The 144,179-nt window shown below is 46.8% G+C and overlaps 2 protein-coding genes across 5 annotated transcripts; one reads left to right on the forward strand and one right to left on the reverse strand.

Moving 5' to 3' along the window:
• Positions 1–2,733: 2,733 nt before the first annotated feature.
• On the reverse strand, positions 2,734–99,507 carry LOC144178592 (uncharacterized). 4 transcript variants are annotated; one of them, XM_077706552.1, is made up of 43 exons: positions 99,294–99,507; positions 96,004–96,096; positions 95,106–95,133; positions 94,889–95,021; positions 94,706–94,793; positions 93,069–93,211; positions 91,647–91,717; positions 81,991–82,064; positions 81,782–81,882; positions 80,163–80,280; positions 78,557–78,707; positions 74,401–74,437; positions 72,011–72,050; positions 71,836–71,913; positions 71,004–71,120; positions 67,913–67,990; positions 67,739–67,848; positions 67,316–67,445; positions 59,716–59,928; positions 59,254–59,346; positions 57,435–57,487; positions 49,930–50,228; positions 46,883–46,923; positions 45,488–45,579; positions 44,685–44,786; positions 43,499–43,639; positions 41,861–42,116; positions 40,714–41,268; positions 39,449–39,634; positions 38,292–38,404; positions 27,043–27,099; positions 26,885–26,969; positions 26,632–26,735; positions 26,195–26,291; positions 26,016–26,111; positions 24,300–24,424; positions 21,738–21,904; positions 21,443–21,519; positions 19,536–19,630; positions 10,911–11,076; positions 8,346–8,399; positions 4,623–4,850; positions 2,734–2,944 (listed from the first exon to the last, which is right to left on the reverse strand). In XM_077706552.1, exons 2-43 carry the CDS (start codon positions 96,085–96,087, stop codon positions 2,855–2,857), a joined length of 5,166 nt encoding a protein of 1,721 aa, XP_077562678.1. In that variant the 5' UTR covers positions 96,088–96,096; positions 99,294–99,507; the 3' UTR covers positions 2,734–2,854. The 4 variants fall into 4 exon arrangements, with proteins under 4 accessions (XP_077562678.1, XP_077562676.1, XP_077562680.1 ...); XM_077706550.1 differs by having other exon boundaries at positions 96,004–96,101; XM_077706554.1 differs by lacking the exon at positions 8,346–8,399 and having other exon boundaries at positions 4,623–4,847; positions 96,004–96,101.
• On the forward strand, positions 63,553–66,104 carry LOC144178635 (uncharacterized). The gene has a single exon (XM_077706631.1). It carries the CDS (start codon positions 64,077–64,079, stop codon positions 66,102–66,104), a length of 2,028 nt encoding a protein of 675 aa, XP_077562757.1. The 5' UTR covers positions 63,553–64,076.
• Positions 99,508–144,179: the final 44,672 nt, after the last annotated feature.

Here is a 144,179-nt window from a genome sequence, read left to right on the forward strand (position 1 = left end):
CTTTATATATTTAGGAACGAAGACTTGATTCCCATGAACTGTAACCTGCAACGAGCACTGAAAACACCAAGAGCTCTTGGAAGTTAGATTTGGCTACATCTAGTGGCTTTGCTTGAACTTCTTGGAAGTGAACTAAAATGTCATTAATAAATTCTCAAGTAATAAACTAATAAATAATAAATTCTCAAAAAAAAAAAAGCTGCTATGTTTAGTCCAGCCCGCTTTGAGAAATTGAAATCAGTTCATTATACCCAATTTTTGCTATATCTGAACGAAGGTATACAAATGGAAACAGAAAACGTTCTTTACGCCAGGATTTCATTAAAACCGGGTTTGCTATACCGTATTTACTCGCATCATGATCGCACTCGCGTAATGATCGCACCAATGAAGTTTGTCGTAAAAATTCGATTTCGTTTTAATTTTTCGCGCAATGTACACACCCTGACTTGCCGCAGCAGTATGTAGTATTGTGTGCCAAGTCCAGATGATGATGGTCGTACTTACCTCTGTTTCCTTCTCTTTCAAAGAGGACATGGATACGTTATTGCCGCAAACTAGCCGATTTCAGTCAGTAAACTTTATTGATGGGAGAGGGGAGGAGGGAAGGGTAAGGTGGGGCTAGAGAAGTGAGTGGAGCCCTCTTTCCAGGGCCCCAGTTTCAGCTGCCCCGATCTTCGCTCTCCGGATCAGCTCTCGCTGAGTCCCGAGGGCGGAGTTGGCCAGGGCTGGCTCCCATGTCTCTAGTGTGTTGGGTTCGTGGGCGTTCTCCGGGGGCCATATAACGGGGCATCCCCATAGCGATATCAGCAAGCATGCGTTCAATATTGATGAGGAAGAAAACTCTCACTAAATGAACATAATGTAGACAGAAGACGAAGAAAAAATGCGCTCAGCTTGCTGAGTCGGCCCCCATGTCTGTTTTGATGTTCCGCACTGTAACAGCGGCAGCCACATCTTGGTTGCCCTGTTGTCACCTCACAGCAAACTCGTTCCGGCGCATTCCGTAATTCATGAAAACACTGCATTTTGCGTCACTATGCAAAGCGGCTCGCGGCAGTGTGCAGAGTTTTTATTGTGTTTTTATCATTTTTATTATGTTCATGAGACCTATATCCTAAAAATTCTGACCCGCAACTTGCTTGCATTTTTTGTGCTCAAAAGTTTTTCGCGAAAAATTTACCTCGCGTAATGAACGCACCCCTAAATTTGCATCAAATGTTTTGAAAAAAAAAAGTGCGATCATTACGCGAGTAAATACGGTAAGTGGGCTATATTTGAGCAGCACCAAACAACATTTACGTGAAAACTACACGCTTTAGTATCAATTTGAAGTCTGGCCTCAACTTTACCACGGCTAGCATTGTTAACTGGCCACTTTAGTGTCAAATAGAGGTGAGCACAACCTAAATAGGCCAATTGATCAGTTTCTACCTTACACGTGTACATTGCATGTTATGTGTATTCAACACGCCTATGCAAGCGAGTCAACACTGACCACAAAGCGAAGCATTTGGAATAGATTCACTGCATGCAAGAAAATGTTCACTGAAGCAAACTCTGGCAAGTACTCATTATCTTACATGTGAGCATTAATACATTTGCCAGCAGAAAACTAGCGGGCCTTTGTAAAGAATGTGCCAAACACATGCGCACCTTTATTACATTTCCACGCAAATACTTCGTAGCATGGAAAAAAGAACTTGCCGTCGTGTAACAGGACGTGCTTGCCCCTGGGACGAAACCCGGCATCTTCAATTACCGTATTTGCACGTAAATAAGGCGACATCGAATGTAGCACGAGGGGCACTTCTGGCCCTTCCGAATGCAAAATATATCTATATCAAGATTATGATGCGAAGTTGTCACAAGGCCCACCGGCCTCACGTGCAAGCTCTCTGGCTTTGAGTTGAACAAACTCGGCATTTACGGATGAAAACTGGCTGCAATGTTCGGAACGCTTTACGAGTCGGTGCGGCTTAAAGATGTGATCACGACACTTCCTCCAACCTCAAATGGTTGCCTCGCTTTGTCCGAGATGTCGCGCTGCACTTTCCCTGCTCTTCAGACAGCAGGATCATCCATTTCTTAAACACTGTGGTGTACCGATTTTGCCTGTTAATTGCAGCGGCTCAGAACGCAGGAACGCATACAAACAAAACAGAGCACAACGAGAATCGAACGCTGCGACGCGCGTGCGTTAGCTCTCGCCTCTGGAGCCGACCGCCTTGTCATGTGACCACTACCAACGTAGCCAATGGCGTTCTCTGGAGAAGCCAGTGCCAAAGTTGACGCCGAGAGCAGCGAGCTCTCGGCAATAAAAATCAGAGGGTAGAGCAGCAGGTTTGCGGCTCACGTTTCAGGCATAATAGTACACGGTGTGTGCCAAGGATGAATGTATTTGACGAAAAAAAGGAGAGAAAAACAGCTCTCGCTGTTTCAGCTCACATATAACCCAAGGGGCGTTTTGGTGGTACAAATAGCGGGGGAAAAAATTCGCGTTATATTCGTGCAAATACGGACTAGCTTTTTGCACAAAACATTCGTTCTGCCCGAAATACTTTGCAGTCATGTATGCACCGAAGCATGTTGCTGGCTGTTGTAGGAGAGGATGCTGCTACCTTGTTACAGGAGAAAATGAAACTCCCCAGAACAGTGCACACATTTACGAGTATCGCATTGTCAAAGTATTGTCACAATGTCGCATATTAAAGGTGCTTGAAAATGCGCGTGTACAATAAAAGAGCCATTTATTTCAACTTGCATGGCACGAGAACAAACATGGCGTGGGAGCTAACATACAAAATGACCACTGGAGCTGTGATAAAAAAATAACTTCTTTGGCAGTCAATTATTATCCGAGTGTTGGAAAGTCCTTGTCCGAAATGCTGTGGGCTCGGCAGATGGGACAGGTGCGATCCTTCGTGAACCACTGTTGGAGGCACTGGAGGCAAGGACAAGGGACAAACAGTAAGTGCCGCTTCGCACACCCAGTGTTTACACACACATACTCATTAAATGGCATAGCTTGTATTCACTGGGGAGGCACGCATGCAGGCAACCAAGTGAGTGCGGTGTCACTGGTTACGTCGGGCTCCGCGTGATGGCGGTACTCGTTCGTGCAAAGCACATAATTTGTGTTGGACGTCCCAAACTCTACCCCATGGCACGCAAAGTAATGCCTCGAGTCCAATGTGAGTATGATTAATAGCATCTCTGTTGACACCACTGTTGAGAATCAGGTTCAAACGAAGCAGACGACACAAACCGGTGTTCTCTTGTGCCTGCGACACAGCCTTGTGCCCTCTGAGGCGATCATTAATGCAGCGGCCTGTTTGACCAATATAGGCTTTGCCACACGGGGATAAGGGGATATGATAAATCACACGTGTAGTGCAAGGCCCAAATTTCGAAACATGATTAGTGCCACACGTAGCCCTTTCTCGCGTATGCCAGTTGATGCGACTGCACAGACACCTCCCAACTTTCGCGGGGCCAAGAACACCAAGCATATGCCGTGTTTGTTCGCCACCCTCTTGACTTGTAATACTCCTGCTACACGGGAGTTTTGAAATCACTACAAGTCATTCACATTATTATTCACAACAATCATTATTTACAAATGAGCGAACTGGTTTTCAAAGAGCATAATCTCACCAATTTTTTTTCACTTGTTTTTGTTTTCTATTGCCCAATCTGCAATTACAAGGAAACTTTGTACCCTTAAAACCCTAACCCTTTGACATTTGATATTTTAAAGACCAGTTGACTGAAAAATCCTTTTAAGTGCCCGTGTAGGAGGAATATTAACACCACCAAGTGGCCTCAGCACCCCTGTAAAGTCTGAGCAGTTTCTATTTGAGCAGGCCTTTTGTATTTTTATTTTAACAGAAGTTAGCGTACCTGCAAGCGTGTAAATAAAGAGATCCCACAAATAATGCTACGTTCTTCGTGCTAGACCTTCCCTGGCTTTCTTTATTACTGACAGAGTCCGATAAATGTGCTGCCAAAGTGAATGAAGCTTTCACCAGGGAAGCAGTACTTCCTGCATGATCTGGGAATTTGGCAGAAATTATTGGGCACAACATGCACCCTAATTGAACTGTGAAAGAACACTGGTATTTCACAGTTACGTGAATGTCAAACAACACCCTAATGGCTTGACTAAGTTTAGGAGAAGACCCTAAGGTGGAGTACGAGAAAATATTTAGCTATCATTTGCAGCCGTAAGGCTGCATTTCAAATGGATGTAAAATTTCCGCTTTGGCTATACAGGCATAGTTACAGTTCACTTCTTAATGTTCAAACTTTATGAGAGCTGACAGTACTGACCCATCTAACTGGTGCTACATATGCAGAAAAATGCAGCACACAGAGAAAAGATATTCAGTATTTGCTTCCGTATTTAAAGCCTCTCCCCTCCCCGTATTTTCTCAAACATTTTATGAGGAGATTTCACCCGTCAAACATGCAACATGTACCCTGCAGTGCAACGCAACAAAAAGTAGCAGTACTGTTCAACTTGCTGCATTGGTTGTGACAAGCAAGTGCAACCAGGATGCCTAGCGCAGCAGGCCGTGTACCGACGGCAAGGAGAGGGTCCGCCGAGTGCGGCAGCGCACCTTTTCGTGGAAGCTGTGTCCACAGGAGGTCTTCATCTCCTTCTGGCTCCCCGTGAGTTCCTCCAGGCAGATGCTGCAGTTGTGCAAGACCCCGTTGAAGGACACCGGCGCCTCGCGGCTGGCCCAGGTCTTCTGGGCCTGCGGGCGGAGGCCGGGCGGCTTCTCCAGCTCGGACACGGCACTCTGGCTCGGCCGTAGGGCCTTCAGGATCGGCCGCGTCCTGGGCTGCTGCAAGGCCAGCAGTGCGCGCTTCATTAGCTCCCGTTTTATCCAACATCATCCCCTATGCGTGTTGTATAAGCAACACCGAGACACAAAGAGAACTGCCAGTAAAAAAAAAAAATCAGCTACCCACAGAAATGTACAGGCAAAATGAAATGGTATCACGGAAGTACAGTTGATCCCTGCTAGTACAACGAACTCCGCTTCAATGAAATTTCGCTCCAACGAAATATTTCAAATTCCCGTCAGCTATGCAACAAATCTATGCATGTCTATGCAACAAATTCCGTCTCCACAACCAACCATTTGTTTGGCTTGGTTTCGCTTCAACGAAGTTTTTGCTCAGTGGGGCTAAGTTTGAACGATAAAATAAGCACAACGCCAGCCGTCTGTAGCTTTGTATATATTCAGGGCACTTGGTGTCACAAAAAACATTTGCCGTGTGACCACCACCTACAAACAAAACGAAACTCTTAGATGAACGCCATTGTTTTCTGCTGATAACGATGTGGATGGCCGCCTTTACATGAGGCGCAAGCCCGGTTCACCAAGCTGGAGCTACAGCCAAAATGTATCCAATTGCGTGATTGTGCCCTGCTGGCACTGCACCATCATGTATGCTTAAAGGGAAGCTGAAGCGCTTTCCAAAAAATTTGAGTTAGATTAACAGTTATATAGTTTCTTGCGCGCTGATTACGATTGCTTTACACGACAGAGAACCCCAAAGCAGTGACTGTGATGTCGACTAGTGGGTTCCATCAAAATATTTTTGAATTAGGCAACCAGCATAGGGGGATTTTATACCTTATGTTAATATTAGGTACTGCCTTAACTGTTTCTTATAATACACAAAACCATTTATGCCGAAGATTAATGGGCGTTTTATAAACAATCTACCAGCGAAAAGCACGTACGTGCGCACTGCGCGAAAAAATAGCGTTCATGCACTGTAAACGTATATGTGAGACACATCTTGCCGGTACACGCATAAACCAACAAGCAGACTCTGCTTCCGCATTTCCTTTGTTCGTTGTCGCCCGCACCAGCCCCGTTACTCATCCCCGTACACAGACCCACACGCGCGCGCCATTTCGGCAGCGGCGCTACGGCGCCTCCGCGATTGCTAGCTGCACTTCGATGAGTGGCATCTTACTGCTTCACATGCATTTATTCTGAAAACACTGCAGCATACTAGTGCCTGCTCAGCATTATTGGCTGTCGTAGGGCTTGATTTTCGCTTGTGCGTTGCGCATTCTGCTACAATATTACGGCCACCTCGTTATAATTAACAGACCAGTCGGACAAGGCAGTTAGTTAAGTTGTAGTTACGTTACTTTAGGTAACAATCACCAAAAATTTGTGATAATGAATCGTTGGCCTGTTTCAGCATTTCGAGATTTAAGCATTTGCCGCGCTAGTCGGACAGAGGCCGTATATTTACTCTTCGCTCCTAATTTTTTTAGTATCATCATTATATATATCACCGACTATCACTGGAGCACACTTGAGGTTCAGTGACAATAAGTGCTTGCCAGGTTATAATATGCAGCCACACGGAATCTTGGGCAAAAAATTAGGCCCCCGCAGTCAACACAAATTATGGCACGGTGGTGGTTCGGAGTGGTGTTTTTTTTTTTTTTTTAATTCCAGACAAACATCACCTTATCGTGACATGTATACTTGCAAAATAAGTAATCTGGTTGTCTTGGTTCTTTTACTTTGTAGGAATACTGTTTACCTCTTAGCCGGGAGAGAACTTCTATCAGGCCCCTTGTTTTAGTTTCGCCAAAAAATTGTTTTTTTTTTTAACATTGTCCCGAGCACATGAGCCCATAGGGAAAAAAAAACTGACGCGTTTAACGAAACAAGTATTTCCTGAACAAATGTGACTTGGTTTCTGGAATGAAACGAAACATCCCCGGCCAAAATACAGCAGTATTCCCCATCCTTCCTAAATCTAGAATCTAATGTGAACATTCACGTCCGCCGCATCACAAAAAAAAAAAAAAAAAAAAAAAAAAAAAAAAAAAAAAAAAAAAAAAAAAACACCGCATTGGAGCGGTTTACAAAGTATTTAACGTAGTGTAGTATATTCTCTGTCATCAAGCACAGCCACCTCGGATGTCGCTTCCGTATGTTATAAAGCATCCCGGCGTGGCATTATTCTGCTTAGGAATATGGCATGATAACGTATGCCTCGTTTGGCGTTCGTGCATACTTTTTGAACACGAAAATTGTACAAATGAGTGCTATCAACCACAACAACAACAAGTATCATTCACAAGGAAACACGGCTAAAAGAGCATGGCCGAGGCGGCCGATCCGGTCGGAAATCCAGGTATGACGTTTTTCAGCCGGTTTTCGCCCGCTCTTCGGTCTTCCGGCATCGCGCGGCGAGATGGGGGCGGGGCATCGGGCCACTTTTGTTTGCTCATTGCGCCGCTTCTATTGCATGTATTGCGAAAATATTTCGTACACATGAACTATTCAATGTGTACTTGCTGCTAGTCAACTTTTCTTTTAATTCTAAAACCGCTTCACCTTCCCTTTAAAAAATAGAGCGACACTTCAACAACAACCCCAGGAAGAATGGGAGCGCTTGCCCCGTCGTTCTTCCTAGTGTCGTTGTCAAAGTCTCGTTCTATTTTTCAATCATAATGCACCAACCTCCATTTTTTGGAGCATTTCGCAGTTTAGACTAACTAAAGAGAGAAAAAAAAAAAACACAAAAGAGAGCGACAGAGAACGAAGAAAGTAAGATGAGAAACGTCTTTTACTTTTTAATACTTAGCGCAGAAACATTCTTGACTGCCAGGAATTCAAGCTGAACACTGAATCCTTTCTGATACTCTTCAACTTGATTCATTGCCAAAATACAGTAGCTACTACGTGCAGCACAAACCCTTACAGCAAGATGAAACATGAAGCCGACCAAACCAAAGCACTGTCACATGCACAGTAACATCAACCGAGCTGGGATACATCCATTCCTGTAGTAGACGTTGCAGATCACTATACATTTACACGAGCCATTTAATATGCATTGGATGGCTACAAGAGGTCAAGGACTTCTTGTCACACTAGTTTTTTTCCCTTAAATCAATGCAAGGACAACTGACATTTTACTAAGTGTACAAGGTTTTACGATAACTGTCTGTTTATGGTGCAAAGCCAACAAAGCGCACACAGCACCAGAAATTTAACTAAAAATCAGACTGTTAAAGTAAACGTGAAATGCATTATCGGCCAATTAAGATGGCTGGTGTAGGCCAGGTTGCAATCATGGAAGATAAAATGAGTTGTAAAAACTAATTTTCCGATAAATACCTGATGCGCCTAATTAAGAAAGAAGACAGAATAGTCTGCTATAAAATATAATGGCTGTAGGGAAACATCTGTAAAATTCTGGGCAGTGTTTGTGTCATGTGCCTTACAAGGAAGGCGCTACGGTACGCGAGTCACGCTTGGCAACTGGAGTTTGAGAAATGCTAGAATACTTGCTTGTGCAGCAACAGGCTGTTGCATTCTGGCTTCACTAGGATGGAAGTCAGCAGGCTGCAAGTTCAGTACAAACACCCCGGTGAGTGCGGGCCGAAAGGTGCTCCAGGCATTGCACAAGTTACCCAGGCACAGAGAACACGCACACGCAGGATACAAAAGCAGAGGAGCTCTGGACATTGCAGGAAAACATGCATACATACACCATTAAAGCACCTCAACTCCACGGAAATTTAGAAGCCATGCAAAACTTACAGAAAGCGAAGGTGTGAGGAGAAAAAAGGGGGCACCAGCCACATATAACGAAGTGCAAGTGAGAACAGAAAAGAGGTATGCTTTGCTTGAAGTGTGCATTGGCATGCTCATGAGTAAAGACCAGTGTTCCAAGCAGTTTAAAACAGCAGAGCCTTCCGTTTCTCCATCACCAACAGGCCTCCTCATACCGAATGCAAAATGCAAACGGTAGAAGAGGACTGAGCCCTTGCACAGCACTGCTGTGCTCGTAAGTACTGTAGTTCTTGGGAAGTGTGTATCAGCAGTTGGTGCATCACTTAGCTGGCGACGTCGCAGCTCTGAGCTGCGCACAGCATGCTAGGGGAAGAGAAGCATGTATTAAAGGGGCACTGACACAAAAATTTTGCATCTTGTTTTTTTTTGTTGCGATAAGCAGCTAGTGACCTACTTATAACCTGTAGAAACCTCATTTGCTTCAGCGTGCGACGGTTGTTTAATTAGAGGCATTTTCAATGCGGCCAGTCGCAGTTTCGGTTTCAGCGAGTGCCGCGAAACGATGGATTTTGTGGATTTTGTGTGAACAAAGCTGACCACGTGACCGTCGGAGGGATATCACAGAGCAGAGCCGCCGTAGCACTGTCGAATCCGCATCGATGGCAGTTTCTGCGAATGCCCCCCCGTACTGATCTCGTGAGGCGCCTAATTAAAAAGCGAGTGGATGTGACGCAGGCGCTGCGAGTGCAAATGCTACCGCGGCTAACGAACGACGCGCGACGCTCGAGACGGTGGGTGGCAAGACGCGCGCTGGGAGCAGCCGGCCGGTCTGCCTACAGGTCCGCCTACAGATGTGTTCGGCTTAGCACTGCGGCGGATATTCGAGTGCCGCTCTCGTAAGCGGTGCAGATGACAATTTTTAATGCAACCCGCCATCGCATCATTAACTCCTTTCTCATGTAAGCCACCATGGTCGGGACTTGGGGACAATTTCGTGCAGCAGTAACAAGCTATCACTCGAGCTACCTGCGCCGGCGTGGGCCACTTCGCGGCCGTGGCCGCTGCCTGCACAGCGACCGTGCGGCTTGCTCAGTGGGCTTTTCGTGCCTCCGGCGCGTTTCCGCATCCAATGGTAATAAACAGTAATAGAAACAGAGTGCCTGAAATCGCTGTAGAACTTTGGTCGCGGCCAGCTGCCCGATGAGCTGACGAAATCACGGAGCCTCCGCCGCCAACGATCGGGTCGTTCGTTCTCGAGAGCAGAAGCTCCGCCCTCCGGCCCTCCGATTGGAGCGGCGAGCCGGCAGTGCGGAAGCGGCAAACACAAACTCGTGACGTGTTTGGATGTTGTTTATTTACACTTGCGCGTGGTCCTCTGCTGGCCGCTCGGTTGCGTTTCGCACACTTCAAAATTGATTTTAAATATGTTCTAGGCTGTATTCACCGCTGATATTTTGCAGATGATGTATATGTGTTCCCACCAATCTATCTCCGAAGTTATCTCGCCATCAAAATTTTGTGTCAGTGCCCCTTGAAGGTTTGCCAGCACAAGACAGGTAGCAGAGCGAGAAAGTAAAGCAAGTGGCAGCTGGCATGTGGACCTCAAGTGTGGATTCTCAATTACGTGGCCCTCTATTGACTGCAGGGACACAAACGAAATGAAACAGGGTACTCGAGCCGCAATTTTAGTTTAGATTGCACGAAGCTGTCACAAGAAAGTCAAGTAATTGGGGTTCCACTCCCACGGCCTGGTCCAAGGTCCAGGCAAAATTTGCACAGGCTTCAGTAGGGGGCAGCATTCAACTGTCAGCGGCTTTGTTTTTGGCTTGTTTCAGCCACCTGTGCCCTGCCAACCAGCTGTTCCTACACACATCATGTGGGAATTGTAGGAGTAGAGTGATTCTCCAGTCACTACCTTGCATTCGTCTTGCCTATGAGTATTAGTCATGAATTTTTACCAACTTGTACCTTCCTTCCATTGCTGGTGTGTTGAATGCAAGCATTAGCTCGTGGAAGTTTCTCCTCTATCTCGTTGGGGCAACCAGAGCTACCCCACACTTTCCACAGGTTTTCTGCCAGTTTTCTCTCGCTTGTGGACCCCAGCTGCAGTGCTGGCAATAAAACAGATCCCTAGATGCACTTTTGGAGAGCAGTCGTTGCTAGTTGATGTATTACCAGCCAGTTCAGTCGCAACTTTTGTCAGGGCCTCGTTTCAAAAGTGCAAGAACGGACGCGAATCTAAATTACCACACGTAACGCACTGCTCTTTCCCCTCCACCATGGACTGAAACATTCAAAATTCACTGGACTGGGATTCGTCTACGCAAGACACGGTCGCACCTTGGAGCCAGGGGCTGCTGCTGCGCCCCCTTCTCCTCCTCCTCCTGCTCCCTGGGGGAAGGTCTCGTCCAACACGTCCGAGGTGGCCTTGATGATTTCCGCAACGGTCAGGCCCTTCAGCCCGATCTCCTTGTGAACCTTCTGGAGGGCAGCCTTGATGTCATCACTGAAAGGCAAATTCAACCACACGGTGGGGTTATGCGAACCACAAAGCTGGTGAGCTGCAGTTTAGCTTCCAATGCAGCAATGGCGTTTCCAAAGGCCACAGCTGAGGGGGCCAGCATGAAAGCTTGCAAACATACGAGCCACCGTTTCGCTTTTTCATGTACTAAATGCTGCAGATATCGTTCATCGTGCAGCAGAAATGAAATTGAGATTTTCATCTAGGCCCTGCTTCCGACCCCGTGCAGCATGTGCGCATGTCGGGTGAGAAAGTGCTTGGCATTTCTGAAACAAGCATGCCTGTGTGCCGACTGTGACAATTGGCCTTTTAAAGGGGTATTGACATTTTTTTGAAGGTCAATGCTACACATTTCGCTGCTTTCTTTACTCAACAGATTATCCTGACTGAAACACGAGTGGCCTGCGACATAGGGAACATAATAAAGTTTCACACGCGGTACCAGAATTGTAATAGAAGTCGCCATCAGGACTTTTACTGAAAGCCGTCATCAAATATCCACCACGGATGTAGGCCTAAACACCTTCACGCAGCTCAGCCGCTCGAAACCTCCACCAGCCTCCGCAGTGTTTTGGCGTCCACACAAAACGGTGAGGTCAAACCACGACTCTATCATACGCGTCCTCCAGTCTGGAAGCGCGGGATAATGAAACGGATGATTTTCAGGCCGTTCTAACTAATTATCATGTGCTCAAGTATTTGAAGTGCTCGTTCCAGGTTCGCCAGGCCACCAGGCATCAATAAAAGCAATAAAATCGGAGCAAAAACATTGCACGTGGAGGCAACCAACAACAGCCTTTTTCAAAGGGAAGACCAATCTGTAGCATGCACTCCCCACCCCCCAGCGGCAAGCCATGAACAGATGCCACACCCCGCTACATTCGTTAAGCACTTTTCTCATCAGGCTGCTGTAATGCATCCACGGAGAGCAGGGTACTTACTAGGCATCCTGCTATCAAATGAGACTTTCTTAAATGCTCACACAGACCACCAACTGATTTTTCTCGAGCAAACGCTTGGCAGAGCAAGTGAAAGTCATCATTTTAAGGGGGGACGCGGCTTTCAACTTCGGAAAAATGACCAAAACATCGTTTTTTTGAAACCCACATATTCGGCTTCTATGTTTCCTATTCTGTGCGTCTGCAAAGTTTTTACGCTGAAAAGCGTCGCAAAGTGGCATAAAAAAATACTTTTGTCAGGCGCGGTGACAAACTATCAGCGCAAAAGGGCGAAAAAAACGGCAATTTTCGGAGCGCTCTATCTCCGCAACGGTGCCACCGGGCGCGGCCATTTTGATATGGTTAGATCGGCCGAGCGATCGTCTTTCCCGTTCCGCTCGTCTCTTTTATCTTCGTTCATTCTTAAACGCACAAACGGCAGAAAAGAAACGACGCACAAACGAAGCTAGAAATAGATGCTGAAGCGCTATTGGTCCTCCGGTCGGGGCACAGAACAGCGACCCTCCTGATTGGATGTCGCGGGCGCAACGCAAGATGGCGGCCGCCTGAGCTGCGTAGCGAGCGGATTGAGTTCATTTTCGTCGCTTCGCTCGGCCGAGTTTCTGTTCAATCTGTGGTATTCAACACGGACGTTATCGCGATGGGAATGCCAGAGATAACGAGCCAGATTACGGGAAGTTGTGGGGCTCGAAAGGCGGAGGTCATCGAACGTTTCGTGGTGCGCGTGACTCTACCGTCGCCAGACCCCGGAGGGTGACGCGGTGTGCGCGCTTGCGATAGCGGTTCGTGAAGTGAACTTTTAGTCGGATTTGCGATGTTTACACGCTTAGTTATTGCTGTGTTTTGACTGTGGGCTCGCTAGCCTTGAGAAAGAAACGGTCGACGCGTCAAACGCTGCGGAGCGCACGGCATAGCCGACGCGCATTGGAGCATCACATGACTGGGCAACCGGTTACGATTGAACGCCAGTAGTTGTAATTAATGCCTGCGACGTTAGTTTTAATCTTAAAAGCGACCTGACCAGCCATATCAGGTATAATCAAAGCTCGATATGTCACGGTAAGCGTGCGCTGCGATGCGCGCGAGCCATATCGCCTTTCTTGCGCAACGTTTCCCGTGCACTTGTAATTTTCATGCAAACAGGTTTTGAGTTAGCAATATAGGAATAAAAATATGCTCTCTGCGTTAAAAATGTACGTTACTGTGGCAGCATTTAACAGTGATTTTTTTAGGGAAATTATTGATACCATTGCTCAGGGCATACTAGCTGTGCTGCGAGAAATATTGGATGCCTTGAATTATGTCAAAAGTAGTAAAAAAAATATGCTCTTGCATTGAAGTTGGGAGTTATGCAGAATACTCTACCAAGCTTCAAAGTAGCTCATTTTCAACCTTGTGGTATGCAAACTTTTGGCAATGAACACCTGCACTATGAGTACTAATTAAGTTGCTGTGCCAGGCAAGAAAAACATGAAAAAAAAAAAGCCAAAAATGTTCAAATTTAAGTTTAAAAAATGCTTAACTTGTTGCCATGGTGACAACACTGCAAAAGGAGGTTGTCCAGTCCGATACAGCCAACCAACTAACCTACTTTGCATTGAAAGCCCATTGAAACCCATCTCCCCTCCGTTTGGTTTGCAAAGGGGGGTATGTACTCTTCACGGAGGAGCTGAAAATGATGTTTTCTGGAAAGAGAAAGGCTGAAACGGCACTCCAATTTCAAGGCAAGGCCTTCCAGAAGCCCCATGTTCAAAAAGACATGAAAGGCTACAACCGTGACGACTTTTGATATGTGAAACCTATGTTGCAACTTCGGAAGCCGTTTTCTCAAAACAGTTTTTTTTGCCACCTGTGTCGCTTGTCCCAGGGATTTCTTCGTGACCGCTGGGTCTATTTTGATTCCGTTTCTTGCATTACATTCCCTGATGAACTGTTCAGGTCGTGACACTTTTAGTTTTCCAGATTTGTTTTTTGTGATTTTTTTATTCAAATAATCGTTCACAGTTGACATGCCTGTTGCACATCAACCTCTAAAAAAATGAAAACTAAAAAACATTGTGTTGTAAAAAAAAAAATTCTAAAACTGTCACGACCTCGTCCATTCATTTGGGAATGCAAAGCACTTCGAACAAGTTTTCTATCGTGTTTTATAAGCCGCTCAAGCTCGGTACAAGCGGAACAGAAAGAAAATTTCATGCATAAAAAAGTTATCAAAATATTAACTTCAAATTTTTATGGTGTTATCACAGAAGCATTTCCAGTTGCTGTGCCAATTTTCATCAAAATCCACAAAGAAATAAAAAAGCTGATTTTGAAAGCCACGTCCCTCCTTAAGTAGCCAAAAACACACAAAGAATTTCCAATTAAACAAAATGAAATAATCTGAAAGTATCTCTTAACCCTTCACGGTCCGTTGTTAGGCCATGTGCGACACGGCCGTGCACGGCAACACGGCCGTAGCGGTCCACTGTTAGGGTTTGGTGTTCAAAGTTAAATTTCACAATTTTTCTCACAAGTGGGTAACAGGTCCGGACTGGTAAGGGTTAAGGGGAGATGCGCGTCGAAAAATCGCGTTTTTCGCGGAATTTTTCAGTTTTGAGGTTTTACCTGTAAAATTATCTTTGTACATTCAGCTACAACTACGCAAAAGATCAAGGCAAAATTCGAACGAGAAGTTAGTAAAAAATCAATTTTATTCAGCCACGGTGGTTCGAGAAAGTGCTAGTTTCGTCGCAAATCAGCAACTTTCGATCGTCTGCATCTCGAGAATGCGGCGTCTCCCGCCATTGCTGTTTGCTTGGAGAGGTTGAGAAAGCCTTCCTCTAGCCCACAGCACCTCCGACAGTTTCGCATTTCGGCCCAAAATAATAAAAAAAGGCACGTTTTGGCGCCTGTTTCGAGCACTTCTACTGGACATTTAAATCACGTGGTGCTCTACCGAGGCCGCCATTGGCCTACACGGAGACGTTGCTGCGGCGAAGCACCGAAGCCTGCATCCGTCCTCGACTGTGTACGGCGACATACGAAGTCTGTGTCCCTTTTTCTGCGTTTTTTTAGTTATCTCTTTATGAACGAACCGAAAAAGCGCGATTTCCGAGCGCGGAAGGCTTGGACGAAGACCCCGTACCGAGGACGGCGTCGCAAACCTCTACGGAAAGTGACAGCGGGAGGCAGCCGCCCGACGCCTCCGGTTAGCCCTAACCAGCACAACGGCCACTCGGACGAAATCGACGCCGCGCTGAACTTTGTGAGCGCTTCGGAGGTGAAGATTTGACTCTTCGAGAAAGATAGAGCAGCAAGCGATTGGAACTCTGCGAGTGCTGTGATATGCGATGTCAGTGCGCTTACGGTGCTGATAAGCGGAGCTGCTTGCCCAGCGTGCCACACCTGTACCCTCGCGGTACGCGAACCGGTCGAAAAACGGAAGGGCCTCTCGGCGTTTCTTGAGTTGCATTGTGCGAATAGCGAGTGCCCTGAATCGGTACTTTCTTCTGTGCACACCTCGAGCCGTGTTGTGCCATGGTGACCTTGCGAACAGTGCTAGCGGAAGCCGGGAATATCGGAGTGGGAGCTCCCGCGACAGCTTCGCCGTGAACGTCAAGCCGGTGGTGGCTGCGCGAGCTATTGGCATCGGGCACGAACAGCTTTCACGTTTTTGTGCCTATCTTGGCTTGCCGACGCCGTTACATCATAAGAACTTTATTGCGATCGGCAAGAAAGTTCATACTGCGGCCATGAAAGCCGTGGGGGAAGAACCCAAACCGCTGAAGCTCGAGCCCATCGCCGAAACCAGGTGAAGAGAGCACGTCTCACGGACTCCATTCAGGAGGGTGCTGAGGGGCAAACATATGAACCAGGGGAGTTCTGAACAGCTGTGCTGTGTTTGAGACACATTGCTCTATTTTTGCAAGAAATTTCATGTGCTTTCATCATGTTTTTTAAAAATACAGATGTTTGAAACTTTCAAAAGCATTTTTCTCCATTTGTACTTTTCAGCATTTTTTACGTGTTGTGCAACACATTTCAGGTACTTCAAATGGTCAGATATGGATGAAATTTTGCACACAGCCTCTTCAAAGTGTGTAGAATGTCAATATCTATATGCATTGTCAATATCTCTTATACATTTTTTGCAAAAAATCAAAATGTTGACTCACAGCGCACAAAATATATACTTTTGGTGTTCCTGATTTTTTTTACAAATATAGGAATTATTTGAATACATTTTAAGTAGTTTTTGACATACTACTTTACCTAAGCAGCAAAACGAGCTATTGCAGGCTGCTCTAAACAAACATTTATTATGAAAAAAGATATGCACAAAAAACCCTATATTTTGCTCTTGAGGGCTGTCTCACACAAAAACTAATGAAGCTACATAAGAACTAAGCACATATTTGGAATCAGCATTAAAAACTCAATCTATGACCAAAGTTTCATAACTTTAGGTATAATATTAAAGAAAAAGTGTTTTCGAGGAGCATCTCCCCTTAAGAGAGAGAAAAATTGATAGTAAACAGGAAAGTGTAGCCATTTATGCATCCCCCCCCAAAATATATACTTGCAGAAAGCAGCACACTCAACTGCTGCTAAATTGAAGTATTTATTTACAGTACCACAAATCATACCGCATTTCCCGCTACGAAAACTCCAGACAATTTATCAGAGTTTCATTTAAGGGGGGACGTGGCTTTCAAAATCAACTTTTTTATTTCTGAGTGGATTTTGATGAAAATTGGCACAGCAACTGGAAATGCTTCTGTGATAACACCATCAAAATTTCAAGATAATATTTTGATCACTTTTTTATTTATTAAATTTTCTTTCTGTTACGCTTGTACCGAGCTTGAGCGACTTATAAAACACGATAGAAAACTTGTTCGAAGTGCTTTGCATTCCCAAATGAATGGGCGAGGTCGTGACAGTTTTAGAATTTTTTTTTTACAAAACAATATTTTTTAGTTTTCATTTTTTTAGGGGTTAATGTGCAACAGGCATGTTGATTGTGAACGACTATTTGAATAAAAAAGTCACAAAAAACAAATCTGGAAAACCAAAAGTGTCACGACCTGAACTGTTCATCAAGGAATGTAATGCAAGAAACGGAATCAAAATAGACCCAGTGGTCACGAAGAAATCCCTGGTACAAGCGACATAGGTGGCAAAAAAAACTGTTTTGAGAAAACGGCTTCCGAAGTTGCAACATAGGTTTCACTTATCAAAAGTCGCCACGGTTGCAGCCTTTCATGTCCTTTTGAACATGGGGCTTCTGGAAGTCCTTGCATTGAAATTGGAGTGCCTTTTACAGCCTTTCTCTTTCCAGAAAACATCATTTTCAGCTCCTCCGTGAAGAGTACATACCCCCTTTGCAAACCAAACGGAGGGGAAGATGGGTTTCAATGGGCTTTCAATGCAAAGTAGGTTAGCTGGTTGGCTGTATCGCACTGGACAACCTCCTTTTGCAGTGTTGTCACCATGGCAACAAGTTAAGCATTTTTTTTACTTAAATTTGAACATTTTTGGCTTTTTTTATGTTTTATCTTGCCTGGCACAGCAACTTCGTACTCATACGTGCAGTTGTTCATTGCCAAAAGTTTGCATACCACAAGGATGAAGATGAGCTACTTTGAAGCTTGGTAGAGTATTCTGCATAACTCCCACCTTCAATGCAAGAGCATATTTTTTTAATACTTTTGACATTCAAGGCATCCAATATTTCTCGCAGCACAGCCAGTATGCCCTAAGCAATGGTATCAATAATTTCCCTAAAAAAAAATCACTGTTAAATGCTGCCACAGTAACGTACATTTTTAACGCAGAAAGCATATTTTTATTCCTATATTATTAACTCAAACCTGTTTGCATGAAAATTACAAGTGCACGGGAAACGTAGCGCAAGAAAGGCGATATGGCTCGCGCGCATCGCAGCGCACGCTTACTGCGACATATCGAACTTTGATTATACCTGATATGGCTGGTCAGGTCGCTTTTAAGATTAAATCTAACGTCGCAGGCATTAATTACAACTACTGGCGTTCAATCGTAACCGGTTGCCCAGTCATGTGATGCTCCAATGCGCGTCGGCTATGCCGTGCGCGCCGCAGCGTTTGACGCGTCGACCGTTTCTTTATCAAGGCTAGCGAGCCCACAGCCAAAACACAGCAATAACTAAGCGTGTAAACATCGCAAATCCGGCTAAAAGTTCACTTCACGAACCGCTTTCGCAAGCGCGCACATCGCGTCACCCTCCAAGGTCTGGCGACGATAGAGTCACGCGCACCACGAAGCGTTCGATGACCTCCGCCTTTCGAGCCACACAACTTTCCGTAATCTGGCTCGTTATCTCTGGCATTCCCATCGCGATAACGTGCGTGTTGAATACCACAGATTGAACAGAAACTCGGCCGAGCGAAGCGGCGAAAATGAACTCAATCCGCTCGCTACGCAGCTCAGGCGGCCGCCATCTTGCGTTGCGCCCGCGACATCCAATCAGGAGGGTCGCTGTTCTGCGCCCCGACCGGAGGACCAATAGCGCTTCAGCATCTATTTCTAGCTTCGTTTGTGCGTCGTTTCTTTTCTGCCGTTTGTGCGTTTGTGAATGAACGAAGATACAAGAGACCAGCGGAACCGGAAAGACGATCGCTCGGCCGATCTAACCATATCAAAATGGCCGCGCCCGGTGGCACCGTTGCGGAGATAGAGCGCTCCGAAAATTGCCGTTTTTTCGCCCTTTTGCGCTGATAGTTTGTCACCGCGCCTGACAAAAGTATTTTTTTATGCCACTTTGCGACGCTTTTCAGCGTAAAAACTTTGCAGACGCACAGAATAGGAAACATAGAAGCCGAATATGTGGATTTCAAAAAAACGATGTTTTGGTCATTTTTCCGAAGTTGAAAGCCGCGTCCCCCCTTAACTCACTAACGAAGAAAATTGCTAACTGCAGCTCCCAATCAAAGAATACGACCCGCAATCAAATTCCGGGAGGACCCATTGTCAGGAGAACTTGCCATGTTTTGCACAGAGCCACGCGCTTGCATGAACCCCTTGATGAGCAACTGTTTGGTATGACATTTGCACAGGTATTGCTGAATGGATCAGTTTGTTTTTTTTAGGAGGGGGAGGGGTACCACTTGTTGCCGCTATTGGCTAGACCCATGTGATTATGCTGGCTCCACAATGAAGAACAGCTTTACACCTCACTCGCACAGCCAGCGACTCTTTTCCAACAAGCCACAACCCTTGCTACTTCTCATCAGTGATGGCAACGATGAAGCCACCTCTGGCAACGACACCACTTCCAAGACCACAAGGCTGTTGCAAAGCCCACACGAATTTCTAGAGGAACCAGAAAGGAAGCCTAAGAGGGGTTCATAAAGGCTGCTTTGCACGAAAACCTGTTCCAGCCTCAGTTTCCTTAAGCCCGTAAAAGATTCCTCCCTAGAAAATTCCCCGGATGAGTAATGGCCGAAGAATGTCCGGACTCACCGTGTGCAGCCTGGGTACTTTTCCAAGAGCTTGAGCATCAGCTTCTCGCTTTTGTCGCTTTTTTGAGTGGGAGCCTCGGTCGCCTCGGGACGAGCCTGAACAGAGACAAGCGCACCTTGTACAGCAGCAGCAGGGGCTGCCCCAGCACAAGAGTCACGCTCAGCTCAAAGCAGAGAACACCGGTAGTGAGAGCGTTCCCGTTCTGCTCCCGACTAGTTAGTTGGCCAGCTGCTCTTAAGCAAGCTTGGCGGTGCCCGGTGGTGGCCGCCTGACCACACACAGAGAGAGGACCACAACATTGGCATAACACTAACACAATCAACAAAGCATGACAATTTCGATGCCTGCAGCGTTGCGACTGTGCACCGGTTTGGCTACATGTTGACTTTGATTCAACCAAGTTTTCTATGTCAGCACGTTACTTCATGGCACTAAAATTTCTGAAAAAATTCACAACTAGAGCAAACAGACAGTACCAGAATACTTTTTAGTTGTAAGCTTTCAATCATGACAGCGTTGGAAGTAATCCATTATTATATTTTGCACATGGTTAGCAGCAAATTTGGTGTCATGCCGAGTTTGTAACAAAGGTGCTAGCACAACTTTTTATTCCTCACCAAACTCGTGTACCAATGCACGCAAACCATTGACGTGCATTGAAAGGCAGCTGCAGCACGGTACTAACTTAGCAGAACCCCCAATATGGTCAATTCCTGCGCATTACCAGTTCGCTCATTATTGGTAAGGGTTCATTTGTGCAAAGGTCGCAAGCCTGCATAAACCCATGAGTGAAATCTTTGTGCAGGTCAGTGCTATAAAATCAGGCAGTTAACACATGCTCACTTTGTTCCTGCCGCAGAAGAACAGCAGCTAAGCTAACCTAATACCCTGCGGTGTGCATCTTTTCTGCTGGTTAAATGACCGCCATTCTGTGGCAGTGCTAAGTTTCTTCCCCCTTTACGTACCAAGGCTAAACATACATAGAACTCAATGGGTACAAAGTTAAGTAAACCCTGTTCGTTACATCAAAGTTTTTGTTGTACTCAAGTTCACTATGCCAGCAGTTTAACTGTATTGGGGTCATTCTTGTATAACACCAACAACAGCCTTAGACGTTGCCCAACATTTTTTTTTTGCCTCTGGCACACAGTAGTTGCACTATGGACATAAGGAACGGACACACAATGCTGAAACTACAAGAACATTTAAAGGAGCACCACCGATGAAGTTGAAGCTTGATTTCTAAGAAACTGGTATAGTTCACTTCATGAAGATGACAAATGTTTCTTGACACCAATTTATAGCCACAGCGTGGAGCAGCCAGGGTGTGGGCTGGTGGCTACGTAGAAAAAGGTGTGCAACTAAGAAGTGTCCAACTCAGAAGTGCCCAAGTTGGGTTTTGGGAAAGAAAGAGAAGCAAAAATAACAATTTAATTCTGGTGGGCTTATGATATTTTTTGTTACCTTTCACTCCTCTACATAACATGCTTCCACCTCTTGGCAGTTTCAGACCACCTGAGCAAGGCATGACTAAATTGAATCAGGTGGATTGCAGGCTACAGGTGGTTGTAGCAGTTTGTGCTTTTTGAAGCCAATGACAACAACAGACTGCCATCTTAATTGGACAGAAAAAGTGACGTACAACAGGCAAGTATAGGGCCCCCACGCCTGCTCCTGGCACAGGCCGAAACCGAAGCTCACGACACATTCATTATCGGCAGCATGTCAGCCTTCTCAATTTCTCAATTCGTGCATTACAATTTATGCATTAGCAGGGACCCATGGGAGCAACAGAACAACACAAATTTTGTGTCAATTCTCTGAGAAATCTAGCATGGAAAGAGTGAAGAATGCAATAAATGCGTGAGGCTTGCAAATGAGAAAAGAAGAATTAGCACGCATAATACCTTTTCATGCCGGCCAACTGCATGGGGCGCAGCAGGAGAATCTCCTTGGCCGAAAGGACCAAAGGACGCCGCACCACCTGTGGGGCAGAATTCCAAGCTGTGATGAAAAACCTTACAAAAACTGTGGAGAGCTGCTTGGGATGAGGCAATGCAAGCAGACTGACACAGACTTATCTATAAATGTTTATGAGGGCAGAATAGCCTTCCGTTGATTCCTCTAAGCGGACACACACGTCAAGCCACAATCACGCCACCAGGTGGCACGAAGTGTTTGGTCCAAGCAGCCGCAGCGTACCGAGCTGTCCCAGACCCGGGGGTGGGCCTGCTGTGATGCCGGGGGGCTTGGCCAAGGCTGGGGCCTCCGCCATGCTTGGCACACCGTTGGACAGCCCGGGTGGCAGGAATACGCCGGGAGGGCAGGCCAGCAGGGGAGGCGTCAGGGATCCAAACGGCCGGGGCTTGCTGCAAACCATCATCCCCGCCACACCTTGAAAAGGCTCATTGTAGGCAATTACTCATCAGGCAAGCTAGGCTGCGCCTTGGTAAGCAGTCTCACTCTCAGCGGCCAAGTATTTGCTCACCATACTCAAGCTCCTCAGGCACAAATCCACCAGCTCATTCCTTTCCGTACAACTGCTCGAAAACATGCATTAAAGTGTGTGCATGTGCGTGTGTGTGTGTGTGAATTAGGAGGGGGGGGGGGGGATGCTAGTCTTAGGGCCATTTTCTTATCAGAACCAACTAATAAAACAAAGCTCTCAGAGTTAGTTTTTTGCACCAATTCCAAAGCCACACTTTATTTCACAGCAAGTCAGTTAGGTCTGGAGGTAATTATTGCTAATTATCTACTTTTAGGAGGGCCAGTAGAACAGGTAGAGTGCACTGCAACTGAGGATTCAGCCATGGCTCAGAGAATTTAGCCAGCACTGCTGCCAGTGCTTGGAATGTGCGTCCACATTTTGCCAACGCTGAGAACTCACCACCATCCAACTTATCACACTCTTTCGCATCTGTTTGTGCTTTCTTTTGCACACGAAAAGGCCCAACTCTAGTGAAAGTGACTTGCACTTCTTCCCACAGGTCACCGTCAATTATTGTTAAATGAGCAGGAAATTCGGGTCTCCTCTATGCAGATGCAATACACAATACACAGGATTCACCCCACGAAGAGCAGCCAATGGCAGCCCTGCATTTGAGTCACATGATGTAAAGGAGCTCTTAAAGGGTGCGAGAAAAATTTCTATGAATCTTTTTTTTTTTTTTTTTTTTTCAGCAGACATATTAACTGATGGAAAAGAGAGAGCAAGGCTTGAGCTACCTCCCACAAGTGGCCGCAGTGGCAGTCAGTGCCAATATCACGCAACGAAGCCGCTCAAAAATGGCAGGCATTCAGCCAAGTACGTGGTTTTGCAAGTCCCAAAAGTAATTCACGCACAGCGTTTTACAGGCTTCCCATTCCACAAGTAACTCACACAGGCTGTTTTACAGGCTTCTCATGCATATTTTGTTTCCATTTATTTTTCTGCATAAAATCAGGATATCCAAGCACGATAAACAAAAGTGAAAATAGGGAGTTTTAGAATAGCGGCCCCCAATGCTCTGGGGTCCCCAAGCGGCTTGGGGCACCGTACTGCGCATGCGCAGAACCCAAGCCGTCCTTGGAGTTTTGGGTTTGCGTTTAGCGCGCACGCTATTTTGCCGAAATAGCTGGCACCCCAAAACTGGAGCTCGCGTTCTTGCGTCGCTCTCGCAGCCAGCAAGACTGTGTGTGACCACGGCTGAAGCGAAACCTGCGGCTCGTTTCTCGTTCCACCCGATCAACTACGACGATCGCTGAACTGAACTTGTAGATTCCGTGAGTCGTTCGCAAGAAATGGATAAAGCAGGCAATTGTGAAGCGTTTTCTGCCTTCGGAAACAGTCCGCACACTTGCTGGCCCCGCCTGCCCGCTCGGCCCACTAAGCGGCTCAAACCGGCGCAGACCACGGTAGCAACAGCTTGCCGCCACTCTTCCGAATCAATCTGATCGCTAAAAAGAAGTTCCACATGTGAGAAAGTAGGTGTTAGTGTGGTGAAAAATTTTGCTAGGGACTGTTACCAGAGCTTATTTTAAAAGCGGCGGTCAGATATCGGCCACGATGCTAAGCCTACGCTGACCGGCTGTGGAGGTTCGGCGGTCTGACGAGCACCACGAGGCACGGTGGGCCGAGCGGCCGAAAGATGGCGCTACCTGTGCAAAAGCATCAAAACGGCTACGGCAGATGTCTTGGTCACCGATCGCTCAAATGGCAATTATAGCTGAAATTTAGTTCCACATGCAAGAAAGGGGATGATAGTGTGGTGAAAAGTTGTGTTACCGATTGTCATTCGCAGTTGCACAGATAGCGGCAATCAAATATCCGCCACGATGCTAAGCCTAAAGTTCCCATCACCCGAGCCGACCTGCGCAACGCAAGACGGTTGCAGGCTCTTGAGGGCGCCCTTCTTCTAAAACTCGTCGCGCGCGAGCGCCCTGCGGTTGGGTTGCCCTAACATTTTGGGGGCCCCCCCAACGCTGGCTTCCCCTATTCTAAAACTGCCTAATAAAAATACAAATTACAGAAAAGATTCACTTTTAGCTACCGGCATAACAACGTGGTGACACCGCTTACCCATATAGCCCTAGTGCATGCAATTTTTTAAGATGTCATTGTGACTCCCCCTGAAGGATGCAGCAAAACTTGGGAATAAAGTAACAGAAAAATCTGGCACCACACAAAATACAAAGCTGGGTTAAGTATGGGTGCGAGTGGGTAGCCGCACAAGAAGGGGGTGTTTGATTTCGTGGCAGTGTTAGATACACACTGCGCACGCTTACCTGCCAAGTGAACTGGGTGGTGTTGGCAAGCGTGGTGCAGGTGGCGCATAAAACGGTGCCCGTGCACCCAGCACTCCAGGCTCAGGGGGCAGTGGAAGGAGAGGCGGCCTCGGCACAGGTGCCGGCTGCATTTTGGAAGGCGACATCATTCCTCACAACACTAATGACAGGCAGACGTGGGGGACAGGGGCAAAAGCATCACAATACCGATCCCTTGAGACAAGCTTTTCACTGTGCTGCAATGTTGGAAGCATTACAAAGTCTTTCGGAAGGAATCGGTTGTCTCTTCACGAAAGGATTTACCGAAATGTGTACACAGCTACCACTGCCTTGATGCCTTTCAGTCAGTGTATTATAAGCCTTATTTAGTGTGCAGAAGGAAAACAGCGACATTCTCGCCTATTTAGTTCACGCAAAATTTTGGAGCGCAGCTGAGCTGAAGCCTACGGATTGACTCGCATAGCAAACATAAGCAGCACAGAGACAGCTGCATGTATCAAATGGAACCTTAACTAGCGGGTCACAGATCTGCTACAGAGCACTTACACGCAAGGCAATGTTGCCACGACTAATAAACAAGAGCCAAAAATATTTCAAGGGCTGAAATATACATATGAAGACAGATTATCCAGCAAAGTTGTGTGGTTTCAGTGAGTTGCATACATTTACAGGACAAAGCTCGCAAACACCTCTTATGCGCCGTGAATGTGAAAGCATGTGGTCCAGGTGAGTGCCCGAGACGCCGTGCTCCCACCTCCCATTGTCATAAGGCTTCGTGATCTTTTCACTTGAAACACTTTGCTTTGCAATTCGCCCTAACAATTCAGAATGGCCTCCTGTTGCCATGGGATGTGAGAGTTGGCGATGGTGGTAAATTTTGCCGCTCGCCTGTTCGCTCGTTTACACTTGGGAACACATGGAGGGCATGCACACCTGGTCTACAAATAAACGGCTTCACTCTAAAAAATTGGAACAAGTGACTCAATTGGCAAAGACCAACTATCAGGACGCACAAGGAGGTCGTTTGACCAGGTCGCAATGTGCTTAGGTCACTTGGAGGAAAATAACATTCCTGTAAATCCCTCAAGCATGTCATTAAGAAACTTGCCATTAACTTTGTGCTCGGTTAATAGCACACGGCATGAATGCAGGAACAAACCCAAAAGCTGAATTCTTCAGTGCGGGCGAGAGTACAAAGTTAAACAAGTTGGTAGCAATGCACAAGGAGAGGTGGGGGCATGCACTGATTTGAGCTTGCAGGCAGTCCTCAACTTGAAGGCATGGAGCCTCTTCTTTCAACATAAAGGCTTGTTGAATCTCGTTCAGCTAGGTTTGTCGATCAAATGTCAAATTAATTTGTTGACAGCTGGACTGACGAAAATTTGTGACCGGCCCAATGAAGCAAACCACAAATTTCTTAGTTACCATGGCCCTCAGCTCAAAAGACGCTACACACTTGCTTAACAAAAGATGATGCGTCATTAGGTTCCACTTGGGCTGGTGGCAGCAGTGCCAGCAGCATAACTTAGCATTAATCAGAGCCTCTGCGAAAGTTTCCCCCGTACACATTATCACAAAAGATCTTTGCACAAAGCAACATTCTTTGGCAATACAGCAGTGGGAGCTCCTGAGACTCCTGAGGACTGTGAGATAAGTTTGCTCCCCAGGAGAGGGTACCGCACGACATGACAGCTAGTGAGGTAGCATGTGAATTACCAGCTCGAGGTCGGGCTTCGTAGGAAGGTCAAGTACAGGCAGGTCGATCAGAGCCTGCCCGCTTTCCACTTTCGTGATGTGCTGCTGCACCTGCGACTGGAGGGACACAAATACACAGGTCTCAGCAAGAAATCAACTAGGAAAGCGAAAACACTCAAAAATAGTGGGAGAGTACAAACCACAAACTCCTCGTAGCTCTTGGCCCACTCCTTGATGTATTGTTCAGCGATGTTCTTCCTTCGCTCCAGATCCAATGCGTAGGCAGTACCCATGCAACTGGGGGGAAAGCAGGACGGGGAAGAAGGGCACAATTGTTGCAGACACTGCACTAAGGGCGGCATAATTGTGTGGCTCACTGAAGAATTTACAACATGGGCAACCACACTGCTGCCAGAAACTTCAAGCCAGTTGCCCTGGAAATTCAGTTCATTTACCTATCCACTCTTAAACTTTAAGGTACAAAAAGAAAAACAAGAACACATAGAAATAAAGCGAACACAATCAGAAAGACCACCATTAAAAACGGAGACAGATAAAGATAGACACCGAGAAGAGAGAGCCTCTTTTCGGTTTTAAACCATGCCATGGTGGTGAACAGAACAGTCACTGGACTCACGTCCTCCGTTCGCTGTCGATTTCCTGAAGGATCTTCTGAACTTGCTTGCGGCTCCTTTCAAACCTCTCCAAGCCCCACTCCTTGGCAGTTTCCAAGATACGCACCTAACAAAACGAAACACACCGGCAACAGGTCTTCAGATGCATTCGCTGCACCATGCTGTTCTTGGCACCAAATTGCCGCCAGCTAAGAGTGAAGGTGGAGGGAGCACAGCCAGCCCCATCTCCGAGCAACGGAAACAGCCGAAACTTACCTCGGCCAGCTTAGCCCGTTCCAACGCAATGTCTGCTGCTTCCTGAAGCGTTCGGCACGTCTCTTCCAGTTCTTCATTTTCAGATCTACGACAAAATGAACAAACGAAGACGCTTCCAGCATCGGCCAGGCGCACGGTTAGGCACTGCAGCCACTTACTTCACCCTCGTGAACTCCGTAATGGTCCGGTCCAAAGTGTCCTTCACGTTTTCATTCCTGGAAGAAAGACAACAACAGGGTCACCAGGGACAACAAATGCTTGCTGCACAAGGATAAGGCTGCCTTAGATATTTTGTTTAGGGAAGTGCAGATAGCCATGTTCAACTTTTTGACTTTATAATTTTATTCCAGCAAATACAATACAGTGGAATCTCGGTCATACGAATTTCAAGGGGCGGAAAAAATATTCGTATCACCCGAAAATTCGTATCATCAGAAAACGAGAAAAAATGGAAATGTGCCGCGCATGCGGCGGCAACATGGCGTCGACTCTTGCGTGAAGAGGTGCAGGTAGCTTCAGCGACCGCTTCTAACCTTTTGTTAAAACGCAGCTCAAGATGTAAACTAAATTGTTCATGCGGTGACAAGGAGCTGACAGTGTTGGAGAAAACTGCACTATAAAATATCCGCGCCAAATATCCGCCGCGGAGGTGGCACAGCCAGCTGCTGCGCGCGCTTTCAAACTGCCGCCCTGAAGAGCGCGCCTCCCCATTGGCGAAAGTCGGCAGGCTCCTCCCACTGCCGCGCATCATTTTCCGAGCGAGGTAGCATCAGTAGCATCTGACGCAGGGGCGAAATCGTCGACACGGGCGTCAAAAGAACGCGCGCTCATCGCCGACGCGACGCACGCTCACGAACACAAGCGTGAACGGCATGCAATTCGTGCGCGTCGGCGTTGCGCGTGCGTTTCACGCCTGCATCGACGATTTCGCCCCTGCGTCAGATGCTACCTCGCTCGGAAAATGATGCGCTACGCGCACGGCAGTGGGGGTAGCCTGCCGACTTGCTCCATTGGGGAGGCGCGCTTTTCACGGCGGCAGTTTGAAAGCGCTCCGGACAGCCCGCCGGCCCCGCCGGAGATGTTTAGGCTTACCACGGTAGCGGATGCGGATATTTGATCGGCGCTTTCCCTAAGCGCGCGGACGATGCTTTGTAGTGTCGTTTTCGCCCACATTATCAGCTGCTTTACTGTACAAGCGACTTCATTTGTTTCTTAACTGGCATCTTAAAGAGCAATCAGAAGCGGTCGGTCGAGCTACCCGCACCACTTCGCGGCCGGTGACGCGAGAAAAGAGATTGCAGCGAGAGAAGGTACAGAGAGAAGAGATTGCAGCGGGAGATAAAATAAGGGAGGGAGAAAGAACAGGCATCGAGAGGGCGAAACTTTCGGTTCGTTCGGAACAGCACCTCCCCACGAGAAGGATTACCGTCAACGGGGGAGGACTAATGCTTTTGTGCCCGCGCACAACCAAGGCCGCACGGCCGCACTAACACTCCCGCCTCCCGTCCACGCCGCAGTCGTCTGCTCGCGCGTTCGTATCACCCGCACCGGAGTGATAAATGCGTACGGATCATCCGAATTTTTTTACATTGCACACAATGCATTTTGGCCGGGGAATTTCGAAAATTCGTATCACAACGAAATTCGTATCAACCGAATTCGTATCACCGAGATTCCACTGTAATTTCAAAATACAATGGGCCAGATGGCTAGAAAAATGTTTCTTGCAGCTGTCATACAATTCATTGAGAACTGGCCAGTAACTTTTTATGGAACAGTCAAAGTTCAACACACACAATGCAATTCTCGAGGCTCCAGTTGGAGTCGAGAGAGCAATGCACTGAACAGCAAAACCAATCAGGGCCTTCTAGCAGAAGCTCAAAATTAGGCTTCAATGCCAAACATTATCACAACTGCCCTCAAGAGCTGCCACCAATGGAAGGGACGTGCACACAGAGGTAGCCCAAGCATGAGCGCAGAAAAGAAACTGTCCATTCAGAGGAGAACTTCTTGCTGGGCTAGTTGGTGAATAGATGCCATGATTTGAAGCGCAACAAAAACACACTGACGAAGATAGCGCCTGTCTCGTCTACTGTGTTCTTCGTCCGTGTGTTTTTGTTGCACTTCAAATCATGATGTATGTTCAGAGATGTGTCAAGGCGCCCACAGCAATGCAGTTAAAAAATAGAGACAATCTATCATGTATGCGCTTACAGTGCAAGACTGCGCGCAATGCGAGTGTCTTGTCACCGGTTCATCTTTTGTAGAACATAATTTTTAAGCACAGCGCTTAAAATGTCGTCACCCAAAGCACTCTACTGGTAATACAGTTGAACCCCTTTATAAGAGACACGTACCGAGGAGCAATTTCTGTCTCTTATACGAGATGTCTCTTATAAGCAGGGTACCATGTTTTCACTTGCTAATCAGACCCTAGTTCAATGTGGGCGCCGTATGACTAAAATAAGCTCAAAAGAACGCTACAGCATGTTTCAAAAGATTCATTCTAATTATTGTTTGGTCCCAGAATTTATGAAACTTCGTTTGCTTCATGACTGTATTTACACTGTTTTTTACAACCGATTCTACAAGCTTTTTTTCCTTTCCTTGTTTTGTGGAAGATGAATCGTAGATGTTGGGTTCACAAGCCTGATGAATAACCAGAGCGCACAGCTTCTTCCGCTGTGTGGTCAGGCTATTCATTACGCTTGCAGGACTCAACGTCTGCAGTGCTTCTTGATTGGGAGCTACGCGAGTAGGAGAGCCCGCATGTGTGATCGCGCTCCATCCAATGAATGGCAGTAAGCTTCAACCACTTCTGTCAGTTGCACTTCCATTGGCAGGGCTTCTCATTGTCATTTCATAGCTGACTGAACCACTTTGTGTTTGCTGAAGTTATAATAAATAGCGACTGCACCTGTCTGTCGTCTACCTGTGTTTCCACAATGGAAGCAACTGCAATTAGTGACTGGTGACACTGCATCTGAAGTTAAAATGTCTGTTACAAGCGAGATTATTGATTAAACTTCAAGGATGACTTGTCCCTTATAACCAATCTTCTACATCCGACGTCTGTTATAAAAGAGGTCGATTTAATGGGAAAGATAGGGCAGCCAACCATGTGGGTGAATAGTGCCTCTTATACCCATTTGTCTCTTACATCAGTGTCTCTTATAACGAGGTTCAGCTGTAGTGTGTTTTTTTTTAAAAGCCCACTGATAGACTAAAGCAGCTGGAGTGTTTTTAGAATCAAAAAAAGAAAAAAATCACCTATTCAACACAGCAGGTGCCCCCTCTCCTATATAACAGGGGGAAAAAAAATAGGTGCCCTTCTCTCCTTCGGTAATCCCGAATACTTTTTCCCTTGAGATGGCAAGCCGTCGCTCTGAGTTTTCTCTACAATAGCGTTGTTTCTGATGTCTCTACAATACCAGAAGTTAAAACCATGTCCCGGATTTGAAATTATTGTACAGTAGCAGCTGATAGGGGGAAAAATAAGCATGGCGCAAATGTTAGAGGTGCGAGCTTAAGTTATGGTAAATAAGAATGCTTGGCAAGGAGGTTTTGTATGTGCCCTTTGCTTGTGCACGTTGTCATCATGTTGCGGTACCGCTTACATTAATGCACATTTTTACGGGTTCGCGACATACGTGTATTCGCCCCGAGCGCGAACACAGTCGGCCCCTGGCGGCGGCGGGACGAACCGCTCCTAGTGTGGATGGCGCTCTCGCGTCGTCTGCTTTTTCACGTTGCGTGCGGCGCAAGACGCGTGCTGCACACGACAAAACAACCAATATGTGTGCTCGTTTGGCAGTAAGCAATGACATAGTTACCTCTATTGCGTTTCTAGAGGAAATGCGCAAGCAATCAGCGGCCGTTGCGGGTTAATGCGCTGGTTTAATTCCACGAAACATCTTCGCCGTGGTCACCCCTTGAGTGGGAAACGTGTTATAAACATTGCTTCCACACATTGCACTTTTCTTATTGTTGAGTGCAGTCATCTGCCGTTTCGGGTACGTCGAAGGGTGCTTTTTGAAGGTGGCGTGGTGATTATTTAAAGGATAAAAGTTTAGTTCGCGAAACGGGTAAGAAGCGACAAGACCTGTGCATACGCGGGAAAATTCCACACCCTTGTAAAATTGCGCTGTGTCCTTATAGAAAGAAGAAACAAACAAAAACATTTACACTGCACACGATCCGTGCGCTATCGCCCATACATTACCGGACACGTATTTTACACTCGCAAGCGCCTGTGTGATCGTGTCCTTCCCGTGCCTTTTCTAAAATAAATACCATTTTTGGACAGTCGTTTATGCTAAGGAGGAGGAATAAACATTTATTCAACTGTATCGAGTTGCTAATTTTACGTATTATTTAAAATACGTTTCTATGGATGCGCAAGAGTATTTAGGGGGGATTTTTCGGTAAAATTAAGCAGTTGTGAGTTTGCGTCTGTCATGTGGCATTCCGTGTGTCATTTTCATATACCGACATGAATAACCTTGTCCAGAAACGTGTCTCACTCAGCATAACCAAATGCCTAATATGGTCACGTCTTAACCTTTTAAGGTGGACCTAAGTTTAAAGAAAGAGGAGAAAACATGTAATATAATGCACGTTGTTGCCCACATGTGTGAGGGGTGTGTGCCATGACTCGCTGTTTTTTTTTTTTTAATTTTTTCCCACAATGCTTGCTTTCAATACAATTTCGAAAAAGGCGAGCCACAATTCCTGGACAATCTCGGACCAAAGGGGGGTTAATCAGTTTTGAAAATACGTGTTAAAATACTGCTTTTTCATCGCTACAGAACACGGCGCCTAGTGTAGTTTCGATTGTAAGTAATAGTGATAACCATAGTTTGGCTTTTCGCGTTACATGCATTCTCTTCTCGCTGCTCTTGCAACGTTGCAAGAGCAACGTTGCAAGAGCCTTTCCCGAAAAAAAAAAAAAAAACGAAATGCACAGAATTTTATTTTTTAACCAATCGTTTTACTACATCTGCAACAGCGCAACTTCATTTATTGCCATCTTTAGGGTTCGTAAGCGACCTTATACGCAAGGATGCAAACACATCTCGCTGTTGCAGGCACCTGTTAGATTTTAAAAAGAACGCAAAGGGTCAACAATCAGCCGTAACAGAAAATTTGTGCTCACTGTGCGGTCCCAGAAGCTTGGTTTGCACAATGTAAACCTGCTTGTCACTTTGCGAAAACCTAGCTAAACATGAGATGTTGATTGCACTGCGTGCGTTGACAGTTCAATTCGCAAGTTCACTTGCGATGAAAGCCGTAAATAAGTCATCCGAAACCGTTATTCATCAAACCTTCCTTCAGTGTCGCTAAAATTTCATTTAAAAGACCCGTTAGAGCGGTTACATTTATATATCTGCACTGATCAAAATTCAGTAATCTTATGTTGCCTTTTGAACGCACAAAAAATATCGTAAGCTCTCAGAAAGAATTTCGGGGCAGTTAAGTATATGTTACCATTTCAGGGCATCGCAAGAATGCGTCATGCTACCAGTGAAAGCGATTGAGATTGCCGTTGTAAACTGAATTCCAGAGATCGAGGCTTCCTGATTTGTTTCTATTTATGCTTTTATTGAAGGCTCAAAGCCATAATCTGGAAAGATCGAGCTTGCTACGAGCCACAGCGTACAAGTTCATTGTCACAATTACGGCCATTCTGAGATTTCGATGAGTCGTCGCTTTTTTTGGCGTAGTAATGAAAACTGACTGCCGCTTCCATGCTATACATCGAATGTTGAGGAACCGAGCTACAGCATACCCCTCTTGTTTACACCTTTCGTGCGCACATACGGCGAGAAAAAGGCACGAAGCGCGCCCACACTGTGCATTCTTACGGGCCGCTCAGCGGAGCATCCACACTAGCAGCGCGACGCTGTCGCCACCTACATGTCGAGCTCGCGGCGAATAGTGTACTTTCTTTTGTGAGGCTCATAAGGGTGTCACAAAACCTTTGCCATGTCTCACTCCCCCCCCCCCAAACGGTAGAATTCAGACTTACTTTATCAAGCATGTCACACTAGATTTTTTTACATCTGTGATTCTCTAGCAAATACCAAACATTCAAAACCAACGAACCTCAGAGTTAGGCATTGTAGCATTAGCTCGAATTACAGCCCTATGTGAACTCTCATTACCAGGAATTTTCAAATCGATCACCAGTGATCGATGCTTTATATTGACGATTTACACATTGTAGTCATTCCTCATGCGTCTAATATGCCTCAGTGGTTAGGCTAGATGCTGCACTTTTAGAATCAGTTTTAATTTTCTCACTCCGGTGACATCGAGATTCTTGACGGCGTTTTTTTGGCCAGCTGCGGTGCATGCGTTTATGCGAAAGGGTGCGTAGCTGCTGCGCTTGACAAAAAAGCATGCCGCTCGTGGTTATGCTGCATTACCACCGCATTTTCTTGATCGAAAGGCTCCCAGCTTGTCAGCTTTGTAACCCAACAGCATTGAAAGGCCTCAAAATGACACCAGCTGTTCGCTAGTGATCTTTGGTTTGGAGAAAGGGTGCCTTTATTCTGCCAAAGCTATTTCTGAAGGTATCCGGCATGTCTAACAAGTGGAACTGGCATTTTCAGCCAGTTTACGGCAGTTTCACTTTCATTGTTGCGTTCTGAAATTAATATTTTGAGCTACTATATTTGCCATGGCGCCTCCTTGAAAAAAAGCCACCACTAGTGATTTCACTTCACCCCTGCCTTACTTCTGGATAACAGCTCCAGCTAAAAGTTGAAAGATCAGAAAGCTGAAAAACCAAATCATCGGATATCAGTTCAGACATGGAGAGTGCTTCCAAACAGCCTTGAACACCGCCAGCTGTCCGCTGACCAGTTTCGTTTCCATACGGGAGTAGTTCTGGAAATCTAACTTTGCTTCTTCGTGGAACTGTCTACTCTGACAAAGTCTCTGACAGGCTTGATATTGTTTCATTTTGAAAAGGTTAGGTGGCGCTACAATATAGGGGGCTCATAGTGCCGAACTTTGTTTTTGCCACACTGCAACTGCTCAGTGAAAGCTTTCTCAACATGATTTTAGCACATCGCACCTTATTTCAGCAAGCAGGGCCATCACAGCGAGTTGGAAGTGAAAGTCCCAACAGATAAGTGATGATCATAATGTCAATGAGCATCCGCAACTCCAAGCGGATTTCTTCGCATCGATTGTTTGCCCTCAATATTGCGCTCACTGTAGTCACTGACAAGGTGTTTTTGCATCATGGGTGGCCTCTAATTGATGCCTCTAATGCAGGGGTGAGACAGCTGAACCAGATTTGGGAGCAGTTTTTGGAGCAGCGAAATCTCGATTTTGGAGCAGAAAAACCTTGATTTGGAGCAGAAGAACGTCATTTATTACGTAACCTCAGGAGCCTAAAAAATCAAATTTTTGGCGATTCCGGGGAGAAAAGTGCACTTTTTAATCTGTTTTGAACGTACATAACACTGATACAGCATTTCAATAAAGTTTTTTTCTATTCCACTACCCTTTCGTAAACCATTTTTAAATTCTGTGGCTCTATGCATAGATAGTGTACGTGGAGCGCCATTGGAAATATGGAATTGAAAAACTAAGCAATTTCAAAGCATTTTTACTATCATGTGAATGCAGAAATTATTATTTTTCTAATCCCAGACTGGGCTTTACGCACAAGTGTAGAGCCACGGCAAAAGTTGCGCTAAACGAGGCGACAGTCCTCGCACCCCCCCAGCCCTCCCATTTCAATTCCCAATGTGCACGTTCATTACGATCGTAATTTGTCATTCGAGTAATGTTGGTATATTTAGCCATCTCCCTTTTGGCATTAAATTTCACTTCATAGATGAACTATTATTACTAGCCTGCAATATTAGCCCGTCCCGCTATCGGACACTGCTTGAACATTTTGCGGCGATGTAGCCTGCGCCGCCACTTCTGCAGTGTCGATCGTCCCATTACCGCCGCTCGCAAGCTCGCTGTCAAAGGCAGCAATAACTCAGCGTTTTATAACACCGCAATGAGTTCGAAATTTCACTTCAAGCACGCACCATGCCTCACACTCAAGGTTGAAACTCGGCGAATTCGCGGGCACGTACGTTTCTGATGAACTCCCGTCTTTCGAGTCGCGCAACTTCTCGAACAGACCAAACGACTAAATGTAAACCCAGCCAGCCTCATAACGAAAACCATGGTAGAAATTGGCGAAGAACACTCTGCCTGAACCACGTGCAACTGCTTCGCTCGGCGGCCATGTTTCCCAATCTTCTCCACTCTCCACACCAAGATGGCGGCGCCCCGTGATGTCGTTCCGGTGAAGTTCACTTTAGTTCCGGAGATACGGCGCTCCGAAAATTGCCGTTTTTTCATCAACTTGCACAAGTAGTTTGTCGCCTCAGTACACATGAGTATTTTTTCTACAGGACTTTGCAATGGTTTTGGATTGGAATACTTTAAAATCTCACAGAATATAACATGTGCAACCTGACATTGTGACTTTCAAAAAGGCTATCTCGGGGAAAATTTAGGCGGGTTTAAACCTTTTAAATCGATTAAACCTTTAAAAACAGCATCACATTTGTGGTGCTGGAAAATTATGCCGTCAGTAAGCATTTTTATCCCCCGAAACTGACGAGTGCGTTACAATCCTTGGCTCTCGGACTGTTTTGGAGCAGTTTGGCGCAATTTTTGCAAATTTCAAGCTTTTGGAGCAGCCCGGCGCAGGAAAACACATTTGTATCAGAACTGCGCAATATGTGCAGCTGTCTCACCCCTGCTAATGTCAAACCACCAGATTTCCTCCAGAGAACCATCCAAAATTGATCATTTCGAAATGGAGGTTGGGCTTCACCACAACGTGTGGGCTCCACAAGTGCTAACATTTTAACAAGAAAGTGTTTTATTCCGGGATCCACCAAGATCTCACTGACGTCGCCAGAAAAAGTTCCATTGACACGGCTGTGCCAGGATTCAAGCCAGGAACTCCGTCGCCGCAACGGGAGGTGCCTGGCACTTTACCAAATGTGCCTTGAGCTGAAGCACTGACAGCTGTATAAACGCGCCATATATCCTTCCTATAACCTCCTCCATTTAAATGTGCTGCCGTCTTAAGGGAGGTGAAGCAAAGTAGTGCATCACTATGCTAATGAGCGCCGGCAGTTGGCGCCAGCTGAGCTCGTCGCAGTGCAACTGTCTGCCGTACACTCCACAGAGCAAAAACGCAGTGGTGACAGTGGTCGCACATTTGCCAAAGCATCGTGCCAGTCGTCGCTCGCCAAGCACACCCACAAGAAAGCCCCGCAAATCATGCTCTTTCGCGAGTTCACCAAACGATTCGCTGGCAACCAGTTCGGTTTCATTCACATGGTTTACGAGCACATGCGGTTTCATTCGGGTTAACGCACTGCTCCGGCGCGTGCAATCCAATGTCACATGTTGATGCATCTGATGGTGTCATATTGACGAAGTATAAATAGCGATGTACAAGTTCATATCAATGCAGAATAAGCATTCAACTGATCCTGTGAAGGCACAGTTCACTTTTGTGTTTTACCGGTTCCTGTACAAGAGGGATCAACCACATTTTTTTCTATAACTGACAAATTGCTCTGCACAACTCAATTGTTTTTCTGAACGGGTTTTTGAAATGTTCACCTACAAAATGTATATTCTAATTTTTCTGCCCCTAGTGGTTTATTTTACACAGCTTATTTTTCATTTTCTTCGACGTCTGTCCAAAATTTTGATTTTGATCATTTTTTTGCAATCATTATTTATATAAACATTAATTGATTTGATTGTGGAGTTTAACGCGCCGACGCAACGCAGGCGATGAGGTGTGCCGTTGTGGAGGGCTCCGGATTAATTTTGACCCCCTGGGGATCTTTATCGTGCGCCGAAATCTCGTACACACGGGCGTTTTTGCTTTTCGCCTCCATCAGAAAAGCGGCCGCCGCGGCCGGGAATCGAACCCGCGACCTCGTGCTCAGCAGCGCAACGCCTTAGCCACTGAGCCACCGCGGCGGGTTATATAAACATTAAAACTGGCGTTGTTAAATAAGGCGTTGAATCATCTGCATTTTATATCACTGCACTATGTGCCTAACCAATATGTTTAGCATAAAACATGTTTTTGGACTCCTAAAATCGTTACATTTTCCGTGGTAACAAATGAGTTAATCAAGGTTTCCTATTTTTTTCACGTTATCCTTTTTGACCAGAAAAAATGCAGCTGAAAAGCGTTCCTGCATCTGTTCAAAGACACATCCAAAGGTTCCAGCATAGACGTTAAGCCACCTGGGATGACAGCCCGCACAGTGCACAGCTCCTTTATCTTTCCCGTCTTCTTGGTCGCCTTCAGTTTCTTGTGGTGCAGTCTCCCGTAGCGCATGCTGAACTCGGTGACGCCGAAGCGCCTGCTTGCAGAGCGGTTGTGCTCTATACCGCATTTGGTACCGCCCAATGGCGAAGCAGCATGAACCAAGCACAGAACAAAGCGATAAGAAAACTCGAAATGGCGGAAAGCGAGCTCCCGACAACTGATTGGACTAACTGCTGCTCCTCCAACGAAGGGACAACCACAGGCCATGTGAACGCCACCTAGGAGCGCGCACGCAAAACTGGCGGAGCGACAGTAGCATTCGAGAGATGGCACTAGGCTGCCATGCGCCTGGTGCACTGGGATCCACAGCACTCTCCACCGAACGGGAACGGAGTGGTGGCGAGTGCGTGCATCATGCGAGTTTCGCAAGCAGATGACTTTCACCGTTGCTATTTCAGGGGTGCGAGGATTATGCAAGGAAACATGGTACGTGTAGCGACCAAGCCCCAGCAGATGAAATAACAAAAAGCAATTGGCAAAGCAAAGCAAAAAACAAAGGGGGAGGGGGGGGGGGGAGGAGGAGGAGGCTCAGATTTACCTAACGCGAAGGACACACCCAATTTTTTTACGCAGGAAAAACGTCGATCAACCGTTCCCATCTGTTAAATGTTGAAGAGCCTCAAATGTTCGAACATTAAAATTTTGATGGAAGCGAATCTTGAGTTGTGTTATTTGACAGCATATTCGAAGAAAACGGGTATAATATTAGGAGCACCAACAAGTGGGCAAGTTGGTATAAAGACAGACGAGTATATGCACATCCCTAGTGTGCTCACAAATGCAACAGAGGTCTTTTCAATAGTTCCATGCATGCATGCATGCACCAAAGAGCATGTGCATGGCCTGCCTGAAATTTTCAAGCACTTTTTCAACTTCGCATGGAATAGGGTCCACTCAGGCACACACTTTTATCTAGCAACGTTTCTGTTCATAAGTTTGTTTTTTCCTTCAATTACACACGCAGAGTTTTTGAAGGAATGCCTGCGTTTTCCTGCATTGACTGACCAAATCAATACTGACCTGTTGGATTTAAGGGTTTTGATCTCTTCTTTCAGCTTCAGACGTTCCCCTTGCAACTTCTTCAACTCGCTCTCCATTTCAATCTTTGTTTTCTTGAAGTTCTCCCTCTCATTCTGAAGGGAAGAGAGAGAGACGAACATAACGGAAGTTAACACCAGAGCACAAGAAAGGCCGCAGTACGGTTACCCAATTATTTGTTCCACTAAGGGGATAGTACCGAGAAAGGTTACAACCTAAGCAGACTAACAACGTGCACTTAAAAAAGTTCACCTTTTGTGCAGCAGACACCTACCATCCCTGATCCCCTTGATCAAACAGGTACAAACCAACTAAGGCATTCAGCCGCTGCACTCAGTAGTAAAGATGATAGCTCCAGAGCTGCCCCTGTAGAAAACACACTATTTCACAAAATCTTGGTAACTGAAACTGGCTGAGAACGGCTGCTGCTTTGTTCCCCCCACCCACCTCTTTCAATAAAAAAGGATTAGCTGCAACTTGGCTTTTCAAGTCACAAAAGCAGCTAACCTGGCTAAGGACTCGGGCAAAGCAACACAGCTCACAAAGATACTGGGTAATTGCTGCCGGTGCCCCACAACATAGACCATTCGAAATTCACAAAATTTTAGCGCAAAATAAAACAGCAGAGACAAGGACGGAAAGTGTCAACCACATTCATGTCTCTCTTTTGCTCTGTTCCATTCTGTTTGCAAATACTACAACTTATACTTAAACCATTTGAATACTGGGTTCCAATAATGTGAAACATCCGGTATGTACGTACTTTGCCACAACTATCTTACTTCCCAGAAATACGAATCCCAGTACATCCCAAGACCATGCATCACAGCCATGACACAACTGGCATGTAGCAGCAAAGGATAAAGTCGTGACAGTGTCTTTCCATGTGCATAGACTGTACACAAGTTGTCAAATTTATGCCAATTTCTTAGCAATTCTTTGAGAAGTGCTTGCACAGCTACTGCATTCGGTAATTTCTGAGGGGGCGGGCAAGACAGGACGCACCCTGGAAGTTTGCAGCAGTTGAAAAATTTCTGCAATCTTTAGGAGACTCCACACCTTACCAATGATAGTGGAAGAATGGCGAGAAACAAAACAAGGGAGACGGGGGACAGAAGAGAGCTTATTAAGGAGAGTACCTGCAGTTCCGTCTGCACCTCCTCTAGCCGGTCCTTGTTGTGCCGGTTCTCCACGGAGTGCTTACTCTGCAGCTGGGCCGCGTTGTCCAGCGCACTCTCCAGCTTCTCCTTGAGACGGGCATTCTCACAGGACAGCTCCTCACACTGAACCGCCAGGGAGTCCCGCTCTTCCGCCGCGCCGTTGGCCTGCCAACAACAACGCTCGCTTGCTTGCATGGACATAACATCGGGACATTTTGCATCTGCGCAGGTACTTGCACAACGTTGAGGCCCCGTTGAGGCTACTCTCTGTAGCTGCAGGATGTGCACATTAAGTTTTGTGCGCACACCAGGCGGTCCTTCATCGTAACACTGAAAGCTTGAGAAGCTTGGAGAAATTTCTATCTCGGTTCTAAAATCCACAAATTGCAGAGGGCCCGTGATTAACAAACAATGCACAATACAGCTATTAGTGCATTGTCCAAGGATCACAAGAAAGCCTGCCAATACCGAAACGCACATGCGGACCCCACGTTGCAGATCACACCACGTGCACACCGTTCATCCACATCGTTTGAAGGTATAGAAAAACACACCGAAAGAGCGGGACATGCACACCCTTAGGGAAACACTCGCCCTCCAAGTTAATCAAATCCCAGCAGCAAAAGGTTGGCTCCCCATAGTGGGTTTTTGTTTTCCTTACTTAGCATTTTCCAAGAACGCCTGTAATACTAATCGAGTTACAGCACCAAAATCCACTACATTACTGCAAGTTTACACCAACTGTTGCTAAGAATACATTTGGCCGAACTGCTTGCATTTGAAAGTTTACGGATTGGCTTGTACATAGTCACCAAGACTTCCCACTTGCATATAAACAAAGGTAAATTGTATATTTTACGAATACGCATACCGTAGATGGTTACCAGTGAAAGAACAGAACAGCTCTAACATGATGCCCACTCTCGTTTTTCTAGCAGCACACAGGAGTTGATCTACTGTAACTCCGATGCAATTACTAGAAAATGAGGTCGAAATGCACTCGCAAGCTTGCTTTGTCTGCAAATGTGGCTTCCCTAGCTCTCTCAACAGATGCCAGGCACCTCAAGCTTAGCAACTGCTTCAAAAGCAAATTCAAGGAGCATCTTTCTGCCCTCATTTTGCCCGCAACCATGAAAGGCAAAACTGCGCAGTCCCTTCTCTGCCTGGGCTAAGCAGTGCACGCACAAATTCCCCTTACACTCTTCATCCCCTTGCCACTGACTGGACCACCAGCACACACGCACCTCTTCAACCTGGATGCCGACCTCCTGCAGCCAGACCCTGTTCCGGAGTTTGCAGTGCTTGAGGCCCCTGTTGACCCTGGCCAGCATCTCGGGCTCCAGTGGCCCGTCAAAGGCATTCACCCCTACCACGAGCGAGTCGGCGAGCTGCGCAGGCGGCAGCACCACCAGCAGCCGTTGGGCCACCACATCGCGCCCGCCAGCCGCCGAGCGTGGCACCACCGGCTTGGGCGGCGGCCCCTCCGTGGCCGAAGAACTTGCCGCTGGTGGCTCTGCTGCAACAGGCGGTAGCGACGGCGCGGCTGCCTGTGTTTCGAGGGCCAGCTCAAAGGCCTTGGCATTCGGGTTCAAGTTTGTTGTGACCGGAGGTCTCGCAGCCGGAAGTGCCGGTGTTGTTGCATCTTTGTGATTGTGCGCCAATTCCCCTGCTTGGTTGGCTGCTTCTGCTGCACTTGGGTGGCAGAGTGTCTCGACGAATTGTGACGGACCCGTTTCCTGTGCCTCCGCTTGGAAGCCCTCCTCGTTCTCCTCATCCTCATACTCCTCCTCATCATCCTCCTGCAGAAACAACAGTGACCCAATGACACCCTCAACTTTTACATCAAACCTATTGCCGAACTATAACGGCTTATGCCAACATACTAATTACGAGAGACTGCCTTCCCGAAATATTGCCCACCCCACCCTTTTGAAGCGAGGTATTTATTTTTAACAGCAACCGCAAACACCTCCTATCCCTTAAGAATTGCGTTTCAATGCCTTTGGGAGCCCAGCAAGCTCACTTTGCAAAAACATCTAACGTGTTCTTCGGAAGAATCCTTGACAACCCATCATAGTAACGCCTTCAGTAACCGACCCAGGGGAAAAAAAAAAAGAAGGTGCAGGTGCATTTTGTCTGGAAAGATAAGGGCAAAGTGGAGAAGCACCAGGTCAAACACACCAGAAGCTCACTCATCTTGTACTTTTTCCCCGCAACTGAGTAGTTTGGGTACGCCTTCTCTCGGAACTCAACAATGAACTGCAGCATTTACAGCGGCAAATGCACGAATCGCAACTCCGTCAACGATGAAGAGGTGGTAAATAAGCGAGGTTTTCACCCTCCTCACCAGCTTGATGCCAACATGCCTGCTAGCGCCCTCTGCGCACCAACCTGGTAGTCGGAGTCCTCGTCGGGGATGGAGAAGTCGTCCGGCGTGTAGAGGCTGGGCCCCCGGGGCCGCATGCTGGCCATGTAGATGATGTCGTTGTCAAAGGTGAAGCGCAGCGAGCGCATGAGGAAGCTGTGCAGGCCGCCTGCTTGGAGGATGGCCTCGCGGGATTCCTTGGGAAAGGCGGCCACCTCCGCCTTCACCAGCTCATCATTGATGTGCAGGGGGCCCTTGCTCTGGATCAGCTGCTCAAACAGCCTGCACAGCAGTCGCCAGGGCCTCACTCTCCAGCAAAAGAGGCCCCACTCTCAGCAGCCCCAACGCTGCTCCACTTACAATGGCAGTGTGTAAGACTGTGGTACATCAGCAGCAGGATTCGAGCAATCTTGACCGTCATTCATGGCAAATGATGAACTTTCGATCGATGCACAGCCAATGTTCTACCCATGTTGCTACTGGTACTGACTTGCCTTTACTTGTATGTGTGTATGTATGTGTGTGCATTTATGGCACAAGGGCAGCCAAGGCCAAAAAGTTCCAAAACTGTGTTCAGTGGTCCTTCAGTGCCACGTTAGTAGCTAAAACATGTATGGTACGAGTATCGTGTCACACAAGAGCCTAATATACGGGTATAAAGTGCCCTGTCACTGCCCAAGAACACTTCAAAAGGCTGCACACGGGAGCTTCAACAACCATGCCCAATAAGTAGCAGCTATTGGGAATCCTTGCACTTCACTACTCTTACAAGTTTGTATGCTGGTTTGTCACGTGGTTGCATATCTCACAGCCCTAATACTTATCCCCAACCTAGGAGTTTGTAAAAGTTCACACGACAGAGAAATCCGCCGTGTGGCTCCTAGGAGTGCACGCCACGTGACCCCTACGTCACGGTTTCTCTCCAGCGCACCGCTCCAATCGGAGCTTCTGCTCGCGAGCTACAAACGATCCGAAGCTTGGCGGCGGATCGTTTGTAGCTATTTGGTATTTAAAGGGTATTAAAAACAAAGAAAAGAAAAAGTCTTCAAAGGTGGTGACATACCTAAGCGTTACACCTATCGTCTTCCGTTCCATTGTTCTCTGAGTCGTCCTCATTTTAAGTTGAACCCTCCTAGTGAGCCTCCAAATTTCTCCCCCGTAGGTGAGTACCGGTAGGATGCAGCTGTCATGCACTTTCTTCTTCAGGGACAATGGTAGGCTGCCATTCATTACCTGAGAATGCCTGCCGAATGCACTCCACCCCATTCTTATCCTTCTCATCTCTGCCTCATGGCTGGGATCCGGCCGGGGTCACTAGTTGGCCTAAGTAGATATATTCGTGCTTACCACTTTCACTGCCTTGCCAAGTATCTAAAACTGCTGTGCTCTTTCTAGGCTATTGAGCCTTACTTTAGTTTCCTGCATATTAATTTTCAGGCCCACGATTCTCCTCTGCTTGCAAGCAAGCAAGCAAGCAAATAATTACACCTCGCCAAAGTGAATGAGTCCCAGAGGCCAATTTGTTGTCAGAGACATGCACTGTCACAGATAAGCTACTCGGCCATTTCAGTTCCAGATGCCTGGTTTGAGTTGGAAGCTCATAGGTGGGTGGGTGACATGGATAGACACGGAGAGAGAGAGACCCAAAGGAGGAGGTTACTCACTGGTATATGGTCTCAGCGACATCTGCACTTGCCGCGTCATTGTTGCCCATGCGGTGCTGCAAGACAGCCTCCAGGGCAGCCTCGTTATTCCTCAGATTCTCAGGGATGTAGAACGGTATGTTGGGGTCAAGTTCAGGATGCCTGGGATGGCAAGGAAGAAGGGAGAGTACAGACCAGCGTGTCAGGCTCGCAAATCAAGCAGGTATTGCAGACCCTCCTCTCAGAGGGACAGTGATGCACGGCCTACTGTCAAAGAAACCTCTCTGGAACCTCGACTATGCTGCCAACCACTGGTTTCCTCACGCCAAGCATCGCTGTTGGAACACACACTGTAGGCATCATCATTATCATCAGCCTGTCTACGTCCACTGCAAGGCAAAGGCCTCTCCCATAGATCTACAATTATCCTGGTCCTGTGCTAACTGTGCCCAATTTATCCCCGCAAACTTTGTGATCTCATCTGCCCACCTAACTTTCTTTCGCCCCGTACCACGCTTGCCTCCTCTAGGATCCACAGTTGTAGGCAACTCTGTTTCAAAAGCACTACTGCCATTCGCCCGCTGTGCCCACCCGACAGAGTGGGTGAACGACGGCTGTTTAAAAACACGGAAGTGAAAGAATGCATCTGCTAAGCTGCACAATGCAGGTACAAATTAAAAGTGACCAATTCACTTCAGGAACTCAGAGTCTGATAACTGCGTACACGACGCTGCAAGACAAAACCAAAACAGCTGCCAACAACTTGAACACGATCCTCACAGTATTAAAGAACTCACGGAGCCTTTAACATTACGCTCAAGGGCAATAAACCTCTTGAAGTCAGAAACAAGCTTCACTAAATGACTACAGTTAATACTCCCAAGTTTTCGCCAATCTGACTTATTGTCAATGAAATAGCACTAACTGAATATCGTCTTACTTTACCCTTGGTGTGCCAATTACAGAAGAACCTCGTTGTTACGAAAAAAAAAAAAAAAAAAAGAAGAAAAGAAAAAAGCTGAGGGAGAAAACGCACTATCCGGAAAGAAAGATACTAAGGGGCACTTTGTGTTCAAAATTGAAACTGCAGTAACTGGGAAAGTGTCAATGGGGTGCTACTGTGCAGCAATTAATGACAAGCGGTACCAGCGCACTAAGGCATAAAAACAATAATACAATGCACAAGTGAAAATTAGCAGGGACTTACTTCGACTTCTGTCTTTGACAGAAAGACCTCCAGTCACCGTGCTCCTCCTCCACTGCAATTTTGATTTGAGCCAGCTTCTCAATCCTCTCCTGGTACTCCTTGCTACAAGGGGGGAGGGGGGGGAGAAGCAACAAAGCATGAGAAAAATGACCAGCACCTACCTACAGGCTTGCCCAGAGGTTTTTCTAGCATGCTTAGCTTGTAAATCCTATGCATGAACAAACAAAGTTTGTATTAGCCGTGGAAGATTAATTTTGGCCTCCTGGAGATTAACGTGCGCCAAAATCTCGACACACAGGCGCTTTCGTTTTCCGCCTCCATCAGAAAAACTGCCGCCAACAGCCGGAAAATGAACCCGCGACCTAGGGCTCATCAGCACGACGCCTTAGCCACTGAGCCACCACGGCGAGTAAGCGCAACAAGCATCTATATAGTTCATTCCACAAGCTAGTTGCAGCACTATGGAGGCCACATTGTTGTCAACAGCCCGCCTCTTCAGGGCACCTAACTCACCGCGAAGGAAGCGACAAGAGGTGCCGGGGCCTTGAGGTTCCACTTGCCGGGAGGGGAGAAGGGAATGCCCTGCCAGGACCCCCTTCATGGCGAGTTAGGCGCCCTCAGTGGGCGCACTGTTGACAACAATGTAGCCTCCACAGTGCTGCACCTAGTTTGTGGTATGAACTATAGGCGTCGCCATAAGTGGCCTTTTCAACACTGCCGGGTTCCAATGCCCATCTGGTTGCCACCTATTGACTGGCCCAGTTCAGGCCACTACAACGTACAAGCACAAGAGCTGTACTCACTAGAGGAAGTCGCCAGAATCCAGCTCCACCACTCTCACTGGCCTGTTCCTCTTCTTTTTCCACTTCTTGGACCGGCCATCTGCCACAAGTTCCTAAAAATGCCAGAAAGAGTTTAAAAATGCAGGCAGCCTTTAGCTCTTCAAACCTAAAGCAGCTACTTGCAGGAAACACTGTAGGAGTGAGCTGCTTGGATTTCCCCACAGCGCCCTGTCTGCCTACTATCGCAGAACCAGTGCTATTGACTGTCATGGTCAACTCCGACCCCCCTTTCCCAGAATACACGCAACAAAAAGGAGGAAGAGACGCTAATACGGCAGCGGTAAATGAAAGTAGTGAAGGACAAAAGTCATGCAAAACCTCAATGAACAAGACAGTTGTGGAAACAGGGTGATAGCTGAATTAGATGTATAAGCAGTTCAATTAGTTTTGTTGGTATCACTGGGTGGTGCGGATCTGTATTGTTAGTTCTTTGTCCGTGGATTTACCGTGTTTACCCGATTCTAACGCGCCCCCGATTCTAGCGCACACCCGATTTTTCTGGCAAACAAACCGAAAAAACTTGCACCTCCGATTGTAACACGCACGGAACTTTGTGAGCAAGAAAAACAAATGCTAAAGAAACGGGCGATTTATTTCCCGAAGTAATCTCACTCATCTCACTCCTCATCGCTCTCCGCTGAACACAACATCTCGCCCTCGGTGCTGTCAAGCGCGTTCGCGATGCCACACTTCTGAACGAACGTTCAACCATGGTCGATGGGATCGTGGCCCACCCCACGCACGCTTCAGCTGACCGCTCGTTTTGAACGCGTGAGAGCCGCTGCTGCCATTCCTGTTATCAAGCGCGCAAGTGGAACGATTTGACGATTTGTGTGAACGCCGATAAAAAAGCCTAGGCGCCTATGTCCCTATGCTTCCTGCGTCCGAAAAATCGTTGCTAAAAAGCTTTGGCGCTATCTTGAGATGGCGATAGCAATGGGTGGGGATGAAATTTCCGCTGTTTCAGCAGTTTCCGTTTCACATTCTAACGCGCATGCGATTTTTCGACCTATTTTTCCGGAAAAAAGTGCGCGTTATAATCGGGTAATTACGGTAACCTTGGTAGGGATACGTTGGTATACATGTGCTGTGTCAAGTGCCACCCAGTGTGAGGCGACACGCTTCGCAGTGTGTAACACTGAATCTGCCCGCTTTCTGTTCTGCATTCCATGCAAAACTTTGGGGTGCTTTTTATATTTCTTGCAATGAATAGAGAACACTGCATTAAATCTGAAGATTTGGGCATGCAAGAATATGCAGTCTCAACACTGCTTACTCATTCCTTATTTGCAAACAGCCCGCAGCAGAACGCAGCAAAAAGAGAATACAACATGCATACAAAAAAAAGCTACGTACGTCTTCGGCATTTTCGTCTTTCTTTAAGACGTATGGAGCATCTGCAAGAAAAAAAAACAGTTACTGTAGCCAAGAGGAAAGCAGCAAGTGACCACGTAACCCAAATCTAAAATGCAAACTGTCCGAACCATTTGTGGTAGTACGGTTACTTTCAAAAACTGCACAGGCTGGCAACATAATCAAAAGTGCGACATACAAAAGTACGAAAATCTACAACTGCGAATTTACACTCACTTTACACACACACTGTTTAATGTCAGTATAGCATCAACTTTCCGTATCATTTTTAAAAAATAGCCGCATATCCGCTCCTTTCGTTGCAAATGTCGACGAAAGACGACAGTCGACTGGTGCCCATGCGAAGTAAATGCCCCCCTTCTCTTTCCCGCTCACGTCTTATGGTGTTCCTACCCCGTCTCGTTCCTCCAAACATAACACGCTAGAGGTTTGCTAAAGTCAATTTTAATTTAAATAGGCACCCACTGCTTCAAGTCGGGTGCCTTGACGCCAGTGCTGCCATACGGCCAAGATGCGCGCGTGAATCGAGGCACCCTACGACAGCGTTTATAGAACCGCATTGCCCTATTCCACAAGCACTTTAAGGGGGGACACTGGTCTTGGGGACATTTTTGTTATTTTTTAACCTATGTGCTTGAGATTTACACATTGAGTGTATTTCAACACCCTGAGCACAAATATGCAGTCAGTTTTCGTCTATGGGGTGTAAGTTTAGAGTTGTGCAACATGTTATGCCACTCCGTTTCGGGCAATTTTTTTCATTATGTAGCTATGAAATACTGAAATAGCTTTTATCCCTTTGTGCTCTAGAAGGACCAGGGAGTGCAACTATACCCCTGCAGTAATTTTAGCATGGTTTCTGCGAACGCTGTAAAATTAGTAAATGTCAGGTCATCAATTTACAATGTTTTGTAAAACTAACTGCATAAAATCTTGTGCCAGCAAAAAGAAATTCTGTACTTTTGTGGTTTTATTGCACTGTTCAGTTCATAAGCTTTCGAATGCAGCAAAAATGATACAAATCGAACCAGTACATCCCAAGATATTGTACCCGACAGCTGACCTCGTGGGCAAAAAATCGGTTCTGAGAAAACAGGGCACAAAGTTTGGAAACATAGACAAAAATGGTCATTCAGGAGACTTCAAAGGGTGACAGCTTTGTGAATACTTATGATACAGCTATGATATTTTGCAGGTACATTCTTTGGGACCTGTAGAGTGCAAATAAAATTTATGCAGAAAATGGATTTTTTGGCAAATTTTCGGTCCTCAAGACCAGTGTCCCCCCTTAAGCAGAACGTAGAACCTATCTAGTGGAGCCTTTCGTTGCTGCTGCCGTTTGATGTTTTATATGCCGCCAGGAGCTACGGTTTTCTGGCGACAGCTTTCAGTTGATGTAGTATTTCATTTGTTATCGCGAAAACCAAGCATCCATTAAATTTTTAACAAAGGAACACTGCAAATATTACTCATGTATTGATTTCCTGCGTTATATTTGTGTAATGTCTTGTTCTTGTTCAACAAGGTTGACAAGTATGAACATTAAAACCGGACTTTGACGTTCAGATTTGGCTGTGGGTATACCGTATTTACTCGTGTAATGAACCCCCCCCCCCCCTTTTCTTCTTGAGAATTTACTTTGTCACTTAGCGTAAAAAATCCAGTGGAAATATGTTTTTATCTTGGCATGGTTGCTGATGGCGTAAACGATTGCAGGAACTTGATATCCCGCCACAGTATGCGCAAAAGTGCTAAAAATGCATTCTAACAAAAAGAAATCTCAACAAAAGCTGGAAATGTGAGCATGAATGCCGTGGCTCACAATTTAAAAATAGAGCGCTTGCGAAGCGCCACCTGCTGAACACAAAACAAACCTAAACGATGCAGCGTGCGAACAAAGCATCAAACGCACTACGCATTCCTTCCCTGCTCTGTGCTGTTCCAGCCGGCGGAACAAAGCATCAAACGCACTACGCACTCCTTTCCTGCTCAGCGCTGTTCCGGCCGGCAGCGTGCGAACAAAGCATCAAACGCACTACGCAGTCCTTCCCTGCTCTGTGCTGTTCCAGCCGGCAGCGTGCGAACAAAGCATCAAACGCACTATGCACTCCTTTCCTGCTCTGTGCTGTTCCAGCCGGCAGCGTGCAAACAAAGCATCAAATGCACTACACACTCCTTCCCTGCTCTGTGCTGTTCCGGCCGGCAGCGTGCGAACAAAGCATAAAATGCACTACGCACTCCTTCCCTGCTCTGGGCTGTTCTGCAACTTCGCCACTACGCTCCACAGTTTTGTTCAGCTTTGTTCTGACCTTTTTTTTTTTTTGTGCTCCTAGTGCATGGCATACGATGGGCCAGTACATGAGCTACACAGTCGGTTTTAAACCGAAGGGGGTGGGGCATGTGGAAACCAGGCAGCTGGGCAGCACTTCAGTGTTGACCCAGCACATTTACGCTACTGGTAAAAACAAGATGAAACTGGATCGCCGTGTGTTTCATGGGCCCAAAGAAGGGAAGTTTGCTGGTGTGGGCAAAGAAGTTTTGGGACTGTCTTTGACAGCATGGAAGACAATGCCCTGTGGGCCAACAACAAATGTGAAGCGGCAAGCGACTGCAGTGAGGTGGAAAGCTCCATGGCAAGCAGGGAGCCACTAGCATGTTGTGGAAAAAAAAAAAAAAAGAAAGAATTTGGTTACATAACTACCTACAAGTTCTTACTAAAAAAGTAAGGCTTTGACAACGCTTTTTTTAGCATCTTTATTGTATGAAATTTGAACTTTTAAAAATCTGTCGCCACTTTTTTTCGCAATAATGAACCCTTCCCCAAAATTCACGCAGATTTTTCGGGGAAAAAAAAAAAAAAAGTGGGTTCATTAAGCAAGTCAACACGGTATAAGACTATTGCGCAGCTTCTGTTTCACTTTGGTCCGGTGGCTGAATTGAGTCAGACAGACAGACAGACCCAAAAATTCTGCGTTCAAGTAGCCCATGAGAGACGATTGTCGTTAAAAAATGCCGACAACTCCACTGACCGTATTTGGGAACCTCCTCGCACGTAGCCCCAGCAGCTGGGGTGGCAGGGACCTCACTCTTGGCATCGGCAGGCCTGGCGTTCGCTGCGGCTGCCACTGTCGCCCTCGGTTTAGGTGGCTTTGCCCGCTCTGCTGACGCTTCCTCCACGGCAGCGCTGGCTGGGGACGACTCGCAGCCACCACTCGCAACAGAGTTTCCGTCCTCGTCCCGCTCAGCAGACGGCTGCTTGGCAGCAGGCGGCTCGGCAGCGCGGCGCTGCTTCTTCTTCTGCTCGCGTTGCTCCAATTTCTTTTCTTTCCTAAAAGAAATCCACCGCTGTGTGTTGGCAAACTGACTGCACAGGATGTTATGACACTGAGCCTTTGCTTAGACAAAAGAGCAGTTCCATGTGTAAGAAAATTTGGCGGTTTAACTTGCTGCCGAAATCTCAACAGTGGCGTTTTCACTTTTCGCCTACATCAAAGAAGCAGCCATCGCGCCCAAAATAACACCCGCATCCTTCAGCTCAGCAGCACACCGCCTTCGCCACTGAGCCACCGCGGCGGGTGGTTTCATTTTTAGAGCTAGAGGAACATAACGGCCATTTTGAGCAGTTGTAGGAACCTCGAACTTATTCGTGGTGGGCACTGTCATGAGGTTTACCGTGATTGACCTTAAGCGACTGACAGAAGGCCTTAAAATTCGACGCAGTTCACAAAAACCATGCTCACAGCTGCCAGCCAGGTTTACTCAGTGGCTGGCGCACTTCAGAATGACCCTCGACCATTTTGGTCGACGCAAGTTTGATTGATTGTGGGGTTTAACGCGCCGACGCAACGCAGGCGATGAGGCGCGCCGTAGTGGAGGGCTCCGGATTAATTTTGACCACCTGGGAATCTTTAAAGGGACCCTGCAACACTTGCCATCGACTACTAGTAATGTATTTTGGGATAAAGTCTATTGTCCCAGAAATCTCCTCACGCAAGAATTATAAAAATCCGTTCACAATTAACGAAACTACGCGCGATGAGAAATCGCGCATAATCGTTCCCTCTCAACTCGACCGCGGGCAACGCGACGAAAGCTGCGCGCTCTCTCCCGGAGAGGGGGGCGGCTCGCGGCGTTTTCTTCGGCGGCCTTCGATATATCACATGCCGGGTAGTTTTCTCCTTTTCTCCGCAGCGCGGAGGGGCCTATTTCCGGTCTGGTGCCACAAAAAAGCAGGCATGGGTGCCTGCTCGCAAGTGCGCGCTCGGGCTCGTAGGGCGTTTTTGAAGCAATAAACGTATGTAGTCGAGTGGTGCCGTTGAAAGGGAAGTATTGAGCTCATCACTCAAACTCCGCGCGCACTCAAAACACAAAAGAAACCGCAAAACTGTGCCTATAGGTTCAGGCATAGAAGGGGTTCGTACACAGCGATGACGACGACGGAAATGGGAGAATCTACCCGCGAAGTTGACCAGTGACAGCCGATCGGGCAGCCATGGCCTATGTGACGTCCCTCAGGCCATGCATAATGAGGACAACTGAAGAGAGAGCGGTTTGTTTTTCCGCGTCTTTCACATCGATTTGCGCGCTCACCGGTTCACGTGCACGTGTAATATTTGGCTCAGGTATTCCTGGCAGAGTAATCTAAACGTTGCGCAGGTTTACTTGCACTGCTCAAAGAGTGTTGCAGGGTCCCTTTAACGTGCGCCGAAATCTCGAACCGACGCAAGTTTTCACAATTCCTGAAGGAGTCATCTGACTGGGGTTGCAGCATTGCTCATGGTTAACAGCAGTCATGGGCACGTTACCAGTAAGAAGTAACAGCGTTACAGTTACCCAAGCCAGAAAAGTAACCCTGTTACAGTGACAATTACAGTTTCCAAAAGTAACCTGTTACAGCTACAGTTACTGCGAAAAAGTAACATTATCACTTTTCTGTTACTGTACAAAAGGAAGTATTATATATCAAACCAAATGAGAGGTTATCCAATATAAACGTACGAAGGCATGAGGGTAGTCAAAATTTCACGTGGTAAAACCCTAGACGAAGGGAACCCGAAAGGGGGGCACACTCAAGCCCAACACCAACAATCGTTATGTAGGCCTCGTTTTCTTGCGTAAACTTTTTAGTCGATGCACCCTTGGTGCCATTATGGGTGCCCCGTTTTTGGTGGTCCCCTCTGCAGAGGTCTTTCGTTACAAGAATAGGCCAGCTTCCTCCCCGGCGGAGGTCAACTGCCACTTTCTTTTTCGTGTTTCTGTTCAACTCAAGACAAAAGAAAAGAAAATCACATAGGTTTTAAGATTGCGAAGACCGACCTCGGTCTTCTGCCGGGGAGCCATGTTGAGGAAAGGTGAAAGATGGAGAAGATACGACAAGGAAGAATGTCTGAAAAAGCGGGAAGTGCGAACCGTACATCGGCCTTTAGCAAGGGTTGCTGATGGATAATATTTGACATAACAGCAAGTAACTGTAATGGTATTTCCTGTTACAGTTATGTTGAAAAAAAAAAAAAAGTAACATTGTTACATGTACAAGTTTTTTTTAATAAAACTAACTAGTTACAATTACAAGTTACTCGAAAAAGTACCGTATTTTCCGGTGTATAAGTCGCGTTTTTTTTCTGAAATTTTCATTGGTGCGTCTTATCTACCGGTGCGACTTATGTATGGAATAAATCCGGTTTGCGGCGGCCGCGCGTGGCCAGCGCATGTTAAGAGACACAGCTCTAAGGTCTAAATTAATTCGAAGCCCACGGCTACGGCATTTCTCATTGCCCATATGTCGCTTTGGGACATTAAACCAAAGAATTTGCAGCTTTTTTTAGTCAAAAACATTGATAATGGCCTGCGAACATCCTCCATGCCTGCGACAACCGCGCGCCACTTGCTGCCATGCGCAGTAACTACAGTTCATAAGTTAAAAGTAACATCAAACTGGGTTGCAAAAACAAAATGCAGCTTATGAATTATTACAGAGAGTTACTCTAAAGGAGGTAAACGTGCTGCGCAATTTTAAAATGATAGCTTGCTGATAAGTTTCATTTTTGGGCCGCTTGCGTTCGCGTCCCCTATGTCCGCCATGACACCTTTATTGCGCGGATTTACAACAGCACGCAAGAGACGCGTGACATTTGGAGAGGTGGCCAAATGGGTCTCCGAATCTTCGGACTCCATTTCTATAAAAACAGTTGTAGCTGGGTTCCTAACGAGGATGACAGCGATGCGCCGGCGGAACTCCCACTTGAAGTTGCTGAATTATTTGTTAGCGAGTCGGAGTAAGAAAACTTCGATGGTTTTGCCTAAACGCCGTCTGTAAGTACATGCCATCTGTGTGTATCAATAAACCATTTTTGAGAAGATAGTTCTGTCCTAGACTTTGGACGGCACTCCTTACCGCGGGATGCGTTCATAGGTGGTGGCCGCCGCAACCATGTACTTTCGCCGCACTTTCTATCTGATTCACTGAGTTTACCGAATTAACAAGTGCGTCTTATATAAGTTTCTTTTCGGTAAAACTGTCATTTTGAAGGGGGTGCGACTTATACAAAGGTGCGACTTATAGACCGGAAAATACGGTAACTAGTTACCACTAACGTGTTACCAGTAACTAGTTATTGCCAAAGACTAGTTAAGGGGAGACGTGGGTCTTGAAATGAACTTTTTTATTAATTGGTCTGTGATAATGAAAATCACTGTGCATATGTGTTTTGGCTTCCTCATTTCAAATATGTAATTAGTTTTCAAGTGGTAGAATTATTTTTTGAGTTATAAGGAAAACACTGGAGCCTAATTAAGTAATTTCTTACGGGCCTTTAAGGAACTTTTTATTCAATTTTTTTTAAAATAAATGGTATGGGTGTGTAGCTTAAGACCTGCCATGCATGCTGAAGCTATTTATATTCCTGTAAAGATAGTTTATTGGATAGAATTAATCTAATTATGCCAAGTACAGTTTTCTGAAAACTTAATGACCTCTAATTATAACTCATAACATTTATTTGAGGCAAAATGAGCCAATTAAAATAGCTTCAGCATGCAGTTCATTTTATCCCGAATTCAACGGTATAACACTTGTAGAAATCCTTTGAAAAAAACTACCTCAAAACCCCTGTAAGGCTAGGCACATATGCAAAAAAAGGGAAGCTGAGAAAATCGCAGTTGAAGTTTTACTACAAGTGACAGTTTTATCTATTGAGCATATGAAAAAAAGAAAGGTTCTAGAATGTAGCTCGCTTTTCGCTCAACACGAGCATACCAAGTTTGCTGAAATCAGTTGGTGGGAAAATTATGAAATCCTCTGTCTACAGATGGCACCTGGCAGAAAAACTGAACAAAAGCAAAGCCAGAACGTTGCTTCAATTTTTATGCTGTTGGCATCGCGCCGTCTCTCTTTGGCGACTAGGGCTGAGGTGCCGAGCGTGCACCACAGTTGTAAACGCTATTTTGTTATGTTACTGCTTCATTTGTAGCAATCAAATCGGATTTGCATCGCGTGAAGTGAGTTGCAGCGAAGGGGCTGGTAACGGAATGCCCGCCACTGTTCTGTAACGTGCATGCGCTTGGCTAGGTGGGATAACCACGTTTTCGGTTTAATCTACTCGTATATCACGTTACCAACGCACATTGTGCACAGTGCGAACATTTATAATTCTCAAATCGCTCATCTATATGGTAACCTGCCGACGAGGAAGCGCGCGCCGGTGTGCGGGCCGAACCGCCGCAGCATCGTTGATAACAGAATGAACACACTTCCCTTGCGACGTCGGCATGCGGCATCCTCCACTTTATCATTTCTTTTCTTTCTATTTGCTGCTGATCGAAAGATAGACGCACCTTAGTGCCCCCGCAGGCGTAATCATATCGCTACGCTATCGTCTCGGCAGCCCGCGCGGGCGCTAAGCCTACCTCCGTCTCGGCGCCGTTCTCGCGATAAGTCGTCGTCACAGGAGCAGAAAATCGTATTTCAGGCGCTTTTAATAATGCCTGTTCTTCCTTTCGGTTATCGATAGACATCTTTACTTTATTTTTACGCCACGCGGGGCTTTTGCCGGTCCTCGCATAGACGAATACATGAGCCGTTGCCCTGTGATGAGAGTGCCGAGCAGACGACCCACGGCGCCCAGCCAATGAGGTTGCGCCCTGCGGTCACGTGCAGTCAGTAACCAATTAGGCGGCGCGATCCGTCTCTTTTCTACCCCGGTTTTACTCGCAACCAACGGACGAAACGGAGTGGTTCTGGCGGGGAATTGAAAACGAAAAGACGCGCTTTCGAATGAGACCAAGATGGACGCCGTGGCGCATGTAGAACCCGAGAGGCGAGTCGTCGAAAAAATGCTATTTTCGCGTCGAATCTTGGCCGATTTTAGCGGGCGTCGGTGCTATAAATTGATATTATGGCTCAAATACGTACTCCTGGGTCTGGATATTTTGCTAACCGGTAGAAAAATAGCTCTACTTTCCGAAAATGGCGATTTCTAAAAATCGATTTTTTGGCCAAATTTCGGGATTCCAAGACCCGCGTCTCCCCTTAATAGATGGATCCAGAACTAGGATGGCCCCAGAACAACTCTTTAGTGATGAGAGAGAGGCACCACTCTTCCAGAAGTGTGCCCATAATGAGTACACCTCATGAGACAAGCCAAGTAAAAATGTTTCTTTCCAGGACAAAAATTACCCGATTTTAAAGGGACACTGAAGTGAATTTGTCAAGCTCCCGTTTTTGCTTGCACTGCGTAGACTGGCTCAAATTAGCACACTTTTCATCGTTTATCCGGTTGACAAATCGGTAATTATTTTACAAAGCGCGAAAGAAGAAAAACTACCATGCGCGGTTTGCGGCGGCCGCACCAACTAAGGCTGTGACGTTGAGAGGAGGGGCGCCGTGATTGGACGATGCCCAAGGTTAGCAATCACACAAGTTTCGGTTTCGGTTTCGGTTCTGTAAAACATAACCAATGGCTTTGTTGGATGGGCATTCTCAATATCTCAGTAATCATCGTACCGCGCTTCTCCCATGTTGTCGGCTGTAAAATGCACAAGATAAGCCTCCCAGGACGGCTTGTAGTCGTAGCATTCACTAGCCGAGACCTACGCAGTGCATGAACGCCCTCCGCGTACCGCAGACGCCCAAATGTCATGCGCTTTTCCCCCATATTTGGAGCTTGCCTCCCTCATGCCTGTATCGTAAAAAGCGTGTTCGCACCAGGCCAAGGGTCTGTTCATTCTGGCCTGTGCCCACTGCCTGCAAGCAGTCGGTGCTTATGGCAACAGCACGCCAACGAGAACTCGCTAGTGCGCCAGTGCCAGCCTGCGCGCGTTTTGTGAACTAGTTCGTGTAGCCATGAACGTTGCGGCCCAAAAAAAGGTGAACTCAATATAGAAAACATCGGCGGAAAACAAAAAAGTTAACTTACAAAAAAAAAAAAGCAAGTACCCGCGGGGATTCGAACCCGTGACTCGCAAAACATTTGCGATGAAATCCCAGCGCCCCAGACCGCTAGGCCACGGAGCGGGACGCGAATGGTTTGCTAATATAGGGTATATATTGTACAACCGGTTTACACTTTTATTTAATTTTGGCATTTCAAGCCGCTTAGGTGACTATTTGTTGTACTGCAATCGTGCAGTAAGCGTCGCCCGAGTTTCCACAGTAGCTCACGTCTAGCAATTGCATTTCGTAGACGGAAAAGCGTTCGCAGATGCGTAGTCGTGCTGCTGACCGCTGTGCTTGTTCGCCCAGCGCAAAAAAGTGCTTCCCGCGCCCTAGTTTTACGCTGTACGGTAAAAATATCAGTTGATTTTATTTGCTTAGTACCTATATTGACTTCGCTGGCTCTTCTCCTGCCTTCAAGAGGCCTTATATTTTCCTACTGGCGTACCAGTCAGCGAAGCGTCGCATGTGCAGCGCTTGTGTGAAGCGACCTTGACTTGGAGCTAGATACAGTGTACAAACAAACCAAGTAAAGAAAGGCACATTCTTCCATTCACAAGCGTGTCCTGGCTTCGTTTCAACTAAGCGAACGAATTGCGACCAAGCAATTTTTTTTTAACCTCCTTGATTGCGACGACCCGCCGGCGGCCGGCGGACGAAACGCTGGGCCGACTGACTCTGTCGGCCGGGGAGCCGTGCAGTAGCGCAGCCGTGGCGCAGCCAATTGCCAGCTCATCCCCTCCTGACGTCACACGAAAACGCCACAGAAAATGGGCGAGCGTAAAGAGAGGAGGACAGCGTTTTCGAATTAGTTTTTCTACTAAATAAAATCGCGTAAACGCGCCTAGAGTGGTCGAAACATGGCCTGGGGACTCCGGACTACAATTTGCGCTAGTAATCCCGCAATGTTTACATATCACTTCAGTGTCCCTTTAAAAGTTAACAGCTACTGCTCCACTTACAGATTCCCAAGGAAAGTTTTGTCAATTAACGTCGGTTAATTTGCGATAGTATTTCCCTAGAAAGCAAAGGCATGCTTTCAATAACAGACACGGCTACAGCAAGTAACATCAGGAAGAAAAGAACTAGGCAGGAGGAACTTACTTGGTCTTCTTTTGCTTTGCCGCAGCGTCAGCCATCCGTTCCGGGAGAACAAACTGAACAGGAGAATAAAAAAGTTAATAAAGGACAAAGATACAGACAAAGAAAGACATTTGCCTGTTTTGAGCGGCAGCAAACGCACGAAGTAGTTTGTATTTGCACAGCACACAAGAGCCTACTTACTCTTTAAAAGAAAGAAACTGCATTACCAGTGAAAAAAAAAAAAAAAAAAAAACAGTACTGTTTGTTACAATTGGGCAAATTCAGGGTGTCTACCAAGTTGACATTTTCAAATTCCCTGAGTTTTCCAGGTTTTCCCCAAGTCTTTTTGATAAATTCCCTGAGTGACACAGAACTCTGTTTTAAGTCAACACAGACTGACACCACTTAACAAGTTGCTGTCACCCTCTAAAAAGCACCTTATAAAATAAAATGACATAATAAAGTTTGAATGCTAACCAGTAACTTTTATCTCATTCAAAAAGAAAACGTAGCAGAGTGGTAGTAAAATTCACAGTGAATGAAATATATATATAAAAAAAATAGTACACTGTACTGCCACGTTCTCAGCTCGCACTCAATGCCTCAGTGCTGTATTTCACTGCTTCGAAGAGTTTATTTTGGTTTGGATGAGGGACACCTGCATCTTAAACACCACCATGTTAGGTGCCCTTAAACGCCGCCGTACTGCTAGCATCAAAGCGCTGCGCAGGATGAGCGGAAACAGTTTATTTAGGATTCACATAGGAAATAAGAAACACCTCCCGCTACGGTGACTCCTCGTAAAGTTATTTTGGCATGCAGCGAAAGCTACGGAGCCAAAACGCAGCGGAATATAGTGCCGGCTTGCAGTTAAAAAGTAGCTCTTAAAGGCTACAATGCCCATATTCGATACTTAATGCACATTTTGAACACAGCTGCAAACTTTTAAAGTTGAAAATTAAGAGGAATGTGTTTTATTATTGTGCCAGATTCACAACTCAAAAGATTCGCAATGTGCGTCAATCAACTAGAAACCACAGTAGAAGGTGCTGGGTGTTCAAGCATAGGATTGGAAGCTACTACTGCCCCTACAGACTCCCTTACGCTGCCACAACAAGCAATCGCGGTGCACAACGTTTTCTTCCGTCTGTCTTTCAGGAGTCTGAGAAACATGCCAGAACACCAGGGGAGCGTACAGGGGGTAGAGAGGGAGGGGGGGTGACTTGCTAGTGTGAAGCTAGTTCTCACGGAACCAGTGACTTCACCCGGCACCATCAGCGGCGGCTCTGGAGGGCCGTCCACTTTTGACTTGCTGTTACTTGAGCCAGCATTACCGTGAATTTCGCTTCCTTTATAAAGTACAGCTAATTTTCACTGATAGAAGCACAAATTCCACAAGTTTTCCCTGATTTTCCAGACTATTCAAAATCCCTGAGAATTCCAGGTTTTCCCTGTTTTCCAGGTTGGTAGACGCCCTTACAATTTTCGCTAGCGTGCACATGCATGGAGGCACTTGTTCCAAATGCACAGCATTATGCCAAGTACAAATCCCCACATCATGCTCTTGTGCCTATGTGAATCATTTGTATTTATGAAATTTTCAAGTTGAGTTTCAGTTGCTTCACTCGTTAATTCGCTGGTATGAAGAAAAGATCAGCAGTAATTTTCAGCTAACTGGTACTGAGAAGCCAACAATGTGCAGGCGAACCCAGAGCAGTCAGTTTAATTAAATCAGCGCATGGTCATGTTCCACCTGCGACGCACCAAATTTCCAAGCACATGCCACTACACGGGACATAAACTCATCTCCCCCGTAGCCAACCCACACAGGCACTCGTACCTGCTTTCCCATAGTGCCATCCTTCTCTATGGTCTCAACCTTGATGATCACGTCGCAGCAGTCTGGCGTTGGGCACACCTCACCCAGGAAGGCCTGGAGGAACGGAGATTGAAAAAACAAACAAACAAACAAAAAAAAACGCTCTGGCAAAAAAAACCAGTTTCCCAAGGAACACCAGCAAACTGTCGAAGTATTGCAAACAACGTGGCCAACAAGCTCTGCCCCCCCCCCCCCCCCAGCCCTCCCTCCCTCCCTCCCTCCTCCCTCCCTCCCTCCCTCCCACCCCCCCCCCCCCCTCTCTCTCTCTCTCTCTCTCTCTCTCTCTCTCTCTCTCTCTCTCTCTCTCTCTCTCTCTCTCTCTCTCTCTCTCTCTCTCTCTCTCCTCTCTCTCTCTCTCTCTCTCTCTCTCTCTCTCTCTCGTGTGTGTGTGTGTGTGTGTGCCAAATACCACGGGCAGCCCACCTTCTCGGTGAGGTTCCGGGCCTCCCGGTACTCCCTCCAGCAGGACGGGTGGTACTGGACGAGGCACTTGGAGGCGCAGTGCAGCTGCTGGAAGCCCCGGAAGTCCGGGTCGCTGTAGTAGATGCTCCTGTGCAGCTGGCAGGTCTCCAGGCAGCACATGGCGTCCCACTTGGGCGGCGCCCTGCACAGGGCCTGCATCTCCTCCATGGCCTTCTGCAGGAGAGGCACAAAGGGGAGAAGGGGTGAGGCCCACGCGACCGTTAAAACATCTCAGTGCACTTGCAGAGATAACCAAGCGCTAATTGAAATGTGCTCAACTGACAATCAACTGACAGGAGCAGATTGACAGGGAGTGTGCGCGTGTGCATGAGTACAACCATCACATGGCGTGTTCTCTCAAATTCCTTTCGCAGGGGGTATTAAGGGGCCACGTGAGGTGAAAAATCACGTTTCTTTTTAAAGGAACAAAAAATCCCTTTTCAGGTGCATTGCCATGTGCACCGCAAACACTTCTGAAAATATCAAGCCGGAATTGACATGAGGAATCAGCTGATGTTACTCCACAGTGAGGCAAGAGACCGGCAAAAGTCAAGTCCACGCCTTTTGAGGACCACCAGTCACCAGTCTCGTACCCCGAAAAGAATAAAAGAAAGAAAGAAAAACGCCATGTCTGTTGAGCACGTGCAGGAAACTCCACAGTTGAGAGCAAAGCATTTCGAATCGCACGGAACGAAGACCGAGGCCGCCATTGGATGGCAGAGCTGACCAGCCGGGCTTTTATTTATGCGCGATTTCGGTGCCAGAATGTCTACATCTGTACCCAAGTAGTGAGGAAAGCTGCGAAAAACGCTTCCAACAGCGATAGCCAATAATGTGACACTTAGGAGTTGGCTAGGTCTACCGCTGCTGATCGCCGCAGTAGACGCTGCTGCAGAACTCGCAAGTGCGTCCAAGATTACGAATAAATTAGACTTCAGTGCCCATGCTGCTGGAATAGCGCCGTGTTAGGTCGGCACATTGAAGGCACTCGTAGCAGGTAGTTTTCGCGAGCGGAAACTTGTGCTCGGAGAGGTAGCTGATGGGCGCCAAGGGCTTTCGACACTCTTGGCACTGTGATGCGCAACACTTCTATCCCTGCTCATCATGTCAAGGCAAGTCGACCCGGCCACTGACTTTGGGGGGGGGAAGAGGAAACATTCACTACGACAACGGACACTCACATGACAGCTTTGGGGAGTCTGCTCGGAGCCTCTGAGCTGAGCGGACGTGCTTTTTACGCGCTCCTCCGTTTCGGAGGGATCAGCTTTCACCCCGGCAGCAGCGAGCAGCTCTCCGGGACCGTCTGCGCCGCCGGCCCCGCAGACGATCTCGTCTGGCAGTACTATGCTGCCTCCTGGACAGCCCCCGCTTCAAGTCTGCGCACTGGATCCTGCTACCACCACTACGTACGAACAGGATGCCCCCATCGAGGTGGATGACCAAGGTGGGGAGTGGATAACCCCCGGGAAAGCCCGCAAGCCTAAACTCACCGCCCGCCCAAGCCTCGACCTACATGCAGTCGGATTTCACCTGCCAGCCATGCAATCCGACGCGCCAAAGGAGCGGCTCGAAATTCTCCCCGCCGCCATCCGAGCGGCGAAGCTACCGGCGCATACATGCGCCGATATTTCACTCCACTTACGCCATCGCGACCGCCTTGCTGTTTTCAAAACAGAGCACATCGAAGTTGTGAACCGCCTCCTCCGAGTACAATGCATCACCCTGGCCGGACGCACACATCAAGTAGCTCCTTACCTCATGGCCCCCACCAACTCGTGCCGCGGAGTAATCCACGGAGTTTCCCCCGATGCCACGCCTGACGACCTTATCCGGGACGTGCAATGCTACCAATCCGACATCCTGTCCGCCCGCCGCATGGGTAATACAAGCTGTGCCATACTTACATTCTCGGGCACGCATGTTCCATTTTTCGTCTACTACCAACGCATCGAATTTCGGTGCCGTCCCCACAAGCCTCGTGCCCACCACTGCACAGTCTGCCTGCAATACGGACACCGCACGCTGGCATGTCCCGGCAACCAGCAGCGGTGCCCCATCTGCTCCACCGTCACCACCCGTCCCGACGAGCCACATTCCTGCACACCTTGGTGTCTTCATTGTGAAGGCCACCACGCCCCCTTCGCTGAAGTCTGCCCCATTCGCAAGACCCGGGATGAGGAATGTGCCAACGCGGCCCAGAAGCAGCTCCTACGGCACAGACAGCTCGAAAAAGTACAGCAAAGCGCCTCACTACCAACGAAGGCATCACCCCCTGCACCGTCAAAGCCGCCCACTTCATCCGTGGCACTGCCTCCGTCTGCCACGTGGGGGGGTCAGCGATCAAATATACCCCCTGCACCATCAGCCCCTGCACCATCAGCCCCTGCACCTAAACCCGCACTGACTGCACAAGCGAAGTCTGCGCCAGTGAATCGAGACCTGCCCCCGCCACCGCCTGTCGCACTGCAGGTAGGGCCGCCGATTACACCCGCACTCGCTTCCCAAAGTTCCCCCACTCCTTGTCGCGTCGACCAGCTCGAGCAGCGGCTTTCCGAGCTTACCTCGCGCGTAGTTGCCCTTAAATCGCTAGTCGAGAACCAGCAAACACGTCTCGAGGCGCAAGACACACGCACTTCTAGCCTCGAAACGCTCATTACAACGCTCACGGAGTCGCTTAACAACCTAACTGCCACCATAAGCAAAAAATTTGATGACGCCCCAACACCCATGGAAGACACAAGCCAATCAATTAAACGCGCGCACCCGGTTTCCGCTTCGGTTGTTGGGGTGGCCCCCAAAATTAGGTCCGCCACCCTTCTCGTCCCACCCAACATTTCCGAATAAGCTCCCCTGTGGCACTAAAATTGGTACAGTGGAACTGCCGTAGCCTTTCTACGAATCGTACACCTCTGCATCAATGGCTCCTTACGCAAGCCACACTCCCTCACTTTCTTCTTTTACAAGAGACAAGGCATGCAAAAGTTATCCCTGGCTATCGAGCTCTGCATGCCGACCCTATTACGCCGCTATCGTCCATTTACATTCGTAGGGATATCGCATATGAACAGGAAGACGTCCCCTCCTCATTACGTCCATACGTTACGGCCCTCTCCTATTACCCAGAGCCCCAGCAGCCACCCCTTACTCTTGTGAATGTCTACAATCCCCCCAATTCCACAGTCCTGCTCTCTCCTCTCTTTCGTTTTCTTCAATCCTTTCCCAAACGGCGTGACATAATCCTTGGTGGAGACTTTAACGCCCCAAACACCATCTGGGGATACTCGAACACCCTTCGTTCGGGCCGCCTTCTCCAAGCACACACCATGCAGGGCTCATATACACTCCTTAATACTCCAGACACGCCCACACGAGACGGATACGCGACACAACGCCCCACAACACCTGACCTTACCTTTCACAACGGACCGAATCCACCGGCAAGCTGGCAAGTCCTTCCGGATACCCTTCTCTCCGACCACCACATCATTGAAATTACACTCATGCTCACACACAAACCTAAGAAACGAGTCGTCACCCATACTAACTGGGACCGCTTTCGCCGTATGCGAGCCCAAGAACCAACAACTAACTATGGCCTGTGGATACGATCGCTGAAGAGGGCGCAGTCTGAAACCACCACCGCCACCGTGGCCGACCCGCCGTCGGACAACCCCGATCCACACCTTATGCGTATGTGGAGACGCCGCAAACGCCTTCTTAGTCTTATACGTAACCAACCCCACAACACACAGCTAAGGCATAGCCTAGACACCCTGAACACCGACATACTAATTCACTGCTCCACCCTTGATTCAGCAAATTGGAATCGCATATGCGATTCCATCAACTGTTCGCTCCACACTAAATCCCCTTGGTTTCTTCTCCGCTCCCTTCTTGGTCCTCAGCCGGCTCCCCTCCCCACTCTCCAAAAGCACCTTTCGCTACACGACGCTGACTCTCTTATCCGAGAGGTGACCGATTTATACATTCCGCCACCACTCTCTTCTCTCTACCCTGAGTACACAGGGCCTCCAAACAGTGATCTCGATCGCCCTTTCACATTACCCGAGCTGGAACGTGCTCTGGCTCAAAATAAAGCTGGTACCACTCCGGGCGCGGACCAGATCTCCTATTCCATCCTAAAAAACCTCCCTGACTCGGACAAAGAATTCCTTCTCTCCCAAATCAATGAATACTGGAGCACAGGTACGCTGCCTGAGGATTGGATTTCTTCCACCATCTCCCTCATCCCCAAACCTGGCAAGCCCCCCACCCTCCCAAACCTTCGCCCAATTTCTCTCCCCTCTTGTGTCGGGAAGACGATGGAACGCATGGTTCTCGCGCGTCTGACAGACCTTCTCGACAGTACCAACTTCCTACCCAACAATCAGATCGGTTTTCGCCCCCATATGTCTACCCAAGACCTCTTTCTTCTTCTTCAGCAAACTTTCTTTCAGCCCTCAGGGTCTCAAGTTCATGCTCTCGTGACTGTGGACGTACGCAAGGCCTTTGACACCCTCCTTCACGACGCCATCCTTTCCCCGCTCCAAGACACTCATTGCGGCTCCCGCCTCTACTGTTATGTTCGTTCGTTCCTTCGCTCCCGACAAGCTCGATTCCGACTTGGGACCGCTCTATCCCCACCCATCACCCTTACCCGCGGTACCCCTCAAGGTGCCGTACTATCACCTACCCTCTTCAACCTCGGCCTTGCCCCCCTTGCCAGAGCCTTGTCCGAGATCCCCAACCTTCAGTCGCTTCTATACGCCGATGACATTACCCTCTGGTGCACCCATGGGTCTCCGGGGGAGGTGGAACAAACGTTGCAATCTGGCCTTGACCTTATTTCTCAGTTCTTTGCCTGCTCAGGCCTGCAAGCAGCTCCAGAGAAATCAGAGCTGCTTTTACTCTCCACCACTAAATACCAACGATCTGTCAACCCACTCTTGTCGCTTACCCTCGATGGCACTCCCGTCCCCCGATCTTCATCCTGCCGGGTTCTGGGATTTCCCCTCCAAGACCACTCCTTCTCCCATGTAATAAAGTCCACGATCACCACATGCCACCAAGTGACTCACTTGGTCCGACGGGTGGTCAAGCAGCGTGGGGGCATCGATGAACGCAGAGCCAGTCAGCTAGTAACAGCCTTCGCCCTGAACAAAATCTTGTACTGTCTCCCATACTGCACATTAACACAAGCACACATGCGAAGTGTTCAATCTGCCCTTAACACACTTTACAAAGCTGCCCTGCGTCTCCCAACACACGCCTCTACAGAGAAATTATACGCCACAGGTCTCTTCCTTCCTCTTCCTGATCTTCTGCGCCTCCACAGGGATCGACAGCTGGGCTGTCTGTCTGGCTCCGCGCAGGGCCATTGCCTGCTTCAGCGGGCGGGCATCAGGCCCATTGACTTTCCCCTGCACACCCCCCAACGGCCCCTTCCCAGTAACCTCCGCTGTGCCCCCATTCCCTCCAACATGACCCCACACCTTCACGAGGGCAGACGGCAAGCTCGCGCGTTTTACCACGACCCCTTCCCTCCGGACACTGTCACATGCTATGTTGACGCGGCATATCACCCAGCTTGTGGCTCCACTGCTTGCGTAATTATGTCCCGCCCCACTGACACCCCACTAACCTCCACAGCAGGACCTTATTCCCATCCTACTTCTCCCTTAGCTCTCGAACTCGCGGCGATCGTTCACGCAACTAGAGAACTAACTTCCCTACCCCCTTCCCCCCGCTACCGCATATGCTCCGACTCCATGGCGGCTATTCGAGCTCTTCGCGACAACCGAATTGCCGAAGATCTGCATGACGACCTCTCTGAAACTCTCACGCTCCTCTCCCCTGCCTCGGTCGCTGTGGTGTGGGTGCCGGGCCACTCAGGGATTATTGGCAATCAGCTGGCTCACCAGCTGGCCCGCAAGATTACTAACCGGGCGCCGGTGATCCCTTGGCCTTTCCCTCCCATGGCGGACGAGGCATATTTCTACAAGAAAACCCTCAAAGAGCACTACCAACACCTCCGGCACTCGCTACAGACTCTTCCGCCACCACACATTACCCTATCCATTGCACAAGTGCACACCCTTCGGGCAATCCAGCTGAACACCCTCACCACTCCGGCACGTCTTTACCACTACGGCTATCGCTCCGACCCATACTGTCCCAACTGCCCCGCTACGTACGCAAATGTTGAGCACATCCTTTTCTCCTGCCCCGCTGCCCAGCAGTCTCCTCATTACCCTAACCCCCCTCCTCCGAACTGGCGAGTGTGGTTGGCGTCGGCGGCCCTCGTCGACCAGCGAGCCATGATTCTTCTTGCGGAAGAGTACGATGCATAGGTCTTAATCTGACCAGAAATAAAGTTTTTTCTCTCTCTCTCTCTCTGACAGCTTTGCCGTAAACATGAAGGCTGTTGTGGCTTTCGCAAGTTCACGCGTTTTTACGAGAAAACATCAGTCTGCCAAGTCCGATGCAGCGCAAGAAACTCCATGGGATTTTTGCTATATGTACTCTATGGCCGGTAGCAGCGATGCATGTCATGTTTCACAATACATGGTGAAAGAGGCACTTGCACCTAACAGGCACCTCCACAATCGCGTTGCGAACAGAATCTGGCACTTTTGGCGCAATCCATAAGTGGTAAATAACTAAGATGGTACCTAAAAGGTACCAACCACACAACCTTTACTTCTGTAAATAAAGTCTAGAACTGACCTAACTGAGCATTAACAAAAACGATCTTAGGACCTGGCACAAAAAAAAAAAAAAAAAAAAAAACACCAAAATGCCTGAGGCTCAAAATTCGGTCACTAGCGTAAGAACCCGCGACTACTGCTAGGTTACAAGGCCAAAAAAAGTTCCTTTTAGCGGTTGCTCGAAAAAACACCCTCATTGTTTTTCTGTTCTTTGGATTTCCAGAATTTTTCACGTTTTGTGAAAGCTTTGTCAACTTGGAATTCTTGCATATTAGCTATATTTCCCATACATACTCCCAAAGAGATGTAGAATGTTGACAAGCTTAAAATTGCAACGTCTCCCACCAGTAATTATGGAAATACAATGTTACATTCCAGGGGATCATAAAAAAAGAATAGTTCTGTATTTTTTTCGTAGTTCTTGGCCCCATATCGACGCTTAGCAATGTACAATGAGCCAAAAAAGGTTTGGAACAGTACTTTTGCTAAAATTTCACTACGCAAAAATATGCCCACTAAAATCCCCATTTTGCAATGCGTGATATCAGCATTGTCAGCAGCCACGTTATACTTTCATTTTACCTTTACATACCAAGTTTGACGGATTGTTGGAGAAGCTTCAGGCATATATTTATTATTATAACCTCTTTTAACCAGCTTTTCCTTTTCTTCATGACACTGAAAGTCAAACTTAACTCACAAATCACACACACCTGAAATCGACATCTGCTCATTAGACATTTACTTAACAGCGAGTTATACCACATAAACAGAACCCCAGTGCCATGGTTCTAGCACTTTATTTGGCTAAACAATTAACTCTGGTTCAAAGACTCGGCAGATGTGAAACAAACCTGAAGCTGCGACCGTCCCGCACAGTCCACCTTAGTCTTTGTCTCGGGCCACAGGAGAGTTTCAGTGAAGTGTATGCCCTTGTCAAGTATACTCATGCACTTCTCGATGTGTGGCAGGGCCTCCGAAAACCTGCACGCCAGCAAAGGATGTAAAAGGGAAGCAACCAAACAGAGGTGCTGTAGCCGCACAATCTGTGAACACAAGTTGCACGCTAAAAACAAACTCGCTACATTTCACACTTTCTGGTTAAGGACTGGTTATTGCTACCACGCACAGCCTGCAGATAAGTGGTAATACGGCAGCCTACAAATGACACGTGCAGGACATGACATCCCACCTTGGGTGACAGGTCTGCATGACTGGCAACTGTGTTTTAGACCCTGCTTTGAGCGACGCGCAGAAACTTGCAAAGACTGCCTTACCTGTTCATTTTGATCAGCGCTCTCGAAACACCATAGTACGCAAGCGGAAATACGATGTCCTTGTGATTCTGGATGATCCCAAGGAAATATTCGACGGAATGTTTCAGGTCCTGCGCAAAAAGAGTTTTGGAATTTAGCTCTGATCGACACGAGCTTCACAAAGGACGCTCTCACCGATAAGGAACCCATCCCAAGCAACGCACAGCCGGCCGCATATTCCACGAGGACCAGGTTCAGCTCGGAAAGCCCGGGCTGGAGACAAAGAGGAGCAAAAGAAACAGTAATCATCCCACTGAACTCGCACCAGCCAGCGCAAAGTACTGGAGAGTTTGTTGTACCGTACGTAGCAGAACGTCATTTCATGGGTGGAAGGGGGATTGGGCGTTTAAAGCCGTAGAGGGAGCAGGAATAATGCTGTTTTGTAGCAGCGTCGGCAAGTCAAAAGGCAAATTCTGGAGCAATGCAAGTCTGTTTCGGAGCAGATTTCTCAGTTCAAGCATCATTTATTTGCAATTTTTTACTTCTAGTGAACACAGAAACAAGAATTCAAATGGCTTTTAGTTAACATTCAATTGATATTGGACTGACCACATTTTTAATGAGATATAAAAATGCACATTCCCACAATTAAATCACAGCTGACAGAGCAACTCAGACAAAACTGAAGACATGCTAAAAGAGCGAGGGTTCCGGCTAGTTGGTAATTCATAATGCTTCACAGCACAAAAAACAGACAAGGGACAAAGTAAAGAAGCACAAACAAGCAGTTTGGTAGAGATACGCAATGCTATCTTTGAATAGTTTAAACCTCACTAGACTTCAGGCAAATTAAGAATAAACGTTCCTGTTATTACAAAACCTCTACAGCCATGAGAAACAATCGTGAGAAGGCCAGAAATAGGCAAAATGGTCCCTTTTGCATTTAAAATTAAACACTGACCTTCACTCTACACCTGACGAGAGTCTAGACAAATGAAAAAAGAAAAGAAAGAAAGAAAGAAAAACAAGCAAAACTAGGAGAACAACAACAACAAAAAAACAGGAAATAAGAGATAACTTGATGCACAGCATAACTAAGCCTGGCTAGACTTCAGAGAGGAGGAGGAACAAACGTTTATTTTACATATTTAGAGCAGATGGGCGGCCGCCTTAGTCCAGGTAGACTTTAGAGAAATTAAAAATAAATGTTCACAAGAAAAAACTACCGTATTACCCACACTACTGACCAACTTACGGCACTACACTGTGCTATCCAGATAGCAAATGCACCAGTCTTTCTCAGTTTTCGTTAGCATCAACAGAAGGCTTACTGGATGCATAGCGACAAAAAAAAAAAAAAAATATAGGGCAAGACAAATCTACTGACTGATTACTTGTAGATAGCTTCTAGCTCAACAGAAGCTCCTCTCCGGCTCGTTGCCTTTTATCTAATCCCGTTGGACATGGCAGGGCGTATTTTTTTTTTTTTTTTAAAGGCAAGTGCACTCCACTTGAACAGAAAAAATCTTTCAAGATAAGCGGAAAGATTGCAATGATGGCTGCCCGACGATGCGTGCGTTACGGTGCAGCCTGCAGTGCAGTGAAGCCTCATTTCGGGCCCAAATTTGAGCATTACCTGCACCCCACGTTCACTCTTCAGTTTTGTTAAACCACACCGCCACAGGGAGACCAGGAAATTCTGGCGAGTGAGATAGAACGGTGGTCTCTCAGGGAGTCTACCCGAGCGTGCCACGTCATGGAGGACAGCCCCAATGAACGAGTCCCTCCTGCTCCCTGTGCAAAGCGACTGAAACATCCCCTCACTGTTGCCTCATTTTGCGGCACCGCTTGGTAGCAGTTTCAGCACAACACTGAATTTGGTGCAGGATAGCCCAGGAAAAGGGGATTGGCACAGCGTGGCACAAATGGCCCAGCACCTCAACCCCTGCCATTTAGGTCCCAGCAATGGTTCGTCATTACGCACAAGTTTTGCTAAACAATCTTGCACTCAGATTTCTTTCTTTTTTCTTTTTTTGGCGCATATCCAAAGCAGGCCTCTTGTAGAGCACACAGCTTTAAGTTCTCTCTGCTGCACTGTATTTTTCTGATGATAAGAGAGAAAGTAGAACACGAACAAAAGAAAAAAGTTACTCATTCCAGCACCTGAAAAATATGCAATACACGCCCTTGCATTGCGGCGTAGGTTCGTGTCGTGAGAGGATGCTGTGAATTAGGGGCTCGCCTTGTCATCCTAGCTCGCTCTCTAGACCCAAGTAGAGCCACACGGCGTTGATTGATCAACAACTTCATAGAAACTTACTCCACCTTGGGGATTTCCCCTAAATCTGGTCGATCAACACCTGTCCTTCACTTCGAGTTGTTGATCAATTCGCTCTCGCGCTACGAACTGCTAGCCTCCTGGTTAGCTCAGTTGGTATAACGACTGCTCCGGTTAAATGGTGGTCCCGGGTTCGAATCCTGGACCAGGACGAAATTTTCTTCAACCACGAAGTTTCTGAGAAAGCTGTATAGCTTTCCTTTGTAGCCGTTTGGCTGCATTCAGGTGGATGTCAAACTTTCCTTCATAGAACCACTAGTACTAAAGAGTACGTTATACTTAGGGTTGTTCGTTTTCGGATTTTATATTTTAGCACGAAAGTGTTTGATGCCGGGATACCCCAATATTTCACTAACGTCATATCCGTCACGGAAATGACGCCAGTACACCTTTGCCGAAGTGACCCGCCAGTAGGACGTCACTCGCCAAGCACACCCACAAGACAGCCGCCGACTCGCAAATCATGCTCAGCTGCATATTTCACTGCGTGTTTTACCGATTCCTATAACAGAGGAATCAATCACAGTTTTTTTTAAATAAACAAATGTATTTTGTCTTTATGGGCCCTTTAATGTGATGATTGGCCCTACTAGCTGTGACAGCTTGTCAAAGAAGAAGTGCACAGATCAGTTAAGTATACACGTACACTGCTTAAAAAAAAAAAAGAACATATCTAGCTCATTCGCATTTTGCCGACAACCATACAAGCAAAAGCAGCCCCACAAGACACCCCGTTTTCCCCAAGCACCGCAAAAAATTCCAACAAGCTTTTCCTTGTTTTTTTTTTCTAATTGCTGCGGCATTAGTTCCCACTGCACCTGCAAACAATTGACTACTTATCTACACGAAGCTCCATTTCTGCTTTATTACTACAACCCCCCGAACACAGGTGCAATTGATCTGAGCCAATCCCCCCTTCCCACAAAATTGCAGAGGCCAGAAACTTACCTCCGAGCTCAGCACCGTTTTGAAACCTTGTAGTGCCACACTGAAGAGACCAGCTAGCAGGTCCTCGCACGATTTTTTTAGGGCATCCATCGTTTGTGCTCTTGTAACAAGTGCAGGCTGGAATTGTCAGAAGTTGTTGCGAACGGGTCACAAACCAGTAACAGTGGCAAGCCATTAGCTAAAAAAACAGCAGGAAGGTTACTGCCACAATGCATGCAAAACGTATCCATCACACAATTCAGCCCAAGAGACAACAAACACGTCCTTACACCTCAACGAAACTTAACTTGTCCCAGACAGCAAAGTAAATGGCACCAATCTATGCAAGAATCTATGAAACACCCAAGGTGCAATTGGCAATTATGTGATTGTTTGGCACCCGCTGGCTATTGGCGTCAGGTAGATGTGGGACTCCCGTTGTCGTCATTTGCTATACCCCACTTGTGTGGGGAAGCAATGTTGCTTTAATTGCCCGGTTGGGGGCAAACCTCCGCGCAGTGTCCGACTCGACCACAGGCCGTGCAGAATTAAATCGCTTGTTTTGATGCTTGTGGGAATCGAAAAGCGTTTCTGCTTCACTTCAACGACATTGAGCTTCTGACGCCTCTGAATACCGTCAAGCCATATCCTGCAACAAACAATTAGCAGTACATCTCGTCTTTGCTAACTCATTTGTGAAATAGTGCTCAGAGCTTCCCTAAATCACTCAAACTGCATTATACTGGCACCAAAGTGGTCCCTGGAAATGTGCATCGGCTGTACGACACCCTTTAAAATTTTGGGGAAAAAAATTGATTAGTAGAGCTCCTGTAAAGCAAAAATTATGGCTCACCTCTGGAGGTGCAGATGTGCATTCAGCCGGCGTTGCTGCTACTTCTTCGGAATCCGAATCAGACAACAAGTCGGGAATCTTTAAGGACCAAAGGGTGCGGTATTATTTTATGCAATGCACAAATGCTTGCTTTTTGGAACACCCAAAAAGATACAAATATTTTAACATTACTTACAGCTGTCTTCAGTTTGTTCTTGGCTGGCACCTCGTCAGAGCTGGGGGGGGAAAAAAAAAAAAAAAAAAAAACACTGAATGAGTACAGACACGTTTTAAGGGACGGACCACCGATTTTTGTCCTGTACATGTTCTCTAGCTCATATGAAAGCCAGCGTTTTATATAGTCGAGTAACCACAGACAATTTACAACCAAATTGGCGGAAATAATTTTAATTTGGCACTAAACTTCCCGAAATCTGAAGGGGGCGGTTCGTAGTGCAGAAACTTGACACTACAATATTTGTCCCGGTCACATCACCTGCAAACCTTGTAGCTATTGAAACCGCTGAAACATTCAATCACTTGCTGAAAACCTTCTAACATAAGTATTTGTATGTTCAAATTGTATATGTATTTTTAAACATTCTTTTGAAAATTTTAGACACGACGCCCGTCACCACTGGGTTGCTCTCAGTGTGGCTAACTGAACCTTCATGCACAGAATCAACGGCAGCGGCCAGTGAACAGACCTAGTGAAGGAGCTTTGACAATTCGGTCTGCGTCAGAGGCGTTTTTTCTGCCAAAGTATTCGTTTCCAGTTTTATCAAAAACGCCAACGGCAGCTTAAAAAATTCCCCCGCATTTCCCCGAGGGGGAGAATGTGAAAGTGCGAATGCACGGTTGTCGGCCCGCTTGCGGCGCTTGCGCTCGGCCCCCGCAGCCCACCGCCTCGCCGCCTTCTCTTCCATCTCTTCCATCGGGTTTGTAGTATCACGTGTACACCACGCAGTTATCAAGCCGCTATAACGCCGCTGAGTCGCCAACGCACGCCGCTGACGACGTAGTTTGAATGCGTTAAAGATATAAGGCGCGTCACTAACACTGATATCACCGTCGCGTCCGTGGCTTGGTCGGTAGAGCGTCGCGCTGCGGCCGCAAAGTCCTCGGATCGAAACCTGGCGCCGGATGCTGTTTCTTTTTTAAATATAGAGGAGCACTGCGGACGCCGCCGCCGCCGCCGCCGCCGGCGGTGGATGGTTTGGGGTCGCTTATAAAGTGCATTCGCACTTAAAAAAAAAAATGGACGCGCCTGGGGAGAATTGAACTGCCGACCTCCACAACATGAAGCCAGCATTCTACCTATTGTCCATCTCAACAGACGGCGCCATCAGGCAAAATGGACTAGCGATAAAAACACACAAGAGTAAGAAAGCCTGTAATTCACAAATGTTTAGCTGGGGAGAAGTTTTTTACCACCGCTTTTCATCTCGCATACAGACAAAAGTATGTTGTCACTCTACTGTATGTCATGGTTGCCAGCATTATTTTTGGGCGGACACCTACAGCTCGTAGATCTAAGTTGAAACGTTCTAAGGCGTTATCAGCCAGTGTCGTGTTAAGGTGTTTCAAGGGATGGATGCCCTTTCATTTGGGATAGAGAACACACACTCGATAAAAATTGGTTGTCTGTCCCTTTATAACACTGTGCACCAAAATCCAAACGGACCAAAATCTTCATTTAGGGGTTTCAAGCATTTCAAATAATTTGGAAGTTGCGTGAAGTTCCATGAACCAAAGGAAGTAAGCACAAAGCAAGTTGATTTCCACATATTTGATCCCGTTATCTCCTTTTAAACATCTGCATCGCATTAGCTCTTTACACACACCAGTGTGCTTCATACAGGCCACAAGCTTGAAGCGAAAAAATGCAGCAAATGCCAGGATGACAGATATGTCATATGTGTTTAGGCATCAATTTGCCGCCCTCACTAAATTACGATTTCTGCACAAATTTTTACATAAACGCTCAGATTGTGGTGGTTATACTACGAATGGGGCATCTTTGCAGCCTGCTATATGCAATGAGCAAAAAAAAATTACTCCCACCTCCCCTCGCGGGAACCCCGTGTAGATGCGACGCATAGGGGGTTCCGTTGTTGTTTCCATTAGGCTGATTCTCCCATCGCGTGAAACGTGCCGTGAACCCCCTGCCGCGGCTATGACGCAACGTGGCGCGGCTATGACGCAACACAATCCACTTTAATACAATCCAATCCAAATCCAATCCAAGCAAAGCCAAGCCAATTCAATCCAATGCCCCTCATGAGTGTGTGTTCGCTATCGGAGAGGGGGTGACCGGCGGAGAGCGCAGCTCGCGCGGCGAGGAGAATGGGGGAGGGGCGTGGGCGGACAACGACAACGCCGTATGGAGGGGCAAGGCAAGTGAATGAGATGCCGTCGCATCTAAAACAAGTGGAGAAAAAAGAAAAAGGGCACCCTAAATTGACGCCGCAGAGCCCATTCTTAACGGAAAGATGCAGGAGTCCATTTCATGCCCTGCTCATGTGCTTTAATAGAAAAGCAAGCATGCTGGCTGCCTGTGGCAATTTCGTGGGAAAGGGGACTTACGTTTTGACATCTGGCTTTCCATTCTTGCTCTTCTCCCCTGAAAAGGAGCAAGGCAGGCAAACAAAAACGGCAGCTGTTATGTAATATTCTTTTTGCGATACACTGCAGTTGCAGACAAAGTTACATGTCACTATTCCAGCAGCACAGAAAGTTTTGCAGTTATCAATACAGCTACAGATTTGCAGCTTACCTAAATGAAGAAAAAAACAAACAAGTTAGAACTAAAACCAACTGTAGGGAAATCTTGCCCGTTCACTTGGCAACCAGGCCCAATGTATGGCAGCTGAAGCCACAACCTCATGACAGCCACAATGATCCATATTAAAAAGTAACAGCTTATTCTCAGCAACACATCCACCTTCAGTTGAGCTTACCCAAGCACAGACGTATGTGCATCAAAGGAGCACTGAGAACAGCCATACATTCAGAGCGTGGTGGGTGATTTTTTTTTCCCATCACCAACATATCAGTTCACTGGCCTAGCGTAGATACCAATGAGCTACTATCCAGAGCACAGCATAAAATTAAGAGGAGAACAAACTGTACTTGATAAGACAGGTCCCTTAAAATCTTCAAACTCAGCAGCACTCTGGGCAGAAAGCGATTCAAGTTGCACGCTTTCATTTTCTCGCGCTCACAGCTAACCAGGGAGTCGGAAAAAAATGTTTTTCATTCGTTTTCGTTTTGTTCCACAAATTAAAAGTTCCATTCTGGCTCAGTTCCAGGACGAAAAAAAAATAATAATAATGGTCCATATAGGTACAGACAATTCATGGTAGCACACAAAAAAAAATATTGAGAATAGAGTTTCCACTGTGCTCTCGCAGCACTTACCACAAACACAAGTTGTTGCTTCAATTGACTGTGCCGCTGCAATCTGTATGCTGCTGTAGTCATGCCAAACATTGCATTCTCTTGTTATTTATTAAAATGTCTTGTTTTTGAATTTGTGTTTATTTATGTATAGCACCTCCTTACAACAATGCTTTAGGAGAATGAAGATATTAAAAAAAAAAAAGGCACTGACGTCTGCTTCACAGCAAACTGCGGGTGACACTCGCTGACCATCGAGGCAAAGTGTTTTAGAGAGTTCAAGAACACGGTAGCAGACAGCGAGAGTAAGGAAGCAGGCAGCAAGCCGGCTGAAAGAAAGATGGCATCAGCGAAACGAAAGGAGATTTTGTATGCCAGCAAATCGGTGGCAATTTCCCATCTCCTCGCATGAAAGTTGGAATAAAGACTGAAATACCTGAACTTTCCACTCAAACTGAAAACCGAAACGAATTTGTCAGTTTAGCTCCTGCATGAGATAAATAACGTTTCGGTTTGTTTTCGTTCCGGCCAAAAGTATTTTTTTTCATTTTTCGGTTCCCGTTTTTGTTGCGTTCCGACACACTGCAGTTGCCTATCGTAGCATTTTTAAAGGGGGACGTGGCTTTTTTATTTCGTGATGGATTTAGATGAATATTGGCACACTAACTGAAAACGCTTTAGGCTAACGCCATAAAAATTTCAAAGTAATGTTATGAAAACTTTTTTATTTATAAAATTTTTTTCTGTTCACCTTGTACCAAGCTTGAGTGGCTTACAAAAGACGGATAGAAAACTTGTTCGAAAGGTTTTGCATTCCCAAATGAATGAAAGAGGTTGCGACATTACTCGATTTTCTGTTATTTACAACACAATTTTTTTTTAGTTTTCAGTTATGTAGATGAACAACTATTGAATAAAACATTCACAAAAAGCAAACATGGAAAACTAAGAACGTCATGACCTGAGCTGTTCATCAAGCAACGCAATGCCAATGACCTGAGCTGTTCATCAAGCAACGCAATGCCAAAAACGGGATCAAAACAGACCCTGCAGTCATGAAGAAGTCACTGAAGCAAGCGACGCAGGCGGCAGAAAGGAAACAAAGAGAGAAAAGAAAAACTGTTTTGAGAAAACGGCTTCCGAAGTTGCAACGATACAGATTTTATTTATCAGAAGTCACCAGGGTTGTAACAAGCCTTTTGTGTCCTTTTGAACACAGGGCTTCTGGAATGCCTTGCCTTGAAATTGGAGTGCCTTTTGCAGCATTTTTCTTCCAACAAAACATCATTTTCAGCTCCTCTGTGAAGAATACATAGCCAAGTTTGCAGCCCGAATGGAGGGGGAGATGGCTTTCAATGCAAAGTACGTTAGCTGGTCGCCTGTATTGCACAAGAAAACTTCCCTATGCAGAGTTGCCGCCATGACAACAAGTGAAGCCCTTTTTTTACATAAATTTCAAAACGACCTTTCAGCTTCCTTTGTTTTACAGCCTTGCCTGGACCAGCAGCTCCGTGCTCGTACACACAGGTGTTCATTGCCAAAATTTTACGTACCACAAAAATACAAATGAGCTACTTTGAAGCTTGGTATGCTATTCTGCATAACTCCAACTTCAATGCAAGCACATTTTATTAGTACTCTTGACGTTCAGGGCATCTAATATTCCTCGCAGCACAGCCAATATGCACTAAACTATAGATGTATGCGTTGGTATTAATTGCCCTAAGAAACTCAATCTGTTACATGCTGCGACAGTAAGGTACATTATTAACGCTGGGAACAGGTTTTTATGCGTAACTCAGACCTGTTTGCATGATTACTACAAGTGCACAGCAAACATTGCACAAAAAAGGTGATATGGCTCGCGGGCATCGCAACGCACGTTTACCACAACATATCATGCTTTGACTATCCCTCATATGGCTTGTTAGGTCTCTTTAAAATTAAATCTAAAGTCGCAGGCACTGGCGTTCAATCGTAACCGTTTGCGCAGTCAAGCAATGCTCTAACGCGCAGCAACTATGCAGTGCGCGCCCCATCTTTCGACACGTTGACCGTTTCTTTTCCAAGGCTAGCCAGTATACTGTCAAACATTCTTAGTAGCACAAGCCGAGGCATGTTGATTTCATTTCTTTTTCTCTCTGCCTCAAAATATTCCTGTCAAGCTTAGCAATAACTAAGCGTGTAAACATCGCAAATCAGACAAAGTTCATTTTGCTAACCACCATGACAAGCGCATACACCGCATGTTACCCTTTGGGGTCTGGCCACGGTAAAGTCTCGTGCACCACGAATGACCTCCGCCTTTCAAGCCACGCAACTTCCCATAACCAGGCTCATAATCTCAGGTCCTCCCATCACGATAACATCAGTGTTGAATACCCCAGTAGGTAAAATGACTGAACAGAAAACTTAGCCGAGCGATGCAGCGAAAATGAATGCGCACTACAGTTCAGGCGGCTGCCATCTTTTGTTGCCGCAGCAATGCCCAATCAGGAGAGTCGCTTCAGCACAACCCGACCAGACGACCAATCGCACTTCAGCATCTATTTCTGGCTAAAAAAAAAAAAAAGCGTGATGTAACACCGAGCAGAGCCAATGGCTGCGCGCATCTCAAACCAGCACAGGCCTTGCCCTGTTTCTCTAGGTGGTCTTGCGCCTGGTCGGTGACATCACAGCTTCCGCAGTGCTTTGGAGGCACGATGAGAGGGTAAAAGCTCCAGGCCTTATTCCTTGCCCTTTTTAATAAACGATAACTCGGTTAATACTCTACGCTTTTAAACCATTTTTGCGGCAGGACGTTCATTGGATAGTACTTCAGCAATTGCGCACTTAAAATCACACCCTTTGGAACCCTGTTTAGGAGTCTTTTAAACTGCAAAACATTTTTTTCGCACTTGGCTACTAATAATACTACTCCTTGAACCAGTTTGCGAACCGTTTTGGTGCGCAATTTAGTTGAACCGGAACGAAATGAATTTACCTAAACCCGAACCGAACTGGTACTTTTTTCAGTTCGACACTAGTTTTATGCGGTACACTTATGCACAGAGTTCTATGGGAGGCAAACCGGTGGTCCACAAAACTCCCGCGTTATATTTGCACCTGCACTATAAACGGTTACATTCTACACTGTACTTAATTTCTGTGGACCCTCGTCCCCCTCCTAGAGCCCCAAGTAAAGACAGAAGAGAGCAAACCGCATGCCTAACTTTTCTCTCTAGGCAGACATCACAAATGAATTGCCTGGACAAGTGGCCTTGTGAGGGGAGAGAAGGGGAGGGGAGATGGGGGAGTCCTTTCACTTGACCCACTGGGACGGTCAGAGGGGAGAGAAACTTGCCTGCGTCGGTCAGCTTCTTGTGCAGGTCGAGGATTTCCCTGCCCACTTCCAGGGCCAGCAGGTTCATGCGCTTGGTGTAGTACTCAATCACCCGCTTGGCCCGGCTGTTCTGCTTCTGGCTCTCAAACACCTGCGCCACCTTGAAGTAGCCCTGGGGGCAACACGAGAGCGGGTTATCTGTGGCATTACCCGCAAGAAACAAACCTCTGCAGCAGCAAAATCTGCAATGCAGCGGAATCTCGACGATATGATCATGGTTGATGAAAATTACAAAGTTCCCTGACTGAAGCGCATTGTGTCCCATGGACTACCGTAAAAACCCGCGTATAATACGAGGTGTAATTCGGGGACAGCAAAATCAGAAAAAAAGTTTTCATCCGCATATAATGCGAGGTAAAGAGCACAGAAAACATTTATTTGCCCTGCAGTTACCATTCAGTCATTGTCAGTTTTCGCTGGCACTGTCTCCCGACATCCGTTCAGTCATCGTCGAGTCGCTGCCGCTGTCTGCTGAAGTCGCCTTGTCGGAAATGTCTTCCCACAGAAAGTGGTCCTCAGTGCCATCAAGGGCGTTCAAGCTGCCGCATTTCTTAAAAGAGCGACTGACGAGCTCCTCTGGGATGCTGGCCCACGCATCTACGATTCAGTCACAAAGCACCGCTGGAAAAGCCCGCGTCAGCCATTCGGTAGCTGTCACTTACGGGTCTCCTGATCTTATTCACTCTTGGTAGCAGGACCTGATGCAGTCTTTGAAAGGCTTGTTGGTGCAAACGTCTAGCGGTTGCAGCTGAAACGTCATTTCTCCTGGAATGACAATGAGTTCGGTGCGGGGTTCGCGCAACAACTTCTTCACGGAATCGCCCAGGTGGCAGCGAAAGGCGTCCAACACGAGCACTACGCTCCAGGCCGCCGACACCACACAGACTTTATCCAGTCAAGCACCAATTGCTTTCTCCACCCGTGAATGCTGCCTTCGGTGACGCCGAACTGTTGTCCCACGGCGCAATTCCTGATGGTCTTGGTACATAAAGTTACTTTTCTTTCAATTGCAGCCGAATACTGACTTCGTGCACCCGACATCGTGATAGACTTGCGGTGAACGTGCAGATCCTTCGCGTGGTCAAAGCAATCAAAATGGCGCCGGCTGAGAGAAGCAGCAGCCAGCTAACGCCACCGCAAGATGGCGCACCCTCCGCTGAAACCAAAACCGAAAGTGCAAATTTTCGGCTGAAAACTTTGGGATCCACATATAATATGAGGCACAAATTTTACATAGTAAAATTTGGAAAAAAACCTCGTATTATAAACGGGTTTTTACGGTAAACATCGGCTGCTCAGAGTGCATTCTAGAACCACAATGAACAATGAGAAGAATCCAAGAGTCCTTTTGAAAATAGTCCACATGCAATTCCACCACGGCTGTCACAGGCAACATAAACGGTATGCCTAACTGAAAACTTTGGTATGAATGCTGCAAACAACGAAACGAAAAAAAAAAAAAAAACTTTCTTGTTCTTTACATGCAGAATACAGGAGCTGCAGGTCCACCCCTTCCTATATACAAAATCTGTGCATTCCAATCAACATGAGAGAAACGAGTTAGCACCTTCTCGAAATTTGGGTTGAGGATGATGACCCGTCGCGCGTCCATTTCTACATCACGGTATTTCTGCAAGTGAAGTGCGCTGACTGCTCGGTTGCTGTACAGTAGGTGGTTGAACCGCCTGCAAAAAGGAAAACGGGTCAGCTGTGGCCCCGAAAAAAAGGCTAACAAGAAAGTTTTTAAAGACGATAGTCTTTCTTGGGCTACTTAAACCCAGAAATTTTGGTCTGCCTGTATGTCTGTCTGTCCGTCTGTCTGTCGGTAACTCGATTCAGCCACCCGGCCAAACTAAAATGCGTACTGCGCATTTTACTCACAGCCAACCGTAAACGTCTAAGCCGGGTTTATATGTTTATACTTGTCAACTTTGCTGAACAAGAACAAGACATTACGCAAATATAAGACAGGAAATTAGTACACAAGGGATATTTGCAGTGTTCCTTTATTAAAAAATTCATGGATGCGTGGTTTTTCTATTAAAAATGATATTCTACATCTACTGCAGAAAACCGCCGCCTCCTGGCGGCATATGGAAAATCCCGCTGCAACAGCAACGAAAGGTTCCACTAGCTAGGTTCCACGTTCTGCTTGGAACGCACGTGGAGCACGGCCACGCGGTTCTATAAACCTTGTAGTAGGCCGCCTCCATTCACGCGCATCTCCGCCGTACTGCAGCGCTGGCACCGAGAAATCCGGCCTGTAGCAGTGGAACGCGGTAAATTCAAATCGCCTTGCGCAAACCTTTAGTGTGTTTACCTTGGGATGAGCGCGACGGTACAGGAACAGCATGAGAGGTGAGCGGGAAAGCAAACGGGGGCATTTCCTTGGCAAATGTCTACAAATACCATCGTCTTTTGACGACATTTGCAACAAAAGGAGCAGATACGTGGCCAATTTTTTTTTTCATCCTCAACATTACAGCACAACCGGTAATTTGGGCGAAAAGATGGAGCACCTCCTCAACGCAAAGCCGTGTGTGACAGTCCATGGCTGCTGCTTTTATATCAAGTGATCCTACTCGGGATGTCATACCCGATTTGACTGGCAAAAAAATATCTATATTATTAAAACAAAATTAAAAAAAAGAAAAAAATAAAACAAAAGAAAAAATGGAGTTTCATTTATCCTTACACAAGTGCCCCTTCCAGTATCGTAGCTATGCAAAAAGCGTTACACAGGGTTTTGGAAGGGACAGAATGCAAGAGAGCATTTTAGTGCAGGAGAGTGCAAATTTTTAGTGCAATCCTTTAGGGCAAGAGAGCTACTTTTCATCTTGTTTCGAATTACAATTCTCCTGCGGTCAGTGGCCGGCACTTCATCATGCTGCTGCTCACTGGAGTGAGAGGCAGAATGGCAGGCAGCACCGTGATCATGGCTCAAAGGCAGCCCATGCATTTCTTCCTATTTGTTCCCAACACACAAAGCTAAATGAAAACAGGCATCTTTTTTAGCTCCATATTTTTCAATGCATACAGAAAAGGCAATGCACACAGACAATACCACGTCTTTGATAAATACCCCAGTGACCTTTCCAGCATTAAAAAAATAACAGCGATCACTATCCCCAACCGTAGGAAAGAAATAGATAACAAGAAGATAACACCCGAGTAGAAACGACCCACATTTCTGCGATGGCCTTGGTGTAGTACTCGCACGCCTCCTCGTACGCCTTTTCCTTGAACTTAATATTTCCCGCTTTCTTGAGTTCGTCTGCATGGGTTCCCTGCAATAAAGTTGCACTCAAGTCAGCACAGCCTTCACAAGGATGCTGTTGGTGGGGGTGCGGCCAGCCACTCTGTAGTTCGCACAAAATGCACAGCACACAAATTACCTCCGAATTCTTCTCGCAGTCCCTCTTAATGTACATTAGCATCGTGTCCAGAAAGCCGTTACGGAGAGCGATTGCTATAGGAGGGGAAAAGAAAAGAACTCGGATTATCTTGGGTAGCATGTTTACAGGCCACAGAAGAAACCATACTTAAACCATAGCCACATCAACTTAAAGATATACAAAAGATGATGGCACCACTGTTGCTTGTCAAAGCCAAACTACGGACAACATGCCACTCTTCAGCTCAGCCCACTGGAAGAGCAACACTGAATCTGCACACGCTCGCAGCAGCATGAGAGCAGATCAAGTGTGTCCAGCTATGCACGTTACGTCTGTGGCACAAAAATGGCAACTCATTAGTGATAAAATAAGCGCCAACTCTGGGACACTGCTCTGTAGTGCATGTATAGTACTGGCAATTTGCTTCAAAATTTTTGTATACCATTCCCTGATTACTCCAATGTCGAGATCCCGCAGTATTTTCCCAAGGAAAAATTTTGTTTAGCTGTAAAAAATTTTTAAACGCGAAAAGGTGGACACCCGCCGCTACATGCCCATGCGCCTCTGCCAATTTTAGCGACTTCTAGCTACGAAAACACTTACGAGGAGCAATTCGTAAATTTTAAGTTCAATTTAGGCCTGGTGTACATTATCTAAAAAAAAGTTTTGCTGCTGTCAAGAACGTAAATTTTTTGCAATGAAGTGTCAAATTCGGCTGACAGCGCCATTTTTATTCGAATTTTGAGCCTAAATATTACAAAAAGCACTGTATAATTGTATAATGTACAGCTAAGATGCACCGGGCACACAAGTTTGAAGAAAAAACTGAACACGAATATCAGGAGCTAATATAAAAAAAAAAACACATTTTCAATTTTTCTCAAATTCTCCCCAGATGTAGGCATTTACATGTACTTGCTTGATCATCAAGAACATAATGCATCATTTTGTTCCTGGAGCCGTACAGTGCGAGAAAGGAGCCCTATATGCCCGGCTCTTCACGACGTACTGTAGTGATAGCAACTGCCCTCAGATTGATATTATGTATGTTTTGTATAAAAGACAAACAATCCCTTTACGGATACAATAAGCGAGCATGTAACAGAAGAACTGGCATCTTTAAGGGGGCTCACTGGTCTTAGACAAAAGAAGTTTATTTTTGCAGTTATGATGATGAAAATTGGGGGGTATTTTAATGGGTGCACATTTGTTGTTATGGTGAAAACGTGGGCATTAAGGGGGCACATGTAGTTTCTCATTCTGATTGTAGATATAAAATTTGTTTTTGAGTAAAATGATTATATTCAAATTTATTTGGATTTTTATATTCAATTTTTTGACAGCCTTTGTAAAAAAACTGCTGGAGGGATGCAGCTAAAAAGGGAACCAGCGAACTGTGCACAAATCAAAGAGTGCAATAAGACTAACATTATCGTTCTATCTGGTCTGTAGCAGAAGTTACGACCGTTTGAAGTTTGGGCCTGGAAGGCAAAACCGGTTTTTCTGGTTGCCACCTTTCAAGCCCAAACTTCAAATGGTCGTAACTTCTGCTACAGACTAGATAGAACGATAATGTTAGTCTTGTTGCACTCTTTGATTTGTGCACAGTTCACTGGTTTCCTTTTTAGCTGCATCCCTCCAGCAGTTTTCTTACAAAAGCTGTCAAAAAATTGAATATAAAAATCCAAATAAATTTGAATATAATCATTTTACTCAAAAACAAATTTTATATCTACAATCAGAATGAGAAACTACATGTGCCCCCCAATTTTCATCATAATAACTGTAAAAATAAAGTTTTTGATCAAAGACCCATGTGCCCCCTTAATGCCCACGTTTTCACCATAACAACAAATGTGCACCCATTTAAAGTCCTTTCATTGAGTGAAAAAAAAAAAAAAAAAGACAAAACTCTTAGGGTCAGCCCCATATTTAAAAAAAAAGCAGTTTCATTTTTTGTGAAACTCTCCCGACATATTCACCGCTAAATCTATTTTGGTTCGAAGTATGAACACCTTACATCATATTGATACTGGAGTGTGTACCGCGCCTTATTCTTAAAAGGCAGCATCGCTGGAACGTACTCTGGAAATTCATGCAGATGTTACCAAAGGGAACGATGTTCTTCAGGTTCAGTTTTTGGAGCTTCCTCTGGATTTCTTAAAGGGACCCTGCAACACTTGCCATCAACTACTAGTACTGTATTTTGGGACAAAGTCTATTGTCCCAGAAATCTCCTCCCGCAAGAATTATGAAAATCCGTTCACAATTAACGAAACTACGCGCGATGAGAAATCGCGCATAATCGTTCCCTCTCAACTCGAGCGCGGCCAACACGACGAAAGCTGCGCGCTCTCTCCCGGAGAGGGGGGCGGCTCGCGGCGTTCTCTTCGGCGGCCTTCGATATATCACATGCCGGGTAGTTTTCTCCTTTTCTCCGCAACGCGGAGGGGCCTATTTCCGGTCTGGTGCCACAAAAAAGCAGGCATGGGTGCCTGCTCGCAAGTGCGCGCTCGGGCTGGTAGGGCGTTTTTGAAGCAATAAACGTTTGTAGTCGAGTGGTCCCGTTGAAAGGGAAGTATTGAGCTCATCACTCAAACTCCGCGCGCCCTCAAAACACAAAATAAACGGCAAAACTGTGCCTACAGGTTCAGGCATAGAAGAGGTTCGTACACAGCGATGACGACGACGGAAATGGGAGAATCTAGCCGCGAAGTTGACCAGTGACAGCCGATCGGGCAGCCATGGCCTATGTGACGTCCCTTAGGCCATGCATAATGAGGACAACTGAAGAGAGAGCGGTTTGTTTTTCCGCGTCTTTCACATCGATTCGCGCGCTCACCGCTTCACGTGCACGTGTAATATTTGGCTCAGGTATTCCTGGCAGTGTAATCTAAACGTCGCGCAGGTTTACTTGTACTGCTCAAAGAGTGTTGCAGGGTCCCTTTAAAGCGCTGACACTCTTAAATGCTATTTTGCCTTACCGAGCTAATCCATATTGCCAACACACTGCATCTGTGCACACCGCAATTCTAAATGCGTTGTATTCACTCAATAAAAATCAAATGTTTCACAACAGGAGAGGTTACACACATTCTTGCTTTTTAGTTTGCCCAGAATGCTGTGCGCTTGCGGCCACATAGCGACCCGTCTTTTGCTTACTCGCACGCATGCACACTCGTGAGGCGCTCAGAGTGATTGGGGACCGCAAATTGGGCAGAGAGGGAATACTTCACAAATGGTGCGCTCGAGTTCTCAACGCAAAGTCATACAAGACATCATCTGAATTGTGCTTGATGGTGAGGAAACTCTTGTGAAGAAACACTTCAAGACGAAGTCAATTCGCGAAGAATTCCGCATGTACAAGCAACACTATCTTTACTACAGCACTGGCCGAACCAAGTTCAAGTCTTACTCCTTGCAACCCGGATGAGTGAAATTTAATCAACAGCAAGAAACGTGCTCAGGGGTGAGACAGCTGAATCAGATTTGGGAGCAGTTTTTGGAGCAGCGAAATATCGATTTTGGAGCAGAAGAACCTTGATTTGGAGCAGAAGAACAACATTTATTATATCACCTTAGGAGCCAAAAAAATCAAATTTTTGGCAACTCACGGGTGAAAAGTGCACTTTTTAATTGATTTTGACCGTACATAACACTGAAACAGCCCTTCAATAAAGTTTTTTCTACCAGAGTATCACAAGGTACGAACTGGACTACCTTTTAACTAGTCATTTTTGAATTCTTAGGCTCTATGCATAGATAGCGTGGAGTTCCATTGATAATATCGAATTGAAAAACCAAGCGATCGTAAGGCATTTTTATTATCATGTGAATGTCAAAATTGTTACTTTTGTAATCCTATGCAGACTCGTCTTTATGCACAAGTGTAGAGCCACGGCCAAAGCGAGGTCACAGTCGTCGCACCCCACCAGCCCTCCCATTTCAATCCCCAAGGTGCATGTTCACTACGATCGTAATCTGAGTAACGTTGGTATGTTTATCCACCTCCCTTCTTTTGGCAATAAATTTTACCTCAGATAAATTAACCATTATTACTAGCGTGCAATAATAGCCCGTCCCGCTATCGAAGACTGCTTGAACATTTCGCGGCGATGTAGCCTGTGCCGCCACTTCTGCAGCGTCGATCGTCCCATTCTCGTCGCTCGCAAGTCCACTGGGAAAGGCATCAATAACTCAGTGTTTTATAACACCGCAATGAGTGCGAAATTTCACTTCAAGCACGTACCGGCCTCACACTCAAGGCCGAAACAAGGCGAATTCGCGGGCGCCATGTTGTTTTTGATGAGCTCCCGTCTTTTTAGTCGCGCCCCTTCCAGCAACCGATCAAACGACTAAATGTAAACCCAGCCACCCCCATAACTAAAACCAAGGTAGAAATTGGCGAAGAGCGCTCTGCCTGAACCACAAGGAACTGCTTCGCCCGGCGGATATATGTTTTCATATCTTCATCGCACCAAGGTGGCAGTGCCCAGTAAGTCGTTCCGGAGATACGGTTCTCCAAAAATTGCCGTTTTTTCATCAACTTGCACAAGCGGTTTGACGCCTCAGTACACCTAAGCATTTTTTCTACAGGTCTTTGCAAGGGTTTTCAATGGGAAAATTTTAAAAACGCACAGAATATAACATGTGCAACCCGATATTGTGACTTTCGAAAAAAACTACCTCGGGGACCATTTTAAGCAGGTTTTTCATGGAATGATCAATCCATTAAGCCTTTACAAATAGCATCACCTTGGGGGTGCTGGAAAATTATGCCGTCAGTAAGCATTTTTCCGCACTGGAACTGACGGGAGCGTTAAAATCCTTGGCTCTCCGACTGTTTTGGAGCAGTTTGGCGCAATTTCTGCGATTTTCAAGCTTTTGTAGCAGCCTGGCGCAGGAAAACAAATTTGTATCAAATCTGCGCAATATGCGCAGCTGTCTCACCCCTGCGTGCTCCTGCACATGCTGTGCCAACTAGCACATTTATGTTGCACACACGGAAAATGCCAGGAACCTAACTACAGATGCCAGTAAATTGAACTCTGCATTCATTTTCAGCGCACCATCAAGTCAACACTATTGGGGAAATGAGAAGTACACAAAAGGCGAGTCTCTCATGCTCGAAAGACTGAATATTTCTGGGGAATGTAGGGTGGGCGTTGGGGGCGGAGGAACTGTGGTTGTCATGTGGGATCCAGGTGACTTTGTATAGGCTCCGTGCACTGGTGTTTCGAGCACGACTACAGCGCCGCCGAGCAGCGACACCAGCAAAAATCGGACGTAGGTCAGCCCAAAGGAGCCGTGGTAGGGGCAGTACAGGGCAGAGAATCCGCAGTCGTCGTGAAAAAGTCAGGATAGTAATGCCTTTTTCTGTGTGCTGCTGGGTCTACGGCTCCCGCAACATTTTCAAGAACGCCGCGAGCAGGCTGCCGAATAGTTTCTATTGGTTCCCTTGAAATGAAGCGCAAAGCCGACAGCGATGAATCCGCACAGTGCGACGTGCGATTGCCTATCGACTTCTGGCCATAAACATTTGTTTTGCTGTTTTGCAACACGGGGATCTTGTTTCTGTGCACGTCCACTATCAGCTTTCATGGGGACCTGTGACAGCGGTGCACGACGAAACGCGTATATGCAATGCGAACTTGCGCACCAGCATACACCCCAGCAATCTTTCCTGCATGCGTGCTACGGAATATGAGACGGAGCACTTTTTCTCTTCGTTACTATGCATATGCCTACCCCGGCACTTTAGCATGATGTTTTGCGTGTTTTAATATTCTATATAATTGATTTCTCTTCTGTATTACAATGCTCATCGCTGCTCACATTTTCCTACTGTACGTGCGGAGCTCCGGCCCATACGGAAGCAGTGGCTGCGTCAACAGATATATCGCGACCAACTTCATACAAAGAACATTTCATTGACTCAGACAAAGGGAACGCCGGCGCTAATGTCAGTGCTGAAAGTGGACAGTAGCTGCCCAGTGTTCACAGTTATAAGGTGCCGAACATAGCAACTGCAGAAGCATGTCTACACAAGCTGTGGCACCCAGCCTTGTATGTGCAGCTTGCTACCTTGAATTCACCAAAATCTTAATAAAACGCAGTGATGCATGACCCTGGTGCTTACAACAGAACTAGCAACCAATCACTGTACCCACCTTTAACTAAAAGTCGTAGCCCACACCTGTTATGCTACCAACGCCATTACTGGAAACATCGAACGGCATGCGTTGTGCTCGCTCACTTGCTCTTTCCTGGGCGTAGTAAACATCGTTTGTGGCCTGTGTACATAGCTGGTGACCACATTTTGCAGTTTTTTTATAAAAATTTAAGGGGTCAGCAGCAGGTACATGTGATCTACAAGCAGAACGGCCTCTGCGTACTCTTTAACTAGACAGCTGCTACACAGCGGTATGCAATTTCAATAGGGCGACGAATGTTTACGACGTCAAATGTTAACTTTGAAACTGCCATTTTTCTACTGTATTCTTTCTAATTTCATATCAACCGTGATATTTTGCCTTTTGTACAAAAGAATTAGATGTACATTAAGAACATAGCTATACCGCTATTTACTGGTCTGAGCACCCCGAGCAGCATGGCTGACACAGGGCTCCATTCTCATGTTGTACACACTACAGCATCGACATGATCCAAGGCGTTTCTACTTCTAAACAAAGTAAATTTAGGGAGAATTTCACAAAACTTGAGAGCACTTTTTTTAAATATGGGGCTGAACCTAATAGTTTTGTCGTTTTTTTCCCCCGATCCATATGCTTTAAATTGGGCACATATTGCTTGTTATGGTGCTAACGTGGGACATTAAAAATTCCATTTTTTCTGTTACATTCTAGCTTATTGTATCCGTAAAGGGATCATTTGTCTTTTATACAAAACATACATAATCTATACAAATCTGAGGGAAATCGCTATCTCTACAGTACGTCGTGGAGGGCTGGGTATATTTATCGCGCTGTACACACTCCACGATTAAATAATGCAGCATGTTCTTAATGATTATGCAAGTACATGTAAATGCAAGTACATGTTCGTCGCCTACATTTGGGGGGAATGAGAAAAACTGAAGATGTTTTTTTTATATTAGCTCCTGAAATTGGTGTTTCAGTTTTTTCTTCAAACTTGCATGCCGGTTGCATCTGAACGGCTCAGTACAGGATAATATTATTCAGTTGATTTTTTAGAACTGCAAGGACCACACAAGAGTAAAATTTAGGTACTTTTTGTAATATTTAGGTTCAAAGTTTGAATAAAATTGCGCTGTGGGCCGAACTTGACATTTTATTGCAAAAAATTTATACTCTTGACAGCAGCAAAACTTTAGATAAAAGTACACCAGGCTTAAACTGAGCAGATGCCTGAAAAATCAAATTTTTGGCAACTCGAGGAGGGGAAGGGGGGGGGGGGAGTGCACTTTTTACTTTTTAATCGGTTTTGAACGTACATAACACTGAAACAGCTTTTCAATTAAGTTTTCTCTACCAGTGCATCACAAGGTACGAACTGCACTATGGAGAGCCATTGTGAATTTCGAATTGAAAAATCTACGCAATCGTAGGGCATTTTTATTTTCATGTGAATGCCGAAATCATCATTTTTGTAAACCCAGACTCAGCTTTATGCACAAGTGTAGAGTCACGGCAAAAGTTGCACGAAACGAGGTGACAGTCGTCGCACCCAACCAGCCCTCCCATTTCAATCCCCAAGGTGCACGTTCAATACGATCGTAATTGGAGTAACGTTGGCATGTTTATCCCCCTCCAATTTGGCATTAAATTTCACTTCAGATAGATGAATCATTACTAGCGTGCAATAATAGCCCGTCCCGCTATTGGACACGGAGATGTAGCCTGTGCCGCCACTTCTGCAGTGTCAATCGTCTCATTCCCGCCGCTGCCAAGCTCGCCGTCAAAGGCAGCAATAACTCGGCGTTTTGCAACACTGCAATGAGTCTGAAATGTCACTTCAAGCCCGCACCGCGCCTCACACTCAAGGCCAAAGCACGGCGAATTCGCGGGCACCAAATTGTTTTTGATTAACTCCCTTTTTTGAGTCGCGCAACTTCCCGCAACAGATCAAACGACTAAAAGTAAACCCAGCTAACCTCGTAACCAAAACCTCGGTAGAAATCGGCGAAGAGCACTGTGCCTGAACCATGAGCAACTGCTTCGCCCGACGGGCATGTTTTCCAATGTTCACCCCACCAAGACGGCGGCGCCCAGTAATCAATAATGCCGTTCTGGAGATACGGCGCTCCGAAAAATAGTTTTTTTCATCACAAGTAGTTTGTCGCCTCAGTACACAGAAGCAGTTTTTCTACTGGACTTTGCAATGTTTTTTGATGGGAAAACTTTAAAAACTCACAGAACATAACATGTGACTTTCGTAAAAACTATCTCAGGGACAATTTTATGCAGGTTTTTTATTGAATGATTAATCAATTAAACCTTTACAAACAGCATCACCTTGAAGATGCTGGAAAATTATGCCAGCTGTAAGCATTTTTCTCCGTTAAACTGACGGGAGCGTTAAAATCCTTGGCTCTCAGACTGTTTTGGAGCAGTTTGGCGCAATTTTTGCAATTTTCAAGCTTATGAAGCAGCCTGGCGCAGGAAAACAAATTTGTATCAAAACTGCGCAATATGCGCAGCCGTCTCACCCCTGCATTTTCAAGCATACTGAAGGGGATGACGAGCCACACTTAGTTCGCTCTTATCTGAAATCACCCACACTCTCCTTGGTTTAGCCAGGTTTTTTTTCGATTGGCAATAGCTAAACTTTCAGTTCCTTAATAATAGACCATGCCTTTTTGGCATGGAGTCAGTACAACTTAATTCTCTCTCTCTCTCTCTCTTGGCTTCTCTCCTCAGTGCTTGGTATAGTTTCCAAATACACCATATTTAGAAGTCCACCACCCTCTGCACCAACTCTTAATTCATAGTGGCCTCATTTGCCACTAAGAAAGCTTGTAGTGAAGCCTGAACTGCCCAATCTTTCGAATAAAGCAAAGTCAACAATTCTTTTCGGCCACTTTAACATAAACTTGCACCTAACTTTTTTGTATCTTTACAGTGCGAGAAGCTTCAGGTTTGGTACAGGCAGAGTTATACCCCTGTCACACGGGCACTTTCAATTGCAATTGAAGTGAAGCGCGATCGAGTTTTCGAGCGCGTTTGTTGCACTGCCGCTGCTACATGGCACGTTTCAATCGCGATCGAGAAGTTGCACCGGTTGTGCTCGTGTACGCCAGATGGCGCTAACAATGAACTTGCGGCCGGCATCCGGCAACTTCACGCGGTCGTAGGCATGCGTAACTATGTAAATGTTACCGCACGCTTATTTGGGTCAAGTTATTTGACACAATTTGTGGCGTTAGTTGAATTTGTCACCTTCTGAGCCATTACTGAGCAGGGACGAGAGTATCGCCGCTTTCGTTCGATCGCACTTGAGAAACCAGGATTGAGCTCGATCCGGATCGACTCAACCGCGACTGAAAGTGCCCGTGTGACAGGGGTATTAGGCAGTAGTCTTCAGCACCCATACCAGTGTCCCCAAGCCCACATGAAGTTCCCGCCACAAGCAACGATCAAAATGATAAAGCAGATGTTAGGGTCAACGGCACTTACACGCTTTGAGTGCAATCATGAAGCAGCATTGTATCTGGTCCTCCCTTAGCACACTTATCGTCAATTTTTTCCTGCAGGGTACGAATGCACAAAGAAAGAAGAAAAACTGGCAATACTGCAGTGGGGAAAATTCTTAGTTGTCATTTTTTCCAGGCACTGTACACCGGAGAATTCCACATCTGCACTTTAAATTTGCTGCCCACTCACATTTTCTTAAAGTTAAGCTAGTTTTATCCTAAGAATATTAAAGGAGTACTGACACAAAATTTTCGTGTCCCGCTTTTTTCGCTGCTATGCGTGCCTACCAGCCCACTAATCATAGAATGACACATTAGACGGTCGAACCCAGCGTAAACGATCATTTACGTCGTTTATTCGTGTCAGTTTCGGTTTCAACAAAACAAACGCCGAGTGGCCGCCATGACAGGAGGTATCACGTGACGTCACCATTCTTGCCGTACCGCTGCCGCTCTGGACGCGCGCGCGCGCCCAGACCGGCTTGAGGTTTTCACCGTCCCCACGTGCCCGGGAAGCATGACCTCAGTCCCAAAACCATGACCTGTACACACACCAAAGCAGCGCGCGCCAACCATAGCCAGTGCGTCGGCTTCGTCACAGGAGCCCCGACATCGGCAGTTTAGGGCAAGTAGCAGATGATGTCACGTCGGCCTGCTCTGGGCTTTCTTGTGCGGGCAAAGATTAAAATGGATTTAAAATATGTTATGCCGAACAGTTGCTGTTGAAACTTGCTGGGAGATATCTCCTGATAAAAAGGAAGCATTTTACATAGTTATCTCAGCTTTTAAATTTCATGTCAGTACTCCTTCAAGCACACCTGAATCCTTTGCTTAGTACAACTGAACACCCAGATGGTTAAAAGTGGTTGAACCAGCAGCATATGGGTGCATGCATGTCTTGAACAAACCCATCCACCAACTGTGCACACTGAACTGGAATTTTTCAGCACTCAACACAAACTGTAAAAGACAATGTCAATTCTCGATTCTTTATGTCTCCTTCAAAACAATATGGCCCAGGCCAAGAATACAAATACAGGAAACTTTGCCTGCGTATACTTCAATAAGTTGTACTGCATTTGGAACCAAGTTTTTAAGCTAACAGTTAATTAAAATGCTCAGGTAGCTTGAATGCATAAAGGCATTGTTTTATGGACTGAAATTTCATTAAACATGAGAAAGCTTGAATGTTTGGTTCACAAACTAAACCCTAAAAAAAATTTCAAAAAATTCAACCTCCAATTTTTCACTAAGAGAGTCAAATAAAAAAAAAATCCTCTCTAATATGGGATACACCATACTGAACAGCTAGACTGCCTGTCATGGTGATGCGCCCACCGACCATGAAGGTGGCTGCAGCATCAAAAGAATAAAATCAGCCCCTACACCCCACCATGACACCCACCGAAATAGCTTGAAGATGTCTGATGACTCCACAAGCGTCTTGACGTTCGTGTAGATGGTTTCCCGATCGAAATCTTCCAGAAAAAGCTTGTACTTTTCGGACAAACGGGGACCAGTGCAGGGCCCCTCTCCATGCTCGGAGCACTGCAGGAATGCCACAGTTTTAGCAACAGACCCCCACCACATGCAAACAAAATTCCACCCCCAGTGTGCTTTGCAAGGCAAGAAAGGGTTATACCCCTGTCAAACATGCCTATTTCAGTGCACTTCCACAGAGTGCACTCGGCTAAAATGTCATTCAGACGCAGCTTAACGGCAAATCCGAATGACACTTACCACCGAATGCACTTTAAGCTGAGTGTGTTCCCGAAACACAGTTTACCCAGGCCGGCTCGCCAAGTGAGTTGTCTCGGCTGCAGGTGTCAAGAATTGGGAAAAGTAACATAAAAGAACAAGCGTTTAATGTCCAAAAATGTTAAAATTTAATTACGGATTTATCGTTGATTTGTTTTTACAAAATGGGAAGCAGCGACGATAAAGAAGAAAATAATCCCTTGCCCAACGAAGTGCCAGCGCCGCCTGGTGAGGTGTTGTTCCATGGCCGCCGTTCTCTGCGGCGTTCGGGTAGGTACCGTAATTACCCGATTCTAACGCGCACCTTTTTTCCGAAAAAATAGGCCGAAAAATCGCATGCGTGTTAGAATCGGATACGAAACCGAAACTGCCAAAACAGCGGAAATTTCGTCCCACCCATCGCCATCGCCGTGTCAAGATGGCGCCAAAGCTTTTAGCAACGATTTTTCGGACGCAGGAAGCATAGCATAGGCGCCTAGGCTTTTCTATCGCCGTTCACACAAATCGTCAAATCGTTCCACTTGCGCGCTTTAAACGAGCGGTCGGCTGAAGCGTGCGCCTCTGGAGAAGCTCGCGGGAGGGGCGTGCGAGGCGTGGGCCACGATCTCATAGACCATGGTTGAACGTTCATTCAGAAGTGTGGCATCGCGAACGCTCTTGACGGCACTGTGGACGAGATAATGTGGTCAGCGGAAAGCGACGAGGAGTGAGATGAGTGATATTACTTCGGGAAATAAATCGCCCATTTCTCTCGCATTCGTTTGTCTGGGTCACAAAGTTCCGTGCGCGTTACAATCGGAGGTGCAAGTTTTTTCGTTTTTTTCCCCAGGAAAATCGGGTGCGCGTTAGAATCGGGTAAGTACGGTAGTTTTTGTGGTCGCGCTCCCGGTTCAGTCTTTTTGGTTATAATCCCCGCCCTCTGATAATTTTCCCTCGACGATAATACTGCTGCGATTCGCTGCTCAGCGCATAACAATGAAATTATGACAGCCGATCTTCAGTCGCAGTCCCAACTACGTTTTTTTGTGGACTTGTAAAATACACCGAATGCAGCGTTGAACAATGTAAACACCGTAAAGTGCTTACATTATTTCTCACGCGACAAACAGGTGTAATTTCAAGTAATTTTGTGAAATATTTACGCCAGCTATCGTCACTGACATCACGGCCAAGAGCACTTCAATTCGCCGTTTAGCAGCGCGCAGCCAAAGTGTCATTCGGGGAGCCCGAGTGCACTCGGCATAAGTGCACTTAAATAGGCACGTTTGACAGGGCATTACTCACGACAACAAGGACGAAGGAGACGTGGTAGGCAAAGGTGTCCAGGACTAGGATGGCCTCACGAATTTCCGCATTGGTACTGTCAACCAGCCTGCAACACGAACGCCAAGCTGTCACGCTCAACGCACACAGCAGCCTTATGGCATGAATGCAAAAACAGCTCTACAAGATGGCAGGCGTGCTTACTGGGCACGGCTGTAGTACAACCCAGCGCTCCGGGCCCATATCTCGCAATCCTTGCTGAAGAACGTGCAGCCAAAGAGGAAGGGGCCGAGACAGGCAATTCGGACGAGGTGACTGTTCCCGTCTTCAGCATTTCCTGGAGTGAGAAACACAGCCAGCTTACCCACACACTGCACACAACGACCGCCAGGCAAGAAAGCTTAAAGTACTGGTCACTTACCCAACGTATAGAGCAACGACCTGGCTTCCTGCGATTGCCAACAAGGAAATAAATTATTCATCGATGATGTAAGCAACAGAGCTAAACATGAACATAAAAAAGATTTAATGATCTGCTGCAAATTATTAAAGGGACACTAAAGACAGAGCAACTTTTCGTTTGAGCTGAAGATAACCATTTTGGTATGTGTTCGTGACAAAGATATTTGTTTAGAAAAAAACAATACTCCACTGTTCCCTCCCATTTCTAGGAATATAAAAGAGCCCCGAAGTAGTCATCTTTAGGGACGCTGTCCGACACTACCAGCTAGCAGATGGTGTGAAGTTACCTCGAATACACTTGCATGGTGAACAGCAAAAGATGGCATACAGCTCGGTCACCTAATCACCATTGCAAATATTTGCACATTTTTCTTCCGCTGGCTGTGGTGCATGTTATGCGAAAAGAGTAGAACCTCACTTTCAGCCACAGAAAACACGACTACATAATAAACAACACTATCCCATTGTTGTTTTAAAAATTATCAGGCCTAATTGCTTGGGCTATGTTCAGCTGCTGTTGTAGTATCACGAAATTGAAAAAAAAAAATGAAGTTTTAAATACTTCTGGAGAGTAACCTAACTGCTTAAACTAGCTGAGAACCACCTATCTGCTACAAGTGCAAGCAGCTACAAAGGCTAAATTTTGCAGCTAAGTGTCCCCGACTCGCAAGGCACCCAGCAATTAGTGTTTTCCCTAGGAGCATGGCATTTAAAATCACTGCAACTAGTCCTTCTTTACCAGTCGGTCTTGCTATTCCACAGGATTCGTGAATAAAGTTGAAAAAGAAGAAGGGACCCACAAATTGTTGTAGGAAAAGCCAGTCCCACAAATTCACTTAAAAGGAATGCCAACACACCTCTAAGAAGGGCTCGCTTGGCGAACTGGAGCTCAGGAAACGCAGGCACTCCTGCGGGAGCTGGCTCCAATCCCCGCACCACATGCCTGGGACCTGGTCTTCACACACAGGGGGAAAAAGGGAACAAAAACGTGCCAAAAAACACGAAAAAAATTAAACAAAAGAAAAAAAAAATGAAAGGAAGAGGGAGACAGGTAAAATCAAAACCAAACGTAGCACGGATAGTATTTTGCAAATAACTGAGCTATTTGCGGCTAATAAAAATCCTGCAAAGCGAATCCAAGCTCTGAATAGGTGGAAAAAAAAAAAAAAAAAAAAGAGGCCGGTTGCAAGTGTAGTTCCAACATTTGCAATGCACACCACGCAAAACCCGCCTAACCCGATAAGTCAGTGCAGCTTCTTTGCAGGAGTGTTGTAAGCTGGGCTAGTTGGTACTGTTCCATGGCGGGTAACAGCGCAAACTAGACGAAAACTTGAAAAGGGAGAGCGCTGACTTTCAACAGCTCCTTTCAAGTGCCTGCGCATAGACCTACCCCTTACACAAAGCAAAAAGAATTCCAAGGGCCATTCCTGGTTACCAGAGTGCACCGAAAGCAGCATGCTTAAAACGCATTTTTGTTGCAGACTTTGCCAAGCTCTCTTTCGCATTGCTCTACATATCACCGATTTAAGCACAAAGCACTGCCCACTCGATGTTAATCAGGTGCATACTCTTAATGTAAAGGTGAACAGGAACACACCCCTGTCCCCACCGAGACACACAGATACGCAAGCACTTCCAACAGTGAATGAAGTAGGAATACTGCAAAGAAGCCTGTAATTTCTCATCGCAACACAAGGCAACAGTGCCAAATCTGGAAACTCAAATTTGGTTTTGCCACACTTGTGCCAGATATGGGAATCCACAACACTTTTTGGGAATGGCTACCCACCTGCAGGTCTCGCTTCTGAACGTACTATCAGCCGTTTCTTCTACCATGGGGGTGAGAATTAAAGTTAGAGCAGGCTGCTTATGCGGAGGCCACTGAGAACCAGCAAGATTAACAGGAATGACATCGCAGCACAATTGGTGGGTAAGCTGTGACTGCCTCTGCTTTGGTTAGTTGAGAAGCGACAGACTTCCTCAAACACTACGGACTATGTACGATAAACTTTGCGCTACAAACTTTCTCCCACCTGCCTGGTACTGACTAAAGAAACAGTGCTTCCATAGGGGTGCACAGGTTGGCTTAAAGCAATATTGAGTACAGTGAGCTTTGTATGTAGGTGGCTTGCGGTGGTACTGACAACGTGACTTCCAAGTTTTGCATAGAAAAAGGGCTTTTTGTAGTTAGGTCAAAGGGGGTTGGCATCACAACAGGTAATTGCTCAGTGCAATTCATGCTGTCATGGACTTTCTCACCCTGCCTGTACCGTTCAATGCAGAATGTGCTACAGAACTGGCCAATTTCCAACTTTTCTCATGCCTTCAACTCCATCTTAACGAGAGCCGACTGTATTTCGAAATGTTGCACTTTTAAGAAAGAACCCAAATCAAGAGACAAAGCAAATATGCACATTCCCATGCTGCATGTCTTACCTGCCTTGGCCCACACTCATTATGGACTAGCCCAGCAGTCGATCCTGGTTAAAAAATGTCACATCATGCCCGACATGAAGGCTTTTATATTTTAGCTCATCAGTTCACTGCCAAACCAGCTGCAAGTTCAACATTTTTTCCATCATCGTTGCAGCTATTCATTGTGACAATATATGTGCCGGAATTCCTTCACGCAGTATCAAATCCCAGAATTTCGTTGTTGCTGCTAAGAGCAAAGTGCTACAGCCGTGCACAGCTTGATAAAAAGCTGCTGACATGACAGCCCCTGACAGGTCACAGCGGGCGATTAAAACAGCACTTCATTTAGAGGGCTTTCATCACTTCTTCCAGCGGCTTTAGTTTTATATACACTGCCCTAGCGACCGCACCTTTCCTGACAGTGAGCCAGCTTAGTCGTCACTGTGCATATCAGGCAGATTCACACAAAAAGATGTCAGCTGATAAAACCAAGCACATTAGTTGATAAGACTGCAGCTCATAGTGCACTGAAATCACAGCCAAGTTCACCCATTGATAATGAATGGCCTGCACCCAGAATTGCAAAGCATTTACTTATATATAAAACTTATAAACCTATATATAAAACTTATAAAAACAAAAAAAAACTGAACAAAAGTTCTGGTTTCGAAATTGCTAAAAATTGCTACCCCAAGAACGCTTGTCGTATTTTGCGGAATTCGGTTATTTGATTTTGCTTTGCACGTAACACCACACAAGCGTTGTAAGTGGACTTGCAATGACTTACTTAGGGTTAAAAATGCAAATAGCATATGCAAGCCGTTAAATGCATTGCCGTACACAGCCTTCCTTGCCTTTTTTTTTTTTTTTAAATAAACGCGGTGCACCTTCAAGTCACCCTTACAAGAAAGAAAAAACCCAAGGAATTCTGTGGGAATCGTGTTCTTCAAAGCCAGAAATGCATCCCAAAACCACATCGGCGCACCTAAAGTTCGTCACACTGAAGTTCAAATATAATCGCCGAATAACTGCGCGCTGCTACAGAAAATTCAAAGGCGGAACACAGAGAATCCCACCATTGTGCCTTTAATACATGACAGGCAACTTGAAGCTTCTTGAAAGCAGTTTCCCAAGAGGCGGGAAAAAGTGCATAATTTGCAACTAGGAACAAATATTTGCGAGGAAGTATAACTCCACACTGCGCGAAACAAAACGTTCGTAATCATAGAAAGTACTTGCGTCAATTATACCTAACAGAAGAACCGTTAAAACGCTGCGAATAGACGTGGGAGCGCGTCTGCGAACTCCACCACAGACGCGGCCTCAAAAACGTGGTGTTTCACACCGGACGCGCACGGTGACCGCTAGATAAGCGGTTTCACGGGGAGAAGTTCGGTAGCTAAGGCAGCGCCTTGCCGGGGGGCCAGTTTGTTACAACTGAGCTTCAGGCGTCTTGCATACGCCTGTTGACATTCAACTAAAACGCATAGTTTAGGCGTTTAACGCCCCACAAACTATTAGCTGGCTCGGAAACGAAACTTTACGTCGCTCGCAATAAAAAAGAACGCCGATTTTCATCTATGAGACTATGCGCTAAGTAGAACGTCCCGTTCGAACTTTTCAACCACGGTCTCATGGTCGAGCGTCCTGTCAGTTTGGAATAACGGCCAAAACGGCCGTTTGTAAGCAACGCCATGCCGCCCTCGCGCTCATGCAGGTGTCACATACTCACCCCGCGTAACTAGCTGCGTCTTCTGTCTGGTAGTCTCTCAGCTAACTTTTGCACAATATTGACAACAAATCGCCCAATCTACGACCTCGAATGAACACCCCTCTGAATTGCCCTTAGCACAAAGCGCGCCGTGTCAACTTTGGAACACACTTATCCAGTCGAACAATAAAGCACACACAACAAAGAGATAAACGACGGCGGCAGAAAAAGCAACACCAACGCTCCTCCACCCTAGTGGCAGCGGCCTTTAAAAAAATATAGATTACGTAAAGACTTTTTATTGGTTTAAAAATATTTAAAATTACTGTTATGCACTTTGAAAATACATACAATTTTTTTTAATTTCGCATGAACCTTTTTAATCGTCAATCGTAATGCGGTGCGTACACCTATTTCAGTGACGTAAAAAGCGCGCGGGCCGGGCGTCTGCTACAGTCTGTGGCATAGCCGCGTTTCGGGGTTGCGGTACATTACTTTTCGCACGGCTCTAGCATCTCTTGGGTGCAGTATTTGCAAAATTGCTTCGTCCCCAAAATATTTAATCGCGGCCGGTATTAACACACCACGCTGTGGGGTGCCAGAGGTACAAATACTCGCAGCGCCCAGGTCTTCGCGACACTCGACGCCTATGCGAATAATTTCTTTGCCGCTAGAATGCGACTGTCATGACTTTTTGGTATTTATGTTGCCTTTTTATTCAACTTTTGGGCTCAGGGTGGCGATTGTTTTAATAATTGAAATTTTAAGCACAAATATGCGCTGTTCTCAAAGTGGCCCAAAGGGGCACTAAAGGGACCCTACAGCCGGTGGAGGGATTTCAACTAGCCTTTCAACTAAAGTGAGGGCCGGGGAAGCCAGTGGCCGGAAATAGCAGACAAAAAAGGGGAATTATCGCCGTCACTTATTTATTTATTTGTCTATTTATTTATTTGTTATTTAAAAAACTGCAGGCCACAAAAATTGCACCAAGCAGGAGTGCGAGGTGTCCCAGTAAAAATAACGCCCTAATCGTACAGGCTGGCAAAATAACAGACAGACATACAACACATTGGGGCAGTGGATCCAAATCACACTTCAATATAATTTTCAGTTGGTTTTAGTACATTACCAGACTCAAAAATAAGATACGGTAGTGATTGTGCGAAGAAAATACAGTACGCGAAATTGTTAGTGCGTGCAGTTTCCCGCTCTACATTTTTCCGCGCTACATTTGGGACATCAACATTTCGTGGTGAAAGGGCGGGATATATGCGGAACTTTGCTAAACGCTTTTCTTTCTTTTTTTTTTATATATGGAAATGCAAAATAAATGTATGCAGAAACTTTTGCTGTGTACACGTGTTTCAAAAAGGCACTAACTTTAGCACTAAGCAGGGCCAGAGACCCTCAGCAGGTTCTTTTGCTACGATTGCTGCTAAGATTTATTTCAGCTTCGATTTCGGTTAAATCTTTTTGCACGGACGTAAACATCGTCAAAAGGCTTTCGGCAGTGAATGCGTGGGCTATTAACCCTCACCTTGTCGGTGTTTATATACGATAACTAGCGTCAAAACGTTGATATAACTTGTGAAATCGGCTAAACTATGTGACCGCCCGTTAGCCGCCGTGCTGGGAACTCGCGTGAGTAGTTCCTACTGCTTCTCCTAGGCGGCAGCACCATCCCTGGCTGGAAAAGAGCCCGCTTAAATCAAAACAGTGACCGACTTGCCTGCTCAGCCACGGCCGCTCGATGGAAACAAGGTTGTTTCCGTCGAGCGGCCGTGGCTCAGCTCCTGTCACGGAAAAATTTATCTACGATGCTGACTATAGCCACTAAATAGAGGTTTAGCTTGTTAAAAAAAGCCGTCGTCCAACTAGCCTTGGACGCTGCCTGTACTCGAAGATTGCGGGCCGCCGCCTGAGAGGCGGAGGCGTACGTTTTTGTGGGATATCCCGCTCCCATACCCTCTCCTTCTTAGTTTTGGACAGAATTTTAGAGAAAACGGTAGCTGGTCCTAGGATCCAGCTGGTTTATGGTCAAATTCCCAGCTAAGACCAGCCGTGAATGACTTCGTAGGCTGGGTTCTTCACGATGTGTGACGTGATTACTTGTGTCACGCAAAAATGTAGGGGAAACGGATGAGAGAGTTTTACACTCCGTATGCTCTGTAGCCCCGAATACATGGACACGACGAGAAAGGGTCGAGTCGAATGGCGGGTTCAGCTACCTCGACCCCTCCCGCGTTTATATGAACCCCGCCCAAAGAAGCGAGCTGAGGGGAGCGGCGGGGCTCCCGGAAAATGAGCTTTTTTTTAGTGACATAGTTGAGCTCTTCGCTTCAATTCAAGCTTTGTTGCGTTATCACCTTCTCGGCCGCCACCGCCGCCATGCTATCGTCTGCTGCCATGTTACAAGTTTATGGCGTGATCACAGAAAAAGACGGTCGCGACCGTCGCTTGTATGACTTATAAGGGCAGCGAATAGCTACGCCTGATAACCGCGGAGCATACCGATGTCGCCGATTCACTCATTCGTCAAGCTTGACTTCAATCAGCGGAGTAATGCATAAAACAGTCACTTCTCATTGTTATTTTTTTCTTGAGTTCGATCATGTGACCCAGATCCTACAAGAACTCTATGCCTACAAGGAGGAGTGTGGACAAATGCCATGCATTGAATTGTCGTGGAGAGGCTTGTACTGCCATCTTATGTTGCTGTTACGCTAAACAAAAAAATTGTATTTTATTGTCAAACATAGAAGCAAACTACGGCACGTTATTTGTATGCTCCGTGATCGCTGACTTGGAAACAGTCAAAACTATTATTTCTTTCGGTAGAAAACATGCTTTAAACCACGCGTCATGCGATACTGCGCCTGCTGCAAATTCACCGACATTTCGCGGCGCCGAAGTTTCATACTGTCACGAAGCCTGAGACGACGCAGTTGTCTTGAAGAAAAACACGTTTATTGGAGCGAACTTGTGCTCCCCTAACAACTAAAAGAATACACAGGCGGCGAAGCAGCAGTCAACAAAGTGACGTGTGCGAGCGAGCGTCGACGATCGGAATGCCATGGCGAGTGCTCTGCAGGCTTTTATCGTTCGGCGCGAGTGTTTCTGGAACCGTCGATTTACATCCAGAACATTGTAGATCAGAGAAGATTATTCTGGGCTAGTGACGTTAAGACGAAACAGTCTGCTTATCTAAATGAGATAGCCCGTGCGGCATAAAAATGAAGAATGCGAGACGCGCTTCTCTTGACACAGATAACAGGGCCGGGCGTGGCCGGGCAGTAAAAACAAACAATAAATAAACAAACAAACGGATACATGGTTCGCGGCAATACCAACACCCAGTTAACGCAAAACAAACCTGCGTAAATCCTCAGGATGTCCGGCTCTGGACATTTCAGCATCCTCAGGTTGTTCAGATCTTATCCTCAGCCAGTCCAGCGTTTGTTTGTCCGTCCAGCGTACATCCTCAGAACGTCGTCAAAATGATGCCGCTGGACAATTTTCGTACACTTCCAGGACAAAAATTTTGTTCGTTTTTCTAAGGCTGAAGTTACCTACAAGCTAATGCAACAGGCCTCACTACACAAATCAGGCACGTCCTAAATGATTACAGTAGAACCTGGGGAAGCCGTGCCAGCAAGGGAGGCAAAAACACTGCATCTGAAAAGACGGCACGGGTAACCCAAGAAAACTAAAGCGGAGTATATATGCTAGCTGAAGCCCAACAGACGAAGCCTGGATGTTCGAGCAAAACCGCATTACCAGTTCTCGGTGTAAAATTTTGTTTCAGTTTCACGCAAAGGGAAGAATCTTTCAGGTGCCCCAGAGAGGCGTGGCTTGTACGAGCACAACGTAAACCCCCTGAAGGTGAAAGGCGTCACGGGACTTCTCTCTAAAAGCTTTGGATAATTATGGCAGCTGCATAAAGAGTCGAAGTAGTACTTTTCTTACTTTTTGAGTAGATTCCAAGATAAAGAAATGGCAGCTGTCAAACAGGAAGAGAGCGAATGTTGCGAAGAAGACACTTCTGTCCGCATCTATAGTCGTGCTCTCAGCACCCAGTGACCTCTGTTCCAGTGCAGCAAGGGATTGCAGCTGAAAAATGACAGTCATATTACTACTTTTATGCAGGTTACTTTAAAAAAGTCCTTAAGTGATACTTTTCCAGATGTTTTTCACTAGCAAAGACCTGTGCAATAAACCACTTTTTATCCAAAATTGGTCAAATCCTGCGTGTCACATCAATGTGTGCCAGATCCGGACTTTACAAGTACTTACCATTGAGGGAGGTAATGCAGCCACATTTCTATTTCAGTGCTCAAATAAGATCCTTTCCTCCCTTCTACACCATGGCAAACAATTATTTCAGCAGTTGCCCCCGTTATTTTGGTGGCAACAAACGACGTTTTTTCTCGATTCCACCCAAAGTGGACTTGGCTAATTTTGAAAAAAAAAAAAAAGAAACTTTTTCTTAGCTGTTTTTCTTTTATTGCCGAAATTCTGATGCAAATTCTAATACACGTATATGCTTATGGCCACTAATAGACCTATCAGTCTGTATTAGTCTATTAGGTCCATCAGTATGTATTAGTCTATTAGATCTATCAGTCTGCATTAGTCTATTAGGTCTATCAGTGTGTATTAGTCTGGTAGGTCTATCAGATTGTGTTAGTCTGATAGGTCTGCCAGAGTGTAGTTCTATCAGAACCAGTGGCAAGTTCGAACAAAGCAATGAAACATGGCAACACATTTTATTACCAGGGTACACAGGCAATCTAGGATAAAACCAGCGCGAACTCGGACGAAGACGAAGGAAGTGCAACACAAGTACAGCCGCTGGTCTAACAACTAAATTTTAATATCAGAAAGGGTGAATATAAATACTGAACACAAACAATAAAGTTTCGAAGACTTTCTGATTCAGCACGACGACCCATTCGCAGCGGCACTTGAGGGGCGCAGGAAATTTGTGCAGCGAATAGACTCCACACATGCAGACACTTCTTTTGTCGTGGTGCACTTCACACGTTTCTTGTATGAGCACTTTGCGCTTGTGCTGATTGTTGGTGCAGCGAACGACGGCCTAATGACGCCCGGACAGGTAGCTTCTGTACATTGCCAAGAAAAGGCAATGACGGCAGCCTGCCCAGAATGAAGAAAATAAACGTCAATTCTGAGAAAAGTTTGGGCGTTCGTTCTGCTGGCGCGGCAAAACATTGCCTCACAGGCAACCCCCGTCAGGACAAAGCACGCGTAGGGTGGCATGCCGTCTTACCGGGTTGAGAACGGAATTAATGGGCAAAGATAACAGCTCTCCGACGCTTAAACGTTCCCCTTAAAGCACTGTTAAACTTCGCGATGCTGACATACTGAATAAGTGACACGGCACGGCGCAACAGCACGTGGCTGCGCTGTCATCTGCTCGTTCCGTAGTCTCCGAGAAATGACGGCGCCCAGTGCACAGTGAAAATTCTTGTGTATATGCTTTGTAAATTTGTTGTGTGTGTATCATATTTCTATGGTCGTTGGTGCAGTCGGACTTCAGTGACTAGGCTCTCCAGTGGACTCCTGTCACGATCACAGAAGCGTCGCCTCACATTACACTACGATGCATTTACTTGCGCAATAAATCACCGCCAGCAGCATATTTTGCATACTTGTGTGATCACGAGGAGGCTTGGGCAGTACTGGTTTTAAATTAATGCTACACATTTTAGCATAAAGGCTGTACCTAGTGGAGATTCTAAGGGTACACAAAGTGACATACCTTGGTAGAGAGTCAGCATCACAAATGCCTCAGGGATGGCAGTACAAGCCCAGGCCCCTCCTTTCTCAAACACCCTGTGCGTAACACCTAGCAAAAAAACGCATGGCTAGAAAGTAGTCCTCAAAATGTCCTGACGTCATACAGTAGTCATGTGAATGTACTCTAATTATCTTTGGCTTCTTTTTGAGGACGTTCTGAGGATGTCCCGAGACCGGACAATAGGACCTTTTTAGTACCAATTGAGTATCAAAAAGGACGTACTGAGGACATCATTATGTCCTCAACAGAACGTCCTCGGGATGTGCTCAGGATGTGTTTGCGTTGTCTGGGATAGCATGAAACACTATGGGTTGGGGAATTTTTTTGCCCTATTTCGCGGCAAAAGCAGCCGCCATTTGCAAGCTGTTACGTCTTACCACATCATGTTTACGCAGCCTACAGCTGCCAATGTGTGACGCAAACATCCTATTCAAATGTTTACGTTACGTCACATCTTTTTAGCCATGTTTTCAGCCAATCACAGAGAGGGCGTGGCCTGCAGGCTGCAAGCCATAATGTTGTTGAATGGCAAAGACAGGCCTACGTTACCATGTCCGCTACATTTCGTCTATAGTTTTTCCTTGCCAGCCGAGAATTGTGCACTTCACGTAGAGAGAAATAAGGCAAACTTCAGAACTGTTGACAGTGAACGTCATGAACGTCAGAATGACGAAAGCACACACAACCGCTTTGTCAACCGGAAGCACGTGACCAAAATTAAAAGCCAATCAGAAAAGACTTCCGGCAAGTTCCCCAGTTCCCTGGGAATTCGTGCAGTCGAGAATACGGTTCCAAGATCACAGTTTGTTACCCCAATGGGAGTGAAGCCAATCCCAATCCAATCCGTAGCTAGCCAGGTGGCTTAGAATTCAAAATGGCGTCGCCCTGGAGTCGCACCGTGGCTCTATCACAGAAAATTTAAAATTATGTCAAGCGGACTCCCTCGCGAGGCAAATCATGGACCGTGGGGAGTATGAGCATTCATACGCCCTTCCTCCATACAGTGCGGCTACCGACCGACTCCGGTTATGCCGACTAACCAGAAAAACAATGCCGACATCTCATCTTCTACTAGACGCAGAGGAGGCCAGAAATATTAGAAAAATCCAGACCAATACCTACACACTTATGTCCAGATTAGCACTTATGTTTCCGGATAAGTACAACGAAGAATGCCATAAATGCCATCAGAAGGCAGACCTCTTCCACACTGTATGGAACTGCCCGACCATATGGCAACAGAACAACTACAACACATCAATAGCCTCCTGTGAAGCGGCACTGCCCAGCTCAAACATCTCCAGTAGGCGAGAACTACTGGAAAGAGCCAAGCTAGGGGCTTCCGCCACTGGAGTCCTGGAAATAGGATTCCAGCCTTAACTCCCCCCCCCCCCCTTCTACCTTTGTTGTGAATAAAGTTTACCACCACCACCACCACCATCGAATTATGTCCGAAAAATCGAACTTTTGGCTTTATTTTGTCCGAGATATCTATTGTTCATATACATTACTTCTTTGGAACAACTGGTGCTTCTTCGAGAAAGTCAGGAATACCAGCAAGTACAAATTTTCTGGAGTCCGATAAAACGGTCGGCTACTGTATGAAGGTTTAACGGCCTATTATTAAAAGCATTCTCGTGTCAGGTTGAAATGACCCATAAAACGTCATACATGGGTAGACGGGATTCCTGATCCAGTCTTCATTAAACTTCCTTAGCATTTTAATATTTGAAGTCCTTTCAGGGGGTTAATTCCCAATTAGCGCGTGAGCGGGAAGCTGCTCCATAGTTATAATTGGTTATTCTTTGCATAGCAAGGTTATGGCTAGTTGCTTTGTTTAGCGACTTCACCCTTAATTCATGCCTAATAATTCACTACGCATGCGCAGCGACTGAGTAAAGGGCGAATGAGGCAGTGCCAGGGTGACTTCTGTTAGCAAGAATGACGACCCTGCTCGGCTTTCGTTCGCTCAGCAGGCGAGCGGCTCTGCGTAGGCCCAAGGCGTATGTGCGTAGAGGGCCCTTTTCTTTCTTGCTGGCTTGGCATTCATTCCCTCAGAAGGCGCTACGAGTTTTTCGCTTATGGCATATCAAGCGCTATCGCGCTCAGAAAAAAATAATAAAACCGACGCAGCTACATTAGAGAATGCTGCCAAAAGGCAAAAAAATCCCAAAATGAGACTCTGTCACACGCCATTCAGGAAAGCTTTACTTTTCAAGAGCGACTTTTTGAGCAATGGTGCTATCAGAGAAATGCGATAGCATGATGCCCCCACGATGCAAAAAAAAAAAAAAAAAGAAGGTGCGTTGTCAGCATCGGATGGTACAAAACCTCTAGCGCAGTCGACAAGGTGGGTACGTGCGAAATACTTCAAGGGTATCATCTTCATTACCATTTCCATTTTCGACTTCATCACTGGAAAGCCGCCCGCCGCGGTGGCTCAGTCGCCAAGGCGCTGTGCTTTTGGGTACGAGGGCGCGGGTTAGATCACGGCTGTGGTGGCTGCTTTTCTGATGGAGGCGAAAGGCGAAAACACTAGTGAGTCTAGGTTTGCCCAGGTGGTCAAGATTAATCCGGAGCCCTCCACTACGGCGCGCCTCGGAGCCCAGGTGTAGCATCAGATCGCTAAACCCGACAATCAATCAACAGTCACGACATACCTACCATAAGGCAATCAATCGCACAGCTTCAATTAAGATGCACATAAAGCTTTTGCAATCCCCCACGTAAGCACTCTTAAGTTTATCCCGAATTTTTCGAGCTGATATTTCTGCAACAGCTAGGTTGAATTCGTATATAGGCCATAATTATTGCGTAATTTGGGATTTCATCGCCGTACATTTCCTTGACGTTTCTATTTTCTTCTCTGGAAAAATAAATGAAATTCATTAGAACATCACAATCATCACCATTTACACCACTGCACGCGGAGAATACCACGCAAACGAATGGCAATGAACTCGGAACAGGGTTATCCCATATATGTAGCTCAGACCCCCCCCCCCCCCCCCCCCCCCGCGGCCATTCCGGCTCACGGCATCTGGCATGCCCCGCAACGACACTGACCACCGACCTATTGAGTCCTCGCAGAAGCCCGGAAGTCGGGACCGGTGCGAAAAGGCTTACGCCGGGCCGCAGCAGACCTCTGCGGGACCACAGAACTGCCAGGTGGACGAAGAGGGGGGTGGTGATGTTTTTCGGGGGGACGTGAGGGCCCTGGTTGACTGCCAACCGTTCACACTGCAGAGTCTCGACACCCCACCGGTTCTTCAGGAGAGACAGCGCATCAACCACACCGGCGTGCCATTAGGTCCCAGGAGCACGGAAAGAGACCAGCGGGAGGCCTACCGCCCACCCAAGGTAAAGCTGAAGACACTCAAGCAGCAAGAGAAAGGCACGTTGCCAGCTCACGCCTTTGCCGTCATGACCGTGTTCTTCCTGCAACAGTGTAAGCCTGTCGTGCTGCCTGTTCTACACGAGGTGAAAGCGTGCGATGAGTCGGAGTCATACGTGAAGCCTAAAGATCTGAAGGGCCGGTGGGCGTGCGAGAATTACCGCTCCGTGGGCCAGTTGTGGGTTGAGCTCCGGCGCTTCTATACCGTCGAGTTCAAGCTCAACATACACGGCGTGTGTAACAGGAACTCCCAGCCCATTCTCATCACCGAGAAGAAGTGGAACAAGCGCTACATTGCTATCGAAGATCCATACTCGTCAAAATGTAACCTGGCCCGTTCCATCCCGAGCGAGTGGGTGTACCTGTTTGTGAAGGGCTGCCTGCGCTCGTCAGCCGTCTACTTCCTACTGCCCCAGCTCCGGTCGAGGCCCATGTTCACCATGCTGCCGGGTCCGCCCCAGGCCCAGTCTGACCAGGAAGAGTGATCCACAGGAGAGGCTGCATTTTATGGATGCGTGCGCCTGCTTGCTTGAGTTTTGAAACGCTGCCGATTTTTGTTAGACTGCTGAGCTCATTCTTCGCTGCCTCTTAGCTTTTACATTCTGTAATAATTATCGTGTGTCAGTTCGGCTAAATTTTTCATGCATCCCCGTCTAAAGGGACAACAGGAACACCGCAGAAACCGAACAAGGACTCCTGTCGTATGAGAAAATACTTCGTTGTGACAATACGACAAAGCTATTTGTTGTTACGGCACACATTTATGTCGCAACGACAAAATCAATTTTTTCAATGACAAACGTTTCTGTAATCACAGCAGAACTGACTTTCGCTACGAAAGCCACCAGGCTGTCGTGACATGGCCAGCTGCCAGAATCGCGACACAATAATACGACAAGACGGCAGTACGACACGCAACAATGCGAAGAACTACAGGAATTTTCCTTGCTGTCATTTCGAAGAAAGAAAAAGAGCTCCGTAGCCCAGGGGTAGAGCCACGGGGTGTGACGCGAGCGGCCTGGGTTCAAGCCCCAGCGGTTGTTTTTAAAGCGAAGCTTTGGTGTCCTCACTGATGCCGTTGTACGCCAATACACCTTACAGGAAAGCCAACTTTCTCTGACGATGATGATGAATGATCGAGGGTGAAGTGAAGGAAAAAAAAAACAAGCTTCCCGAGGTCGGAATCAAACCAAGGCCCCTCGCGTTATGAAGCCGGCGTCTATTTGACCGCTCCATTTGGACTTTTCTTTGCAACGATAACTTTATTTACACATAAATATGCACGTTACCAAGAAGGTTACACATGATTCAGCACTGCAGTGTCTACGACAGCGGGTGTGCCGTTTACATTTTTTGTGGTGGTGAGGTGGCAATGAACATCAATCCAGGAAGAAAAACACGGAACAACAAAGGAGCAATGACAAGAGCAACACAGGCTATACAGTAACAAAGGCTAAAGAAAATCTGTGCGACTAATAAGTCGAGGGTAATATCTATTGTATATACAACTGAAAATAAGGTTGACTTATTTCAACCAAGGTATGGTATGGTCGAAAACAAGGTATGGTTGAAGCGAACTCCAAGCAGCTGGTATCGACACGCGCCGTGCACCCCAAAACCCAAACGTTAGGCCTACGGAATGCACACCCGAGAGTGGTTCGTACCTCCAGAGTTGCACATACTCCCAGTGTGTGATTGGCCAACCAAAGTATCCATCACGAGAAAACTTCGAGTTCTACCATCATCGTCGTTAGACGGAGGGTTGCATGGTTTTTTACAAGTAATTTTTCAACTGTAAAACGTTAGAAAAAATGGCAGCAACTCCACTCCGTGGATGATGGCGAGGGTGCGGAGTACGGGGACTCGAAATGACATCCAAGTTGCGCCCCGAGTGACATCCGAGTGACATCCGCCATTCGATTGGAGCCTTGAGTTGCACCTTGATAATTCCCCAAATAAAATTGCAACTGATGGCTCAAATCGAATTTCTCTTGATTTTCGCTTGATTTTCGCTTGATGGTGGTGTGCGCACGGACGGACGCGGACGGACTTTGGGAGGTCATAAGGTACTCCGCACCGTTACAGGCGAGGGAGTAAGCCGTTTGACTCTCGGGTAATAACTCATGGTTGTAGCCCATTGGGTGAGACGACTGCCACTAACTCTGTCTGGTTTACTAGACACAGGCTCGAACCCTGCCGGTGCCTGTGTGATTTTTTGCGATTGTACGGACATTGTGCGGTCCTAAGGTACTCCGCACCTAAAATGTTTCCTTAGCTAAATTCTATGTTTTATTTTCGTAAATAACGGTGGTTTAGGGGCGGGGCGCGGCAAATCAAAGCGGTTAATTACGTTCTACATCGCACCAGAAGTGCCTGGATTGGGCTTATTTTGGAACGGAAAAGCTCGACCCTCAGGCTGCTTGCGCACCGGTATACCGACCGAGCGACTTTGTTGACTGACTGATTACCCGTTTTATAAAGCGTCATACACCTCATTCTAATACACTTCTACAGGTGTATTCAAGTGTGCAACGAGCACTACCATAGTCTCTAGAGTACGTGCACAGAATTATTGTGGTTGACCCTTCCAAGGCTTGCGCACTAAAGAAACTGCTAGAAGATAACCAGCTTTGCGGCTATAAGCCACATCACCGCTTCGTGGTGTGGAATGACGCTCCGCGAAAGGGAAGAAGGCTTTGCGCTACCTTGATGCGAATATTATTCTCCTCCCATTCCAAAACTCTATACACGTCATTCTTTACTCTAGAAATCTCCTTCTCAGTGTTAAAAACAGCCCGATTTAAAGAAAACATAAAAATTTATTAAGCAGTCGCGTTGCTGCCGGCAGGCTAGAAATGACGTCGGGTTTCTTGCGAGTAAAATCGCCCCAGCAAATGCACTTGACGGCCATCATAAAGCGCTGCTTCGCCATCGCCGTGAATCGGCGCTGTCATTTGCGCAGAGATGGCGGGAAGATTCTCAAGCCAAGTGGGCATAAGGAGTGCTGGATTGCCCTCATCTGGGATGGCGCTGCTAAGGTGTCTGCTATCATTTCTGATATGAGCGGGAAAACTACGTGCCGGCTACCGGTTTATTAGGGGTAGCAGAAAGAGCTGTGTACGTCGAGACACCTTCAGTTAATGACAGTTTGCAGGCTCCACGGTAGTACCGATCTCGAGGACGACGGCCGTATTCCGAGGGAGGCGAGATGCATGGCGTCCGTGTACCGGGCGGTGTCAGTGCACATTAAATAACCCCAAATTTTTAAAAATGGAACCCGGAGGCACTTCACGTAATGCGCAAACGCTTCTGAAACTGCAATGCGAACTGGGCCTGTAAAACTAAATTTTACGGGTGTAATGAAATGGGCTTATAAAATTTTTGTAGTGATAAATATTCGTTGTTTCACTCTTCCGGAAAGTGCGTGATACCGCAACGGGTTCGTTTTCACCTTGATGGTAGAAATGCAGCCGACGCGATGCCGACGGTGCGCTCATTCCAGCTGCGCGCCCTACCGCGCCTTGGTCACCAACGCCGCCCGTAGCATCGGCGCGCTGTGGAGTCACGTTTCCGCCGCCGGTACTCACACCTCCCCATTCTAGCCACCTTAGCGCTGCGGCATGGGCTGCTCCTTTGGAGCGCTTCATCACATGGGTTTGATTTCTGGTCATGGAGGGCGCGTTTTAGAGGCAGCGAGAGAGAGAGAGTCAGGGAGACAGAGACAGAGGAGAGAGATAGCGAGAGGGAGGGCAGGGAGGGGGGTAAGGAGAGGAACGGCTGGAGAGAAACGTGATACTTTTCTCTCTAGCTGGCTGCAAGCTAAACAATACACAGTATTGTAGCAACCGGTGGCGCTAATACAAGCACGGTGACAATTTTAGCGAATCCTTTAGATAACTGCTACAAGTTACAGGAAGGCTGAGCCGCAGGCGCGCCGTCACGCGGACACGCCGGCAGACGGGCACGCTCACACACTCGCGAAAGCAATGACCCTCGTATCGACGTCGGCCGCCGTAAAAGAAAGCGTTCCGAGAACCCGTTCCCAGGACAGGCGTCACAGGGCCGGGACACGCGTTACAAAGAAAGGGCTCGCATGGTAATATGCTATAAATGAACCCGTAGAGGCAGCAGACTATACCGCTTAGGGTTTACCGCGTAAAAGGACACGGCTAACTTATGATTAGAGACCGTATTTTAGGCACATGCCTATTTTGTCTCTTGCGCCCCCATCAACCCCGTGTTCCAGGGGGTCAGGGTCTCTCAAGCTGTTTCCAAAGCTTTTTACCTGTCTTCCTCGTAACATTTTATTGTGGCGGAATAAATTTTAATTTCAATTTCAATATATGAGATTGAATTTTTCCTTCGCGCTCTTTGCCCTTAGTCGACTTTGCGCCATAAAAACTCAACCATCATCATCATCATAGCCGTCGCCGTCGTCGAGCCTGAGTTGGAGGTTAAGAAGGGATTTTATAGTGTTTTAATAGCGCCTATAAGTTCCTTTTTTGGCGTTTGTGCCTAAACGCCCGTAAATGCCTAAAAGTGCCTATTTTAAAAATTGGCGCCTATATGAATAATATATAGCTTCAAGCTTCGCTTTCTAGTGCAGTTTGAGATGTTTATTCATGTTGCTGGGCAACATTGACTGTTTTTAACTCTATATGGGGCTCACCTTCGTCCGCTAGTTCAACCAACTCCCGGAAAACAACAGCTAGAAGCAGGACCGGCTCATTCTTAATGACAAGAGGCACAACTTTGAATCGCAAAATCTGGAGATGGTGGTAGCTTGCTATTGTATCTAGAATTTTCACAGCGATTCTTCGTCTACGTTCCGCGTGCTCTACAAACAGATTTCTTTAAACATGTGCAGTCACATCCCCAATTCTAGAGCCATACTCAAGTCCAACTCTATTTTAAACAGAATTCGGTAGAGCAGCGAACCGTCTTTGTTAGCAGATCACCCCGATATTGAAGAGCCAACGGCGAAACATCACTATAGGCAACGGCATTTCTTTATGCCTTAAAATTCCGACGGGCTCTAAAACACGCATTTCCATCAAAAATCTGTTCTGCTGACTAATACCTTTTGAAAAATGATCTTCAAATGTGGAATAGCATTTGGCAGTGTTGGGACGTCTTGCCTGAACAATTCTGATGATATCACTGCATAGCTTGTAATCACTGGCGAGGTACGCATGCAGGCAACCATTATTGGTTACCTCTGGCTCCGCGGGATTACTTATCCGTGCTAAGCACGTGATTTGTGTTGAACGTTCCAAACTCTACCCACCGAACGCAAAGTAATGCCTCGAGTCCAATGTGATTGCGATTAATAACATCTCTGTTGACACCACCGTTGAGAACCGCGTTGAAACGGAGCAGACGACGCACGCCTGTGCTTTTTTTCTTCTTCGGCGTGCGGGCGCAGTGGCACAAGCCGCGCCATGTCCGTGGCCATTTCCAGTGTTGCCAAGCGAAGAAGTTTAAGCGAAGCTTAAACTTTTCAATGAATACCACCTATAGGAGAAAATAGCCAGAGTTGTACCTACCAGTCCTCAGGAAAGGACATGCAAATTGCTTAATACATCCACATCTCTATTGCGTTTATTATTTGTGTCTGCTAGCTCTTATTAGGTCATAATTTAACTGCATCACTCAGACATGCAATAGCTTTTTTCAATCCGTATTCCCAGCTATTTGGTATTCTTTTTCTATTTCATGCCTATTTCACTATATGCGACGCTCGAGCAAGGGACAGGGGCCATTGAACATGAATGCGAGCAGTGCGCTCGTTGAACTAGGTCAATGAATCGTTGTTAGTCCACCATTTTAGGAGACAATTGAACGGTTACGTTAACCGTTCGCGTCCTTGTGCCATCGTAAACAATAGCATTTTTCGTTTTCCCATCGTAGAGACAGGTCGCGCACGTCTTCTTTGAAATTATTTCCATTTATGTATTCGCGACGTTGGAGGCCTGAAACGTTGTTTTGCCTGCCTAATTTATGCGCCTAAAACACGCTTTTTAGACGCGACGCATCTCTTTAAAGGGCCAGACACATGTCCGTCTTTGCAGCCGGTTTTCGGCTCCGGTAAACGTTCCGGAAACCGCTCCCCGCCGCCGTTTGGTGGAATTGGACACACATGGTGCGCGGGCGCCGTTGACGCGTCGGGCCGCTCAGCTCCGCCCCGTTCCGTCGTGCGTGCATGCAGCCTTTGGCAGCCCGCACAGGGCCGCATTGACGCTTGAAGGAGTTCGCCTGGGTGCCTCGCGATGCTCGTGATTTCCTCTCGTACGTGATTGTTGCTTTAAGTAATTGGGGTCAATTACATTCAGTAATAGCTTAATGGATATGATTGGCGAAGCGGAGTTTTGAAAAACATTTTAGTTTTTGTAGTACATTTTAGTACTACAAAAAAAAAATAATCACAACAGTGAACATACTAAAATTATGTCCTACATGTGCTCGAAAACGAAGACGCAACTTAAAAAGCCAACAAAAGAACGTTAGAATTACGAAAAAAAAATTGAGGAGACGAGCCAGCCATGTAACGCCCTCCCTGCAGTTCCACAAAAATGCATAACTCACGGAAGTAACACATTTAGTCGTTGTAATAGCGTCATGAAGTAAATGGTCAAACAGAATATCCACCCATATACACAGCACAACAATTTCGCAAAAATTGGGACGAAATTTTAAAAAATGCATAGTTACATATATTCCGAAAAACAAAGACTCAACTAAAAAATCCGGAAAAGAACGACGGAAACACGAATAAATAATCGCGCAAACGGACGAAACCAGCCCTACGCCTGTCATCCGCGGAAAAACACACTATTGGTCAAGTGAATGCGCTTAATCAGTATAATGATGCAATTTAGATCATTGGCGAAAAGAAACAAAATAAAAAAATCAAAATAAAATAACCCAACGTATTAGGCTACTCATAGCCAAATCTCGCTCTCAAAAACTCAATGAATACTAGCGGCGTAAGAATGCTAGGCATTATTGACAATTATCTGGATTTCTACAAATCCTTTTCTCATTCAACGTGGCAAGAATATGGTTTAGGTGGTCGTTCTTTTCACATGAACTTTAATAAAACCACCGAATCAACCACGATAAAGAAAGCCTTCACTGACTACGCGGAGAAAAAAAAACACTGCAATGCCGACACTTCTCAGAGATGTTGCTCTTAACTTTATGCAGCGTGGTCTTTTGCAGTTACAAGGCAGGCGAAAGCGATACGCAGTTGTTTTTTGATCCCATACATTTGCTTCTGCTCGTACCAGAGATATCAGCAGATCGTTTTCGGCGATGCGGGCCGCCCTTGAGCTACTCATGGCTGCGGCGCAGGAGAAAGCCACCTCGCGAAATCCAGGAGCGGAGGACACACCGAATACAGTCTCCAGTTTGAAACCCGCGCGAAACGTCATGAATGACGCTTCCGCGCCTCGTGCTGTTATTGGCTGCCGCTTCCGGCCAGTTAATTGCCCACACGTTTGACGCGTGGCAGCGGCGGCAAATATCTAGCAGGTTTGACGCATGCGGAGAGCCGGTTTTGGGTGCCAGGCGGGGGCCGTTCCGGCTACCGGAACGGGGAATCGCGTGCACAGACGCGTCCCTCTCCGCCCATGTGTCCCCCGCTTAACTCGCCTTGTCCCTCCATGCATGCATCCGGCGTCCATCCGCACGCCTCTTCCCTATTCTCCTCGCCACGCCGGCTGCGCGGTAACGCCGCTCTCACCGCAGCGCCATCTTGCGTTAGCGCTCACTCCCCTCGCCATGCCAGCTGTGCGTCAGCGCGCTTTAGCGCTCGGTTAACACATGCGCATGCGCTACTCTCTCTCATTCCCCTCACCGTTAACGCGCGGTACATATAAACGCGATAACTGCGCCGCTCCGCTCAGTCGCTCCACCGCCGCCACTCCGATGACATCTGATGACCACCGATGATTTGAATGGAGACTAACAGGTCTGCTACCACGATGGTTAGCGCAACCGTAACAAGCACCGCCCAGATGCGTCGCATCACCGCATGGTTTCCCCCCGCGGAAAGATGTGGTCAATTTTTTAATACCTAAAATCCGGCCTGTATGCATGATACTCGTTCAGTTGGAAAACTTGTAATTCTTGTATACGCCTCGAGCGCGGCCTATAGGGGCGCCACTGAAATCCCCCTAGCGGCCCGTTTCGAAAGCAGGCGCGGGAGTCCACGGCCTCCGCGATCGGCTGCCGGCGGCGCGCCGGCGCGCCGCCGGCAGCCGATCGCGGAGGCCGTGGGGAGTCGGCATCCCGCTCCCCAGGGCCGCCGCTGCTTTTGCGGCACGTCCACGACTGAGATTTACCGTGTGTGGGCGTTTGAAATCCATGTTTATGTGGAGCAGTCGCTCTGTTCGCAAATGAGGTGTGTTTACGAGAGTGTAAATGTTTCTGACGCGAACTTAGTGTGGTATATTCGGTCTGTATAAGCGCCAGGTGTGTGTCACAGGTCAGCGGCGCGGAACCGGCGTGTGATGGAGCCGATTGTAGTTGCACTGACCTGAATTTACTCTCCGTAACCACCGGTTCCTCAGATGTTCATGCTACGGGTATACGATTTAAATTGGTTTTGTGCGCTTACATAATCAGCGGGGCACTCATACCTGACAGCACGCCAGTTATGTTTGCCAATATTAAATCTCAGATATTGATCACCACCATTTACAAGCCATTCTGTGTTAATTTCGGGAATATTCAACAAAAGAACGATGGACAATGCATAATTATACTCGGGGATCAGCACATGACAAAGTCGTCTTGTCGTGAGGTGAGCGCTCGCAAACATTCATCTGCTCCTCTGCGAGCAGCGCGGAGATGGGCTGAGAATATAATCTGCGTCCGCGACTAATGCTTCTTCGAAATATAGTCATATGGCACAGGGAGCCCGTAGAATAAAGCAGAAACTGAAATAATAGGGCCTTATCACATACCACTCTCTTCCAACGACACCTTTCATCGCTTGTTGAACAGCCTACCCTGTATACTTCCAAAAATGCGGCCGCCGTATGATCAGCTGTTCGTTGAAGTAGAAAAAGAAAATGAAAGTGAACGCGACATTTGTGTGTGTGATTACTAAAACGTTCATTGCTTGATTTCGCTCCGCATATAATCAGCCTGCGCTGATTATATGAGTGGGCCGTGAACTGGCGCTCCAGATTAATATAGATCCTACAATTGTGTACACAGAAAGCACGACTTCTTTTTGCTCGTAAAAAACACACACCAAAAAGGCGTTTTTTGTGTGTGTGTGTGGTGCGGTCGAATTACAGCCACAATAATGCTGATTCTCGGAATTGCCTTTTTTTTTTTTTTTGCGCAAGACTTAGTCCCCTGTCAAATGCGCTCGGGGCTGCGCCGCTTGTGTAAGGATGCGTTTTCATACACACCTGCCATCTCTACTTTTAACTTGTTAAAAAATATCCCCGGAAAAAGTTATTGCCATCATGTCATGCAAGTGGAGGGAGATAGAACGAAACAAACATCAGCAGTAAGGATACAGTGGCTGGAGAAGAACCTCGGTCTCATGCATGATAGATGGTACACGGCTACCGATTCCTACACTCTTAAAACAAAGTTCGTGACACTTACTAACAGAACGCTTAAGGGTTAGTTGTCGCAGTATTCACTAGGCACTTAGTGCTTTTACTAACTGGCCATGCATAACCTAATAAAACGCTACGCGTGGCAATGTGGATCGGGACGACATAGACACGTTCAACACGCACATATCACTTTTAGACAACAAATAAATTCAGCAAGAAAACCAACGGGATGCACGAGGAGAGAGAGTATAACTTAATCCATGACTTGTTGTAGCGCCAACAAAATGACAAGGACAAAGGGGGCGACGGGTACAAGCGCTTAGTTACCTTAGTATAACTTACTTACCTTAGAAATACATCTGCTTTTTTTGCTTTAATAGACAGCAGTGGAAAGTCCATCAGAGGGCTTGTCGAAAAAATGAAATATTTTAGTGATAATGTTACAATTATGCATTTTAATGTGAGAATTTATAACTCAGCATGCGGTTTTAGAAAATCTGTTTAATCGTGATTTGGAGTGGGAAAAGTGCTGTAGATATTATATTCAATATTTCATAGAATTTTGTTACTATCAGTGAATGTTAGTATCAAACAAGCCGCAGTTGCTAAGTGCATGGTCTAGACTAGTAATGATAGCATTTAGGTTCCATACTTAGTGGCGAGATTTACGTACCGTTATAAGGGTAGTAAAGTTTGTTAGGAGGTAATAAATACACCCCGTTACTACCTTTTTACTAGTATTTTTGCTAAAAGTGTACGCACAAAGGGTGGGCGTGCATCTGACGCATGCAAAGGTACGTGCTTGGCCCGAAGGTGAAAGGAAGTATGCGGGCTAAACGAAGGATACGGCGACGTCGAGACAAAAAAAAAAGTATATATAGCGAAAGTCCTAGCACGATATCACGAGCGTCGAGCGATACAAAATGTATATACGCTATCGCATTACGGTCTGCACCGAAACAGCAGAAATGCGGGCACTTTGTTACGTTGTTACCTTTGTTTGTTGGCGCACGTTTATTTGTATTTCTTCACGTGCCCTACTTGAAGTTGTACGCCATCTAGGTTTTGCTTCTCAGTTTACACTCCCATTTTGGCCTTTCACACAGGTCGTTCTTATTGATTATGGGTAATTTAAAATAAAAAGAAAACATCAGAAGGAGATGTCAGCTGTAAGATGCTTTTGTGGAAATGTTCACCTATCTTTTTGTTCGAAAGTTTGGTCTGCCGCTTATCACGGTGGTGCTCGTAGAATTAGATGAAATTGAACAACTTGTTATCTGGCAGAAATTCAAAGACAGTGCGCTTGTACTGCCCTAAGAGCCAGCGTTTCTACCGTGGACGTTGACCTGCATTCCGTTAAAAACATTTGTTCTGCTCACTTGTTAACGCGCAATGTTAAGGGCCTGCGTCGCAGGAAAGCCGGTGTCGTCCTTGGTGTTGACCATAAACGAAAAATCGGCGTGAGTGGGAAATCCAGTAGCGTCACCCAGCGGCGCCCACTGCCACCCCTGGGAGGGTAAGGCGCCGCCCCAACAGGTGGCCCTGCTAGCAGGAAGGGAAAGTTTTCACTAAAGGCTGGATTTCTAGGCATTAAAAAAGGGTGCTCCAGGCGACAAAAATAGGCAGACCAAAGAAGGTTTTAGGCTTCCAACGTTGTAAATACAGGCACCATAAATTTTTACATAAATGCAAATAATTTTAAACGAATACCTGCATGACCTGTACACGACTGGAAAACCAAATATGTTATTGTTTATGATGGCACAAATGTGCCAGCAGCTGAACATAGCCGTTCAATTGCCCAATAAATCTGCTGGAGTGGAGATGATCCATTGGTTTAATGCAGGAAGCGCACTGCTCGCATTCATGTGTTCAATGACCACTGTCGCTTGTTCGAGCGTTGCGCACACAAATATTTTTTTTTGTTTCCTTCATTGCAAATCGACATCATTCACCGTGTCGGAGCAAGGTATTTGCATGCACTTGGACGTGTTGCCGATTCTTTTTTTGGGGAGGGCTTCTGATAAGATCAACAAACCATCATCGTCCCTTCGAGTTCGTCTTAACCGGAGTTCACTGTATTAGATCGCGGTGACTCAGTGACGTTAAGTGACTCGGAAAAAACAAAGGACCGGTATTTTATTACGAAGGCAGTTTCTTAATTAAGCGATATTGTTTACCGAAGCAAATTTCATGCGCGTGCGCAACCTGATATCTCTCGTATTTGATGGTAATGAAATAAAATAAATGGGACAACGACGCCACTATTTGAGTACTCAGACGCACGTACGGGCGGGCACACGGCAGCGAGAAGCGGGCTTTTGGCAACGAAGACGCTGGACAAGCGTTTTATTCGCGCTGACTGAACACGACGAGTGCCCCTCGTTCGTACATTCTCTCAAAGCGGGACTCCGCGATCAGTCCTGCCTTCCACGACGCGAAGCCTTTAAGTAGCTCGAAGGAGCATTAGTTATATATACGACTCGCGCGGCGGCCGACCGACCTCGACTCTGAGACGTAACGAAGGAAAGTTCGCCTCGCCGCCAAGCCCGTTTTTCTTTATGAAGTCCGGGAGGTTTAAGTCTCGTGCCAGAAAGAGGTTCATACATAGACAGAGATGACGTAGTGGAAAGAGAGTCTGTGTGTGGGGGGGGGGGGGGGGGGGAAGGGGGGGGGGGAAGGAGATGATGAGAGGAGCATGTGCATAAGCGAATGATACAAAAATAAAAACGCGAAAGCAGCGGAAAGGAAAGAAGGGATATGGAGTACAGCGGTAGCAGAACAAACAGTGAGAGGAGAGTGCGATTTTGGTGGGGCGACGGCCGATAGTCGTATATATTTCCGGTCAGCGGACATGACACACACGCCGTTCTTCACCTTGTTCTGGCCGTGTAGGGAACGCGTGGATAGAGATGTTACGCCGCCGCCTAGCTGTGTGTGTGCGTGCGTATATATATATATATATATATATATATATATATATATAAGATAGCTTGGAAAAGAAGGCCCCCAAACGGCTTTTCCGCGACGTTTTTATTTCGTGAATTTGACTGAATCGCTCGTTTTTGCGCTGGTCACTGCAGTGCCGCACGCTTGCACTGACTGGGTGAGTACAAAATGCTGTATAAAATGAAGCCGAAGAGACGAAGAGGCCCATCACCCCCTCCTCTCTCGCTTCATCTTAATTCCTTCTCCTTCGCCGCTGTTCGCTTTTTGGCTTGTTTCAACCGCTCTCTTATTCCGTCGGCGTATCGGCTCGCTGTGAGGTCTTTATATGCCTACGAAAACAGTTACGGGTGTGCAGGCGCATTTATTTATTTTCAATACTTTTTGAAGCCCGCTGGGAGAGAAAGACGTTGCGCAAATGGGCACGCAGGATTATTGCATTTTCGTGCCGCCAAGAGCGTGCGCACGGGCGCGGGCCATAGTAATAATGATCGCAGGGGGGAGACCGAGCTCTTCCCGTAATCGTATTCCGCTTCGAGCCCAAGGGTTTTTCGGGAAGATTTTTGCTGCAGTGGTATTCTCCCCTGCCCGTCTTCCCTCTCTTTTAAAAGATGGGGCCCGTGTTGTCTCGCGGGGATCAAGGGTGCTTGAAAAATTTCGGCCTGGGTGTTAGCAAGAAACCCCGAGCAAAGCTACACGTCAGAAGGGCCACGAAACTGGTCTGTTTCTGTCATTGCTTGCTTTCGTTGTAGAAATCACTTCTTCAACTCAGGGTTTTACACGTCGAAGCTACCCCGGCGCTATGAGGTGCGTCGTAGTTGCGGCTGTTAATTTAGACCGCCTGCGACCTTTAATGAGCACCGGAATTCCTTTCATTAAAAAAAAAGACCCTGTGAGGTAGGATACGCGTGTTTATTTCTGTTCATAGTTCATTTATTTCGACAAAAAATGATAGTGCCCTTCCACTCTGTGAAGAAGAATGACCAGCGAAGCTGGCCACAATGCAAGGAGTGTACGAAACAAAGCACGTTTGTTTTTTGGAACCTGTGATTGAACATACTCTCTAATTAATTAGCTGAACGAAACTTTGAAAATAGGTTTATTCTATAGCGGACAAGCATGAGGCTGTCCATTTCTTCTGCGCGTCGTCGGCGTCCTACCGTCTGCGTAACACAACCCACACCGCTCTACCACGGAGGACAGTAGTCAGGTCGCATCGGGCCGTGAGAGGAGGAGCAGGAGGGAAAACTTTATTTGGTCCTGCAAGTAGGGATAATTAACCACTAAGCGGGCCGCTCCCACGTCGGTACCGAAAGGCCAAGCCTCACAGCCACGTTGTGAGCCTGCTGGACAGCCCAGAATTGATCGTCCAGGTCCGGACTGCGAAGGGCAGCTTCCCAACTGGACGCGTCCTTGATAGCCGGGTCTTCAATTCGCTCGCAAGACGTCCACGTTAAAATCTCCCTCCAACAGAACGGGCATGTCAACGGTGAGCGCGTGAAGCCTAGCTGCGCGCGAACTCACGCATATTGCGCGATTAAAGTCCACCAAAGCAGGCAGATTCACTATGAAAAAAGTTGGTTTTGACATAACGACATTACCGCCGCTCCCAGAAATATCTCCCCCCTGGGAGCACATCGACATCGTAGACTCCAAGCCGCTACCCCAGAACAAGGGACAAGAACAAACGGCAAGGAGACAAGCTTTCGCAAGACGACACGACACCCAAGCAAGGCAACTCATCGATGGCAACGACCTTACTCGCAAGACCCATGTCATCTATGTAGATGCAGCAATCGGTGAGCAGGAGCAGCAGCCAATGTTCACCACGGCATGGACAAGCCATGATGCAACAACGCGAGAAAACAAACTCCACCTCACCCGTGAAGCCGTCAGCAGCTCCCTTGCAGAACTGTGCGCCATTGTAGATTTTGCCGAGCATGTTAGTTTGGCTCAACACCAAACGGTGGAAGATTGCTCCCATCACTACCGAGTCTACACGGACTCGCAGGATGCCTAACGTGCCTGCCAAAACACTCGCACTACTACCGTCGTTGTCAAAAAACTTCGCCTCCACGTTAGCTACCTCCGTGCTCTGGGACACGACTTTCATATACACTGGATCCCAGGACACTCCGGAATACCAGGAAACGACCGGGCCCACCGACTAGCGCGCGCTTTACTTCTATCCGCGCAGTCGAAACCACCCGAGCGATTTTCCAGCCGGTTAGCCGACTACGTGGAGACGCACAATCAGTGGCTAGATCTTGCAATAACGGTATCTTTTGCCAAGCAGCCCCGACGCAGCTTTCTACGCAGCGCGTGCAATCCACTTAATATCCCTCCACTTCCTAGCAAGGCTGCTACCCGCTGGCAGCAAGTTACGCTCCGGCGGGTACAGACTGGCACCCTCCTTACCCCCTACCTTTTGCAGCGCTTCCGAAGCAAGGAAAGCAGCTGTTCCCTCGACCAGCCCAACGCTGGAATGTGCAGCCCATGTGGAATCCGGGCTGACCTGGAACACCTCCTATGGTTCTGCCCGCTGTACTCGGCTCCCAGAGCTCGGGCCCTGGCCTCACTCCCGAGTGAGATAAGGCCGAACTCCCTTCAAAGCTGGGCTGCACCACCTCCGTGTACAACTGCAGCGGTCACCAACGAACTTTGGCGGTCGCTAAACCAGTTTATGGATTATGCAGAAGCTCCTGCCACCGGTTCCCGGCTCGGACACACTGCCAGAACCACAGCCCGTCACGACCGAAGCCAGTGATCAAACGACGAAACGTTTACCTCTTTTTTTTTCTTTCACAGCAGCCTTAGATTGGCTTCAAAATGTGAAATAAACGTGTTCAACAACAACAAATCCCCCTCCACCCGCCCGTGCACGCATAAAGGGGCGACGAGGGATGTGCGCATACTTAAACGGAAAAGATAACGTCAAAAATGTCCCCCAGGAGCCCCTCAAGAAGGCAGCACAAAACACTCGCTCTGGAGACAAAAAAAAAAAAAAAAATCCGTTCTATGCGATTTCGGTGACGGACACGATATGTGGAAACCTGAGCAAATTCTGAATAGGAGGAAGAGGAGGAAAAACGCTAATTTATTGAGCGTAAAAGTTGGAGGCTCTCTTAGTCCAGAAATCCGCGAGTCAACGTAGCAGTCTGGGAGCGAAAATCTGTAAGAATTTGAGTAAAGAAATCCCCCTCCTTTTTTTTTTTTTCATCGAGTAGGTGCTTGAAAACTCGAAACTGTGTATTGCTATCAGAGTGGCTCTAGCAGACGAGTAAGGTAATTACGAAAAAGGTAATTATACGCGCTTTTTCAGCAAGAACGATGCGCAAGTCGCGAACAAATCTGATCCCATTATCGGATGCGCAAATCGCGAAAAAAAGTGCGACGTAGAAAATTAGGACGGTTGCGTGACTGTGAACCAGAGCAGTGCGTGAACCCGAGACTAGCCCATTTTCACGTCTCAGACTACACGCCCGGTTCCGACCAGGCGAAATCTCACTGCGCCCGAAGTGGTCGATCTACCTTACTGTTTCCCCGTCAACCCCGGATATAATAACGACGGACATTCGTCCATGGCGGTGTGCGGCCGCCATACACCGGTCATCGTGAGAACTGCATCCGGGCTTTTTCTTTGTTAAACGTGAGTTACCTTTTATTTTTTGGTAGTGTTACGAGTGAGCCTGTCGCTGGGCTTCGCCTCATCACTCCTCGGCTGTGCGGCGAAGCCACTACGTGCGCCTTTCGAGCAAGCCCCACCGTGTCGATGACTCATGTTTTCATGCCTGGACAAAGCCCGGGCCAGACTCTTCGCTTTCGGCGCGTTTCAAACTTCGACGGTTGCCGGCCCGGCGAGGCATGTCTCAGCGCGCTTCAAGAACACAGAGGCCCCGCGATCGCAGCGGAGTCCTCCTCTCTCCCCTTTCTCGGACTCAACGTGCACCGATGCTACCGACTGCTCACGAACTCTGGAAAGAGCGTTGTGTGTGTCTGTGACGTTCGTAGCGTGTGCACAAATCTAGAGGGAACGCGGTTTCGACCGTTAACGCTTTTGGGTATAAATACGAGCCGCCCAAGCGCTGTAGATCATTCGTGTTTGAGCAGCGAATCATTGCTGTCACTCTGCTCGAGTTCTGTGCTGTTACCTCGCCGGTCGGGGTATTCTTCTTTGGCTTCGGTTCACCTCTCGCTATGAAGTAAACAGTTACGTTAGCCTACTGCTTCTGGACTTCTTCACGACTGCAACAGCGGCTGGCCGCTCTTCACACCACGCTACCACACGTATGTCGGAGGCGACGGAGCTCGGCTCGGGTCGGCCCACTCGGTCGCAACAGTAGATAGTTGGCCTTTCGTTGAAGGCCTACATTTTTGCCTATACTGGCTTTACAACGAAGCTGTTAGCCTCTCGTTGGTCGGAAAATTTCGTGTCGTAAACAAAAAACCCAGGCAGGACCCAGCAGTTCTCGCCCGAAACGCCGAGCGCATGCGTCAGGCTAATCAGGCATACAGCATAGAGCTGAGTATTCGTGCAAAGAAAAAAAAACACAAAACAAGCATCGAAGTCGCACGATGGATGATAAGGCGCCGGTGGACAAGCTATTACCCCAGGGTGCGCTGACGACATCTGCACCTGGGCTTCGGGCAGGAACCGCAGAAACATACAAGAAAAGGTGCAGAAGACTCTGTTCGCCATAGAAAAACACCTCAGCAGCTGCGGGCTACTTCTGTCTCTTGAGAAGTGCGCTGCTATGGCATACATCAAACGCGATGTATCTCGATACCCACTGCAGATAAATGGCGTGCAGATACCCATGTTTGCAATCACAAATTCCTAGGCATTACAGTTGACCGCTCGCTGTCCTGGGCTCCCCATATCAGGTGACTAAAAGAGCGACTCCTTTCGTTTGTTCACGCTTTAATGATGATGACAGGAAGCACCTGGGGCTGCTCAGTGTCAGCACTCTTGCGACTCTACAAAGCACTCTTCGTAGGTCTCTTGTGATATAGCCTTCCGGCTTTACATGGTCCGTCCAGGATGATTGATTGATTGATTGATTGATTGATTGATTGATTGATTGATTGATTGATTGATTGATTGATTGATTGATTGATTGATTGATTGATTGATTGTAGGGTTTAACGCGCCGACGCAACGCAGGCGATGAGGCGCGCCGTAGTGGAGGGCTGCTGATTAATTTTGACCACATGGGGATCTTTAACGTGCGCCAAAATCTCGAACACACGGGCGTTTTTGCTTTTCGCCTCCATCAGAAAAGCGGCCGCCGCAGCCGGGAATCGAACCCGCGTCCTCGTGCTCAGCAGCTCAACGCCTTAGCCACTGAGCCACCGCGGCGGGTTCTGTCCAGGAGCAACTTGAAGGTTCTGGAAAGCTGGCAAGCTCGAACACTGCGAATATGCCTGGGCCTTCCAAAATGCACCTCCAAGATAGGAACCCTATGTGCGGCAAGGTGCTTTTCTGCGAATACTGTCCGTTTACAAGAATTGCTCCTTACTGACCGTAGACATGTTTCTCGATGCGTTGCTCATCTACTGGCTGCCGCTTCTGCATCTCGCGTGGAGCAAGTCCTGCTATCTAATTACCTTAGACCCAAGCTGCCTGCACCTTGGTTGCACGCAGTATGAGTAGTGTGCACCACTGTAACTGGAAAAGGCAAGAAAGTCATCTATGTCCTCATCGGCCCTCCCCAGACCACACCCAAGTGTGCACGGATGTATCTGGGACTTCAGCCTCTTCGGCAATCGGCTTATATACTCCGTCAGCGGGATGGTCCGTTAAAGAAGCTCAGCCACAGAACATCCTCCACTCCCACTGAGCTAGCAGTTGTCAGAGCAGCACTCCTTTACATAAGCGGAAGTCCTGCTCGGCGGTGGGTAATTCTTTCCGATTCCCGGCCAGCCTTGCGTCTACTAAATAAGCCTCCTGATTGCCGCAACCAACTTATCTGGGAAATGAATGAAATGTACACAAGTGCGGTGCGCGAGGGACATGAAATTTGCCTTCAGTCGCTACCAGTCCATTCTGGCATAACGGGAAACATCGTCTCCGATGCTGCCGCCAGAAAAGCTTACGACCCAAACTACACCATTGGAATCCCGTTTTTCAATGAAGATAGCAAAGCAGCTGCTTTTGACAGGATGGAAACTCCAGCTGCCGGCTTGGAAGCTATGAGAAAGTATGCGCCTATTCATGTGTTAGACCCTAAGTGCGATTTCCGGCATCCGCGGGGTCTGCCAAAGCGCACTGACGGCGTGCTACACCGGCTGCGACTTAACGTTGCATACACCCGAAGCTTCTTGTTTAAGCTGGGCTGTATGGAGTCGCCATTGTGTACAGTGTGCTGTACTACTGATAACATTAGGAACATTTTAAGCCGCTGCCCGCGATATGCTAGTGAACGGACAACAGCAACGAAGGCACTTGTGCGACTCCGACGTAGAGGTGCTCTAGAGCCCTCACACTTCCTTGGACTCAGGCGAAATCGTGTCGAGGCAGTGCTGGGAACAAAAACTCCACTTACTTTTCTTGCGGAAACAGGGCTAGGAGGGGTCCTGTGAACCCTTTAAACATATACATTTTATATACGTGATCACAAACCCATCTGATCCATGGATACCACGCCCCTAACTTTCATTTGCCACCACTCCCCACATGCGGGTTCCGTGGCCTTCCTTTTCTTAAAATAAAGGATCTACAACAACCACTGCAGCGCAACTTTGTCCCCTGTAGGGAATGCTTGTGGTTACAGTCGAGAATTGGTCAAGCATAACAAATGTTTGGGCGTGATGTGTTCAAATACGACGTCGAGTAAAGCATATAGTTTGAAGCCGGCCAGGGCTGGCGGGAAGCACGAGGTCGATGAAAGGAGTGAAGCGTGGTCCTCGCCTCTTCCCCTAGAGGCCGCTGCGATGCTTTAGTACGGGCTTTGCCTTTGACGATACTGGTAGAGAAAAAGCAGAGAAAGCGCCAAAGATACCAAATGCCTAATATTTCGTACGCTATGGAAGTACTTTTTTGTGGAAGGTGCCTGGGATAATTTTATGTTTATTTACCTCATGCAAGCTTTTTACGTTTCACAGAATACGCAATGCGGTTATGCAAGCGGGCGAAAATGCCTGGGTTTCTTCCCACGTAGTCTAACGGGCATGGACTTTTTGAAACGGCTCTGTAATCACACGAGAGGAACCTGCAGGTACCTGTAAAATATTTTAAGGCGAAAGCATCCGATATCCTACACCTAAATTAAATTCGATATTTCATAGATAATCACTTGATTTTTTATTTTAATTAAATGTTTTCCAATGATCGGGAAACCCATCGTCCGGCATTTGTAGCAGCGTAACGGTTGCCAAGCCTTTCACTGGCTTTGGGGCGCAGCCCGCGTCACGCGCGTAGCAAAGGCCTATTGGCCTACTCCTAAGCAACCCATACTCGCAGACGTGTCTTTTGGGAAAGCAATAAATGACCCATTGAGCGAAAAAGCCAGCGTCCAGAGTCCGGCGTCCGACGTCTGTAGCAGCAAAACGGGTCCTAAACCTCCTGCGACGCATTGCATAGCGCTCTTTGCACTGGTGCAGTCCGCTCTGTACGACACTGTATACGGATACGATATCGGCATGGAGTGTGAAGCATCTGCATCGTGGGAGCTCGCAAACTTGGCAGTTACAAAAGATTACAGTCCACGCCAGTATGCCGGAGGTACCCCGCAGCGAAACTCCAAGAGTGCGGCGAACTGGGCAAGTTGGTGTATGTTCATGGTGAAAACAGCGCAAAAAGGACGAAGACCGAGATAGGGCAAACAATAAACAGGGTAAACAGCGCCGTGATTGTGTTTACCCCATTTCTGTCCTCGTCCTTTTTGCGCTGTTTTCACCATGAAAACTTGAAGACATTACCAGTTTATCTTTTAACATTTCTGTTTATCACCACAAAAGTGCGTTAAACTCGCAGTAGAAAGTACCCATTTACAGCGCGCATACGTTTTACTTCCTCATTCTCTTCTCGCGTTCGACTTGAGAAGGCAACTTTTTTAAGGTGAATTCGACTTACACGAAGAAACGCACAGTGGGGTCGATGCTCGCCGCAAATTGAGAAGCGAGGGTGGAAATGCGATCAACACTCCCGATTCGTTTCCCGCGGCCCAAGTATCTTTCCCCTTGCGTCATTCTCCTCGCCGAATTGGTCGTCCGCTCTGACGACACATGCGCAAGTTTAGTGGGACTGGCGGTCGTATTTATACCGTATAAACCCCGCATTTGCAACCACAAAGTGGATATTGACCCTGATAAGAAATGTGAAAACAGTTACGTCTATATACAGTCACACAACATTTTAGACCAGCGTGACGTCATTTCGGTGGTACATGCGGCCGCCGAGAGGGGCGCCTTGCGCTTCTCCAGCTCTTTATAGAAACAAGCTGAAGTTCTAAACAACAGCTCAAATATTGAATGATGCATTAGAAGGGTGGAACTTGGAAAAGGCCAACACATTTGAAATGGCGCCGGATTCCTTCCAATGTTGCTCATTGCATTTCAAGGGAGAAATACCAGGGCTAGCTGGCGTACAGAACCAACGTTCTCAACCCTATTTTTAAGCGCTATGGAGGAGAGAGAGAGAGAGAGAGAGAGAGAGAGAGAGAGAGAGAGAGAGAGAGAGAGAGAGAGAGAGAGAGAGAGAGAGAGAGAGAGAGAGAGAGAGAGAGAGAGAGAGAGAGAGAGAGAGAGAGAGAGAGAGAGAGAACTTTAGTATGAACAGAGGGGTTAAAAGATATATCAGCGACTAAAGCAGCTCGTTCAACCAAGAGCTCAAGAGGCCAGGTCGGAGCTGTCCAGCGCCTTCTGCTACTTGAGTGCATTCCCACACGCAGTGAGTGAGCGATGCATACGCACCACAAAGAGGACATTGAGGAGAGGGGAATTCTGACGGGTGAATATGATGGAGAAGGGATCTCGTTTGGAAAACTCCTGTTTGAAGCAGTCTCCGTGTTCGTGATTTATGTTGTGGAAGAGATGCATGGACTGGCGGGTAGGGCTCAGTGATGTCGTTAAAAGTAATTAGCTTTTCTCTGGTGGATCTGGCGCCGCGGTGGGGGGAGGGGTTCATGCCGGCCCGGTGTGTGAGCTCTCGGGCCGCCGTGTTTGCCGCCTCATTCCCCTCTGACCCTACATGGGCAGGGCACCAGACGAGTTCCACCGAGATAACGGGTGGATTTTGCTGAAGAATTTGGAGCACACTCGAGGCCATATTGCCTCGTGCAAAATTTTGAATAAGCAGTTTTGAATCTCAGAATATGACTCTAGGTTGTGACCGAAAAGTTGGAGCCAATGCAATTGCCGGATGGTGATAACATTAACTGAAGAGGAGGGTGGGTGGTTGATAACTGCCACAGCGTAGGCATCTTAGTGCCTGTATTCTGCGGAACTTGTGCAGACGATATCAGGCCGGATGAGTAGCTGTCGGGCGAGTGCTCGATCCCTTGAGAGTCGCTGTGGTGCGTTGTAAATGGAATGCATATGTCTGGGCAGAGGCCGAATGATAAGCTGCTCTCGGATACTTCTCGCGGGAGGGGGACACGCCTCCTGCACCAGGTCGGAGGCAGGGACATTCTGAGTCTTAAGTATTTCTCGCCCTGATGATGAGTGCTCAAGGCTTCCCCACTGTGAGGAGAGGTGCACCTCGATGAGCTGCTTGGAAGTATTTTAGACCCCAAGTTTATTAACCCAGGCAGTGGAAGCATGCTGAGATAGCTGCAGCGCTTCCCTATATATGCTTTCCGAATGAGGCAATTGATTGTAGTGAGCTCCGTTATGAGATAAATTAAGTAAAATGAAGAGACAGGCTAGCTCGTGAACATTAATTTAAAACGTTTTGAAACCTCCATATGAAACGTTTCAAACGTACCTTCATTTATCTCATCGTTGAAAATAAGGCGCGAACTGAAACACGGACAACAAAGCGAGATGACCAAGCGTCGGTGTCGTCTCCCTGTTTCAGTTAGCGCTAAATTTTCAACGATGCGATAAATGAATGTACTTCTAAAGGTTAAGATTTGCTCCCGTCTCTTGGAAGAATGCAGTGAATGCAGTGGGGTCCCCAGCCGAGCTTCTCACTCCTCACTCCAGTCACCAGCCAGCCAGGGTACTCTGCGCAGCGCAGCGCAGCGCTCCCTGACGTCGCTGTGGCCGCTTCCGCTCCTCCTGGCGCCAAGAAACTTGGCGGCGCCCACAGTACCATGAGCTTTCATACACGCAGAAGACGCATTCCTCGAAAGCCCTTCATCTCCTTGATTACAATGCGTTAGCAACTCTACCCGTGAGCAGTTTTAGAGGAGCCACGAAGACAAAATTTTGATTTGAAGGAATTATAGCTCTTGGTAACTGGCTCAACTCTGTTCCAGCACCGGAAGATTTTTGAACCGAAAAAAGCAAAGAAATATCAAAAACGTTTCAAATTTAATTCTACCCGCCGCGGTGGCTCAGTGGCTAAGGCGTTGTGCTGATGAGCACAAGAACGCGGGTTCGATTCCCGGCCGCGGCGGCCGCTTTTCTGATGGAGGCGAAAAGCAAAACCGCCCGTGTGTTCGAGATTTCGGCGCACGTTAAAGATCCCCAGGTGGTCAAAATTAATCAGCAGACCTCCACTACGGCGCGCCTCATCGCCTGCATTGCGTCGGTGCGTAAAACCCTGCTATCAATCAAATTTAACGCTACTCGATGTAAACAGTGACGCAATATTGGTTGTACCAAAACAGAGTTATGAGTGCGTGAGCTACACGTTAGCATAAAAGTGGTACGATAAAACGCAACTAAAGGTACCTCTACAAACCCACATGATTCTCTGCGGTGGCTTTGGTCAACGGCCGCAATCCGCACAAAGTACGACCCACCTGTAACGTTATAAGGTCCAAACAAGACAGTGGCTGGTGAGTCGGCACTGCTTACTATGTTTATGTTAGATGTTTTACGTTTGCACTAAAGTGGGCATCATTGTTATTGAGCCAATTCAGTCTCCACTCAAAAGGTGTAAACTGCGCTAAGGAAGACGCCACACAGAGAGAGGTACACAAGGACCGGCGCACGTGTAAGCCACTCTGTGAGCCACTCTTCAAGCAAGTTAAGATAATGTGTAGGTGCAAGGATAGCCGAGCAAGAGAGATTCGCGAGGCTTACCAAATGAGGAAAAAGGGAGATGACTGTGTCAGCGATACGTTAATTGTTCTGCGCAACAGTGAGATGATGTTTATCGACGAGGGTTTGGGAAAATGCTCACCACAAGTTGTTGTAGATGCGTTTATGTTTTCTTTTTGCCTATGCGCAATGAAACGCCCGTCGGTATTTATGTATGTTTTTGCGTGGAAGAAACATTAGCTGACTGCTCCTTTATCTTTATCTGTGTGGCGTCTCCTTTAGCGCAGTTCGCACCTTTCGTCCTTCTTAAGTCCTTCTAAACTCAGTCTTTGCTGTGCACCAAACTTGCATTTTTCCTACACGGTCTTATTTAGGTGTCTCTTCCAAGTGACGCATGCATATCAGCCCAGCAGATACATCCCCCTTTTCACTTACTACACACCAAGCGCATTTTAAATATTTTCTGTGCCCTATTAAAATTCTCTGTCAACGGGACCGGCATGCAGACGGGTTGAAAATTCAGGAGGCGTAGTTGTCGCAATCTGTCCAGACAAAAACATGGAACGGGTGTGGTTCGTATCTTCGTGGTTTTACAACATTTTGGCAGATATTCACAATTACACGTTTCAATAACGGGCTAAGTTGTATAGCAGAGCCTCAAATGGGGTTGTTTAGTTGGCTTCTTGCAGTTAGAGAAGTATCTTTATTTATTCTGAGACCCAAGTGAAGGCCATGCAGTGGTCAGCCCGTGTCCCCGATGCCGTTGAATGTCGCCTCTTGCGCTGCGTGAATGTCTACTTCCACCAGAGGAGCCGCGGCCTAAAAAAGAATTCAAGTGTTAAGTATCTTCGAAAGCAGCGCGTATACAGTAAACGGCACCTTTATACCTTCCCCCATTCGAACAAAATCTTTATTAAAAAACTACATAGTTTCTCTAGAAGGGCACGTCGATCCCTTTTCAACAGGTGGTTATTTAGTTTTTGGATACAAATAAAGTGCAGAAAACAACAAAACGGCGTGTTTTTCTTAAAAGAAAATTTTGATTTTATTTGGTAGAGTGCTTGCTAAATGCTGGAATGTTCGCTGAAATTCGATCAACGATTATTTATAACAATTTCTTTCGCAAAAACCATTGCTATGAAGTTTACAAAACATTGCCTCGTTTACTTTTTTCAAATCAATGCTTTAACGGCCTCTAACTTCCCTGCGCGCGCGGTTGCCCTTGTCACAACAGTAGGGGCACACTGCAGTGCGTTTTCCCCACCTGCCGACGCCACAGGGACAGAAAGAGATCATGAACGCGTGCCCCGCGCCAGATCGCGGCGTCGTCCGTGGCAGCGCTGCGGTAATTATGCAAATTCATCACGACCAGCTTGGAAACCCGCGTACGCGCCACACGGCACACGCACTGCCGTGTTTAGCTACGCCGAACCAGCTGCAGCGCATTCCTCACCGCCGACGGCACGTCAGTGCAAAACACGCGACCGCGTTTCCAGACGCAACAACAACAGATGAAAAGGAAGACCGAAGGGCAACCGCGGGCCGGGCGATGACCGCGCTCTCAGAACGGTAACGCTTTGCCGGAGAGGATCCTCGCGTGATTCCGCGTATGCACACCGCCCGCAGAGTTGGCAGCGGCGGTACTCGGACCAATTAACCCTCTCGTGACATGACGACTCGGTGCAGCAACACGGGGATAACTCCCGCTGCTTATTCGTATTTATGGCTTGCGATTGCGGCGAGTTCGTGCGCACGATCGATCGTTTGCCGCCTTATGCGCCAAATGTGAACGAAAAGTAAACAAAGAAAGACGCGGTGCTCAGAACTTTGCCATTGCTAACTGGCGCCCCCGCGAGTTATAAATGCGATTATTAACGCACAGCGCCCTCCGGCCTCTTCCGGGGGACTGTGCAGCCTCTTCCACGCCGTTCGTCGTGCCGTGCCGTTTCCGTATACTCTCTTCGCAAGCTTTGCGTGGGCGACTAGGTCCGAAATGAGCGCACGCACTCCCACCGAGCTTGATAGTTGCGTGAGAAAAATCGGCCTCGCTATACCGACATGCCATGCGGACCTATTTTGAGCGGTTGGGTAAACAGACTTCGATTACGAGAGAAAGCAAAGGAAAAGGGCCAGCTCCGAGGGAAAAACAGCGCCTATCAAGTAAGAGTTCCCGATCAAACAGTAATGAGGAAATGAGGTTGTCAGAACACGGATAAGAGTATGTAATTCAATCGCCACGGAGTAATTAGAACCATTGCTTTTTACCCGCGGAAAGGCAAAAAATAGGAACTGGAAATACTAAAGGAAATACGGAGAAGGTTTGAGCTGGTAAGATTTCTGCAAGAAAGGAACTCTGACCCGCACTTATGCCTCCAGTCAAAGGAACCGAGTGCTTGCTGAGGCGTGAAATGGAATTATAACGTGTGCGCAGACTGCGTACATCACTGGTCTTGCCCGCTTATTTTTAGTTTTTAGAAATTAGGCCGAGACTATTTGCGTATTTGTTGGGGTGGAAATTTGAGGAACAGGGTGAAGATTGGGGTGGGGGTTTGCACATGATAGAGCTAAACACGAAATAATGTTTCATAGGTACCGTTTATATATATCATTCAAAATGGGGGATGAACTAAGAAAAAGAAAAATCGGCGAAGCTTGCACTAAGTCGCGCAAAGCTTGAACCATAGCAGAGCTTGAGGATTTATTTTTATGTAAGCACTGACGGACACACCACCACGCATTGTATTAGGTTTGAAATTGTTTATTTACATGTTCCGCCGTCGCTTTTCACTGTGGTAGCAGTAGTAGTCGCCGTCATATCCATCTGCATCGTCGCCTTCCTTATGCACTGCTGGCGGGCCGGGATCATTTTGTCCGTAGGATTTTACATTTCTCCCAAAGTGGAACGCGTCAGCACGCGCTATAACCGGCGGCAACAGGATTAGTCGTGAACTGGGTGTCTATAACGCGAACTTTTTTGTGCTTTCCCCTTAAGGCGCGGACGCACGTGAACTGTTCCTTTGGCATTTTTTTTCCCCGAGCGCCATGAGCAAGCCCGGGCGCTCCTCGTAAGTCTCGTGCTCACGCTCGAGGTAAACGACGGTAGTTACTATGACCCAGGGTTTGCTGATGACGCCGCACTGCATTAGGGCCAGAAACACCAGCTCCGCTATTAAAATTCGGGAGAGAATGAACTCATCAAACTATTGCAGACAAAAATATTTGGGAGAGGACTCCATCCTGCAGTGAGCACGAACAGGCTGTTGGGGGTAGTGTTATTATTATTATTCTTATTATTATTATTATTATTATTATTATTATTATATTATTATTATTATTATTATTATTATTATTATTATTATTATTATTATTATTATTACCATTGACTGGGATTGAGCAGCCGAAGGGAAGCCCAGCAGCTCACCTACGACCTTCCTGTGGCACTTCTGACCCGGGATCTATCACGGTGGTCCCTCCAAACGTACGTCAATCGGATCCCCAGCAGCCGACACGCGACGTGCCCCGACTCCAAGTGCAATGTTTGTTTCTAGGTTGTCACCAGAAACTACCAGTGAAGCCTTATCTTCCCACCTCGCCGCCTTGAACGCCCCTCCTGTGACCTGCAAGCGACCAGAAACAAGATTCCTAAACTATGCATCGTTTTATGTTGTCTTCTCCGATGAGGGTTTCGAATGCTTGCAAGAACCTTCGTTGTGGCCGAAGGGGTGCCTCTTCTAACGTTTTCAAGGTCCTCTCCACGACTTCATGCTCCACGCATCTGAAACATCTATTCACCCGGATGTGTCTGAACATTTTGTATCAGAACGTTCACTGCCTATACGTACAGAGGCTAGTGAGTTTTTTTATTCTGTACCCTCATCCAATTTTCACATTGTTATTCTTACGGAAACCTGGCTTCAACAAGATATTGCCTCCGCGGACTATTTTACCGAAAATTGTAATGTTTACTACAGTGACCATGATTGTACAAAAGGCAAAAGTCTTGGTGGGGGTGTCCTCATAGCTGTGGATCGTTCTATTACTTCCTTGAGGCGCAGTGATATTGAAACTGTGGGTGAATCTGTCTGGCCCGAATTATGCTGCCCAGGAAAGCGGAATATATTACTATCTACGCTTTACTTTTTTCCAAATCTTCATCCCCATGAGTGTGAGTCTGGTATTTAGGCCATAGAAAACGTCGTTACCTCAAAACCCTGTCATGACTTTTGTATCACTGGTGATTTTAACGCACCTGGTATCGACTGGTTGGATGGTATCGTCAGAACCACCATCAGAACCACTATGCCATAAGGAAAGGAACCTGCCTTCTAGACTTCATTTCTTTTAATGACCTCGTGCTAAAAAAAAATGGTGTAAAAAACTGCAACGGGAACACGCTTGACCTTTGCTTTTCAAATCTTCATTCTCTCCGTGTTTTCAAGTCTGATTGATTTGATTGATTGATTGTAGGGTTTAACGCGCCGACGCAACGTAGGCGATGAGGCGCGCCGTAGTGGAGGGCTCCGGATTAATTTTGACCACCTGGGGATCTTTAACGTGCGCCGAAATCTCGTACACACGGGCGTTTTTGCTTTTCGCCTCCATCAGAAAAGCGGCCGCCGCGGCCGGGAAACGAACCCGCGACCTCGTGCTCAGCAGCGCAACGCCTTAGCCACTGAGCCACCGCGGCGGGTTGTTTTCAAGTCTGACTCTCATCTTGTGTGTGCCGACCCGTACCGTCACCCATTGCATGTTCCCCTCAGTTCAATCTGATGTTTTGAACGCTCGTTCAGTCGACGAGAGAGTCGAGCAATTTTCTCTATATTATGCAAGAAGGTATGCGCAGATTCATCCCACGTGGCGGCATAAAAATTCTAAATTCCCCGCTTGGTTTTCAGGTGAGCTCCGCGTTGCTTTGAAATATAAGAAGTGTGCCCATGGGAAGGCACGGCGGACAAATAGTGAGTCATGGCAAAAGCAATTTGTATATTACAGGTCTTTGTGCAAAGAACTCTATAAGCGTTATCGGTCACTTTACATCTCTGTTGCTGAAAATGGTGCTACCCGAAGTTCCAAATTCTTCTGGCAGTACGTTCGTTCCCGCTCTGGCGCGAAGTGCCGAGAAAACATCAGCCTTCTCGATGATAAGGGAAAGGATACCGCTTCTGTTGCTGATGCATTTGCTGAGCAATTTAATTCAGTATTTGGATCTAGTACCCTCTCCTGCACCAGCCAACAGTCTTCTTCGGAATTCTGTATCACCCTTATATGCGAAGAGGACGTTCTCAAGGCGCTTAAACAGCTAAAGCCATCTCTTTCCTCTGGTCCGGACGGAATTCCCCCCGCTCTATAAGCTTACGGGGTCATACTAGCTCCGATTCTCGCTTCTTTATTTAACAACTGTATAAAATCATCTACCTTTCCACGCCTTTGGAAAGTCGCGCGTATTGTTCCTGTGTAGAAATCTGGTTTGAAAACAAATGTTGAAAACTACAGGCAAATTTATATCCTCTGCTTGGCAAGAAAACTTTTCGAATCAATTTCGCACGTAATGTTGTCGAATAGCGTCAAAAACATCATTCTTTCTGAACAACATGGCTTTTTATCTGGCCCTTCAATTACTACGAACCTTGTGTCTTTTATGTCCTTTGCCTCGGAAGCTGTGCATGGGCGGGGTCAGCTTGATACCGTGTACTGTGACCTTAGCAAAGCGTTTGACGTAGTTGACCATACCTTGCTTCTGCATAAACCGTCTAATTATAATATTCCTGTTTGCTTCGTCGAGTTACTTAGCAGCTATGTTAATAATCGGTCGTGTTTTGTCTCTGTTAATGATAAGTAATCTGCTGCTTACCATGCTTCGAGTGGTGTGCCTCAGGGATCTGTTCTGGGGCCTCTTTTGATTTCTTTGTTTCAGCCTCTATAAATCCCTCTTGTTTTCTGTTATATACTGATGACATCAAAATGTTTAAAAAAGTTACTAGAGTTGAAGAATGCATGGCTCTTCAATCTGATGTTGATGCTTTTAGCAATTGGTGCTCCGCAAACACTTTCTCTTAGTGACGCTAAAACGAAGGTAATGCCCTACACTCGCAAAACAAACCTCATCTTTTATCCTTACGTTGTTAAAAGTGTGCCGCTACCACGTGTGCCGAAAATCTCTAAGCTTGGAGTGGTTTTTGACAGTGCGCTGAACTTTTCTGCTCATGTAGATTCTATTTCTAAGCGCGCCCTTCACCGCTTGGGGTTTGTCTGTAGAATATCAAAATAATTCAGCAACCCTATCTCACTACTGAAGCTTTATTTGCCTGTTGTCCGTCCTGTTTTAGAATATGCCTCTGTGTTTGGAACGGCACGTGCAGGTCGAACAGTAGTAACCTTGAAAAAGTGCAAAATAAGTTCATATCTATCCACAAACATCGTTTCTCCCGCCACAGTAGCAATTGTTCAGATTTTTTCCTTATTTCACATCCTCTCCAATGTTTAAAGTCAAGACGAACCAAAGCTGACCGAATTTTTTTTATTTAAAATTGTTCACGGGATTATTTTTTGTTCGGAGTTGCTTGCAAATGTAAACCTTTAGCATTCAGTCGAAAGTTACCCGGAAGTCTCCTATACTTCGTACCCGTAACACATTCAATCTACACTGCCAATCGTACCGCCTTCATGACACATACAATCTCTACTGCATACTGACATACTGACCTGTTTCATACACCCCTTCGGTCTTACATGTGTGACCTTCTGACTTATGTCGCTCCCTGACGTGGTTCCGCCTTGTTATTATTCTATCATCATTACCCTATTTCCGTTTTTCTTGCTTGCGTTTATGTTACTGTTCCTACTCATTATTATCTGCCCGTTTGTATTGTCGAATTTTTATGACACTGTGTTTTATCGTTCCGTGATTGTGCCTTCTTTAGTGTGCCGTAATCCTAGATTTTTTTTGGATGACCTTTAGTTTTTCAGTTCGATTTTTTTTTTCTTCGGAGTTTTTTTTTTTTTTTTGTGGCTCCTGAACGGCTGCAATTCCACACTCCGATCATGGTCGTATTAGAGTGTCCTCGCCACAACTTCTAATGTGCATACCGTGCTAAGTGAACCCTCACAGTGCAGTGAAGACTTTATATGAACCATCTTCCCTTACCCATTTTCCTATGTCCCCCAACATATTGGCCTCCTCCTATAATAAAGTCATCCATTCCATTCTTCGCTTGAATTTTGTTGTTTTTCTCACGTGTTGATGTATTTGTGTGTCGTCGTCGGTCTTTTTCAAAAGAACAAGGGCTACGGCTGTACCTGGTAACTATAATAAACAGATTAATTAATTAATTGATTGATTGATTGGTTATGTATCTTAATATTTAAGTTTTGATAGGTGGCCATTTAGGAAATCTTGTTTCTTGCTCCGTGTTTCCTCAAAAAAGTTATGAAGAAGCGTTACGGCAAACTGCCTGCCTCAAAAAAAAAACGTCATTTCGGCGTACACAACTTTGCGTACACAACCTTCATAGATCTTCGCATCTCGCGACTAATAGATTTAGAGGGCCTTCAATCATTTTGCTACAGTCCAATCATTTTGTTACCATACAAGGTTACTGGAAATATTTGAGATTTAACGAAGCACAAAGTCTGAAAAATGACTTTCCGCCCTCTTATAAACTTTACCACTGGGGCGGAATGTCGGCCAGAACGACATGAAACGAGAGACGTACTAGCCCATAAAATTCAAACGGTGTTTCGCGCTCTGTAACCATGAATCAGTACCGCCTTATCGGTTACCCTTCTCTGAAAATACCGGCCCACGAATGACATTTACGGTCAGAGAAAGATGGCAGCTGAGCACACCAGAAGTATTAAGTAACCTACCGTGTCCTGCTTTAATGCTTCCTATGTGCTGAGTACTGTTTCCTTACCTCTGCCACTAAGAGATACTCCCAAACTAAACTCCCATCGATAGTTATTCTACTACCGCCTTAGTCAACAGACGTCGCTTATCCTGAGCCACAATTAATTTACAGAGCGACCACGCGTAACGTTGGGTCGTCACCCGTTCCAGAACCCCAGCGTAGCGGCGCCGTAGATTCGTATACGACAGGGCTAAGTTCACTGTAACAACCCGGCGAGCAGGCCCTCAAGCCTCCAAGGAGCGTTGTAAGCCGGCGCACTCCGAGGAATAGGGCGCAAGCGGTCCTCGGCCCGAGAAAGTCAGCGCTCTCCTCGCACTGTGCTCGGCTTCGCGTCGTCCGAGAGGCAGCAGCCGCCGGCGATCCCCGCGCACCGCGACGCGTCTAATGACGGCCGCCACGTTGTATAATCGGGCCCCGAAACTGGAGGGCTTCGATGTGCGCCACGGGCGGCCAGTCAGGGAGTGATTTATGGCGGCCGTTGCCGGGAGTCGTGCTACTCCAGCCTCGTCGCCGTCGCTGCGACGGGTCACCGTGGCGGGACTTCCAATTGAGTTGGAAATGCGCCAGAGATGACGGTAATGATGTGCGTCGTTCGCAGACTGACTGCTGCTGCGCGCCGCAGAGGAGGAGGGGACTGCGGTTGCAGCAAGCAGGATTGCTGCTCTCAACGGCGTTCGAGTCGGCTAGCTCGCCGTCGCCGCTGCTGCTTTTCGCTTACGCGGCAGAACTCGAGCGACTTAGAGCGCGCACTTTTTACTTCCGTTCTCGCGTTTGACTTGAGCAGGCAATTTTTCGAGGTGAACGCACAAGGAGAAACACACTGCGGAAATCGATGCTCGGGGCGTACTGAGAAGCAAGGAAGTGATAGATTGAATAAATTTAGTTACAAAAGGAAAGTTCTTATGTATTATGGTTGGAGAAGTGGCGCTGGGGAAGGCAACCGGGAAAAAAATGCGATGGGCACACACAAGAACAAGCGGAAGACATTGAACAAGTTTTGACGCACAAAAAAAGAAAAGAAAGGAGTGTAAATAATTACTCTTATCGAGAGTTGCGTTTGAACGGCATGAAGTGCATTGTTGGAAAATGTTTTGGCGCGATTTCAGTTGTGGTTGCATGCGTACTCTTGTCAAGAAAAAAAAGCGTGTTTTCTAGGCAGCCTGTGCTCCAGTAACATCTCAAGTTAAAAATTCGTTAAAAAAATTTTCAAATGCTGCGACAAGACGAAACAATTAAATTCGAACGTACATTGGCTGCTTTAAATCAGGCTCCTCAGAAAAACACTTCAGAAGAAAAAAAACTGTTCAGAAATTACGAGAGCTGTCCACTACGTAAGCATTCTTACGGTGCTTATGTGTTCTAGAAACCTTGCGTTTGTGACATCTGATTTCTTCCTTTGATTTATTGGTTGTTGAGTTAATCGCGTGAGTGCGCTGGGTTAGATCGACATTCGTGATTTGGTTGATTCATTTTTAACTTTCAGGGGCGAAGCCCCTTTGGGGCACGGGCGGTCGGCCTCTCCTGTCGTCATCGTCGTTTCATGTAGTCACGGTACTAAAACACCGGGGCACTCGTTTTCCAACTCCTCGCGCTAGAACGTAACGCGTACTAAAAGAACACAGCGGGGGCACTCGTTTTCCAACGCCTCGCGATAGAACGCTTCGTGATTCAATGACATCAGACTATTAACGCAAAGCTGCATACCTTTACCCCACAGCGGTTTAATCTCCGTGGGCAAAAACGAATACACTTATGTGGGCAAAAGAATACACTTATGCGCTGCATGCTTCGCCGCTCCCCAGGTTTCCCGTTAGTGGAGATGGCCCGTGATTTTGTTTTACAACTACATTTGGCTACGAACATCCAAACTGGGCTACTTTTTTACAGTTTATACTATAAACAGCAAAATTGGGTAACTTTCGTTTCGGGTAAGTGTATCTTCCTGCTCGTTGTATTAAAAGAGTGGCAGCAATTAAAACAGCATCTGTGCTTCTTGGGCACAATTCACGCTTTGATTTGCACAGTTGACGAAGCAACTATTGGGGTATGCGACATCGCGAAGCGCGATGTTTTCACTGCACCACTGCAACCGCAGTTTGCCTGCTCTCCTGCCACGCATTTTCACCTGGCTCTGGGTAGCTGCTCCACCGTCGCCTTGTCGCACAGTCCAGATAAACGCAATACACGCTCAACTTTTGTTGCCCAGTTTACCGACGCAATTCTGTCTGACGTTAAAAGAGTAACAAAAAGTTTTTTTCTTCTAAGGTTCAGTAATTATCGCGGATAGCTGTCAATAAAATCAGCTGTGGGGTATGGTTACTATTGCGAACACTTTTAGTGACTCACAGAGCGAAAATGCCGTGGTCCGGCGTGCGGCGTCTGTAGCAGCGAAATGGCTCTTAAACCCACGTGACTGCAAAGCGTTCCACAACGCGTGCTTCACAATACTAAAACACGAGAAAATGACCGTGCTGCTGGTCAATTCCATTAGCTGCGATGCGTTTAATCGCGAACCCCGAAAGCATAGCTTGCAACAGAACTCGAAGGAGCGCTCAGCGGCGTTCAATTGGAAATTAATGTTTTTGCATTCACAACTCGTGAGAAGCGCTCGGCGCCCTTGACGTTTTACATCGCATAAAGTTGACAGCATTAATAAGCAGCCAGGAATTACTTCGTGTAATCCAATGGTGTTTTGTGGGAGGAAATTGTTACTAGTAACGCAAAATCCGAGTAACGTGAAGTGGGCTCGGCATGATTAAGATTGGCAGCGCTATTATTACTGGCATATTCTAATTTAATGACATTCCTGACGCACCGTCTTATGAGCACCCACGAATGAACATCATTTTCGAGCCACATGAAAATGTAAAAGTAATTGATTCACTGAAAATTCATCATACACAGGAATTCTTGATATTAATGCGACAGTATTGAAACACACTAAACATGTTTGCAGCCTTATTGTGTGTCTCATGTTTTACGGACTAGCAGCGTACCGCACGATTGGCGAGCAAATAAGGTAATTCTGGTCCACAAAATCGGAAGCCGCTCATGCTCTAATAATTATCCCCCCATTTATATCACTACCATTTGCCGCAAAATTATGAAGCCCATTGTATACTGGCACATTGCTCCGCTATAACACCGCTTGATTTCCTTCACCGAAACCGGCGCGGCTTTAGGAAAGGTCATTTGTGTGAGACGTAACGCGCCATAATTATCTTCATGATATTCACTGTAACTTAGCTAGCAACACCAACACTGATGCAATTCGTATCGATTTTGACAAAGCACCCGACTAAGTTCCCCGTGCTTACCCGCTGCTAAAGTTGTCGCTTCCAACGTTCACCCTTGTGTTTTTAACTAGAATAAAGATTTTTTAACAGGCCGGAAGCAGTTCATCTATGCCAATTCCCATTCGTTATTGCTAGCGCCCGTACACCCAGGCGTACCGTAAGATACTGTCCTGGGACCCCTTTTCGTCTTGATATATATTAACGACTTGCCTCCTAGCATCTCCTATCGCATTCGTATCTCAGCAGACGATTGCGTAATCGTTCAATCACCGACAACAGCGACGCCTCTGCCCTTCAGGGAGACCTTAATCGCTTTGGTGTAATACTTGGCTCGTGTCCCTAAAAAGTCTTTAAAACAAGTTCTGTAATACAACTGCAGCATCGCCGTAATTACGTCCTACCAAACTATACTAATAATAATCGTTTGGTCGACATTACCGATTTGTTAAAATACTTAGGTGAGCACATTGCGATAGATTTAACTTATTCTGCTCAAATTAATAACAAAGACAACTCAGCCAACCGTGTGCTTGAATATATTTACCGTAATCATCCAGCGACTTCTTTTTCCGTGAAAGTATTCGCCTATATACATAACTTGTTCGACAAAAGGAGCAATACGCTAATGCCATTTTGATCTTGACCAACTTAACCTTATGAATGGTAAGAACCTGTTGAAAACTGAGCTATAAGATTTATACTTTCCGACTACTCGTAGTTCAGTTTCCGGCCTGGTCACCGAAGAGATTTTAGATGAACGAGCTGCTTTAGCCGCCACTAGCCTCTGGCCGATGGCGGCTCCCTAACACAT

This window comes from Haemaphysalis longicornis, unplaced genomic scaffold (genome assembly GCF_048455015.1).
Source record: "Haemaphysalis longicornis isolate Haplotype H1 unplaced genomic scaffold, Haemaphysalis longicornis Haplotype H1 scaffold_4, whole genome shotgun sequence".
In the NCBI taxonomy this organism is placed as follows: Eukaryota; Metazoa; Arthropoda; class Arachnida; order Ixodida; family Ixodidae; genus Haemaphysalis; species Haemaphysalis longicornis.

Excerpts from the sequence above, each read along its gene's own strand:
- LOC144178635 (XM_077706631.1), top strand. The coding sequence starts at position 64,077 with ATGGAACGCATGGTTCTCGCGCGTCTGACAGACCTTCTCGACAGTACC.
- LOC144178592 (XM_077706552.1), bottom strand. The coding sequence starts at position 96,087 with ATGTGGTGCGGGGATTGGAGCCAGCTCCCGCAGGAGTGCCTGCGTTTC. Across the intron at positions 93,212-94,705 it reads TCTCCTTCGTCCTTGTTGTC|TGCTCCGAGCATGGAGAGGG; the intron begins GTGAGTAATGCC and ends GCATTCCTGCAG. Across the intron at positions 27,100-38,291 it reads AAAACCCTTAAATCCAACAG|GAATGAAAACGTGAAGGACA; the intron begins GTCAGTATTGAT and ends TCTTTCTTCCAG.